This window comes from Podarcis filfolensis, assembly GCF_964270895.1.
Source record: "Podarcis filfolensis genome assembly, chromosome: 8".
Classification (NCBI taxonomy): domain Eukaryota; kingdom Metazoa; phylum Chordata; class Lepidosauria; order Squamata; family Lacertidae; genus Podarcis; species Podarcis filfolensis.
In genome coordinates, this window is record NC_139611.1 from 88,047,221 (window position 1) to 88,169,116 (window position 121,896).

The following is a 121,896-nucleotide window of genomic DNA, read 5'->3' on the forward strand; positions in this document are numbered from 1 at the left end:
GCTGTCAACCTTCCCTTTTTTTGCAGGAAATTCCCTTATTCCAGCGCCATTTTCCGCTGCTTCCCGCTGCTATCCCGGATTGTTAGATATCCCGTGGACTGTCCCCAGGACAGGTGAGTCTGCTGATCCCTTATTTTCGAGACTAAAAGGTAAAGGTAAAGGGACCCCTGACCATTAGGTCCAGTCATGGCCGACTCTGGGGTTGCAGCGCTCATCTCGCTTTATTGGCCGAGGGAGCCGGCGTACAGCTTCCGGGTCACGTGGCCAGCATGACTAAGCCGCTTCTGGCGAACCAGAGCAGCGCACGGAAACACCATTTACCTTCCCGCCGGAGCAGTACCTAGTTATCTACTTGCACTTGGACGTGCTTTTGAACTGCTAGGTTGGCAGGAGCAGGGACTGAGCAACGGGAGCTCACCCCATTGCGGGGATTCGAACCGCCAACCTTCTGATCAGCAAGTCCTAGGCTCTGTGGTTTAACCCACAGCACCACCTGCGTCCCTATTTTTTCGAGACTGCTGATCCCTTATTTTCAAATCTGAAAGTTGACAGCTATGTACTGGTCGTATGCAGAATCCAGCATTGTCGTGGGCAGTTGCACGGATCCTTCTGGCACTCCCAGCTTTTAGCAACCCAAATGGCTTTCAGAAGCTGTGCTCCATGCCTCCCAGGTCCAGAAACTTGCTTCTTTCCCTCGGGCGAAGGCGATGCCGCTTGTGAACAGCGTGCAAATATCCAGACCCGGTTTCCTGGAGCAAGTCGTCGTCAGCTCAGGTCCTCACCCAACGGCTGATCAGCCAGACCGCAGATCAATGTTAAGTAATGTTACTTACACACAATCATACCCCCCCTTTCTCCTCTTCCATCCTTTTGTCCTTCGAAGAGCAAAGCGCTCAGCAGAAAGCACTACCCATGGCAGGCTGCTTAATCGCCTTCCAGATTAATTTGGCGGGTAGATGGAGGGAAGCTCGTTCCATCTATATAAACGAAGCAATAATTACCCCCGATCTCTGGAGGATATGAATCCCTCGGGGGGGCCATCGCTCTCCCTCATGGAGGTCTCCAGGGGGTGATATATCTCTGAAATGCAGAGTTTTCCTGCCGGGGACAATCTGTCTCCCATCTTCTGGGGGTAGTAATAGCACTACAGTGGTTTAATATCTCTCACCAGCCTAATATTTCTCCTTAAAACCTTTCTTCTCCGACTCATCTTCTTTGCTCTTCTCCCTTCTCCCTCCGCTCAGCTCCTCTCCTCATTTCCAGGAGAAGCTGACCTGGTCCAGCGCGCATCCTCGGTGCAGTGGTCAATGAGATGTCCCTCAGAAGCTTTTGAGCAGCGCACAGTTCCTTATTGAAGGGGAATGTGTGTCTAAACTTAGCCATCAAGGTTAATAGCCATTGGGAGACCTCGGCACCTCTATGAATAGGCCTAATCTAGGCTTGTTGCCACAGCCGCATCTTGCAGCGATGAATTCCCTGAATTAATGGCGCATGAAATAAAAGAAGTGTTTTCCTTTTTATTTGTCGTATCAGCTATCAGCTTCACGGCACGGCTGGAAGGTGTCGCCAAGATGCTGAGCCGGCGGAAGGTGCAGGGAGCAGGATGAGACCTGGGACTGAGGGCGACGGGGAAGTCCTGCAAGGCTAAGAAAGAGGGAAGAAGGCAAGCAGAGAGAGCCAGAAGGAGCAAGCTCAGGCAGAATGGATGGCTGCCCAGCCAAGTCTAACCAAGAAGTTATTGGAAATAGCACCTTTAGGGGCCCAGGGCAGCTGGGGAGGTGACTTTGGAGTGGGGAGATCATGCAGGGCAGAAAGGCTTTCACACACCCCTCCACACAGCCCTGATCCAGGTCAGATGGTCCAAGCAGCCACTTTTTCCGGTGGTGGGGAGGAATTGGACAGTTCCAAGCAAGCTTTTTTAAAAGGTACGTTTAAAATGTAGTTGTTCTTTCAGTTGCCTTTTTCTGGACCTACTTTGGGTTATCAGATCTTGCAGTTTGGGTGAATTAGATTGGAATGATTACTGGAGTTCAAAGGCTTTATTCATGCAGGAACTATTTACCAGAATGAATGGAGATGATAAAAAGAAAACAGCAGACACCTTCTCCAGAGAGATCAGCAAACATAATGGCTCCTGTTTTAGGGTTGGAGCTAGCTTAGATAGAGAGGTTACAAGCAAGAGCTGGCTAGATTACTAGACAAAATCATGCCCTCTGGTGGTTTAAAGTAACACATGAATTCACTACAAAGTCAAGAGAAGGAAATGTATTTGCTTTTTTCCAGCACTTTGGCCATGCAGTCACCTAATTTAGCCGCTGTGAGGACAATCACACAACACAAACTGATATGTGTAGGATCGTTTCATTACACAGCTTCTAAAAAGCACCTTCTATCTTACCTCTGCACTGGGCAGAAAATACGTCAAGTAAGACAGAGATTTGGGTGGGTGGTGATAAGGTGGTGCTTTAGTGCTGTAGGAACTGCTTTGATGCTTCTGTGACGATGTGGCAAGCCTGTGGTGAAATCCTCTCAGCAGGTGTGCAGTTTCTGCTGCCACAGCCCTTCTGCAATTTGAAAAGCTGCACTTGTGAAAGCCATCCATTTCCCCAGCTATCTGAGATGTGAGACCTCATATTGAAAGCCTGGCGACCCCTGATATAATAGAACTTGACAGGAAACATCTGACTGTCCCACCCGGCACCCATCTGATGGACAGAAGGCGCCACCAGGTGGCGAAAGGCTGCACTGTGGTGGGGGAGAAACGCAAGCTATGCATTTAAAGTGCATTTGAGGCACATGGCTCTGCCCCAAAGGATCCTGGGAAGTGTAGTTTATTAAGAGTGCTGTCAACTGCAGCTCTAAGGGGTGAGCTGGGATTCTTTAGGGGAAGCCATGACTGCTATAAATGTGCTTTAATGTGTGGTGTGCACATGACCAAAACGAGATAAACCTGTCAGTATTTTGCGGAAGGCATTCAGTTGCATACCAAAAATTTAGGTATGTGCAATGGATTAAAGTGCTCTATTGCTTGAGCCGGTGTTTTTTTTTAAAAAATGCACTAAAAGTGTAAGCTGAATGACTGGTTAACAGGAAAACATATGACCTCCACACAAGCAAGTAAGGATGCAACCAAGACAAATGTTCATTGTTGTATAACCTCCCTGCGAGCAAATCAGAACAAATGCTCAACTGAAAACCAGGCATTGGGTAAGCTTTGTGCAAGCAAATCAGCATAAATGCTCAATGATCCTGGAGGAGGCCCAAGGGTAGCTAGCGGCCAGATGTCCCTCCCTAGAAGATCACAATTCAAGCATAAAGAACACAGGCTCAGCGCAATGCAAAAAGAAAAGGAGAATTAGGTCCAATCGCTTTATTTCATTTTAATTCCTCTGCGGGGGAAAGCCAGTGGTGCTGGTCATGGAGACAATAGGTCAGCTACATTTCCCTATATTCCACATACACTGACTGTGCAGTGGTATCTCTAGGGTGAAATGGAGGGGGTGGGGAGTGAGATTACAGGGCCTTCTATGAGTGGGGAGTTCACTGAAGGTCCAGCCCTCCAGGATTACCCGACCAATCAGCGGAAAAAGGCCAGGCGCTCTTTGAGCCATTGCTCCGTCAGGTCGTCTGTGGACCGAATCTCAAAGACCTGGGGGGAAACAGAGCAGCAGTCAGGTGGAGAAGGCGGTCTGCCAAGGCTGAGAATGTGGCCAAGCATCCTTCCCTGCCTTTCCCAGGTAGCCAAGGAGCTGGCTGGGGCAGAGTAGGGACATAATTCTACCTTACACCCAGTCCGACCATTGGTCTCAGTCATGTCAATGCTGAGTAACAGCGGCTTCCAGGCTTCAGGCAGAGGTCTCCTCCCAGAGAAGCTGGGAGCTGAACCTGGGGCTGTGATTTCTGCATTGGGGGGGGTTGGACTAGATGACCCTTGGGAGTCCCTTCTAGCTCTACAATTCTATGTTTCTATGACTTCTGCATGCAAAGCAGGTGCCCTACTACTGGGCTAAGGTGAGGATTTTATTATTTAATATATTGCACATTTTGAAAGACGTGGCGGTCTATCTTTCCTTGGCTTCAAGGGTTGGTCTAGATCAGGGGTCAGCAACCTTTTTCAGCCGTGGGCCAGCCCACCGTCCCTCAGACCATGTGGGGGGCCAGACTATATTTTGGGGAAAAAATAATGAATGAATTCCTATGCCCCACAAATAACCCAGAGATGCACTGGGAGTGGCCACCGGGACCACATAACACTGGGTTTGAAAGACCTACATTGGCTCCCAGGACGTTTCCGAGCACAATTCAAAGCCTTGGTGCTGACCTTTAAAGCCCTGAACAGCTTTGGTCCAGTAGACCTGAAGGAGCATCTCCACCCCCATCGTTCTGCCCGGACACTGAGGTCCAGCGCTGAGGGCCTTCTGGCAGTTCCCTCACTGCGAGAAGCCAAGTTACAGGGAACCAGGCAGAGGGCCTTCTCGGTAGTGGCACCCACCCTGTGAAACACCCTCCCATCAGATGTCAAGGAAATAAGCAGCTATCTTATTTTTAAAAGACATCTGAAGGCAGCCCTGTTTAGGGAAGTTTTTAATATTTAATGCTGTATTGTTTTTAACACTCGATTGGGAGCCGCCCAGAGTGGCTGGGGAAACTCAGCCAGATGGGCAGGGTATAAATTATTATTATTATTATGCATTTTAAATAAAAGCACACATTCTAATCATGTAAAAACATGCTGATTCCCGGACCGTCCGTGGGCCGGATTGAGAAGGCGATTGGGCTGCATCCGACCCCCGGGCCTTAGGTTGCCTACCCCTGGTCTAGAAACTGAACCCCGGTTCTGGCACCCAAAACAAGAATCCCCCGCTGCCCAAGACCAAAAAGCCACATATAGGCATGGGGAAAGGGGGAGAGGAAGATGTAAGCGAGAAAGCACCGTTGCCTCATCCTCTTCCACTTCTCCTGGGGGTTTAAGGTTACATGCACGTTCTCCGGGTTGCGCCAGGCAACCAGGCTGCTCTCTAGAATCCCAAGAGGCTGGGGAGGGGGTTGTTTCTGGCAGGAAGATAGGCCAAAAACAATTGCAAGACGATCAGGGCCAAAACCAGAGGTAAGGAGTGTGCCTGGAATACCTTGGTGAGCTCAGCTGCCTGCACCAGTCTGTTTTTGCTCCCGGCGTACATCATCTGCTGCTCCGGCTTGCACCCTGCGAGGGGAAAGGAGAAGGCAGCTCCTTTAGTTGCAATGACTGTTCATTATCTCGTTCACAATGGGTGCTGTGATCCACAGCGGGTCAGGGAGTTAAGGACTGGCTGAGGTGGAGAGAGGCGGACTTCCCCAAGGCCACAAAACAAGTTCCTGCTACGGCGACGACGTTGGGACTTGAACCCAAGGCAGGCAGGTGCTGAAGGGCACTGCCTTATCTCTCTGCGGCAGAAGTGGAATTTGTTGGGTTTTTTCCACCGGTAGGGTCGGGGGGAGACCTAGCAAATGACTGGCGTTCAATCATTCAAATGACTCGTTTTTATAGCACTTTGGAATGTTCAAAGACATTTGCCGCGATCTCACCATACATTTGAAGCACCATTATACAACTTTAAACAGAGATGACTTCCCCCAGAGAATTTCTGAGAGCTGTAGGTTTTTTTTTGAGGGTGCTGAGAGAAGCCCCCTGTTGCCCTCCCAGGACTGTAATTCTGTTCCCTGCAAAGAGGGGTTAAGTATTAAACCGCTCTGGGGGGCTTTCTCCCGGGAAGACACTTGTCTGATAATTTGAGGAACATAATTGATATCTTGGAAAAATTATATTCACTAGAAGTGAATATAAACACTAAAGCAGTTCTGATATTTGTGGACGCAGAGAAAGCTTTTGACAACATCTCTTGGAGTTTTATGAAGAAGAACCTACAGGGGATGGGGGTAGGCCAAGGTTTTGAAAATGGTATAGGTGCAATATACTCTGAACAAAAGGCTAAATTAATTGTAAATAATGTGGTGACGGAAGAATTTAAGATAGAAAAAGGGACACGACAGGGGTGCCCAATCTCCCCATTGCTTTTTATATCGGTCCTGGAGGTTCTGCTGAATATGATTAGAAGGGACCGGTTGGTTAAAGGTATACAGGTCGGAGCCAAACAGTACAAACTGAGAGCATTTGCAGATGACTTAGTATTGACGTTACAGGAGCCAGAATCTAGTACTAAAAGGGTTTTAGAACTAATTCAAGAATTTGGTCAAGTGGCAGGATTTAAACTGAACAAGTTAAAAACTAAGGTTTTAGAGAAAAAATTAACACCGATTGAAAGAGAGAGGTTTCAGAATGAGATAGGCTTGACTGTGGTTAAGAAAGTGAAATACCTGGGGATTAATATGACAGCCAAAAATGGGAACTTATTTAAAGATAATTATGAAAAATGTTGGACGGAAGTGAAAAAAGACTTAGAAATTTGGTCGAACTTGAAGCTTTCACTGTTGGGTCGTATTGCTGTGATAAAAATGAATGTATTGCCTAGAATGCTGTTTTTGTTTCAAACATTGCAAATTGTGGACAAGATGGACTGTTTCAAGAAGTGGCAGAGAGATATTTCTAGATTTGTCTGGCAGGGCAAGAAGCCCAGAATAAAATTTAAGATATTAACTGATGCAAAGGAAAGGGGTGGATTTGCCCTGCCAGACTTTAAACTTTACTATGAATCAGCAGCCTTTTGCTGGTTGAAAGAATGGCTGCTTCTGGAAAACACAGACATTTTGGACTTAGAAGGTTTTAACAATGTATTTGGATGGCATGCATATCTGTGGTATGACAAGGTCAAAGCGCGTAAAGTATTTAAAAACCATATCGTCAGGAAAGCATTGTTTAACGTTTGGATAAGATATAAGGACTTATTGGAAAATAAAACCCCAAGGTGGCTGTCACCAATGGAAGCAAAAGCCCAGAAAAAGCTCAATATGGAGGCCAAATGGCCGAAATATTGGGAAATTTTGGAACAAGAGGGAGATAGACTGAAACTGCAGAGTTTTGAGAAACTAAAAAACAAAGTGCGAGATTGGCTTCAGTATTATCAGATAATGGAGGCATATAATTTGGACAAGAAAATTGGCTTCCAGGTGGAAAAATCAAAATTAGAAACAGAACTGTTAGAACCCAAAACTAAGATTTTGTCAAAGATGTATAACTTGCTGTTGAAATGGAATACTCAGGATGAAACGGTGAAATCTGCTATGATTAAATGGGCACAAGATGTTGGACATAACATTATGTTTGCTGACTGGGAACAGTTATGGACCACAGGTATGAAGTTTACGGCATGCAATGCCTTAAGAAAGAATATTATGAAGATGATATACAGGTGGTACATGACACCAGTCAAGCTTGCAAAAATCTATCATTTGCCCGATAATAAATGTTGGAAATGTAAAGAAACTGAAGGTACATTCTTTCACCTTTGGTGGACGTGCCCAAGGATTAAGGCTTTCTGGGAAATGATCTATAATGAAATGAAAAAGGTATTTAAATATACCTTCCTGAAGAAACCAGATGCCCTTCTTCTCGGCATTGTCGGCCAATTGGTGCCAAAGAAGGACAGAACTTTTTTTATGTACGCTACAACAGCAGCAAGAATACTCATTGCAAAGTATTGGAAGACACAAGATCTACCCACTTTGGAAGAATGGCAGACGAAGGTGATGGACTATATGGGATTGGCAGAAATGACTGGCAGAATCCGAGACCAGGGAGAAGAGTCGGTGGAAGAAGATTGGAAGAAATTCAAAGACTATCTACAGAAATATTGTAAAATTAATGAATGTTAGAATGATGTTGGATAGAAATTAAGTGGTTTCCAGCTGTAATGCTTTAAGAGAATATGAAAAAAGGGTTATAAGTAGGTAAAAATCTAATGATAAGGATTTGCTGAACCAACAATTTGAAGTGGAATACAAAAAAGGGAGGTATGAGGAGGTCCGGGAAACAAGCTAAAGGAAAATAAGCAATGGAAAATCTGTGTGTGTTTAACTATTTTTATTTTGTATTTTTGTTATTTTTTTCATTTTTATTGTAATACTTTAAAAAATCTTAATAAATATCTTATTAAAATAAAAAAAAGCATCAAACCGCTCTGGGAAGGGAATCGGGGTCTCCTAACAACTCTCCGTGCTGGTGGTTTTGCAATATGGCATGATTTTATTTCAAAATGAAGAAGCCCATGGCCGTATGGTCCATCCTGTTTGTTCCAAGGTGTAGACTTGCGAAAGTATGTTTAGATAGATGGATGCTCTTTATCTTCGTGTTTCTCCTGGACTACAACAAACTAGGAAGCAAGGGAATCTATGATCATAGAACCAGAGTTGGAAAGGACCATGAGTGTGATGTAGTCCAACCACCCGCAACGCAGGAATCTTTTGCCCAATATGGGACTCGAGGCCATGACTGAGCTATCCCTTCGTTCTTTCATTCCTTTAATTTTTCATTTCGCAAACCTGTACGTGAATTCCTAAGTTCCCACTCACATGGGAAATATGGCCATTGCTTCATCTCCTCCTGCTGAACCTCGTTACAGAGCTGTTCCGCCTGTCCTTTGGTTTGGACTCAGTCTGACCCTTATGTTTCCCTCCCCTTATGGTTTTGATCTATGGGCTACTTTTAAAATAAGGCTGCATTTTAAATGGCATTTTAACCTATATTTTAAATTGGTTTTTCCTCCCCATTATGTTTTTACTCAGATGGTGCCAGTAGCCACGAAATTAAAAGACGCCTGCTTCTTGGGAGAAAAGCAATGACAAACCTAGAAAGCATCTTAAAAAGCAGAGACATCACCTTGCCGACAAAGGTCCATATAGTTAAAGCTATGGTTTTCCCAGTACTGATGTATGGAACTGAGAGCTGGACCATAAAGAAGGCTGATCGCCGAAAAATGGATGCTTTTGAATTCTGGTGCTGGAGGAGACTCTAGAGAGTCCCATGGACTGCAAGAAGATCCAACCTCTCCATTCTGAAGGACATCAGCCCTGAGTCCTCACTGGAAGGACAGATCCTGAAGCTGAGGCTCCAAGACTTTGGCCACCTCATGAGAAGAGAAGACTCCCTGGAAAAGACCCTGATGTTGGGAAAGATGGAGGGCACAAGGAGAAGGGGACCACAGAGGACGAGGTGGTGGGACAGTGTTCTCGAAGCTACCAGCATGAGTTTGACCAAACTGCGGGAGGCAGTGGAAGACAGGAGGGCCTGGTGTGCTCTAGTCCAGGGGGTCACGAAGAGTCAGACACAACTAAACAACAACAACAAGTTTTTACTGTAATTTTACTGGTGTTAGCCGCCCTGAGCCCGGCTCTGGCCAGGGAGGGCGGGGTATAAATAAAATATTATTATTATTATTATTATTATTATTATTATTATTATTATTATTATAGTGCTTTCCCCCCAAGGTTTCCTATTTTGTGCAAAAGTTTCCCCTTCTTGTCCTAACTTACAAATTCTAATAAAAACTTTTATTAAAAATGCATGGTGTGAACACGGCCATTATCACAGTAATGCCAGTTATACAGTAATAGCTTCCCCCAACCTGGCCTCATCCAGAACCTTTGTGGTTACAACGCCCTTCAGCTTAGCTGTTGTTACGGGGGGGCCCAGGGCCCTGAAACCTGGCCCTTTGGTGCTGCACCAACTCAGAATCGAACCCTACAGGCCTCCCCCCACCCCACCGCCCTCAAAGCTTCACATTTGTTCTCGACATACACCAAGCTCAACTCTTTGGACAGGAAGCCGAGAATCCCACCCCTTGGTCACCCTCGGTTGAGGAAGTCACTGGTTCTCACCGACTGGGCTGGAAAAGATGAAGCAGAGAGGGTATGAGACCCGGCCATCATCGTGGACGTATTTATAGCTGTAAACTACAAATGTAAACACACACAGGCACAGTCAAGGAAGCAACTGGGCATCTCATGGCAAGGTAGACATTGGGGGGGGGGGAGGAACTGGACCAGCTTGTCTCCAACTGGCAAAGGGGTGGAAAACAGCTTCTTCTGTGAGGACACCTTAGGCTCTGGAGCTCCCTGGATGCGGAAATCCACAAATCTCATTCCCCAGTGTCCCCCCCTTCTTTTCTCTCTCTCTCTCTCCTTTTCATCCAGTGCTTTATCAACTGCACTGGCTCCCAGTGGAGTACAGGGTCAGGTTTAAGGTGCTGGTTTTGACCTTTAAAGCCCTATGCGGCCTAGGACCCTCGTACCTACGGGACCGCCTCTCCTGGTATGCCCCGCGGAGGACCTTAAGATCAACGAATGACAACATTTTGGAGGTCCCAGGTCGCAAGGCGGTTAGATTGGTCTCAACTAGGGCCAGGGCCTTTTCAGTACTGGCCCCGACTTGGTGGAACGCTCTGTCACAAGAGACCAGGGCCCTGCGGGACTTGACATCTTTCCGCAGGGCCTGGAAAACAGAGCTGTTCCGCCTGGCCTTTGGTTTGGACTCAGTCTGACCCTTATGTTTCCCTCCCCTTATGCTCTTGATTTATCAGCTACTTTTAAAATGAGGCTGCATTTTAAATTGCATTTTAACCTGTATTTTAAATTGGGTTGTTGTTTTTCCCCCCCTATCATGTTTTTTACTGTGATTTTATTGGTGTTAGCCGCCCTGAGCCCGGCTCTGGCCAGGGAGGGCAGGGTATAAATAAATTTTATTATTATTATTATTATTATTATTATTATTATTATTATTATTTACCCAGTAGGTATTGGGCTACTTCCTGTCCTAAGAATGCAGCATAAGGGCATAAGAAGAGCCTGCAGGATCAGCCCAATGGCCCATCTAACCCAGCACCCTGTTCTCAATGTGGTCACCCATGGGAATCCAGGGAGCAGAACGTGAGCACAAGAGAAACTCTCCCCTCCTGTGGGTCCCAGCATTGCTGCCTCCGACTCTGGTGGCAGAGCAGAGCCATCACAGCTAGTAGCTGTTGACAGCCCAGTCGTAAAAGGTTTGTGTCCACACCATGTGTGAAAAAGGGCCCAAGCCACCCAGGACTGGCCTTATTAGTCCAAAAGCATCTTTGGTTCCTGCTCCAGTTGCGTGTGAATTATATCATGCAACCGCATTGGGAATACCGTGTTCTGGTCGCCTTGCCTCAAAAAGGGTATTATGCCTTTGAATGTCAAGGGAATTGCAGTTGTCCCCCATCCCATCCAGGGGGTGCAGGTGGCTCTGTGGGTTAAACCACAGAGCCTAGGACTTGCCGATTAGAAGGTCGGCAGTTCGAATCCCCGCAACGGGGTGAGCTCCCGTTGCTTGTTCCCTGCTCCTGCCAACCTAGCAGTTCGAAAGCACGTCAAAGTGCAAGTAGACAAATGGGTACCGCTCTGGCGGGAAGGTAAACGGCGTTTCCATGCGCTGCTCTGGTTTGCCAGAAGCGGCTTAGTCATGCTGGTCACATGACTCGGAAGCTGTACGCCAGCTCCCTCGGCGAATAAAGTGAGATGAGCGCCGCAACCCCAGAGTCGGTCACGACTGGACCTAATGGTCAGGGGTCCCTTTACCTTTACCTTTTACCCATCCCATCCATCACAGAATCTTCTGGCAGAAAATTCTATAAACTAACTAGGCTTCTGCTTCCCTGGTCCCGAAATCCATTGGAAACCCTTTCTCTGGCCACCTCCTCAAAACTATAGCTGAGCATGGAAGTGTGTATGGGCCGAATCAGGTTGTCCCCTCCCCTCTCACAAACACACTCAAACAACTCTTAGGATATCGAGGCTGGCGTTCTGGCAGTTCGCTTCTCAGCTCCTCTGGAGAGATGTCCTAAAGAAGATCACAAAAACAGGCATCAGTTTTGTAGACAAGGGTCTTCTCCCAAGGGGAGTAGCTGCGTAGGAAGGGATGAGATCCCACCCCCACCCCCCGCACAACAAATCCATTTTTCAAAAACTGTGGCTGTTTGCAGTTTGGAAAGTGATGGGCAAACTGAATAGTGTAGGACCAGCAAGTGGTTAACAGGAAGGGAAATAAACTCCCCACAAGCCTGAGAAGAGTTGGTGGAAGAAGACTGGAAGAAATTTAAAGACTATCTTCAGAAATACTATAAAATTAATGAATGTTGAAATTATGCTTGGATTGGTAATAAGTGGTAATCAGTGACAAAAGTTAATAAGATTATGTAAAAAAGGTATTGATAAATGGTTAAAAATATCGATGTATAATATGTTATGGTATAAAGTTAAAATATTTGAAAAAGGGTAAGAATTTGCTGAATCAAGTATGTAAACGGGAATACAAAAGGGGGGAGGTGTGAGGAGGTCAAGAACATAAGCACATGAATTTGAGGATACTGGGAAAAATGGATTTGTTTTATTTCTTTTTCCAAATTTAGTTTTTCTTAATTAGCTGTTGTTTTTCTTTTGTGTATTTTGTGTGTTTTTTTTTTTTTTTGTAATGTTTACTTTTAACTATGGCTTTTTATTCTGTGAATTTTTATTTTCTTTCTTTTGTAAAACCCCAATAAAAATTTATTAAAATAAATAAATAAATAAACTCCCCACAAGCCTATCAGGGTGAATGTCAATCAGCCCAAGACCTGGTTGAAGCAAGACATTTCAGCCTAAAGATATGTAACGATGGCGCCAGGTGAGCCTCCATGGGGAGAACACACCACAAGCAGGGAGCCACCGCAGAAAAGGCCCCTTCTCCTTTTACCACCCTCCAGACCTGTTGTGGAGGCACACGAGGAAGGGCCTCAGATGGTGATTGCAGGGTCAGGGGTTGGTTCACATAAGGAAAGGCAATTCTTGAAGTATTGCAGTCCTGAGTCGTTTAAGGCCGTATAGCAAGGGTCGGCAAGGTTAGCCTTGCCTGGGCCAGTTCACTCCAGCGGAGACCCCTCTATGGGCCGGATTGCGTGTGTGTGTGAGCGCGCGTGCCTACGATTTCCAGCATCTGCTATTTCCGGTGTCTGCGTCTGCGCAGACGCGATTTCTGGCGTGCGGAAGCGAATCCCCGCGCCGCACTGCGTCGGTTTAGCGCAGCACACGGGGACTCACTGAGCTGGCGGCTCGGTTCGTGGGCGGTTTATGGGCCAGTTAAATGACCCCCGGGGGACGCTTGTGGCGCATGGGCCTATTTATTTATTTATACATACATACATACATACATACATACATACATACATACATACATACCCCGCCCATCTGGCTGGGTTTCCCCAGCCACTCTGGGCAGCTTCCAACAAAACACAAAAATACAATAACCTATTAAACAATCCAAGCTTCCCTAAACAGGGCTGCCTTCAGATGTCTTCTAAAAGTTTGATAGTTATTTTTCTCTTTGACATCTGGTGGGAGGGAGTTCCACAGGGCAGGTGCAACTACCGAGAAGGGCCTCTGCCTGGTTCCCTGTAACTTTAGGTTGCCTACCCCTGCCTTATAGGTCAAAACCAACACTTTGAATTGGGCCCCGAAACTAATCAGCAGCCAGTGCAGTCGGAGCCAGGATCGGTGTGATATGCTCAGTCCATCTTGCCCCAGGGAGCAACCAGGCTGCCAAATTCTGCGCTAGCTGAAGTTTCTGAACTCTTCAGAAGCGGCCCCACGTATAATGCATTGCAGTAATCTAACCTAGAGCATAGAAGACAGAAGTTGGGCTCTCCCTGTTATGTACTGAGTTGAATAGGATCCAAACTGCAGCAGTCTGATTGGTCCTAGAACAATAGGATCCAAAAGGCAGCAGTCTGATTGGTCCTAGAACAATAGGATTCAGAATGCAGCAGTCTGATTGGTCCTAGAACAATGCAGCAGTATGATTGGTTGGCAGGAACCACCCAATCATGCTCCAGATAGAAGTGAATCCACAACCTGATTGGCTTACAGTAGAATTCTGGAATTAGCCAATCATGTGCAGCCCATTGTGTAAATAATGTATATAAAGCAGATGCTTTGAGGGGACTTCCATTCATTCCTCCTCACCACTATGAGCTGAATAAAGAGCATGAAATCACTTTGCGACTCTGAGTATATTTCACTCCCCACTCAGATAAGGGTGCAGATGGGCCACCAGCTGAAGCTGATGGAAGGCACTCCACACCACTGAGGCCACTGAGCCTTAAGTAACAGCAAGGGATCCAGAAGGACCCGCAACCTACATACCCACTCCTTCAGAGGAGATCACTTTATCCTATATGTGCCCACTTGAGCTCATTGATCCATGCAGGAGTGCCAGCTTGGCCCAGGACTGTGGGTGCCAGGGGCCGTGGGTGCCATGTAGCGTGCATGGCCCTGGCACCAAAATTTGTAGGTGCCCGTGTTAGCTATTTGCAGTTTAGCAGCGCTGCAGAAAGCTTGCTGGGGAGACCATGCATTAAAAAGGGACTCAAAAATAACTTAAACAAGGTTTTAATAACAAAAACAAAAACTCCTTATACACTAAATACATCAACAACAAACCAGACCCAACCACCAACCCACCCCCCAGGGTAATGGGAGAGCTAGGTGCTGCTCCTTATATACTACATCCAATTGCTGACACAGCTTAATACAACTCAGCAGCACCTGCTATGTTTCACAGCTGTAAAGCTGGGTCTCGTTATTTTGCTCTGGCCCATTAAAGACATACACATCAGGTGGAACAATGATGAACCTTTACAGTTAAAGAAACCATTCAACAGCCCGGCCCCTTCATGGGGAATTTGGCACCTATGGATCGAAGGAACTGGCACTGTTACAAGTGTCACATAATACTCATTCTGCACTTCTAATACATTGATATTTTAGTGTGGCACCCACACTTTGGAACTCCCTGCCCGTCGTCACCAGGCAGGTGCCTTCACTGTACTCATTTGGGCGCCTGCCAAAACAGCTGCCAAAAAATTAAACATTTTTGTTTAAGCAAGCCTACCTTGCCAACAAAGGTCCATATAGTTCAAGCTATGGTTTTCCCAGTAGTGATGTATGGAAGTGAGAGCTGGACCATCAAGAAGGCTGATCGCCAAAGAATGGATGCTTTTGAATTCTGGTGCTGGAGGAGACTCTTGAGAGTCCCATGGACTGCAAGAAGATCAAACCTCTCCATTCTGAAGGAAATCAGCCCTGAGTGCTCACTGGAAGGACAGATCCTGAAGCTGAGACTCCAAGACTTTGGCCACCTCATGAGAAGAGAAGACTCCCTGGAAAAGACCCTGATGTTGGGAAAGAAGGAGGGCACAAGGAGAACGGGACGACAGAGGGGGAGATGGTGGGACAGTGTTCTCGAAGCTACCAGCATGAGTTTGAACCAACTGTGGGAGGCAGTGGAAGACAGGAGTCAACAAAATCCAGATACAGAACGTTGGCGTTTGTTTTAATCCGGCTTTTAGCTTATCGTTAATTTCAATTCTGTTTGGAATGGTTCAAATCGTTGTTTTTTAACTATTTATTCCTGATAATTTTATTGTTTTATTCTTTCTGTCAGCGCCTATTTGTGGTTTTATTACAATCAAGTGGTATATAAACCCTTTGGAAGCAATTAAGGATGAATGGTGAATAAATAGGTCATCTGGAAAAGCCAGATAACTTTTCCAGTGTTCAATGCGCTTTGCAGAAGAGTAGGGATTTGAACCCAGGTCTATGCAGTACAACATCTCCTCCGCCATTGCTCTCTGGCTATTCCCAGTCAAGGGTGGAGCTCAGATGCTATGCTTGTTCGCAGGTTGAAAGGTGTGTGTAGGTGGCAGGTGACATTCCAATGCCTGGCATCGAATGAAAGGTTTCTGCCCTCTATCTGGGTGTATAGGAGAGGAACAGTCCCAGAAGGTGTCCTCAGTGGGTTTGAAACTGGGCTTAGGGATTGATGTATTATTTTGATGTATTTTTAATCTTTGTTGGAAGCCGCCCAGAGTGGCTGGGGAAAGCCAGCCAGATGGGCAGGGTACAAATAATAAATTATTATTATTATTATTATTATTAAAGGAAAAGGAAGGAGCATGCACCACCTCCCTCAGCGAAGACTGCTGCTTCCCACTGCCTTTTCATCTCTGCTGCTAAAGGGAGGAAGGGCTCACAAGTTCTTTTCTTCTGAATTAGCCCATTATCTAATCCTCTTTGCTGCAGCCAAGCAGGCACCACAAGCCCTGTAATGAACCGGCAAAGGAGCAGAATTAAGCAGAGCTTGCTGCCACATACGTACAAACAAGATGGCTGGAAGGATCGACAGCCTTCCTGTTCAAGACTGCTGTGTCCTTTGATGCAGCCAAGTCTTGGGCACCTTGTACCAATGGGAAGAAATTGAAGCAGGTGGCAGAAGGGGGAGACTGGAAGTCTGTTTGTTAAAGGTGCAGAAGCTGGCCCTCCTTCACCAGCCTATGCATGCACACTCAGAAATCCCATTAAATTCAATTTATATCCAGATAAATGCATATAGCAGGGATGGGGAAATCTGTGGCCCTCCAGATGTTGCAGGACTACATCTCCCACCATTCTTCACCCCAAGCCATGCTAACTGGGGCATTTAAGTCCAGCACCTTCTAGAGAGCAACGGGTTCCACACTCCTGGTGTGTGAGATTGCAGACTCAAGAGCAGCAAGAGGGAGGGCAAGGCTGGAAGGTGGATGTAAACGAGGCCTCCTCAGAGCCTGAAAAGCTAAGGGTAAAGTCACTTGTTGGCGGCCTGTTGATTGAGCCTTATTCATCCTTATTTGTTCACACAAAGGGTGCAGGAAGGTTAAGTGAAGTTGGCTATTTACTGAGTGTCCGTTCTGATTTGTTTGTGGGGCGAGTATAGCTGCACCAAGCAATTGTTATCCCACGCAATTCTCTTTAACTTTCCTTATCGCAAAAAGTCTGGTTTGGGGGCCAAGGGGGAGGGAGGGAGTTTGCTGTGCAAAGGCGCCAAGTCAACTGTAATTGAGCACCCTAGTTTTGTCATGACATCCAGGGGCGTCTTACCCATAGAGGCTAGTGATGTGGGGCGCCAGGGCGCCAAGTTCTGGAGGGCACCAGGGAAGAGGTGGAGGCTGGACGCAGTGCCTCCCAGCATCAGCTCGTTGCCCTCGCCCGCCTCCACCATGCCGCGCCGAAGCAGCGCCGCACCTGAAGCCTCCGTTTGCCGTAGCCACCATGGCATGAAGCTGCCAGCTGAGCCAGGAGGCACTGCGTCCAGCCTCTGCCTCTTCCCTGCCGGAGGAGCCACCCTCCAGCCGCTGTCCGCCTCCTCCAGCCCTGCCAGCAGTGCCGTCCTCCCTAAAAAACTCTGGGAAACGGGGGGGGGGGGGAGAAGGAGCTTTGCACCACGGCGCCAGATATGCTTAAGACGGCCCTGATGACATCACTGGATCCTACCCCAAAACAGCAACCATCTGGAAGCGCTGCCAGATGACGCCAGCAGGCACAAGAACTACGTGATGTAAACTGAGAAGGGAGCACTAATTGACATTTGGACAAACTCACCCTCCAGTCCATTGTTTTCAGCAAGCTGTGGCTCTAGGATCCCCTAACAAGCTGACTCTGTTTAGAAGCTTCCATTCCCAGGCTAGGACCATCCTGGGTTATTTCAGAGGAATGTTATTATGCATCAGTTCCTGTCTGGAAAATGTGTTCAGCTGGGCTTCTATTTTGACAAGCAAAACTTGCCCGTCGTTTCATATTTTAAGAAATGGGAAGAGATCTTCCCTTGAAACCCCCGCCGCTAGTTTTCCTGCTTCCCTAAAACACAGCGGAGTGGATATTCCGCGCTGCCATTTGATTAACATTTCGCTAACGCGTGTGAGGGTTCTTGCATAACGTGTTGAATTAAATATGAAAGCAAATGACGCCATCAGCACATCGCTCCCCTGAGATATTAAACTTGATCTGAAATTCAATTTGCTTTTAACCCAGCCTCGTAATTTGTAATGTACCGACAAAATTCATGTCAAGAATGCAGGAAGGTGGAATGGAGGAGCTGATGCAATTTTTTCGGGGAAAAGGAGATGTCTCTCCATGTCAGATTCCAGGCAGTTGCTAAGAGTTGGGAATTCAGTTGCTGTCACAGGCTGAAGTGAAGTGAAGTGAAAAGTAAGTGTGTGCACACACATGTATGTGTGAGAGAACCAGTTGATTACAGTTCCACTCTCCTGCAATATAAAAAAGCAGGTTTCTGCTTCTGCACTGTCTTTGTTTAGTGTTCAACATCCCTGCTTTCCACCTCCTCCCAACAACAAGACTATGATTGGGCAGAGTAGCTTGTTCAAGCTTTACATTTGTCTGTAGTGGAGACAATTACGCTTTTCTCCAGAAAAAACCCCCACTCTGCAATGCCTTCTGAAATATACTCAGAGTCGCAAAGTGATTTCATGCTCTTTATTCAGCTCATAGTGGTGAGGAGGAATGAATCAAAGTCCCCTCAAAGTATCTGCTTTATATACATTATTTACACAATGGGCTGCACATGATTGGCTAATTCCGGAATTCTACTGTAAGCCAATCAGGTTGTGGATTCACTTCTATCTGGAGCATGATTGGGTGGTTCCTGCCAACCAATCATACTGCTGCATTGTTCTAGGACCAATCCGACTGCTGCATTCTGAATCCTATTGTTCTAGGACCAATCAGACTGCTGCCTTTTGGATCCTATTGTTCTAGGACCAATCAGACTGCTGCAGTTTGGATCCTATTCAACTCAGTACATAACACACCTCCTCCCAACAACAAGACTATGATTGGGCAGAGTAGCTTGTTCAAGCTTTACATTTGTCTGCAGTGGAGACAATTACGCTTTTCTCCAGAAAAAAACCCCACTCTGCAATGCCTTCACTTTATAGTCACAACAAAGTCTGCAGCTCAATCACTTGCTGGCTTTGTAGGGGGGGGAAATCTGCTGTTTTTATACAGTGTACGAACACTGCAGGTAAACGATTAGATAAGTGTTGCGATGAAATCTGAAGCCTCCTCCCCACAGTCAGAATCTAACCGATCGCCACACCTGGTAGCTAGGGAGAGCTTTCCTCAGTTCATGTAAGCCTGCGTGTGACCTCAGAGGGTTGCTTACCTTTCCCTACACTGTGTGGTTGGGCGTCACATATATGAGTCACCTGGAGCCATTTGCTCTGGTCTGTGCAGCAGAACACCTGCCATGGGGGTGTAGCACACCAGCCTGCCTCAACCCGGTGCCTTCCAGATGTTTCGGACCACAACTCCCATCACCCTCAGTTAGCACATTGAAGTCCAATATGTTTGGAATCTGGAAGGCACCAGGTTGGGAAGGCTGCAATTTGTGTGTGCGCGCACACACATATATACCGTATTGGCCTGAATATAAGCCACACTTTCCCCCCAAATTCCGACCGTGAAAAGTTAAAGTGCAGCTTATATTTGCCCATAGCTGTCAATTTACAGATTTGAAAATAAGGGACCAGCAGCCTCGAAAATAAGGGATCGGCAGCCAAAATAAGGGATTTTCCGGGCATAGGTATGTTCAGCTTCTGAGCCCCTCCGAGCCAAAGGTAGAAAGCCCAGCCAGCAGCCAAACGAAGCCTCAAGCGGTGGTTCCCACAGCGCAGCAACCCGGCAAAGGGGATGCAGCAAGGAAAACCACCGTCACCTCTCCGCTGGGAAGCGCTGAGCAAAGGTGAGTCCCCAGGCAATGCGGCCGATTTGATGGGCACAAGGCATGCAAGCTCTACCCCCAGGTCGTTCTTAGACTCCTTATTGGGTGAGCAACGCAGCCAAGCAACACAGTTGGAGCCTCCCTCCTCCCTGGCCGGCAGGGAGGGAGGGAGAGGAGCTGCTTCCTTTGAAACCCGGGAAATTTAAGGGACATCATCAATAAGGGACAGCAGCTGGACACAGCACTGGGATAAGGGAGTTTCCCGCCAAATAAGGGACGGTTGACAGCTATGTATTCGCCACATTACAGTATGCAGCCAGGAGCGCGCCAAGAGTGTGGGGAAGCGGCGCCATCTTCTCCCCCAAGGCCAGGAAGAGAGAGAGTGAGGAAGGGGAAAGGCCATCAGAAACGCAGCGCAGCTCTGTCACCCATGTAGCCAGGAGCAGTGAGGAAGGGAGTGGCTTAAATTTGGGGTTTGTTTGTTTTTCTTCTCCTGCCCCCTTCAATTTTAAAGGTGCGGCTTATATTCAGGCCAATACGGTATAAAAACACCTTTGTGTTGCTTCAACCTGAAGCCTATCAGCCTTCTTTTGCAGCCTCTGAATTCGAATGAGGGGTACTTTTTAAAACTTGACCTGAATCAGGGTGCTTAAAAAAAATAAAAGCAGGAGGAATGATTCTCATTTTAAATAGAAAAAAGAAGTGGAAAGGTTTTACATACCTGGAATTCTTCCTCCAGCACCACCAGTTGCCTGTCTTTGTCCACCTTCACTGAGGAGAGAGGAGACAAAAACCTAGTAATGGGATTTCACCTCCATTCTTAGAAAGATCTGCTTTGCATGCGGAAGTTCCCTGGAGAACCACTGCCAGTCACTGTAGAAAATACTGAGCTAGATGGACATAAGAGAAGCCAGCTGGATCAGGCCAAGGAACCATCTAGTCACACTGGCCAAGCCAGATTCACATTATGGAAAACCCGCAAGCAGGATTCGAGCATAAGAGCCCTCTCCCCTCCCCTCCTGTGGTTTCCAGGAATTGGGGGGATTCAGAAGCATTGCTGCAGGCAGCTAGAGGCAGAGAGCAGCCCCCTTGGATAATAGCCACATACAGCATTCTCCTCCATGAATTTGTCCAATCCTCTTTTAAAGCCATCTAGATTGGTGGCCAGGGTGGTGCTGTGGTCTAAACCCCTGAGCCTCTTGGGCTTGCCGATCGGAAGGTCAGCGGTTCGAATCCCTGTGACGGGTGAGCTCCCATTGCTCGGTCCCTGCTCCTGCCAACTTAGCAGTTCGAAAGCATGTCAAAGTGCAAGTAGATAAATAGGTACCGCTCCGGCGGGAAGGTAAACAACATTTCCGTGTGCTGCTCTGGTTCGCCAGAAGCGGCTTAGTCATGCTGGCTACATGACCCGGAAGCTGTACGCCGGCTACCTCGGCCAGTAAAACGAGATGAGCGCCACAACCCCAGAGTCGTCTGCGACTGGACCTAATGGTCAGGGGTCCCTTTACCTTTACCTTTAAAGGGTATTTGGGGACACGGGTGGCGCTGTGGTCTAAACCACATAACCTAGGGCTTGCCAATTGGAAGGTTGGCGGTTCGAATCCCCATGATGGAGTGAGCTCCTATTGCTCAGTCCCTGCTCCTGCCAACCTAGTTCGAAAGCACGTCAAAGTGCAAGTAGATAAATAGGTACCACTCCAGCAGGAAAATAAACAGCGTTTCCGTGTGCTGCTCTGGTTCACCAGAAGCGGCTTAGCCATGCTGGCTACATGACCTGGAAGCTGTACGCTGGCTCCCTCAGCCAGTAAAGCGCCGCAACCCCAGAGTCATCTGCAACTGGACTTAACTGTCAGGGGTCCTTTACCTTTGGCCATCAGCGCCGACTCTGGGAGGGAGTTGCACCGTTTAACTATATGCTGCATGAAGGAAGAAGGACTTTCTCTCATCTGTCCTGAAATCTGTTCAATGGCCTGACTCCGTATAAGGCAGTGTCCGATATCCCTATGTTCCCGTGATACTGATGGGTTTTTGCTGCTGCTAAGTGAAAAGTCGTTTGTTTTTCTCCAGCTTCCAGAGGCCATAGGTTAGACTGTTTTGTGCCTTGAGTCTGTTCTGCATTATAGCACTGATCTTTTGTGGTTTCGTTATTGATATTTTAATTGTGTCCCGTGAATTTTTAATGATTTTGTTTTATTTGTTGGTATGGAAACTGCTTTGAGGTCACTTGGGTGATTTAAAGCATGATACAAGAGCACTAAATAAATAAATACATCAAAGCCAAGCCCAAGCTCCCTCGCCTTCACAAATTACCTTGCAGGGCAGGTGGGGGGAGTTGTGAGCCAGAGAACTGCTGGTGAGACTGAAATGGCCCTTAAGTAGTGGCCTAATGATATGCAGAAGGACTACAGCCAACAGCTCGTTTCACACCCCCTTCTAGTTTATCAGTGACACCTGATTAACTGCAGTTAAGAATTGCCTATGCCGCAGCCAACAGACACGTTCCATCAGCATCAAAGCCACTTTAATACAAGGTGCACAGATCCCCAGCACATTTCAAACTGGTATGCCTCGGGCTTCTCAGGTTAGAAAAGACAAACACCGCATTGTCAGAGAACTGCGTTCATTTCTATTTTCTTTTTTCCCTGACGAAGCACAAAGGCTTGAAATGCACCAGTATTTAGGTACCACCTTGTACTAAGCTGTTTACGATGCCTGCTTAGGAGACTGCCGTTGTCACTTGTCAGATGTGGGGCAACCCATCTGTTTTGCACTGAATGGGGAAGAGCTGTAGCTCAGTAGTAGGGCATCTGCTGTGTATGCAGAAGATCCCAAATTTTATTCATTTATTTATTTAAAGGTAAAGGTAAAAGGACCCCTGACCATTAGGTCCAGTCATGGCCGACTCTGGGGTTGCAGCGCACATCTCGCTTTACTGGCCGAGGGAGCTGGCATATAGCTTCCGGGTCATGTGGCCAGCATGACTAAGCCGCTTCTGGCGAACCAGAGCAGCGCACGGAAACCCCGTTTACCTTCCTGCTGGAGCGGTACCTATTTATCTATTTGCACTTTGACGTGCTTTCGAACTGCTAGGTTGGCAGGAGCAGGGACCGAGCAACGGGAGCTCACCCCGTTGCTGGGATTCGAACTGCCGACCTTCTGATCGGCAAGTCCTAGGTTCAGTGGTTTAACCCACAGCGCCACCCGTGTCCCTTTATTTATTTATTTAGGAGTAGTTAAATGCCAATCGCATTTCCAAGTAGAACTGGGAGAGAACACTGCCAGAAAGCCATAAGAGCCGTTGTCACTCAGTTTAGACAGCTGTCAGCTAGTTGACCATGCTAGGTGGTCTGATTCCAGCTTCCTGTGTTCCTATGGCAGGGGTGCCAAGCCACAATACCATAGCCCCCAATCTTAGGGAAAAAAATAGGGAGGTGGCATGCGGGATAGTAAACTCACTCATTATGGCTGCATTGTTAGTCTCCTTCCGGAACCGGAACTTCTTCAGTTTCTCCTTCAGCTCTGGGTCCACGTCACACACAACCAGAGAATCTGACTGCAATGGAAAAAGCAATGTGGGTTTTCTCCTCCAATCAAGCAGGCCATTCTCCTTGTTAATTCCTTGCCCTGATGACCATGGCATAGTCTCATCTCCTTTAGAACTAATTGTGGGAAATTGCAAGCAAACTTAACTATGCATGACTGCTAGTCAGTGCATGAAGGGGTTAAGGCAATAGAGCTGCATTTCCTAGACTCAGTTAGGTCATGCCCCCCTCTTCTCTGATGGAGGAAGGAAGTGAAGCCTTCTCTTCCTGTTCATTTCTCACCCTCTCTGCACGATGTAACTGAGCAAGGAAGACGTGCGTAAGCAAGCTCCAAGCTTAGAGCACATGTCTGAAGCTATCTTTCTGTATTTTCCACCCAAGAGTATTCTGCCTGTGTCTTTCCTGCTGCTGTTTAGATAAATGCATGAACCTGATCTTTGTAACGTTTTGTTAGTAAAGCATTTTAAACTTACTTAACAGTGTGGTCGATTCATTGCAAGAGAGGCAGAAAGAGGGAAGCACTTTGCAAACAGACTAAATGACTTATGCAAAAAGTTTAACAGCCTACAGTCCTAACACTTCACAGTGCTGCTTAACTGTGTCAGTTTAAGCTTTGCTACTGAGGGCTCTATCTGCTGGAGAGAGGCACCCAGCTGATTCTTTTGTTATTTACCCTCCACATTTGTGTCACAGGGATTCATATTTTCTTCCCATACTTATTCTGCATTGGTTTGTTTGGATTACTCAGCTTTCCCAGCTCCCTCTGCAAAACACTTGCTTAACAGAACTTGCAAAACACAGTTTGGTGCCACAGTGGATAAACCTCTGGGTCTCTATTAGGATGCTCTCCAAGCCAAAGCTCTCTGCAAGACCCTGCAACCTGTCCACCCATATCTCAGCTCACTTCTTCACAAACAAGGTCTCTTATAACAGAAAACTATCCCAAGCAGAAACTTGTCCCAACTCTTCTCAAGCACTTTGAGACAAGGTCTTGCCCTTCGGCAGCTCTTCCCATTGCTGAAGGGGTCCTACAAGGCTCAGCACCTTTTCTCATAATCCACAATCTATATTTTTTTGCTGTTGTTTTAAGTGTGTTCATTCTTCTATCAAACGCCACATCAGAAGGTCCCTTCATTTTGAAAGGTTGATCTGCCACTCAGGCTTGCACACACCACACAGGAAGCTCATGTCTGCCAACTGTCAAGATGTGGCTTCCAAGCCACAACAAAAGCTTCAAGGACGGAGGCAGAATTTTGGAACAAGAAAAGGCTAGAAACACTATATTTTGGACATCTTAGTTGCATAATAACAAGGAGGAAGGGCTGAGTGGCAAGGAAAGAGGTCAGATTTTCGACAAGCAAACTTTCAAAGCAGCTCGACACAAGTATGGCGCAGAATCTACCCACCTCCCACTACCCACTGTTACTGACCCACGTTAAGAATTGTTTCAGCTAACCATTCTGCCTTAGGTCTCTCCGTGTCAGCTGAAATGCTGCAGCTCTGGGTTCAGCCGCTGGCCCTTCTGACAGGATGTGCAGATCTTTGTGCTCTTGCTTTAGTTTGGACACACTCTGCTCAACATCAGCACTTGTGAAACGCCGCCAGGCACACACTCCTGACAGCTGCAGAGGAAAGACCGCTGGGGCGGAAGTCATTGCTGGTGGTAGGGAGGAGTCCAGAGAGACGTTAAAGGTTTCCATTCGCAGTTACGAAAGGGGAAGCCACAGGCAGAGGACAAGAAAGATCCTAGAGGCTTCAGGATCGGACTCAAAGCAGGCTGGGCCTTTCAACAGAAGGACAGACACAAGCAGAAAGTAGGCATGAACAGTGGGATTCAGTTACCAGCCTAATAACATCCAAAGAAGACTGAGTGATCAAGCATTGGTAAGGTAAAGGGACCCCAGACCATTAGGTCCAGTCGTGACCGACTCTGGGGTTGCAGCGCTCATCTCACTTTATTGGCCGAGGGACCCGGCGTACAGCTTCCGGGTCATGTGGCCAGCAGGACTAAGCCGCTTCTGGCGAACCAGAGCAGTGCATGGAAACGCCGTTTACCTTCCCGCCAGAGTGGTACCTATTTATCTACTTGCCCTTTGACGTGCTTTCGAACTGCTAGGTTGGCAGGAGCTGGGACAGAGCAACGGGAGCTCACTCCGTCGCGGGGATTCGAACCGCTGACCTTCTGATTGGCAAGCCCTAGGCTCTGTGGTTTAGACCACAGCGCCACCCACGTCCCTTTTGGTACCAACACCCAATTGTACATAGGTGATGACTTCTCTCCAGGTAACTGGCACTGAGATTACTGAAAAGTGATGGTTGCTAATCACATTTCACCTTCACCTACAGTTCTCGAACTGTGGTGGAGTGACTACTTCTTGAATAAGAGAGACACACCAATCTTGATGAATCTACCAGCGCATGGCACCTGAAATAGAATCGTAGAATTGGAAGGGGCACGGAGAGTCATCTAGTCTAACCGCCTGCAATGCAGGGATCTCAGCTAAAGCATCCATGATAGATGGCCATCCAACCTCTGCTCAGAAACCTCCAAGGAAGGAGAGTCCACAACCTTCCGCGGGAAACCGTTCCGCTGTCAATTTGAAGCCATTGGTTCGGTTCCTACCCTCCAGAGCAGGAGAAAACAAGCTTGTTCCCTCTTCCATTTGACAGCTCTTTGACAGATATCATATCTGCTCTCAGTCTTCTCTTTCCCAGGCTAAACATACCCAGCTCCTTCAACCGTTCCTCATAAGGCTTGTTTTCCAGACCCTGCATCATCTTTGTTGCTCTCCTCTGCACACGTTCCTGTTGTCAACATCCTTCTTAAATTGTGGCGCACAGAACTGGACACAGTAATCCAGATGTGTTCTGACCAAGGCAGAACAGAGTGATATTATGACTTCCCTTGATCTGAACACTAGATTTCTGTTTATCTAGAATTGCATTAGCTTTTTTGCTGCTGTATCACACTGTTGACTCTGGTTAAGCTTGTAGTCTACTAAGACCACTAAAGGTAAAGGGACCCCTGACCATTAGGTCCAGTCGTGACCGACTCTGGGGTTGCGGCGCTCATCTCGCTTTATTGGCCGAGGGAGCCGGCGTACAGCTTCCAGGTCATGTGGCCAGCATGACTAAGCCGCTTCTGACGAACCAGAGCAGCGCACGGAAACGCCGTTTACCTTCCCGCCAGAGGATTACAGTAGATACCTATTTATCTTTTTTTTTAATAAATTTTTTATTGGTCTTTCAACACATATTAAAAGACAATACAACACAATACATAAACAAACAAACATATAAACACGTATAATTTCTTGATCTTTCTTTCTTAAAACCTTCTTTCAGCGACTTCCCCATACCTCCCCTTTCTGCATCCCTGTTTTAAATCATTCCAGCAACCCCTAATTTCAATTTCTTATAGCACATTCTTTAACTCTTTTTTTTTCCATATCCAATTGTTTGTCACTGCAATTCTATTTTACATTACCCAAGACATTTTAACATTCATTAATTTTACAACAATTCTTAAGATAAACTTTAAATTTCTTCCAATCTTCTTCCACCGTCTCTTTCCCTTGGTCACGGATTCTGCCAGTCATCACAGCCAGTCCCATATAGTCTATCACCTTGGTCTGCCATTCTTCCAGTGTGGGTAGCTCTTGTGTCTTCCAATACTTTGCTAAGAGTACTCTTGCTGCTGTTGTAGCATACATAAAAAACGTCCTATCTTTCCTTGACACCAATTGGCCTACCATGCCCAGGAGGAAGGCTTCTGGTTTCTTTGCGAAAGTGCATTTAAGCACCTTTTTCATTTCATTATAAATCATTTCCCAGAAGACCTTGATCCTAGGGCACGTCCACCAAAGGTGGTAAAAGGTACCTTCAGTTTCCTTACATTTCCAACATTTGTTATTGGGCGTATGGTAAATTTTTGCCAGCTTGACTGGGGTCATGTACCACCTATATATCATTTTCATAATGTTCTCTCTTAAGGCATTACATGCCGTGAACTTTATACCGGTGGTCCATAACTGTTCCCAGTCAGCAAACATAATGTTATGACCAATGTCTTGTGCCCATTTAATCATAGCTGATTTAACCGTCTCATCCTGTGTATTCCATTTCAACAGCAAGTTATACATTCTTGACAGATTCTTAGTATTGGGTTCCAATAGCTCTGTTTCTAATTTTGACCTCTCCACCTGGAAGCCAATTTTCCTGTCCTGTTTAAAGACTTCATTTATTTGGTAGTAATGAAGCCAGTCTCTTACTTTAGACTTCAATTTCTCATAACTCTGCAATTTCACTTTTCCCTCCTCATACTCTATAATTTCCCAATATTTTGGCCATTTGGATTCCACATTAGATACCTATTTATCTACTTGCACTCTGAAGTGCTTTCGAACTGCTAGGTTGGCAGGAGCAGGGACTGAGCAACGGGAGCTCACCCCGTCGCGGGGATTCGAACCGCCGACCTTCTGATCAGCAAGTCCTAGGCTCTGTGGTTTAACCCACAGTGCTACCCGCGTCCCTTACTAAGACCACTAGAGCCCCTCAATTCCTTCATCCAAGTCATTTATAAAGATGTTGAAAATCAAGAGGCCCAGGACAGTACCCTGCAACACTTGTCACTTCTTTCCAGAAAGTCAAGAAATCATCGGTGAGCACTCTTTGGGTTCACTCAGTCAACCAGCTTCTATTCTACCTAACAATAAAATCACCTAGACCATATTTTACTAGCTTCTCTGCAAGAATATAATGGGAGACACTGCTGAAAACCTTGCTGAAATCAAGATACATTACACCCACTGCATTCCCCTGATCCACTAAGCTTGTAACTCTATCAAAAAAGAAGAAAAGAAATAAGATTATTGTGGTACGACTTGTTTTTATGAAACCCATGCTAGCTCTTAGTCATCACAGCATCTTTTTCTAAGTGCTCACAGACCGATTGTTTGATTTTTCTGTAATCCTCATAGAAATCTAGCCCAATGGTTGCCATTAATTTGATTCTCAATTGATTTTAGAATAAATTGATTTTAGAATGTATTTCAATTAATTGATTGTGATTTTATGTAAACTGTGCTATTTTTACTGTTGTTAGCCGCTCTGAGCCCGGCTTTGGCTGGGGAGGGCGGGATATAAATAAATAACAATAATAATAATAATTATTATTATTCCTGGTTTTGAGGTTAAGCTGACGGGTCTGTAGTTGGCTTGGTCTTTCCCCCGCCCCCTCTCCGCTTTTTGAAGATGGAAACAACATTTGCCCACCTTCAGTCCAAATTCTCCAAGAATTCTCAAAGATTATAGACAGAAGATGAGATGAGATGACATTTGCAAGCTCCTTTGGTACCCTTGGAAGCAGTTCACCTGGCCCTGGAGATATGAATTTTATCAAATAAGCTAGGTGTTCCCTTAATACCTCTTGGACTGTTGAGCAGTTCCTCTTCTCTGTCACCCAACAGAAAATTTCCATCTTCATGCAGAGGACCTACTACTTGCATGGTCTTCCTCTTGCTTCGGACACAGCCAGGGGAAAAAAACAACAACAATTTTCTTATTATTTTTAACCTCTTTTGCAAGCCTGGGCTCGTTCTGGGCTTTAGTCCACCTGTTATATTCTCAGGTTGAGCCATTGTAGCACCCTGCTTGTGGTTAACGCTTAGCTGGAATGAAATATTCAACGCAGCAATAGAGAAATTAAAATAATAATTTATTTGTCAGACAAATAAATGAGAGACACAGTGGTATATGGTTACCAAAGCTCTGCCCCCTCCAGCCCTGATGGCCAGCACTTATATTTCCTCAGCCCAGCCCCCTTGCTCCTCCTTTGGCTGCCTGTCCAATCAGCCTGGTTGAAATTCCTATTGGCTGTTTGCTAGAACCAATCATGAAAGATACACCCATTTCCTATTGCCTTTTATGGGAGACAAAGAGCCTTCTATCTATAAATGGCAAATAAGTAGTCATATATCTTACATTTGCCTCTACAAGGCACCTTAATTAACATTTCAGCTTTTGCCCTATTGCCCTATTCACTGCAAAACAGATGGCTAAAACAGATGGTGCATGGTTTTTTAATTTTTATCTTAAAGAGATCTTGGGTTCACCTTCTCACACACCATCTATGAAATAAGAATCTAACATAAGAATCTAACATTTCTTACTTTCTAAATCCTTTGCATAATTACATTTAAGCCAATATATTTCATACATAACATATATAGATTTTTAGAAGCAAAGGCCTTTTCAAAGTAAAAAGGAACTTAGTAAAAGCTAAGTTCTCTAAGTTCTCTGAAGCTTCAAAGCAGCTTCAGAGAGCAGCCTCTTTCCCTAGCCAGCTGCTGTTTCTATTAGCTCTTGCCCTTTTAACCTTATGAAAATGTGGCTCAAGTTTAATGGGAGGCACAATAATTCTTACTATTTACCAACTCTTAATTGTGTTTTTGCAGCTTCATTGTAATTTGTATGGTCAGTGTGACCTTTTGCTCCCAGCCTGTAATTTCCTTTTACAACCCTGAAATACTGCTATAGATCAGTGGGGCCCTTGAACAGGAAGATAAACAGCTGCCGAGTATTCAGCCACCTGCTTTATGCCTGGCATGAGAGATACAAACATTTGCAAATATATTTTTTAAGCTCATTTTAAAATACAGATCTTGATCAGATGCCTCATAATACAGATCTTGATCAGATGCCTCACCATGGCTGCTAAATTACCGACTTCCATTAAAGGACACGGACTTTGGAAACACCCTTGAACTGGGTCTTTCCCCACTTCTTAGGTCACAGAATCATAAAATGGTAGAGTTGGAAGGGACCCCGAGGGTCATCCAGTCCAACCCCCTGAAATGTAGGAATCTCAACTGGATCAACATGGCAGATGGCTAGCCAAAGTGGCTGAGGAACCCCAGCCAGATGGGTGGGCTATAAATAATAAAATTATTATTATTATTATTATTGTCCAACCTTTGCTTAAAAAAACTCCAAGGAAGGAGAAATGTCAAACAGGGCATTTTTTAAATCCCTGGCAAAGAGAATTGTGGGGTTTCTTTACAAATCCCTCTTGGCTCATTGTGGACGTAGAATCATAGAATTCTATTTTTATTTCCTTTTATTTCAGATTGTGTTTTTATTGCATTCCAAAATATTAACAAACACAGGAAAGGGAAAAGGACAAGCGTCTCCGGCATATAAAAGCTGAAGCAAATGAAAGTTATTAGGATCTAAGAGCTCATCCCAAAAATAAATACCGTATATAAAATCTATTTTCAATATTAGGAGCGTAGCCGTGAACTAATAGCAGGTAAGCCGCAATAGACTTTTCCACTAACGTTGACGTGTTTTGCCTTATTGTATTGTTTAATTTCTGGAACAAGAAGGAGACAAATTGAAATTGCAGAGTTTTGAGAAATTAAAAGATAAAGTGCGAGATTGGCTTCATTATTATCAAATAAGAGAGGCCTATAATTTGGACAAAAAAATTGGCTTTCAGGTGGAAAAATCAAAATTGGAAACAGAACTGTTAGATCCCCAAACTAAGATACTTTCAAGAATGTATAACTTGCTGTTAAAATGGAATACGCAGGATGAAACGGTTAAATCTGCAATGATTAAATGGGCACAAGATGTTGGATATCGGTCATAACATCATGTTTGCTGACTGGGAACAGTTGTGGACCACAGGTATGAAATTTATGGCATGTAATGCCTTAAGAGAGAATATTATGAAAATGATTTACTGGTGGTACATGACCCCAGTCAAGCTTGCAAAAATCTATCATTTGCCCGATAATAAATGTTGGAAATGTAAAGAAACTGAAGGTACATTCTTTCACCTTTGGTGGACGTGCCCAAGGATTAAGGCTTTCTGGGAAATGATCTATAATGAAATGAAAAAGGTATTTAAATATACCTTCCTGAAGAAACCAGAGGCCTTCCTTCTGGGCATCGTCGGCCAAAGAAGGACAGAACTTTTTTTATGTACGCTACAACAGCAGCAAGAATACTCATTGCAAAGTATTGGAAGACACAAGATCTACCCACCCTGGAAGAGTGGCAGATGAAGGTGATGGACTATATGGAATTGGCGGAAATGACTGGCAGAATCCGAGACCAGGGAGAAGAGATGGTGGAAGAAGATTGGAAGAAATTTAAAGGCTATCTTCAGAAATATTGTAAAATTAATGAATGTTAAAATTATGTTCGGATTGGCAATAAGTGGTATTCAGCAACAAAAGTTAATAAGAATATGCAAAAATGAATTGATAAATGGATGAAAATATAGTTATAATATGTTATGATATAGAGTTAAGATAAATGAAAGAGGGTAAGGATTTGCTGAATTGATTATGTAAATGGGAATGCAAAAAGGGGAGGTGTGAGGAGGTCAAGGAAACAAGCAAATGAGCTTAAAAATATAAAAAAATGGATTTGTTTTTTGTATTTTGTATTTTCCTTTTTTTCTTTTCTATGTATCTTTGTATTTTTTGTATTTTTCTTTTTTTTTGTTTTTCTTTTATTCTGTAAATCTCTGTTTTTTGTAAAACCCTAATAAATATCTTTTTATTGTATTGTTTAATTTCTGTTACAGGATATGGACTGTGGGAAATCAAATGAAATAAAACCCTATCCGGTCTATACTCGACAAACTGTGCTGTAAACTGGGGGTTAATTCACTTTCATGTGCTTCATTCTTTGTATATACAATAAAACCATACCATATATCATAGAAATTATCACGTTTCTTTCGTTGTTGTTTTTTGGCCCTTGGGACATTTTTTAATTTGTGTGATTTTTCCAGTTAAGGCCGTTTGCCAAACTACAATGAAGTTTGTGGGGGGAAAGTTACGATTCTTCAAGGGAACCAACTCTTTATCTGACAGAATGCCTAGTTTTTACTCATTATTTTAACGGCGAAATGCATTTTATTCTGTTTCATGCGTTTTATGCAATACATATAAACTTGTCAGCACACTTGTGGAATATTTTCCCATTTCTGGTGATGACTAGATATATGAGCAGGTTTTATTTCCTTCGAGGGCAACGGGCAGTTTAAGTTTCTTCTTTATTTCCAGGAGAAGTAAAAGAACGAATAAATTTATGTCAGGTAACACTTGGCCTCTCAGAACCCAAAACTGTTATTTCGTTTATTTTTTCAATATATAAATGGAACACACGCACGGGCACGTAGTGCTTGATACACTATTGTTCGGAATATGGGTCAAAATATATTGTTTATCGGACTGAGTATATCCATATTTGTGAGAGGCGGTTTAAATTCCTCAGAAAATCAAAAGCGAGGGAATGTCGTTGCCTGAGGAGACGCTTTGGGCGGGAAAAGCGAGCGAGGGGGCGGAGCGTTACCTCGGAGGCCACGCCTCCGTCCCCACCCCACCGCCCTTTCCCGCCAGCTCATTGGCGGCTCGGGAGCTCAAAGCCCGCCTTCCTCCGCCGCTCACTGGCGGCGGAAGAAGCGTGAGGCGGGGCTGATCTCTCTCCCTCCCTCGGATTAAAGGGTTGGAAAGCTCCGCTCTCCTATTGGAGAAGGTGGGAGTTCACGCTCCCCGCCCGACCCTCTGTGAGGAAGCCGCTGACTGGCTGGAGCAGCTGCCCGTCGGCGCTTGACGCGCGGGCAGCCCCAGCCAATGGAGAGGCGAGGGAGGTGGGGAGCGGGTGACGCAGCGGGGCGACGGCGCCGCGGACTGGAGCGGGGAAGAGGGACGGGGACGGAGGGCGGGTCCCGGCGCGGGCGCGCTGACGTCGCCGTGCGTTGTGACGTCGCGCGCCGCCCTCTGGAGTGTGTGGTATCTGGCGCTGTGCGTGTGTTTGCGTGTTTGCGCCGGCCCTGCCTGCCCGCCTCCCTCTGCCTCTCCCCGGAGGGGCCGCCGTGGGCCGCAGAGACGGTGAGTGAGTCGCCGTGGAGCGGTGGGGACGGCGACGGCGGAGGGGGAGCGGGCCCTGAGGGGGAGCCGCGGGCCTCGCCCCCTCCCCCACCCCCTCCCCGCCCTGAGGGCCCCTCCCCCTCCCCAGTGGTCCTCAGGAGGCGAGGAGGCCCCGCCCATGGGGGAGGGGCTGGGCGGCGGACACGCCCCTTCCCGAGCCCCCCACCCACCCCACCAGTATCAAGATGTGGCAATAGGGGGGCTGGGAGGGGCCTCCTTCTCACACCCCAGCCCCTGCTCCCCAACACCCCCACCCGCCCCTTTCCCAATTTAAGGTATAAATCCTCCTCCCCTTTGCCCCCACATATGTGCAGATTTGGTGGGGGGGTGGGGTACTGAGCCCCTGTATTCTCTCCTCCCCACTTGCCAATCCCATCACATTCCAGCCCCACCCCCTCCTTTCCCAGTTTAAGGTGTTACATCCCCTTCTCTTTGCCCCCACATACAGAGGTATTCATGTGCAAATTTGGTGGGGGGGGGAGGACAGATCCCGTTTTCCCTCCTCCCCACTTGCCCACCTCATCACATTCCAGCCCCAGCTCCCCATCACCCCCACCCACCCCTTTCCCAATTTAAGGTATAAATCCTCCTCCCCTTTGCCCCCACATATAGAGGTATTCACGTGCAAATTTGGTGGGGGGGTGGGGGGTACTGAGCCCGCTTCCCCTCCTCCCCACTTGCCTTCCCCATCACCCCCACTTCTCTCCGTCTCTTCTCTTTGCCACCCCCAGTAATGAGATATGCATGTATTTGATGATGTATATGCATTTTGGGGGGCCTGAACCCCTGTTCTCCCTCCTTGCCTCCCACCCCTCACATTCCAGCTCCTGTTGCACACCCTTTTCATCAAATTCCTGCTCAGCCCTTTCCCAAATTTAATATGTTTAATACTCTTCTCTTCCCCCACCCCAATTTTAAAGCTGGGTTTAAGAGAGGGTTGGACATATCTGGGTGGCGGTGGGGATCACAGAATTGTTGAGTTGGAAGGGACCAAAAGGGTCATCTTGTCCAACCCCCACAATGCAGGAATCTGTTGCCCAGTATGGGGCTCAAACCCATGGCCTTGAAATTAAGAGTCCCATGTTCTACCAGCTGAGGTATTTCAATGTCCAAGGACCTTTGATGGGTAAGGGGAATCTCCTGTGCTCATGGTTCAGTGCATTTCAACAGACCAGATCCTGGAGATTGGCTGGTGATGGTGATGTTGCTTTCAGGCCCTGTTTCCTGGGGGATGCTGGGCTAGGTGTGCCTTTGCTCTGATCTAGCCGTGTTCTTGTGCTTTCTCCTCCATTGTTTGTATTCCATCTCTTAGGATTCCTCCACCTTCAATCCCTAAGGTGAGTTCTGGAGTCATAGAAATTAGAGGGAGGACTTTGACAGGCTCTGGCCCTGCTCCTCACTCAGTGCTTAAAATCTAGCGCTAGAGCATCTCCCAACAGCTGGCTGTCATTTCCATCTCTCTCGATCTCAATTTGTGGTATCCATTCTTAGCTCCGCCCCAGCCCCAATACTGGGTGTTTTGTTTTAGGTGAGACTGAATACCCTCCTTTCTTCCTAACCTAGATCATCCATCTTTTTCTCCCCACCCCATTCCATCATCAGTTCCACCTTTTGACCAGAAGTCAACATTCCCTTTTTTAAATCTAGGCATTTTCCTCACACACATTTTCCTTCCCAAAGCCCAGGAGTTGTGCTGATAATCATTATTAGCCCGTTGCCCTTAAAATCCCTTCTTTCTACAGTAAGTAACATTTAAGGCTCCCTCGCTTGGTTTGGGCATTAACTATTAATCCAGTTATCCAGCCAATGATACGCTTGTCTAGTGCTTTACCTCTCTCCTGGCCCAGGAACTTTCCACATTCAGCAAGCCGCCTCCCCACCTCCAGAAGCAGCTTCCCTTGTCTTCTCTCATCTGGAACACAACTTGGAAGGATCTTAAAGTGCCTTTCATCATTTTCTCCTCTCCTCGCCACTCCTTAGACCAAATGGGCACATCATAATGAAGCAGCTGCGCCCATTGTTCACCTAAGGGTCTTATTGGGAAATTTCTTCCCAGGTCAGTTTGTTTCCTGAGAGTTTTGAAAGCCGCCTCCAAGAGAGCCGGAACATTCTTATCCCTAGGCACAAGTTTAAACTGTTGCAGCAAAATGTATGTTCAGACTGCTTCCTGATGATCCCAGTCCAGAAGCTTGTGTTCTCCCTCCCCTTCAATAGATGAAAACTCATTGGTTGCTTTTATGACACCTGTAAGGTGGTTGGGAAGACGTGTACCGTATAGAAATCCCAGTTTTCCTCTGGGCATTTAGATAAATGGATGCTCTGACTTAGGCTGAATGGTGACCCTTCAACTCCTCAGAGGGGACAACGTGTGCTATTGGTGCAGAACTTGAGCATCTCTCTGCAAGAATTGAACACATTGGGGGTGGAATTTGGCAGGCTTATTGTACCTTGTGGTGGTTGCACATTTAGCTCTTCCTGGTCATATGACCCTGGTGGGCTTGGTGTAATTTTCTGGTACACTTTCAGTTTGAGTCTTGTGCTTTCTGAACTTCAAGGCTCAACGTACTGGGGCTTCCTCCCATCTTTCTTTTCAGCCATTTGTTCTGAATGGTTTCTAAGAGAGCTTTCTATTTGTGTTGCTAAATCAATAAACTACAATGCTGGTCTCTCTGTATAGAAGTGGAAAGCTGTTTTGCCCTGCCTGAAGGAGATAAACTGATAGCAACACCTGAGGTGTGAAATATTAACTCCTGAAATAATCGCTTAACTTCTCTCCAACACATCTTGCTGTTTTCTTTGTATACCTTGGGATCACTGGTGGAAAGGGTTTGTGTATGGAAGAAAGTCTCTCTCTCTCTTTTTGTACTGTACTGTAATTGTGCTTTTTAGAACATTTATTTTCGGGTCTTCAAGTTAATATTGCAAAGAGGGAACTTTAATGACTGGTATGACCAGGCCAAAGTTTCCCAAACTTTTGGTGATGGGTGCACTTTTTTTTCTTGATTGAAAATTGTAGGCATGCTTCTTTCTTTCACACATGTTACAAGTAAACCTTTTGAGGAGCCTTGTCTGCAATTGTGGGAGTCACTGGCGACAGTACAAACTATTAACACTAAGCATGATATATACTGGCAACCCTATTGTCAAAAGTTTCTTGCCTTATTGGTTGGTTGAAGCTTGTGGTTCCATCCTTTGTGTTTTTCCCTCACGCTTCCTATCTAGCATTTAACACTCTGTAACCAGATTTGTCAGGACAAGAGATAAGAAGGCTGAGATTCTGCCATTCTTCTGCCTGTCTAGAAACTGCAACCAGAGAGCAAAAGCAGATTAAGAAACTTGGAAGGAGAGGTCATCTGTTCCTGTAATGCTCTGTATCACTAGTAACGTGGTCTGTGTCCATGACAGCTGTGGATATGTAAGGGCCTGTCAAAAGACTTATTTGGGGGAAAGCTTATCTGACTTGAAATATATTTTGTGATGCGCTGCTGTTGAGTATCCTTAGATTATAAAATGACCCATAAGTCTCATTCTGAACTGTCTATTGGAAACTTGTTCTGGACCCTGTTTTAAGGTGGGTGTGTCTCTTACCCGGCTTGCAAGAAGACCCAACTAGTGCAAAGGGAGTAAACTTTGCACTTCACAATTACCGTATTTTTCGCTCTATAGGACGCACTTTTTCCCCTCCAAAAATTAAGGGGAAATGTATATGCGTCCTATGGAGCGAATGCAGGCTCCTTGGCTTCAGCGATAGCAACGCAAAGCCTCTAAAGTGCAGAGGGAGCGCTCCCTCTGCGCTCCGGAGGCTTCGCGTTGCGTTCGCTGAAGCCTTCGGAGCGCAGCGCGAGTTCCCGCTGTGCTCTGGAGGCTTCGGGTTCCTTTTGCTGAAGCCGGGAGAGCAAGACTCCCCCGGCTTCAGCAGAGAGGGAGAGCTGCGCTGCGCTCCTTCAGCCCAGCGGGAGGAGAAATGGAAGGGGCTCCGTTTCTCCTGCCGCTTCGCTGAAGGGGCGCTGAGCAGAGAGGGGGAGAATTTTTTTCTTGTTCTCCCCCTCTAAAACAAGGTGCGTCCTATGGTCGGGTACATCCTATAGAGCGAAAAATACGGTAGTTGGGTTTTTAACTTCTGGGAGTTTTGCAAGGGTGTTGGAAATTGGGGTGAGTGCATGAGACGACGTTGGCCCTGAGGGCCATCATCCAGTTTGTCGTTCCATGAGCTGCTTTGCAGGCTTCATTACATGACAGGCTGGGATTGGCAAGTTTGTTTATCTTCTGGGCTTTCCATTCACTTGTCCTTCCTCTGCACACTTCAGCTGTGAAGTCGTTGGCTTGCATGCGCTACCATAGAGAGTGATTGGCTTGTGTGTGTATATCAGTATTGGGCTAGGCTCGAGCAAAGCTTTTTGGTTACCAGGGCCCTGGATTATATGTTTTATGTATTATTGCCGTATACCGCTTTGATATTTTTCTTTACACGATAAAGTGGTATATAAATACTTTATTAAAAAAAACCAAACTTTGATTCCTAAAGCACAGGTAGGTAGGTAATAATTTAATAGTGATAATTTTATTATTTGCATGTTGCCCACTGGACTGGATTGCCCCAGTCACTCTGGAAATCACCTGGAAAGGGTCACGTGGACAAATAAAGGCTTGTCCACACTTTTGCTTGAACCATATTTTGATCATATTGTGTACCGATTAATTCCTCCGGGTCCAAGAGCTTTTCTCATTGTTCCACGGCTGTGCCTTGCAAAAGTTCAGTCTTACCTGCTGAATTGAAGCTTGGCTAAGCAGAATTGCTTTTTTTGGACTTTCCACGGGTCTGACAAGTCAAGCAAGAGTGTGGATGAGCCCTAATTCAGGGTGAACCTTATTGCTCTGTTTTTGTGTGGGCTCCTTTCTGGCTGAGCAATATGTGAAAACTAAAGCTAGCCAAACTATGGATAAAACAAAAAAAAAATTATTTCCAGTAGCACCTTAAAGACCAACTAAGTTAGTTCTTGGTATGAGCTTTCGTGTGCATGCACACTTCTTCAGATACACTGAAACAGAAGTTGCCAGATCCTTCTATATAGTGAGAAGGTGGGGAGGGGTATTACTCAGAAGGGTGGTGGGAATGGGTGATTGGCAGATAGCTGTGATGAGTCTGTTGACGACTCTTAACGACTGCAATAGGTCTTACAGGAAACTGAAACTATGGATAGTAAAGCAGGGAATCACCAAGGCTTCGGAGATTCTCCCTTCCCAGGCCAGTGTTCTTTCTTCCTAATGAGCCGTTCACCTTCACTGCTTTATTCTTTAGCACAGTTTTGGTCAGCTAGAAGTGTGCCAATACAGACCTGACTCTTCCTCTCAAGTCCCACCTGTTGCTGTGATCAAGAGCTGTAGTGTCACTGGCCTCTTGTGCACGAAATGCTGCCACACATCCTCCTGAGCCCTGAAACCTCATTTTGAATCGGGCCTTTTGCATTCTGGTTTAAAAGTCCTTATTGTAGCTCTTGGCAGCCCTGTTCCCACGTTTTGATTGCTCGACTGTGAGAACCAGGGACATGCTGGCCTTTTAAGATACCTGGATGTTTCAGGATCAGGGGCAGGTAGCCGCAGGCCGCATAGGCTGCATCCTACTGCCTCCATTCAATGGGTTGCCAGTTTGTTGGGGTAGCAGACTTCAGTTTCAACATTACCCCTTTGGGGTTCAGAGAGAAAAGCTGCCACTAGCATCGACTTGGATTCTTTGTGAAGAACATTTGTGCCGGGTTACTAGGATGGGGCTTATAATGTTCAGAGTTCTAGCCCCAGATTCCTTATGCAGCTGAAACCCACCTTGGATCAAATCTACGCTTCCAGGTGCCATAAGAAAGCTGCAGAGATAGCGCAGGATAGTGCACACCCAGGAAATGATCTCTTTCAGCTTCTGCCTTCTGGAAGAAGGTACAGGGTTATAAAGACTAGGACTAGCCGCCTGAGAAACAGTTTCTACCCAAATGCGATTTTGGTTTTAAACACAGTGTAAGGAGTCTCTATGGGTGTATATTGTATTTAAAAATGGGGTATCAGAGTTTTTAGGGGGCTAACTAGGTTGGAATAGCAGGCTTGTTGGGTTTTGAATGTTTTATGTAGATTTTTCTATTTTGTTGTTCTGTATGGGACAGTGACAATAAAGATTATCGTATCTTATACAGTGGTACCTCAGGTTACATACGCTTCAGGTTACATACGCGTCAGGTTACATACTCTGCTAACCCAGAAATAGTGCTTCTGGTTAAGAACTTTGCTTCAGGTTGAGAACAGAAATTGTGCTCCGGCGGCACAGCAGCATCAGGAGGCCCCATTAGCTAAAGTGGTGCTTCAGGTTAAGAACAGTTTCGGGTTAAGTACAGACCTCCAGAATGAATTAAGTACTTAACCCGAGGTACCATTGTAAACCAAAAGCAAAACTCCTAGTACAGGCAGCGACCATTTCGCGTGGGATGGGGATGTCTGTCCCTGGCCCCCATTTTGCCCCCTTTCTGCCTTCTTCCACGTCCCAAAGTACCCGTGCTTTAGCAATCGTGCTTCAGTTGGACGTGCCTAAAATAGTCTCCACCTGTAGCTAGTATCGAAAGTTTTAGGCACAATTGCTCTACAGGAGTGGCTCCCAGTTGATGGTCCACAGACTCCAGGAGATCTGTGCCACCATCCACATAGCAAAACCTACCATAGAGATGCCAACATTTTCAAAAGTAGAGGGCCCATGGCTTGGCTTTTGAACAACAGGCGGTCCACAGTGCTTAGCTAATCTGGAACCACTGCTCTACAGGGTTGTGGTTCGGGGAGAAATTGGATGCTAAAGCTTGCCTCATGGCTACTAGTCATGATGGCTAATACAAATGACCTCCAGGACCAGGGGGAGAACATGCCTCTGAATGCCATTTGCTGGGAGTTGCAGATGAGAGTGCTGTTGCACCCAGGTCCTCCTTTTGGGCTTCCCTTTGGAGTTCGTGGGTGGCGACTGCCAGAACAGGATGTTGGACTAGAACTAGATAGACCTTTCAATCTGATCCACCAAAACCCCTCTTATGTTCTTTAAGCTTGGGGCTGTTGCCATCATGAGTTCAGAAACTTTGGGGGTTTCCGAATCCTGTCTGGTTTGCAAAGCCGGTCAGAGCCCTGGTTGAGTGTTGATAATGTTTTCCCTCTTGGTGGACAGTGCCTGCAACAACAACAACAATTATTTTATTATTCATACCCTGCCCATCTGGCTGGGTTTCCCCAGCCACTCTGGGAGACTTACAGCACATTAAAAAATGTAGAACATATAGACATTAAAAAATTTCCCAATACGGGATTGCCTTCAGATGTCTTCTAAAAGTCAGATAAACAACTATCTGACTTTTAGAAGACATCTGAAGGCAACCCAATATCTGGAAATTTGTACTGTCTATTATATAATAGACATTAATAGACAATAGACATTATATAATGTCTATTGATGGGAGGGTGTTCCACAAGGAGGGCGCCACTGCCGAGAAGGCCCTCGGCCTGGTTCCCTGTAACTTTGCTTCTCACAGTGGGGGAACTGCCAGACGGCCCTTAAAGCTGGACCTCAGTGTCCAGGCTGAACAATGGCAGTATATCCTTCAGGTATACTGGGCGGAGGCTGTTGAGGGCCGCAAAGTAGAAAGCTTCACTTTCATTCTCTTGGGCTGCATTCCAGCCCCACAACCTACTGCATTGGGTTTGGACGAGGCAGAGGTCTCTCTTTGCCTGGGCCAAAAGAAGCTCCACCAGCCAGGGCCGGACATTTCGCCACAAGAGGCAAAACAGAAAATGGCGCCCACCACCGCTTGCCAGCATTTCCCTGAGCCAGCGGCATCCAAAGCAACAAGCACAGGAGGTGGCGAGCAGTGTGCTCCTCTGAGTTCTCCCCAGCCTGTCACCTGAGGTAACTGCCTAATCACGGCTAATGGGCGGGCCGGCCCTGGCACCAGGAGATGAGTCCAGCGCCACTGCCCCAGTACAGAACATCTTGTTCAGAAGCGTGCCTGGATGATAGTGATGCAGGCTGAATCCCCACTGATGGTAGCCCCCTCCACTGCCATCAACAGAAAGCCCTCACGCAGGCTGCTCATTCTAACTCCGAAGGTGACCCAGAAACTACAACTAATCCAGAACGCGGCAGCTAGACTGGTGACTGGGAGTGGCCGCCGAGACCACATAACACCAGTCTTGAAAGACCTACGTTGGCTCCCAGGACGTTTCCGGGCACAATTCAAAGTATTGGTGCTGAACTTTAAAGCCCTAAATGGCCTCGGTCCAGTATACCTGAAGGAGCGTCTCCACCCCCATTGTTCTACCCGGACACTGAGGTCCAGCGCCGAGGGCCTTCTGGCGGTTCCCTCGCTGCAAGAAGCCAAGTTACAGGGAACCAGGCAGAGGGCCTTCTCGGTGGTGGCACCAGCCCTGTGGAACGCCCTCCCACCAGATGTCAAAGAAAAAATAACTACCAGACTTTTAGAGGACATCTGAAGGCAACTCTGTTTTGGGAAGCTTTTAATGTTTAATTGGTTATTGTATTTTGGTGTTCTGTTGGAAGCTGCTCAGAGTGGCTGGGGAAATCCAGCCAGATGGGCGGGGTATAAATAAATTATTATTATTATTAGTAGTAGTAGTAGTCGTATTAGTATTAGTATTAACCCCACCACCTTCATTTGATGGCATCAGGATGTGCCAGCTCCAAGGTGTCACAGCACAGAGAATAGTTCAATCTTTCTTGCTCCCTGACCAGCGTCCGGATGGCTCTGCCAGCTGTTGGCACAGCCCCTTGCCCAGCTTTGGGTCTCTACCTGAAGACCCAAGCGGCTCCCTCCTCCACATTACGTAGCTGTGGGTGGCATTTGATGTGCCTCCTTCCTTCTCTGAAGGTATAATTAGGGCCAGCTGCCTTGCTGCTCCTCCAGACTTCTCCTGGTGGCTTTTCTTGGGGACGGCGTTTGCTTTGGTTGGCTCTAATTATAGTGTCCAGAGGATAGAGGGATCCAGACAGCCATTTCCTCAGTCTCTCTCTCTCTCTCTCTCTCTCTCTCTCTCTCTCTCTCTCTTAAAGACAGATGCTCTCTCTTTATATAAGGGCTTTAATAGAAACAGGCTTCTCTGTCGAAGAGTTCACAACTGTTTAAACCTGAGGCGGTGCCCAGACGGTGGGGAAAGCTGTGCTGTGCTCATGGGTACAGCATTTTGTGTTCATGCCAGTTAGTTTTTTAGGAAATTCGTTGGATTTTTCTGCTTGTGCTTTTTATCATTCGAAAGGCAGATAGTAAAATTATCCATAATTGGTTCTTTCCTCTGCCCTGATAAGCAGGAGTCTCCTAAAGGAGCTTTTATCCAGCAACACTAGCATTCTTTTGAATTCCCAGGCATTCTGTTATGCAATAGGTGAGGGGGGGTTTTGGGGGGGGGGAGTTACATGTGTCTTTGAGGTAACTCGTGCTTTTCATCTTGCTTCTGACTCCTTTCAAGGCCTTTGGGCCAAGTCACTTTCAGGTGCTGCTGTTTCTCGCCTCGGGTGTTCAAGTTGTATGGCTCCTGCAGTATCATCAAAGTATATACAGTCATACCTTGGGTTACAGATGCTTCAGGTTGCGTTTTTTTTGGGTGACAGACCCGCCGAAACCTGGAAGTACTGGAACAGGTTACTTCCAGGTTTCAGCAGTTGCACATGTGCAGGAGCACTAAATCATGTTTTGTGCATGCACAGAAGCACCGAATTGCAATCCGCGCATGCGCAGACGTGCCACTGCAGATTGCAAATGTGCATCCCACACGGATCATGTTCACAACCCAAGCGTCCACTGTATATAGTACTTCACGTGAGCAAGAATGATGGGGGAGAGGGTCTCTGCTCTGAGGACCTTCGAGTTTAAACTTCCATGGTACAGGGGGAATGAAACAGAAGAGGCCTCATTTCTATAGGATTAGTGTGCACAAGTGGTTGGTGTGAGGGGCTACTATTGTTTGGCTTTCCCTTGGTTGCCTTCAGAGCCAGCTGCGTATCCTTGGTCAGTGCCAGCCTTGACTAAACTGGTGTGCCAGTTCTGCTCAGAGGTCTCCAAAAGCTTTTCTCTGGGCAAGAGCAGTGCAGGGGTGGAAAAATGCCCCAGTCAAACCAAAGCAAATGCTTTGTGATCGTGGCCTAGGTTGGCATTCCTGAATTAGAAGGGTGCAAGAAGCGATTCCAAACCCGTAATTCCTGCATTGCAGGGGGTTGGGCTAGATGACCCTTGGGGTACCTTCCAACTGCACTTCTGTGAAAGGGGCTCCACACTCCTGAGTTTGCCGTCGTCATCACTGCATTTTATAGTTCAAAATGTTGAGCCTTGTGTGAACTGTCCAAAGCTGTTGCCTCTGGACTCTACCTCCCAGAGACACTTCTGAATTTGAACTCTGGTCCACCAGACTCAGGCCTAACATTTCCTTGAGTCAGTATTTTTTTTGGAACCAACTACTATGCCACCCTTCAATATGAATATTCTCAGGGAGCCTTTCCCTATAATTAAAAAGTATCATGTTAAAAACAAATGCAAATGGGCCTGGGTGTTCCATTGTCACCACATTGTCTTGATAGACGGGAGTTTTTGAAAGCAGCGGATTGCATGGGGTTCTGTTTGCCCAGCATAATTTTGTAGGGTACAGACAAATATGGAGGGATGTAAAGATCCTCATCCTTGACTCTCGTTCTCTCTTACAGGGGGGTTCTGAGACATCCTGCTGAAGTGGAATAATCCCCAAAGAACCCAAAGATCTTCGGAACAGCAAAGCCTCCCTTTCCATGCCATTCTGCTTCTCTGCTAACGGGAAAGCCGGTGTTCTGGTTTGTGGCCTTCTGCCGAGCCTCCAGACTTGAGGTTGAAACCATGTGAGGGGTCCTTCCCCCCTACCCCACCCCAAACCCTGGTGCTTCCTTGACCCCATTGTGGGTGAGTTGCCGCCGAACCCGAGGTGCCAGCCACCATGATGTTCCGGGACCAGGTGGGCATCCTTGCTGGCTGGTTCAAAGGTTGGAATGAATGTGAGCAGACGGTGGCCCTGCTGTCTCTCCTCAAGCGCATCTCTCGCACTCAAGCCCGCTTTCTGCAGCTGTGCCTGGAGCACTCGTTGGCAGATTGCACAGAGATCCACGTTCTGGAGTCAGAGGCCAACAGTGCAGGTAAGTCAGCTCTTTTTTCCCTCTGGAACTTATGTCTAACATCCTCACAGTCCGAATGGATTCAGAGAATCTGCTTATGTGGCAATATTGGCACGGGTCCTTAATTGGGTTGGGCACGCTCTTGTCGCTCACCTCCAAAAGGGTTTTGTAGAGTTGGGAAAGGTTTAGAAAAGGGCAACCAAAATGATTGAGGGGCAGAATGATGAAGAAACGTGTTGCCAGCCAGATGGTGATGTTATGCGCTAAACCAGGTGTTCAGGCATCTCTACTTCCTCGTGAAAGGCCGGTTACCTGTCAGAAAACGCGCCTGGCGCCTGGCTAATTTTGAACACTGATCACCTGGTATTCATGTGAGCACGGCTCCAGTTAGCTGTGGTGTCTCAGAGCTGCTGTTTAGCAGATTCACAAAGAAGAGGTCCAATTCTTCAGAAAACTCCCCATGGCTAATGGCCGTTTCGAAGCAGCGAATTCCATAGATTAATTGTGTGTTGTGTTAAAAGTACTTCTGACAACCTATTGCCAGTCGTTTTTTATTGGGTGACTCGGCATTCTGATATTAAAGGAGGAGATAAAATTATGTATTCATTCCTTATTCATGAAGCTCTGTGATTCATCCCCTCGCACCACTGTGAGAGATAGAAGACCTGCGTTTGCCCAGAGCATATGGTTTAGCTGCAGCTAATTCCGGCTCTGTGAGTGGGCCTCTCCGGTACACATGTTTGCAAATGCACGTTCTCCCTGATTCACACTTTGCATTTAAGTGCTCGCTGAAAAATTGCAAATGGGTCAAGGAGCTCCCCCCCACTCAGTTTACTCGTGACTGAACACTGAGGAAAGTAGACCTCCTATAACTAATCTCGGATAATTTGCAGATTAGGAGTGCATAATGCATGCACTTTGTGGGTGCTCAGCCCGTGGCATCTGCCTCCTTTTGCCGAACGCCTGATAAGGACCAAGTGTCCTCACAAGTTCGGCTGGATCTTGCTAAGCTGTGAGAACTCCATGCCACTCAGTTAAGCTCCATTCCCCAAGCACACGCACCCCCTTCACCACCCCCACCCTTGCAACTGACACACACAAGCGCCTCCCTTTTATCTGTGAGGCAAAATGCAACTCCTACAGCTCTCTAATAATAGTGTAGCCCAAGATTAAGGCAAAAGGGAGAAATGAGGTTGAATTCACTGAATCTCTTTTGGAGGCTGCTGACGTAAAGCCAGGAGACAATTCGGAGCACCCTCAATCAACCTTCCCCCTGCCCCCCAAGATAAAGCCCTCCAGATGCTTTGGACTACAACTCCCAGCAGCCCCAGCCAGGTGGCTGCTGGGAGCTGTAGTCAGAAACATTTGGAGGGCTTCAACTTGGGGAAGGTGGTCCTAAGAAGAGCCTGCTTTCAAGTTCTGAAAATCTCAGAAGCCTGCTCCAAAGTAATTGAGAGCAGGGCTTTTACGCTTGTTTTCAACTCGCTTGTGGAGACTATCAGAGGTCACAATGAAAGGGAAAATATACGATAACAACAAGAAGAGATGAGGAAAACAACAAAGAGAGGAGTGGACAGAATTGTGAACACTATTTGGACAGAACTGTAACATCAAGGCAGCAGCAAGAGAGATGAATGGATCCCTTTCTGAGCTCGAAGCATGGGTACCCCCAACAAAAATTTAAAATTCGGTTTTGTAATTTGGAACTAATGTGATTTGATTGGTTTGTTAATAAAAATTATTTTTTTAAAAAAGAGAGAGAGAGCAGGGCTTTTACTGTAGCTGCTCCTATTCTGTGGTCTACACCAGGCATCCCCAAACTCAGCCCTCTAGATGTTTCGGGACTACAACTCCCATCATCCCTAGCTAACAGGACCAGTGGTCAGGGATGATGTAGTCCCAAAACATCTGGAGGGCTGAGTTTGGGGATGCCTGGTCTACACACTCCAGAAACAATTGAAGGTGCTTTCGTTCAAATATCAGGATGTAAGATGAGCCTGCAGGATCAGGCCAATGGCCTAACTAGTTCAGCATCCTGTTCTCACAGTGGCCCCATTGGGGAGCGTGCTGGCAGGACCCTGGCACTCTTTCCTGACCTGTGGCTTCCAGCGTCATCTGAAAAACACCACAGTGGTACTATGTAAATTGATTCATTCGCTGGTTTTATTTGTATGCTGCCTTTCCACACACAAAAAATCGTGCTCAAAGCAGCTTACAACAAAGAAAAACAGGGATGCATTTCAAACAAACACTACGAAAACTTACTACAGGCAGCTCCTTGTTTACGCACATTCAATATGATTGTGATTGTGTGTATTGTGCCGAACCCAGATGTGACCTGGAAACGTCATAAAGACGTCACTGAAAGGGAGCGTGCGGAATGGGCTGCTTGCAGGCTATTTCAATGGGTTTCAGTTATACACAATTTTACCGATGTGCTCAGTGCCTCGGAACATAACCCTTCGTAAACAAGGGGCTGCCTGTATTATTATGGTTTTCTTTATTAAATTTGTATACTATCCTTCTCAGGCTGTTCACAACACAAAATTACAAAAATAACCAATTTTACAAGAGCACAGCTAAACAAAAATATAATAACTTTAAAAAAACCCACATTTCAGTACAGTGGTACCTCTGGATATGCACACCTCCGGTTGCGTATCCTTCAGGATGCGAACATGGCTAACCCGGAAGTATTTTTCCGGGTTTCGCCACGTGCGCATGTGCAGAAGCGCTCTACCCCGCGCATGCGCAGAAGCAGTCCCTCCGGTTGCGGAAACCTCGGGATCTGACCAGAGCTCCGGAACAGATCCCGTCCGCAACTGGAGGTAGCACTGTACCTTAAATGTAATCGGAATGATTAAACAATGTGCAGAATTCAATAGCAAAAAATAATAAGGGAGCTTCACAGTTTCTCCTTAGTCCTAGAGCAACTGTTGCTCGGTGTCCTTCTCCCGCAGCTCTCTTAGTCTTAATTCCCCTCGTTTACTGACGCACACCCACCAAACCCGAAAGTCAGTTGCCTTGTTGTTATCTTTTCATTCAGCAGCCTAATAGCCCACGAATAGAAGCTGTTCTTTACCCTGTTGGTGCGACTAATCATGCTTCTATATCTTCTTCCTGAGGGCAGGAGATCAAGAAAGCTAAAATCTGAATATAAAACCACAAAGTACATAATCAATTCATTTCTCGGAAATGATATATAATGAAATGAAAAGGATGTTTAAAATAACCTTTGTTTTAAAAAACAACAACCAGAAGCTTTTCTTTTGGGAATTATAGGGACAGAACTACCTAAAATATATAGAAGCTATAGAAACTTGCAGAAACTTATTCATGTATGCAACTACAGCAGCAAGAATGTTACTGGCCCCAAAATGGAAAGAAGCAGAAGTCCCAGTAAAGGAAGAATGGATACAATGGAAATATGCAGAAATAGCGAAAGTTACCGGAAAATCAAGATAACAATTTTTTAAATAAAAGAATGGAAATGGTTTATTGAATATTTACAGATAAATTAGAAACAGATAAAAACATTGACAGAGTCATTGTAACAACCTGCAATTTTATAAGAGTATATATTTAAAGAAGATGAACAAATGAGTAAATTAAGTTAATTTGGATATGCAGAAGATAATAAAAACAAGTTTAAGGAACCGCAGAAAGAGGGGGATGGAAGTCAAGTTTTGAAATGTCAAAATTAGTGAAATGTATAAAAAATGGGGAAATGTATAAACTTGAAAAGTATGTATGTATGTGTGTGTGTGTGTGTGTGTGTGTACAGTGGTACCTCGGGTTAAGTACTTAATTCGTTCCGGAGGTCCGTACTTAACCTGAAACTGTTCTTAACCTGAAGCACCGCTGTAGCTAATGGGGCCTCCCTCTGCTGCTGCGCCGCCGGAGCACGATTTCTGTTCTCATCCTGAAGCAAAGTTCTTAACCTGAAGCACTATTTCTGGGTTAGCAGAGTCTGTAACCTGAAGTGTATGTAGCCTGAAGTGTATGTAACCTGAGGTACCACTGTATGTATGTATGTATGTATGCATAAATAAAATGGAACAAAGCCCATAATCAAAATGAAAACAGCAATAAGCCCCCCAACACATTTGAAGAGGGCATAGTATGTCAATCAAATCAACCGAAATCAATCCATCATCCCCAGCAGCACCAGATATTCTCTTGACTTGCCCCTCTCTCTTACCCCAACAGCTGTCATCAGTCAGTGGCACCAAGAGCCCAAGGACAAAGTAGTCTCCCTGCTCCTCTCCCACCTGCCTCTCCTGCAGCCTGGCAACACGGACGCCAAGTCCGAGTACATGAAGCTCTTGCAGAAGGTGCTGGCCTACTCCATCGAGAGCAACCTCTTCATCGAGGAGAGCCGGCAGCTCCTCTCCTACGCCCTCATCCACCCGGCCACCACGCTGGACGACCGCAACTCCCTGGCCCTGTGGCTCAACCACCTGGAGGAACGTCTCTCCAGCGGCTACTCCGGCCAGAGCAGGGGGCGGCCCGACACTGCCTACCACTCGCGCCAGGGCTCGGATGAGTGGCAGGGCCCCGTGGACACGGGCCTCGGAGACCTGGGGCACGGCTGGCAGGAGAAGCCTCCGCGGGAAAATGGGCATATGTCCTTCCATTCCTCTGGATCCGTGCCGTCGGCCATCAACAGTATCGGGAGCAACGCAAACACAGGTGCGGAAGGCAGGGCGGAGGGGTGAGGAGGGTCTGTGAAACAGGCGCCATCTTGCTTGGGAGGGTGACGGTGGGGGTGTTTTCCTGCAAAAAAATTAAAATCTGTGTCTTGGGACATAGAAGACCTTCCCAATTCACTAAGGTAGGTTCTTGCCCCACCGCAGCAGTTCCCTTCGGAGCAGCCTTTCTGAATATCTCTGCTGCTCTAAAAGGAGTTAACCAATTCTGATTAGCTTGGAAATTAACCATAGTATTTCGCAGTTTTTGGTGAAACGGCTTGGAAATAAACTGAGCTCTCTGTCTCGAGCCAGAGGGAGCTCTCTCATCTCTGGGAGGAATCTGTTTGTTGATCTCAAAAGCTGTGTGTCTTGCTTTCCTATCCTCACGCCAGAGCTAAGAAAACATTTCAGATTTGTAGGCACTGCAAAGGACTGTGCAAAACTTCTTTGGTCGGGTGATCCTTGAGGCCTAGTCAGCCAGTTGGGTCGTTCCAGTTCCTTGCCTGAACATCATCATCATCATCATTATTATTATTATTATTATTATTATTATTATTATTAAATGTATTAGTCGCTTGTTTTGCCATGTCAACTCAAAGCAGTTTACCAGAAAAGAAAATACATTGTTGTTTAGTCGTTTAGTCGTGTCCACCTCTTCATGACCCCCTGGACCAGAGCACGCCAGGCCCTCCTGTCTTCCGCTGCCTCCTGCAGTTTGGTCAAACTCATGCTGGTAGCTTCGAGAACACTGTCCCACCATCTCGTCCTCTGCCGTCCCCTTCTCCTTGCGCCCTCCATCTTTCCCAACATCAGGGTCTTTTCCAGGGAGTCTTCTCTTCTCCTGAGGTGGCCAAAGTCTTGGAGCCTCAGCTTCAGGATCTGTCCTTCCAGCGAGCACTCAGGGCTGATTTCCTTCAGAATGGAGAGGTTTGATCTTCTTGGAGTCCATGGGACTCTCAAGAGTCTCCTCCAGCACTCTAAAAGGCCATAAACAGCTAAAAACCAAAGGCCTGGTTAAAAAGTAATGAATTTGCCTGGTGCCTGAATACATTATTATTATTATTATTATTATTATTATTATTATTATTATTATTATTATTATTATAATACCCCACCTATCTGGGTGGCTTCCAGCAGATATGAAAACATAATAAAACATCAGACGTTAAAAACTTCCCTATACAGGTCTGGCTTCCGGTGTCTTCTGAAAGACGTATAGTTGTTTATCTCTGACATCTGGCAGGAGGGCATTCCACAGAGCGGCACCACTGCCGAAAAGGCCCTCCGCCTGGTTCCCCGTAACCTCACCTCAGTGTCCAGGCTGGATGATGGGGTGGAGATATACATTGATGATGGCAAGTGAGCTTCCCTGGGGAGAGCATTCCACAAATGGGGAGCCACCACTGAAAAGCTGCTGCCACCCTCCGAACCTCCCGTATAGGGGGCACACGAAGAAGGACCTCAGAAGATGTAATTGGTGGTTCTCGGTGTATTCCTGCTCAAACTTCCTTCTGGTCAGGTTCACCCAGAACCTACATTCTGGGTAGTACAGCCACTCGATAGGTTCGGAATTTGTAACACTTTCCTTCGTTCTGAAATCTCTCCTAAGCTGCTGAAGCCTTCCTGATGATTTTGCAGCCGAGTGTGGGGCCATTGTCAGCAGGGGCTAACCATCTCTTCCCTCCTTCCAGCTCTCCCCTGCCAAATCCACCCCAGCCCGCTGAAGCGCTCCATGTCCCTCATCCCCACCAGCCAGCAGGTCCCCAGCGAGTGGATGAGCGTGGACGAGATGGGCACCCGGCCAGCCTTCATCCCCGGCGGGGAGCACGCTCCCCTCTCGCCCCAGAGCAGCGTGGCCTCATCGGGCAGCGAGCAGACGGAGGAGCAGTCTGGCAGCCGAAACACCTTCCAGGAGGAGGGGAGCGGCATGAAAGGTACTTCGGGAGGGGAGGGTGCGGCTGGACTCGACAGCCACTTAGGTGGACTGCGGTTCTGTCCTCCTGGGTCAGAGATTGGCCTCAAAGATGAATACCGCTCCTCAAACCGCAGGAAACCCCGTTCTACCAAATCGGCTTGATTCGATTTAATATTTGTACAGTCGTACCTCTGGATGCGAACGGGATCTGTTACGGAGCCCCGTTTGCATCCAGAAGCGAACGCAACCCACGTCTGCGAGTGTGTGGGTCGCAATTTGGCGCTTCCGCGCATGCGCGTGACGTCATTTTGACTCCATTACTTCCGGGTCACCGCGGAGCGCAACCTGAAAAGCTACTTCAATTTGAGGTATGACTGTATTCCGCTTTTCCAACAGCAATATTGAGCTCAAAGCGGCTCACAACAATCGCCGTAGCATTAAAAACATTGCAGCTGCTGTAATATCAAACACAGAAATAATAACAATAATAATTTATTATTTATACCCCGCCCATCTGGCTGAGTTTCCCCAGCCACTCTGGGCCAGCTCCCAATCAAGTGTTAAAAACAGTACAGCGTTAAATATTAAAAACTTCCCTGAACAGGGCTGCCTTCAGATGTCTTTTAAAAATAAGATAGCTGCTTATTTCCTTCACATCTGGTGAGAGGGGATTCCACAGGGCAGGAGCCACCACCAAGAAGGCCCTCTGCCTGGTTCCCTGTAACCTCACTTCTCGCAATGAGGGAACCGCCAGAAGGCCCTCGGAGCTGGACCTCAGTGTCTCGGCTGGACGATGGGGGTGGAGACGCTCCTTCAGGTATACAGGAAACATAGAAGTAGAGCCAAACCGGTAGAGCATGAGACACTCAGGCTCGTGGGTTTGAGCCCCATGTTGGGCAAAGGACTCCTCCATTGCCAGGGGTTGGACTGGATGACCTTTGTGGTCCCTTCCAGCTCCACGATTCAACAATTCTTACAAAATCATCAAAACAATGCAGTTATAGTAATTCAAAATATCGGAAAGACCTGCTGAGCAGCAGCCCTGCTAATGGGATTTGAGGATTCTGCAAAAGGAGTCCTCAGACGCGTATGTGTAGCTGCATCTTTGAGCAGTCCATTCCCCCCCGCCCAAACTTTGTAAAATGGCACAAATGCCCATTCTCTTCAGTCCCTCTTGGCTTGCCATGTTCTCGTGCCCAGGAAGCTCAGGGGGAATCACTTGCCTGGTCTGTACATTTGTGTGTGTGTGTGTGAATTAAAGAAAGACACACCTCTTGCCGGTTCAGCCCCAGCTTTTTATTTATTTTTTTATTTATATATTTTTTTTGTTTTAAAATACAAAATTATAAAACATACCACACAATTTATCACAAATACATCCTTATTGGACTTCCATCAGCACCTCTGATAATCCTCTGTCTTCTTATGCATTTCCTAACTTAATATTGCCTTTACATTCTTAACCTATCCCATCTCCTTCATTTTTGCAATATTTCTAATATTAGGTTCAGCCCCAGCTGGAGGCAGCTGAGTCTGCAGCAGTCAGAGACTTGATGGTCCCAATGGGAGTTGCAAACATATGCTTAGCTTTGGCCCCTCCTGTAGACCCTGTTACCTGGGAAACGTCGTTGTGTTTAAAAGACACTGCTATGCCGATAGACATAGTGCAGTGGTCCATGACCAAAGGTGGTAAGAGCACGCCCCATTCTGAGATGCCTCATTGCTGGGACAGTTCCCTGGCACTCAGTTTTTGACTACTCTTCGGCTGTGCTGGACAGCCTTCCCCAACTTGTTGCCCTTCAGGTGTCTCTTCATCCCTGACCATTGGCCATGCAGGATGAGCCCGCGGGAGTTTATTCTACTTCTCCTCTCAAAAGGGAGACCAAGATGACAAAAAAACACCCCCCCAAAGACCTTAAATATTTTAAAAACATTTCAGTTTTCAATCAACATAAAACAACATGGTTTATAAGTTTTATTAATACACATGGTTCAGGCAACTTCGCTTCTGTTGCGCCGCAAGGGCATGGCCAAATACAGTTTGCCTAGATTCCACACTCCGTGACATTGGCTCACTCACAAGGCTGTCCCCCAAAGGTGTCTTACCTCTCGACCGCTCTCCACAGATGTCCCCTCGTGGCTGAAGAGTCTTCGCCTCCACAAATATGCAGCCCTCTTCTCCCAGATGACCTACGAAGAGATGATGACCCTCACAGAGCAACATCTGGAGTCGCAGGTACTGCACAAGGTGCTTAAACCAGAGTCCTGGGGGCGGCTGGGGGTGACTGCTTTGCAAGCAGGGGGGACTGGGGAAAGAAAGCATGTCTAGAGTTGATCCTGTGCCACCAGGCTGTTGGAAGACCTCTTACCAGGGGCCCTTTGGGTTTCTGAGAAGCCATTATTATTATTAAAGGTAAAGGGACCCCTGACCATTAGGTCCAGTCGTGGCCGACTCTGGGGTTGCGGCACTCATCTCGCTTTACTGGCCGAGGGAGCTGGCCTACAGCTTCCGGGTCATGTGGCCAGCATGACTAAGCTGCTTCTGGCGAGCCAGAGCAGCACATGGAAACGCCGTTTACCTTTCCGCCGGAGCAGTACCTGTTTATCTGCTTGCACTTTTGACGTGCTTTGGAACTGCTAGGTTGGCAGGAGCAGGGACCGAGCAACGGGAGCTCACCCCGTCGCGGGGATTCGAACTGCCCACCTTCTGATCGGCAAGTCCTAGGCTCTGTGGTTTAACCCACAGCGCCACCCGCGTCCATTATTATTATTATTATTATTATTATTATTATTATTATTACTATTTTTTGTTAAATTTGTATACCTTCCCATACCCACAGGTCTCAGGGCGGTTCACAACACTATCCGCATGCCTTTAAGCCTTTCCTTACAACTTTGAGGACTGCCACCCCCAAAGGAAATCTTAGAGGCTTAGGAGTTTTTTATGCAGCAGGACATTGTTATGCTCACGCATGCTTAGAGCTTCTGTGGCTGTTTTGTAAAGGCGGATACCGCTTGAGACCATCCATTCTTGGGGGGCTGCTGCGCATTTTCAAACACGCTTCTTCCTCCGTGGGCTGGGCGGGAGCTGCCTCTGCTGGTGGGTATTTCAGCTGTCCCTCTTTTCCCTGACCAGAACGTCACCAAAGGAGCGAGGCACAAAATCGCCTTGAGCATCCAGAAGCTGCGGGAGAGGCAGAGCGTGCTGAAGTCTCTGGAGAAGGTAAGAGAGCCAGTCAAAGGTGGAGACTTTGCTGCTGAGAGGCAGGGCTGGGCTTCCGAGGGTCTCGTAAGTTTAACGGTACCAGTAACTCACAGCTGATGCACATTTTAACTCTTGTGATTTCAACTTGGTTGAAATCACACAGATTTAAATGCATGGAAGGCGGAGACCTCAAAAGCTCTTTTTGCACAGGGTTTTCCCCTAATAGCTCTCTGTCTTGCTTGTGGTTATGGGGTGCTTCTGAGGGGGTGGTCCCTTGTGTATGTGCCACCCCCAGAACGTAACCCCCTCATAGGATGCGAGTTTCCTGTATTAAATGGAACAGAATTGTCATTTGAGTATCCTGAAGCTGTGGGAAAGACGGGGTGTCTAAAATAGGAGCTAAGTGCGTCCAAAATCTGATTTAGAATAACAGTGCAACTAAATCATCATCATCATCAGTGTTTTTTACGGCGGTACGCAGGGGTACACGTACCCCTCAACATTTTGTGAATCTAAGTTTGGCCTCATTGAGGGGGCAGTATTTCAATATGAGCACTCCTAAACATTTGTTTCAGAAAAAAAGCACTAATAATAATAATAATATAATTTGTGTATACCGGTAGGTCTCAGGGTGGTTCACGACATAAAGTTACAATATATGAAGCACAAAACACACAATAAAAATTAGTCAAAGCACAAACTACATAATAAAAATAATGAAAACATATTAAAAATAATAAAAAACAATTAACAATATGAATGTATGCACACTGATAAACAATATGCTTCCCATCGACAGCCCCTAAACAATACTCTAGTCCACAAGTACGAAAATCCAAATTAACTTCGACATAAGCTCATTTCCCTTAATGCTTCCATCCGCTCCTCCTCCATTTCCCCCGCCAAGTCTTGAGCTGCAGAAAAATTCCCCTCTTCAAGTTCTCCTTTTTCTCTCCTCCCTCTCTCACCCCCCCCCCAGGACATCTTGGAAGGTGGGAACTTGTGGAACGCCCTCCAGGAGCTGCAGCAGATCATCATCACCCCCATCAAGGCCTTCCACGCCCTGCAGGCCATGGCAGCGTCCAAGGAGAGCCAGCAGCAGCAGCTGCCAGCGGAGCAGCGCGGAGCCACCAAGCTGTGTCTGGACAAGAGCGGCAACCCCTCCGAGGACAAGGACCCGGCCACCGACACCTTCCTGCCCCCGACAGGCTCCCCTTGCGACGGGGAGTCGGGGGCGGCGCCCATCGCCGAGGGAGACATTGCAGGGCAGTTCACCCGGGTGATGGGCAAAGGTGAGGGCTCCAGGTTGCCACCAGGCCTGAAGCGGTAGGATTTGCGCCGTCCAGTGAACCCTCTTAACACCTCACGGTCCCTGTTAGGTCTGTGGCTAGGGTTGGTCTTTTAAAATGGCCGGGTCTCCGTGCTAACATTGCTTTAGTCCTCCAGGGCCTCTTGGCCCAGGGCCCCCGAAGTTAAAATGGACATGCAGACCCCTCCGGTTTCCAAAGACCAAGGGGGCGGCTACCTGTGCAATGGGTGAGTGATCTGAAACTTAACAGCAGCGCTTCTTACCTCTCTCGCCCTGATCTGGCCACTGTGATCCATGCAACAGTCACCTCTGGACTGGATTATTGTAACTCGCTCTACGTGGGGCTGCCCTTGAGACTGACCCAGAAACTCCAGCAGGTGCAGAATGCCGCAGTGAGACTCCTTACGGGGTTCTCACTACTTACGGGGTCTTCGCTGCGGGATCACATTCACCCGGTGCTATACCAGCTGCACTGGCTCCCGGTGGAGTACAGGATCAGGTTTAAGGTGCTGGTTTTCACCTTTAAAGCCCTATACGGCCTAGGACCCTCGTACCTACAGGACCGCCTCTCCTGGTATGTCCCACGGAGGACCTTACGGTCTTCAAACAAAAACATCTTGGAGATCCCGGGCCACAGAGAGGTTAGGCTGGCCTCAACCAGAGCCTGGGCTTTTTCGACTGTGGCTCTGATCTGGTGGAACGCTCTGTCACAAGAGACCAGGGCCCTGCGGGACTTGACATCTTTCCGCAGGGCCTGCAAGACGGAGCTGTTCCGCCTGGCCTTTGGCCAAGGCACAGCCTGACCCCCTCCTTTGGTAATCCTCACAGAATTCTAACCCAATGGTTGCTGTTAATCTGATTTGAACTGATTTTATAATGAATTGATTATAGAATGCTGTATTACTTTACGGTTGTTAGCCGCTCTGAGCCCGGCTTCGGCTGGGGAGGGCGGGATATAAATTTATTATTATTATTATTTGGATGCAGGAAGCTAACAGCAGTGAATGATAGAAAGAAATTGAAGAGGCGTATCTCCAAAGATGGATGTAAAACACTGTAAATTATAGAAGGGTTATGGTAGCTATGAGAAGAGGGTAAAATACTGTACTTTTCTGTGTATAATGTGAAGTTTCCCCCCGAGAAAATCATGTCCAAAATTTGGGGTTGTCTTATACACGGGAAAGATGTCAAGTCCCGCAGGGCCCTAGTCTCTTGTGACAGAGCGTTCCACCACATCAGGGCCACGACCGAAAAAGCCCTGGCTCTGGTCGAGGCCAGTCTAATCTCCCTGGGGCCTGGGATCTTCAGGGTGTTATTATTTGCAGACCTTAAGGTCCTCCGTGGGACATACCAGGAGAGGCGGTCCCGTAGGTACGAGGGTCCTAGGCCTTATAGGGCTTTAAAGGTTAAAACCAGCACCTTAAACCTTATCCTGTACTCCACTGGGAGCCAGTGCAGCTGGTATAGCACTGGATGAATGTGATCCCATGGCAAGGACCCCGTAAGTAGCCTTGCCGCGGCATTCTGCACCTGCTGGAGTTTCTGGGTCAGTCTCAAGGGCAGCTCCACATAGAGTGAGTTACAGTAATTCAGTCTGGAGGTGACTGTCGCGTGGATCACTGAACCTTTTTCTGACTGCAGTATCCTTTTTGAGGCGAGGCGACCGCAGCCGCACACAGTTTTCCAGTTGTGGTTGCCCCGTAGATCTGTGTTAACGGCGTTACGACAGCGGCAGTTTTATTTTTCAGTTCCTTTCTTCACTTTCCCCTGCAGTGTGTACGCAGTTGCTGGTCTCCCGACCGGACGAGGAGAACATCACCAGCTACCTTCAGCTGATAGAGAAATGCCTGATGCACGAGGTAGGCACTGGGCTTCCCGGAGAGGGTTAGGGCCTCATGTCCACCCGCTTTGCCCATCCCAATTCACGTCTGCCCTCCTGTGCCCTCCCTCCAGGCTTTCACAGAGACGCAGAAGAAGAGGCTCCTGTCCTGGAAGCAGCAGGTGCTAAAGTTGCTCCGGACGTTTCCCAGGAAGGCCGTGCTGGACATGCAAGGCTACCGTCCGCAGAAAGGGTGAGTCTTGGCAGGAGCAAGGTGTTCGGGGGACAGGATTAGGCCAGGAGGGTCCTGGGTCAGGCAGGGCAGCCTCCTGTCACGGAGGCTTCTAAGACTGGAAGCTAGGGTTTTATGCGGCTGTTGTTGTTGTTTTTGTTATTATTATTATTATTATTTATTATTTAGTAAATTTGTATACCGCCCTATACCCGCAGGTCTCAGAGCGGTTCACAGTATTGTTCCTTGAGTTGAAGTCCTGACCGAATTTCATTCTAATTTGCACTCTACATAGTGACATTAGCTCTAATACTCCCAGGCCACTTTGTAGTAATAATAATAATAATAATAATAATTTATTATTTATACCCCGCCTATCTGGCTGGGCCTCCCCAGCCACTCTGGGCGGCTTCCATAGAAACCAAAAATACAGTAAAATATCACACGTTAAAAACTTCCCTGAACAGGGCTGCCTTAAGATGTCTTCTGAATGTCAGGTAGTTGTTTATCGCTTTGACATCTGCTGGAAGGCGTTCCACAGGGCGGGCGCCACTACCGAGAAGGCCCTCTGCCTGGTTCCCTGTAGCTTTGCTTCTTGCAATGAGGGAACCGCCAGAAGGCCCTCAGCGCTGGACCTCAGCGTCCGGGCAGAATGATGGGGATGGAGATGCTCCTTCAGGTATACTGGACCGAGGCCGTTTAGGGCTTTAAAGGTCAGCACCAACACTTTGAATTGTGCTCGGAAACGTACTGGGAGCCAATGTAGGTCTTTCAAGACCGGTGTTATGTGGTCTCAGCAGCCACTCCCAGTCACCAGTCTAGCTGCCGCATTCTGGATTAGTTGTAGTTTCCGAGTCACCTTCAAAGGTAGCCCCACGTAGAGTGCATTGCAGTAGTCCAAGCGGGAGATAACCAGAGCATGCACCACTCTGGCAAGACAGTCCGCAGTACCTCCCTTAGTACTGGCAACCCCCCCCCCCACTTACATGCATTTGAATCATGCGTGACCGCGTACGTGCGCATTGCTACGAACTTGGAAGTGGCATTAAAGGGACGAAAATGTCTCCCCGAAGATGGCACAGAAACAGCTGTTGTTATTGTTGTTGTTGTTTAGTCATGTCTGACTCTTTGTGACCCTGCAGCCCAGAGCACACAATAATAATAATAATAATAATAATAATAATAATAATAATAATAATAATAATAATTTCTTATTTCTACCCCAGCCAAGACCGGGCTCAGGGCGGCTAATAACCAAAAATAAAAACATCACTCCTGTCTTCCACTGCCTCCCGCGGTTTGGTCAAATTCATGTTAGTAGCTTCGAGAACACTGTCCCACCATCTCGTCCTCTGTCGTCCCCTTCTCCTTGTGCCCTCCATCTTTCCCAACATCAGGGTCTTTTCCAGGGAGTCTTCTCTTCTCATGAGGTGGCCAAAGTCTTGGAGCCTCAGCTTCAGGATCTGTCCTTCCAGTGAGCACTCAGGGCTGATTTCCTTCAGAATGGAGAGGTTTGATCTTCTTGCAGTCCACGGGACTCTCAAGAGTCTCCTCCAGCACCAGAATTCAAAAGTATCTTTATTATTAATTCAAATCACCATAATTATCACCATAATTCAAAAGCATTGTTATTATCTTACTATTTATTAAATTTATTGGTGGCTCTTTCTTGCCAAAGGCAACGCAAAGCAGCTTGCAAGCAAACACTTCTGCTCAGAAGAGCAACACTTTCCTTTAGCGGCTTGCAAGCAGCTGAGGTACTAACTGCTATTATGACAAAACACACCTTTCTCTTGCTTGCTGATGAAAATAGAGCCACAACACTGTCAGAGCTGTCTTGGAAGCAGCTGCCTAAGTTCGGGAATGCTTCAAAGGGTTGGGGCATTGTTGCTTAATGAATTCTCTGAAACAATACAAATGACTTGCCTGAAAAGGAGGGGCAACATCTTGTCAAATTATTCCTTTCATGCTTAAGGGAAACTGTCGTCGCTTAAGTCAGCATCCTATGAAAGCAATCCCCTATTGTGGAGTTGGTAATAATATGTAAATCTGAACTGCCTGGCTCTTTAACAGTTTTGATCAAAGCCATTGATCGGTTGACAACCCTATTGAAAACACAGGGGAGTGGTTTGCGTGGGCTTGCTTTCTGCTGCCTCCTGGGGCCTGCTCGTCTTTTGGGAGTGAGGTTTTCCTTTTGCGTGGGTCGTGTGTGTCTGGTCTGTGTGAGGAGTGGGGGAAATAATAATAATAATAATAATAATAATAATAATAATAATAATAATAAATCATGAAATTAAAAGACGCCTGCTCCTTGGGAGAAAGGCGATGGCAAAGCTAGACAGCATCTTAAAAAGCAGAGACATCACCTTGCCAACAAAGGTCCGTATAGTTAAAGCCATGGTTTTCCCAGTAGTGATGTATGGAAGTGAGAGCTGGACCATAAAGAAGGCTGATTGCCAAAGAATGGATGCTTTTGAATTCTGGTGCTGGAGGAGACTCTTGAGAGTCCCATGGACTGCAAGAAGATCAAACCTCTCCATTCTGAAGGAAATCAGCCCTGAGTGCTCGCTGGAAGGACAGATCCTGAAGCTGAGGCTCCAAGACTTTGGCCACCTCAGGAGAAAAGACCCTGAGGTTGGGAAAGATGGAGGGCACAAGGAGAAGGGGACGACAGAGGACGAGATGGTGGGACAGTGTTCTCGAAGCTACGAACATGAGTTTGACCCAACTGCGGGAGGCAGTGGAAGACAGGAGTGCTTGGCGTGCTCTGGTCCAGGGGGTCACGAAGAGGCAGACACGACTAAACGACAACAACTGAGTCAGACCATTGGTCCATTGAACTCAGTATTGTCCTTACTGACTGGCAGTGGTTCTGCAGGGTTTCAGGCAAGGGAGTCTCCCAGTCTGTCTGGCCAGAGTGGTGCATGCTCTAGTTATCTCCCGCTTGGACTACTGCAATGTGCTCTACATGGGGCTACCTTTGAAGGTGACTCGGAAACTACAACTAATCCAGAATGCGGCAGCTAGACTGGTGACTGGGAGCGGCTGCCGAGACCCCATAACACCGGTCTTGAAAGACCTACATTGGATCTCAGTATGTTTCTGAGCACAATTCAAAGTGTTGGGGCTGACCTTTCAAGCCCTAAATGGCCTTGGCCCTGTATACCTGAAGGAGCGTCTCCACCTCCATCGTTCTGCCCGGACACTGAGGTCCAGCTCCGAGGGCCTTCTGGCGGTTCCCTCACTACGAGAAGCCAAGTTACAGGGAACCAGGCACAGGGCCTTCTCGGTGGCGGCACCCACCCTGTGGAACGCCCTCCCATCAGATGTCAAAGCGATAAACAACTACCTGACATTCAGAAGACATCTTAAGGCAGCCCTGTTCAGGGAAGTTTTTAATGTGTGATATTTTAGTGTATTTTTGGTTTCTATGGAAGCCGCCCAGAGTGGCTGAGGAAACCCAGCCAGATGGGCGGGATACAAATAAATAATAATAATAATAATAATTATTATTATTATTATTATTATTATTATTATCTGAAGGCAGCCCTGTTTAGGGAAGTTTTTAATGTTTGATGTTTAATCGTGTTTTTAATATTCTGTTGGGAGCAGCCTAGAGTGGCTGGGGAGACCCAGCCAGATGGGCGGGGTATAAATAATACATAATGAATTATTTCATTTTATTATTATCCCAGGCCCACCAGAAGAGGTTGCCAGGGATTGAACCCAGGTCCTTCTGCATACAAGGCAGATCCTCTACCTCTGAGCTACGTCCCTTACCCAGGGTGACCTCGGCTGCTTTATAGTACAGCAGTGGTTCCCAAAGTGGGTGCTTCATCCATCCATAATTTTGTTTGTATGCCGCCTTTCCTTAGACAAAACCAGCTTGCAGCATGGACAAGTTTTACATAATTGCAAACCTAGCAAAAGCACTCCTAAACAATAAGCGAAACATCAAAAGGTATACAATCAAATGAAACCATTTCCAGATAAATTGTAGTAAGATTTGAAATACAGATACAAAAAATTAATATCAGAAACAGCAGCAACTGGCTCCCCAACGAAAACCCCAACCCAAGAGAGTCTGTTCAGCAGCCTCGGCTTTTGTGGCTGGAGTCAGTCCGGGCCCTGGCGCCTCAGGCCTGCAAGCCAGGGAGGCACTGGAGGTGCAAATGACTATCAGATTTGAAATTTTTATCACTGGATCAGGTTCATCAGTTTTGTTGAATTAATTAAACTAGATGGTTTGAACCAGGTATTGAATAAATGTGCAATTAATGGTTAGCGTTTTGAATTTTATTGTGTTGTTATCAGTGGGTCATGTGAACTGCTATTCTGAATGATGGGGTAAGGGGCACTCGGGGTGATTTTCTGGAATCACGGGGGCTAGTGGCCAAAAAACGTTTGGGGGCCACTAGAGCTAAGGTAAGGTTGGCCAGCCTGTGGCCTGGGTTTGGGTCACAGCAGCCTTATTGTGAAATGCTACCTGTATTCACAAGTGACGGTACTGACTTCTCTCTCTCTCTTTCCCCCACTCCCTGCTTTGGTACTCTTCTAGATGGGCCTTTGGTTCCAATTCTCTCCCCATAGCTGGATCTGTGGGGGTGGGGGTGGCTCGCAGAGGACAGCGGCAGTTCCAGATGCCCCCCCGCGCCATTCCTCCCAGCCGCCTGGGGATCCTGAGCCCTGTGGGGATTGGCGGAGTCTCCCCGCGGCATGCCCTCACCAGCCCAAACCTTGGGAGCCAAGGGCGGCAGGTAAGAAAGGGATGGGAGGGTTCCCTTTATAGCTCTGCGCTAAGGTAACAGGAAGGGACGCGGTGGTGCTGTGGGTTAAACCACAGAGCCTAGGACTTGCTGATCAGAAGGTCGGCGGTTCGAATCCCCGCGACGGGGTGAGCGCCCGTTGCTCGGTCCCTGCTCCTGCCAACCTAGCAATTCAAAAGCATGTCAAAGTGCAAGTAGATAAATAGGTACCGCTCCGGCGGGAAGGTAAATGGCGTTTCCGTGCGCTGCTCTGGTTCGCCAGAAGCGGCTTAGTCATGCTGGCCACGTGACCTGGAAGCTGTACGCCGGCTCCCTCGGCCAATAAAGCGAGATGAGCGCCGCAACCCCAGAGTCAGTCACAACTGGACCAAATGGTCAGGGGTCCCTTTACCTTTATTTAAGGTAACAGGATGCCTCTGAAAGGCAGCCTGGCCACCTCTCCATTAACCCAAGAGGGCTCCTTCAGAAGGGGGCATTCTAAGCCGCCTTACTTGTGCTGCTTGGTGTATTTTGAATACGCAATTTCTTACCAGGGACGTGCAACGTGCTCTGTTGCGGAAATAATCTTACATAAGCCGTGAGCAAAATATGTGGAGTTGAAAAAGATGTTTGTGGAAGGAAGGTCTCAGCTGTATTGTACTCCGGTGCAACCCCAGGGGCTTGGCTGACAGCCTATTGAGGGGTAGCCAGCCAAGTGCCCCCCAGGTATTTTGGACTACAACTCGCCTCCTTCCTGTCCGTGGCCCCGCGGGCAGCAGCTGTAGCCCCAGACACCTAGAGGGCACCAGGTTGCCGAAGGCTGCGTTGTAGAGACGAGGGAGATGGAGCAGCCCCCATTATTAGCATCGCTACATATTCCGTGCAGATGGCAGCTTCACATAATAATAATAATAATAATAATAATAATAATAATACATTTTTATTTATACCTTGCCCTCCCCAGCCAGAGCCGGGCTCAGGGCGGCTAACACCAGTAAAATTACAATAAAAACAATGTGGGGGAGGGAGGAGAGGGGGGAAAAACCAATTTAAAATACAGGTTAAAAATACAATTTAAAATGCAGCCTCATATTAATAATAGCCCATAGATCAAAACCATAAGGGGAGGGCAACATAAGGGTCAGACTGAGTCCAAACCAAAGGCCAGGCGGAACAGCTCCATCTTGCAGGCCCTGCGGAAAGATGTCAAGTCCCGCAGGGCCCTGGTCTCTTGGGACAGAGTGTTCCACCACGTTGGGGGCCAGTACTGAAAAGGCCCTGGCCCTAGTTGAGACCAATCTAACCACCGTGCGACTTGGGACCTCCAAAATGTTGTCATTTTGGACCTTAAGGTCCTCCGCGGGGCAGACCAGGAGAGGCGGTCCCGTAGGTAAGTGGGTCCTAGGTCGTATAGGGCTTTCAGGGTCAAAACCAGCACCTTAAACCTGACCCTGTACTCCACCAGGAGCCAGTGCAGTTGGTAAAGCACTGGATGAATGTGATCTCGCGGCAAGGACCCAGTAAGGAGCCTTGCAGCAGCATTCTGCACCCGCTGGAGTTTCTGGGTCAGCTTCAAGGGCAGCCCCACGTAGAGCAAGTTACAATAATCAAGCCTGGAGGTGACCATCACATGGATCACTGTGGCCACATCAGAAGACGTGCCCAGCTGGGTTAGCACCCTGGTGCCCCAAACAGAAACCTGCAGGCAAGACTTATTTGGGACATGCCAGGCTTCAGCCCTCTCCCTCGGCTCCATGGCTGTAACTCACCTACTGAGAGGGGTGGTTTTTGGTGTTTGTGTGTGTGTGTGTGTGTGTGTTTCTCCGGTTTGCCCCCCTGTTTAAATCAAATTCTCTTTTCCCCTCCAAGAACCTGTGGTTTGCCAACCCCGGGGGCAGCAACAGCATGCCGGGCCAGAGTCGCAGTTCTGTCCAGCGGACCCATTCGCTCCCCGTCCACACATCCCCCCAGGCCATCCTCATGTTCCCACAGGGTGAGTCAGCCAGATTCTTGCCTTCAGTGTCAGGAAGGGGGCATTTGCTTGGCCATTTGGTCCTTCTTAGAAAAATTTAGCCGCAAACGAAACAGGCACAGCGCTGGAACGCAGGCAATGAGTGCCACCGGGCATGTGCAGACTGCTTTTTCCTTGCTTCTGGGTAACTACCAGCGGCTCATAGAGCAGCTGCTGCGAGATCTCACTGCAGAACTTAAACCATGGGTAGGCAAACTAAGGCCCGGGGGCCGGATCCAGCCCATAGCTGTCAAGAGTCTCTTTTTTGGCGGGACAGTCCCTTATCCCAGCGCCACGTCCCGCTGCTGTCCCTTATTGATGATGTCTCTTAAATAAGCTACTGAAGGTAATGGGGCCCTTTCTATGTCCAGCTGACCTTTGTCAACAACAAATTGTTGCTGTTTTTTGTGTTGAATATATGCTATATGGTAATTTATGGACCTAATAGGTATCTAAAGCCATTTGCACGCAACAAAATATGTATTTTATCAAAGTAATTGTTGATCCCTTATTTTGGCTGCTGATCCCTTATTTTTGAGGCTGCTGGTCCCTTATTTTCAAATCTGTAAGTTGACAGCTATTATCCAGCCCAATCGCCTTCTAAATCCGGCCCGCAGATGGTCCGGGAATCAGTGTGTTTTTACATGAGTAGAATGTGTCCTTTTATTTAAAATGCATCTCTGGGTTATTTGCGGGGCATAGGAATTCATTCATATTTTTTTCCCAAAATATAGTCCGTCCGCCCCCCCACGGTCTGAGGGACGGTGGACCGGCCCACGGCCGAAAAAGTTTGCTGACCCCTGACTTAAACCTTTGTGGATACGAGGGGGAGCACTGTCCCTGTCCCCTGACTTTCCCATTGACCAAGCAAGCAAGACTGGATACCTGAGTCGGGGTCGAGCGTGAGACTCCTAGTCACAGGATTGGGCAAAAGATCCCTGCAATGCCGGGGGTTGGGCTAGATGACCCTCGTGGTCCCTTCCAGCTCTACGTCTCTTTGATTCTGTGAACCTGGGTCAGAATGGGCAGTGACCGCCTGCGATTGCGTTCCCCCCCCCCCTCCAGATTGCCAGCTCCCTGGAACAGACCTGGAGATCAACCCTACGCTGGAGTCCCTGTGTCTCAGCATGACGGAGCACGCACTGGGCGGTGAGTGGCTTCTTTTACTTTCATTCATTTATTCAATGCATTTCTAGCCCACATTTTTTCTCCAGCAAGCTCAAGGCGGCGTACGCCTCATTGAATCCCCACAGCAACCCTCAGGCTAGGCTGAGAGGCAGCGACTGGCCCCTAAGGTCACCCAGGGGGGGCTTCATGGCCTAGGGGTGCGCGATTCTAATGCTGATCTCCCAGGCTCCGATCCAATACTCTAACTGCTGCACCACACCAGCTCCTGCTTTTATTACATCCAGATCCTCGCCTTTCCTTTTACATACCGTATTTTTCGCTCTATAAGACGCACTTTTACCCTCCTAAAAAGTGAGGGGAAATGTGTTTTCGTCTTATGGAGCGAGTGCAGGCTGCGCAGCTATCCCTGTTCAGCGCTCCCTTTCGCTGTTCTAGCTTCTGGCTTAGCCGCGCTCTGTCCTTTCCCCCACCTCCCGCAAAAGCCCCCAAGAGCCGTGCTCCCTTTAAAGAGCGCTCAGCTCTTGCTGCCTTTGCGGGAGCTGGGGGAAGGGACAGAGCGCGCGGCTCCTGCCTCTTCGCTCAAGAGACCTTTGCGTTGCTTTCGCTGAAGCCAGAAGAGCAAGAGGGATCAGTGCGCACCGATTCTGGCTTCAGGGATAGCCACGCAAAGCCTCTTGAGTGCAGCGGGGAGCGCTCCTCCCTCTTTGCTCAAGAGGCTTTGCGTTGCTTTCTTGTTTCTTGTTTTCCTCCTCTAAAAACTGGGTGCGTCTTATTGTCGGGTGCGTCTTATAGAGCAAAAAATACGGTGGTTTGAGACGGTTAGTATTAAAATATTTTAGAAATAATGAAAGCACAATAAAACCTCAAACATTAAAAATCTTCCCTGTATGGGACTGCCTCCAGATGCCTTCTAAAAGTCGTGCAGATATTTCTCTCCATTGACATCTGATGGGAGGGTGTTCCACAGGGAGGGCGCCACCACCGAGAAGGCCCTCTGCCTGGTTCTCTGTAACTTGGCTTCTTGCAGCGAGGGAACTGCCAGAAGGCCCTTGGAGCTGGATCTCAGTGTCCAGGCTGAACGATGAGGGTGGAGACGCTCCTTCGGGTATACCGGGCTGAGGCTGTTTAGGGCTTTAAAAGGTCAGCGCCAACACTTTGAATTGTGCTCAGAAACTGGGAACCAACGTACTTTCCCATCTATTCCTCCACCTGCTATAATTCTGCGCTCTCTTTCTCTCTCTCTCTCTGCAGATGGCACCGACAAGACTTCCACCATTTGAAAGAAGCTGCATCTGCTGATGTTCCTGAGAAGCTTTAGGGTGGCTGTTTATTTTTTTCCCCCCTTCCCCACCCCTTGTTTTTGTTTTTTGTTATAAGCCCCTCATCTCCCAGGGGTGTGTTTGCTGTGGGGGGGGGGCGAACCCCTTCCCCCACGAAACCACCTCCAGCAGTTCCCAGCCGCCGGAAGGGAGACGGAGGGGGAGAAAAAGCTGTCACTACAATCTCACCGTCTTACTGTGTTCTAATATTTTTTTCCCCTACTTTTTATTATTATTATAACTTCAGCTATTGGTTTTTAATACGTCGACGTGCACAAGGGAGCAGGTGGGCAGGAGGCTCCTAGAAGTTTAACTGGCAGGAGGGCAGAGGAGGCTGAATTTGGGTCATGTCGCCCCCTTTCCCTTTGGGGTTTTCTCGTTTTTTCTTTCCCTCATCTCCCTCGCCCCCCTCCGACCGCCTCTCCTTCTTCCTCCTCCTCCTCCTCCTTCCTCTCCTCCTCTTGAAACAGACCAGCCAAGGTGATGAGACTGGTCCTCTCCTGCTACCTGGATTTGGGATGTTTTTGATGCCTGCCCCATCAGCGGCCAGGACACGGGAGGGGCATTGTGGGGTTACCTGGGCGAGCTGGTTTCCGTCTGAGCTAACCCAGCTGACAGCTTTCCGTACCTGGCATTGGAGGAGGAAGAGGAGGAGGAGGAGGAGGAAGAGTCTTAGTGGGGAGGGAAGGAAGGCATTGGTGCTGCAGGTGACTGACACAGTTTTTTTAAGTGCCTCTAATACTCCCCCCACCCCTTTCCCGAGAGCAGGTGGAGAAGGGCAGGATGCAGCGGGGGGCGGCTCAGCCCCACACCGGAGTGCTCAGCTTTGCAGGCTTGCCCCCGGTTCTTTTTATACATACATACATATAAATATATATATAGATATATAATTGAAACGATGTCCATATGCTACCTCTTAGGGCGGCCTTCCCCGGACCCAAGTGCCCTCTCTCGACCCGATGCGAGTTGTCGTCCGAAACGGGTCGAGGGGGCGCACTTGGTTGGAGAAGACGGTCTTTGGGGAACTGGACAGGAGAGTAGCAGGTGGCAGTTGAGGAGAGACGTATGGGCCACCCCACCGCCACCCCTAGATTGAGAGTGTCGTGGCCCTTTGGGCGCTGGGGTTTTGGACCCCTTCGTCCGCGGCCGCCTCTCGGGTGTGCAGGGCGTTGGTTGGGGAGCCGGACCTAGTTTCGTTGAAGCAGTTCAAATGGGTTTGGGGGGTCAGCCGGCAGTTTCGTGGTTTAGGATCAAAGTTCTTTTCTGGGTTCAGCTGCTATGGGTTCCTTGTGTCCTGCGCAAGGTGAATTTTCTCTTCTCCCTCCCATAATTGCAAGGCGGGGGGGGGGGGGGACGTCCGAAGGCTGGTGGAAGAGGAGAGCTGTTCTGTTGGTGGGTCTCGAAAGCTCGGCCGTTCATTTTCCTAACGTTTGGGGGTGCACAGTGGTCTTGTCTGTCTTCCCTGAGACGGGTTTATGTGGGGGGTGTGGTGGAAAGATTGAGTGGGTCACAGCAAAAGCCATGGTGGGTCCCTGAACATGGGGGCTGCTTACGAGTGACTGGCGGCACTCCTGGGTGCAGGCGGTTGGGTTCACGGTGCTGATGAATTTGCAGGAGCCAAGCCGAGATCCTCGCCCCCCCATGACCCGGGAGGCAATTGGTGGCTGAGGGATCTGAGAGATCCCCACCGCCACCCTTTCCAACAGGGTTGGGGAGCAGAAAGACCTCCTGGGCAGGAATCCCAGCTGGACCAGAAGGCTTCTCCTTTTTAACACAAGGCGAGTGACGGTTTCTTTGCGCTGGCATTTACACAAAACACTACAGGCGGGCAAACGGCTGCGTCAGGACCCTCCGGACTTCCAAGCCTCCCACCACCAGCCCTTTGGGGTCAGCGTTCTGCAACGAAACGGCTGCGGAACGGGGGGGGGGGTGATTTTCGCCGCCTTCAGAGACCCTGAGACGCTGGCTGTTCTTTTTTTAAAATAAGAAAATGACTAATAGGAGGCCTTTCTGTGCAGGCGGAGGGTGAAACAGACGTCCTAAGCGTTTTCAAGACCCCCATCCACGCTTGGCGCTGAGAGGGGGGTGTTCTTCCAAGGTGCGGGATGCCCAAGGCTGCTTGTCAGATGGGGGGGGGGGTCTGCGGGAGGGTCGCCTTGCTAGTTTCCCTTGCGCCCCGACTTTGTTTGTGTGTGTGCATGCGAGTTGGGTGTGTGAGTGTGCCTTTCTCCCCCAAAGCCACTGTTTTTCGCATGATGGGCAAAAAAAACCCCAAACCCCTTTCCCCGTTCTCCAAAAGCTGACCTTGGCAGGCTCTTAGGTACAGAGGACCTTTCCATCGTTCTCCTCTTCCTCTCCCCCCTCTCGCCCTCCGAGAACTGTTTTAAATATTGGGGGGAAAGGCCTTTCCCTCCCTACCCCCCCAAAAAAGTATACCGAACAGTAGCATACAGAAAAACCCAGAAGAGCAGACCTGAGAGAACTATTTCTTTAAAAAAAAACAACAAAAAAATTAGAGGGACAAGGTTCCTGTTTCAGATAGAAATGTTATTTTAGATACATTTTATTATGAATAACTTTTGTTATGACTATGGCTGGTAACCATGAATACGTTATTTAAAAAAAAAAAACCACAAAATGTTTTACAAAAAAAAAATATCCAAATTCTGACTTTAGATTGCTTTGTTGGACTCCTTTACCGCTTTTTTCCCTTCTTCCAGTTTTTTGCTTTGTAAAAGGCATACAGAATTTAAGTATTAGCCCTTTTTTTATTAACCTCTATGATAAAGCTGTGCTTATTTTGTATTAATTTCTTTTAAAACGTTTGGGTTTTTTATTTTTATTTTGGTTTGGGGTTTTTTTTGTGGGGAGGGCGGCGGGTTGACAGGTCGACATAGGGAGGGGGTGTGGGCACCTGAATTTCTTCTTACGGGTAGCGGGACTATCAAAGCCTTTTTCACCGACCCGGGGGGTGAAGGGTTAAAACCTTTGCAGTTGAGTTCATGTCAAGGGGGGGGGACCCAAGCACCATTTTGCACCCATGGCCGGGGTGGGGGGTTGCTGGGCTACGCAGGCAAACACACCTTCCTCCTTAAAGACCCCTTGGGAGAACTTATGGCCAGAGGCAACTCTCTTGAAGGCTTGCAGCCCTGATCCGCTCGACTCCTAGTCGTTCACAGTCAACGGACCTCGTGGGAATCGTAGGATTGGATAGGACCTCCAACCCCCTGTAAATTGGGAGATCTTCCTGCTGAGTTGCGCACCCTCTAGAACAGGGGTCAGCAAACTTTTTCAGCAGGGGGCCGGTCCACTGTCCCTCAGACCTTGTGAGGGGCCGGTCTATATTTTGAAAAAATAATAGTAATGAATATTTGTGTCTGACTATCCCTCAGAGCTTGTGGGGGGCCGGACGATATTTTGAAGAAGAAGAAAAATGAACGAATTCCTATGCCCCACAAATAACCCAGAGGTGCATTTTAAATAAAAGCGCACATTCTACTCATGTAAAAACACCAGGCAGGCCCCACAAATAACCCAGAGGTGCATTTTAAATAAAAGCACACATTCTACTCATGTAAAAACACCAGGCAGGCCCCACAAATAACCCAGAGGTGCATTTTAAATAAAAGCACACATTCTACTTATGTAAAAACACCAGGCAGGCCCCACAAATAACCCAGAGGTGCATTTTAAATAAAAGGACGCATTCTACTCATGTAAAAACACCAGGCAGGCCCCACAAATAACCCAGAGGTGCATTTTAAATAAAAGCACACATTCTACTCATGTAAAAACACCAGGCAGGCCCCACAAATAACCCAGAGGTGCATTTTAAATAAAAGGACGCATTCTACTCATGTAAAAACACCAGGCAGGCCCCACAAATAACCCAGAGGTGCATTTTAAATAAAAGGACACATTCTACTCATGTAAAAACACACTGATTCCCGGACCGTCCACGGGCCGGATATAGAAGGGGATTGGGCTGGATCCGGCCCCCATGCCTACCCATGCTCTAGACAACGGTTCTCAACCTGTGGGCCCCCAGATGTTGTTGAACTACAACTCCCATCACTCCTAGCTATCAAGGCCAGAGTTCAGGGATGATGGGAGTTGTAGTCCAACAACATCTGGGGACCCACAGGTTGAGAACCGCTGCTCTAGAAGGAAGACGGACTTGAGTGAACTGGATGGGTTTCCCCCCTTGGTTCTTGGCAGCCGTGTCTCCCCACAAGGGGGCAAAACCCAGTCAAAGGGACTCTCGGTGTTTCCTTCCGCACTCCAGAATTTATCTTGGTTTGAGCAGCAAAAGCTGTTGCGATGAACCTTCTCGTTCGGTTGTTGGGGGTGGGGGGCAAAGTGTCCCCAAACCCAGCAGGTATATTGGTGGGATCGGGCACAAAACACCAATCACAGAATTGCAGAGATCGAAGGGGCCCTAGAGTCATCCAGTCCACCCGCTGCAATGCAGGAATCAAATAATTCAGTCTCTGCTTTGAAAACCTCCAACGGAGGAGAGTTCACCTTCCGAGAAGTGCACTCCACTGCTAATAATAAAATAAAATTTTATTTATATCCCGTCCTCCCCAGCTGAAGCCGGGCTCAGAGCGGCTAACAACAGTAAAAGTAACACGGTTTACGTAAAATCACAATCAATTAATTGAAATACCGTATTTTTTGCTCTATGACTCACTTTTCCCCTCCTAAAAAGTAAGGGGAAATGTGTGTGCGTCTTATGGAGCGAATGCAGGCTGCTCAGCTATCCCAGAAGCCAGAACAGCAAGAGGGATCACTGCTTTCGCTGCGCAGCAATCCCTCTTGCTGTTCTGGCTTCTGGGATTCAGAATATTTTTTTTCTTGTTTTCCTCCTCCAAAAACTAGGTTCGTCTTACGGCCTGGTGTGTCTTGGGAAGCGAAAAATACAGTACATTCTGAAATCAATTCATTCTAAAAATCAAATTACAGTGGTACCTCAGGTTACATACGCTTCAGGTTACAGACTTCACTAACCCAGAAATAGTACCTCGGGTTAAGAACTTTGCTTCAGGATGAGAACAGAAATTGTGCTGCAGCGGTGCGGCGGCAGCAGGAGGCCCCATTAGCTAAAGTGGTGCTTCAGGTTAAGAACAGTTTCAGGTTAAGAACAGACCTCTGGAACGAATTAAGTACTTAACCCGAGGTACCACTGTAATGGCAACCATTGGGCTAGTCTGAATCTCTTTCCTTGCCACTTGAATCCGCTGGTTCGGATCCTCCCCTCTGGAGCGGAAGAGAACGAAACAGCTCTGTCCGTAGAGGGTGAGAATCGTAACCTCCGTAATGGATTACCTTCGTGGTCCCTTCCAACCCTGATTCTATCCTATGCTTGTTTCATGCGACAACCCATCAGATGTTTGGAGGCGGCTCTCGCATCCGCTCTCGGCCTGCTCCAGGCTCACCACCCTCGCCCGCAACACTCGGGGGCAAAGGGTTCTTGGGTGCGCCTTTGATTCACCTGTGACAGCCGCGAGCCTGGCAGCTTCTGGGCTTCCTCCGGACCGGGTGCAGCTTCAGAGCCCCACGGTAACCCATCTCTTCTCATCCCCCCCCAACCCCCGTGACTTCATGGTGCCCTCAAACGCTTGCTTGCCCGGCGAGGTCTTTTCATAGCCTGGCACAGACGCATGGGGCAGGAGAGCCAAAGCTCAGCGCCGGAGCATCCGACCAGCTTGCAGAAGGATTCAGTCCACGACAGCGCCTCCCGTTAAGAGTCGACAAGAGACTCCCGGCTTGAAATCCTACTGCCAATCAGCGTGGCGGCACTGAGCTGGCCGGGCCAAGGCTCTGACTCCGTGTAAAGCGCAAGAGCCCATGCGCCAAACTGCGCACCAAGCCTGCCCTCTCCATCTCCTGCCATTGCTCCAAAAGCAGGCACTGTGCCCTCTGGCATGCTCCCCCGTTTTCCACCCCAGCACCCCTTTGTAAGCCCCTCACCCAATTCCCTTCTGTGTCCCTCTGCCAGCCGCTGCCCCCCACCCAGATGCTTAGGACTGCAGCTGGTGTGGGGGCTCTTTGGGTCTAAAACAGCTGCAGAGCAGGGTGTGTGTTGGTTCCAGCATCCATGTCAAGTGCCTTTTCCCTGCAAGGTGCTGTGTCCCAGCTTTGGCACAGTCTATGGAACTCCCTCTCACAGTGATAGGGACCAACCGGAATGACTTTAAATGAGAATTGGACAAATTCGTGGAGAGGGCCATCAGGGGCTGCTAGCCAGGATGGCTCTACTCTGCCTCCACAGTCTGTGGCAGCGATGCTCCCGAGTAGCAGTCGCTGGAAACCACATGAGGAGAGAGTTGCCCTTGTGCTCGGATCCTGCTCACAGGTTTCCCAGAAGCAGAATCTGGTTCCCCGCTGTGGTAACAGGATGCCAGACTGCATAATAATAATAATAATTTTATTATTTGTACCCCACCCATCTGGCTGTGTCTCCCTAGCCACTCTGGGCAGCTTCCAACAAAGATTAAAAATACATTAAAATGTCACACATTAAAAGCTTCCCTGAACAGGGCTGCCTTCAGATGGCTTCTAAATGTCAGGCAGTTGTTTATCTCTTTGACATCTGGTGGGAGGGCGTTCCGCAAGGCAGGTGCCACCACCGAGAAGGCCCTCTGCCTGGTTCCCTGTAATTTGGCTTCTCACAGCGAGGGAACTGCCAGAAGGCCCTTGGAGCTGGACCTCAGTGTCTGGGCTGAACGATGGCGGTGGAGACACTCCTTCGGTTATACTGGGCCTTTGAGGCCGTTTAGGGCTTTCAAGGTCAGCACCAACACTTTGAATTGTGCTTGGAAATGTCGTGGGAGACAACGTAGGTCTTTCAGGACCAGTGTTATGTGGTCTCGGCGGCCGCTCCCAGTCACCAGTCTAGCTGCCGCATTCTGGATTAGTTGTAGTTTCCGGGTCACCTTCAAAGGGAGCCCCACGTAGAGCGCATTGCAGTAGTCCAAGCGGGAGATAACTAGAGCATGCACCACTCTGGTGAGACAGTCCGCGGGCAGGGAGGGTCTCATCCTGCGTACCAGATGGAGCTGGTAGACAGCTGCCCTGGACACAGAATTAACCTGTGCTTCCATGGGCAGTTGTGAGTCCAAAATGACTCCCAGGCTGCACACCTGGTCCTTCAGGGGTACAGTTGCCCCATTCATGACCAGGGAGTCCCCCACACCTGCCTGCCCCCTGTCCCCCAAGAACAGTACTTCTGTCTTGTCAGGCCTCAACCTCAATCCGTTAGCCGCCATCCATCCTCCAACTGCCTCCAGACACTCACACGGGACCTTCACCGCCCTCACTGGTTCTGATTTGAAAGAGAGGTTGGATGGGCCGTTGACCTGGTCCCGTCAGCTTCTTACATTGTGCATTAACAAACACCAGCTCTGTGTTTTCTGAGTGCATACACCTCCTCAAGAGCCAGGGATCTGAGCCACCCGCATTTCCCTCCCTGCACCGTTCCCAGGATGCGATGCTAGGGAAGAGTCAATTGCAAGCAGGTGTAGACAAAAAAAGAAAGCTGTTTAATAAGACACACACACACACAGTCAGATAGACAGACAGTAGCAGCAGTCCTTTTCTGGCAGTAGAGGGGAGTGCAAGACCTAGATTTCACTCAACCTGCCCCTCCACCCAAAAAATACCACCTGGGCAGTCCATTCTTCTAAAAGCATCGCCACTCAGCTGATCCGCATTGGCAGGAGGAAACAACCGGTGGCAGATTGGCTGGATTTGCCAAAAGCTGCTGCCTTGGCCCTGCAAAGAAGACCTGAGAGCAGCGCCTCCAAATTCCTCAGCCCCTCTGCCCCCCTCACATTGGGGGCAAAGGCAGCAGCCCAGGATTCGGGCCTGTGGGGATGGATAAAAGACAAGTCGAGAGCAGGACTCGTGTCAAATAAAAGAGTCTCGGTCCATTCCCATCCTGCGTGGAATTTGTTCGAAAGCCTGTCTTGGAAGAAGCAACTCATGTTTCAAGTTTTGTGCTTTTTTTATTTATCCCCTGCCACCCACAACGGTCGGTCGCTGACTCAAACCCACTCCACCCGGTTCCCATTCGGCAGTGGTGTGAGCTCAGGAATAAATGTGCGTAAGACAACTGGGTCACAGAACCGTAGATCTGGAAGGGACACCCCAGGGTCATCTAGCCCAACCCGCCGTGATGCAGGAACCGCAGCTTCCCGGGGAAAGAGGAGGTGAGGGCACTCTGCGTGTGGCTGGAAGTTTCTCGAAAGGCAAAGGTCGCACCCAGAACCCGGTTAATGCACTTGACAGACACACAAACACTTGGTGGAGTAGGAAACCGCAAAGGGACTGACCCAAACCGGGGGCAGGGTGGGGGGGGGGAGACAGGGGTCCTCCAGCTGGCAGAACACCTGCTTTGCCTGCAGAAGGTTCGATCCCAAGTGGCACCTTTATGTCCAGCTCAGAGCATCCCCTGCCCGAAACCCCGGCCAGCCACGGCTGCCAGTCAGTGTAGACTCTATAAGGCTGCTTCCAAGGTCCCTCCCTAGCTGCTGGCAGCGGCGCCACCAAAGTCCGGCTTCTCCACTCTTCTGCAGATACAAGAGATGTCCTCCCCGTAGGTTCCCAGATCTCTCGAGAGCGAGCCACGCAATTTGGCCGCGGGAACGAAACCCGGTTCGCGGAGGAAAGCGCCCATGCTTGCAACCCTGGAGCAGGATGGATTAAAACGTCTGCTGGGGGCAGAGGGGACAGAAGTATCCGAGTCAAACGGGCAGTGGTGGGAGAGAGAGAGAGAGCGCTAACCAGCTGGAAATGGGAGCCACGGACTCCCCGGTCAGCTCCACCAGGCGTCCAGCCTCCGGACACGCACCCTTTGTTTGTAGTGGTACTCCTTGAGATACGCCTTGAGGGTGCTGGGGAGGGGCAGGCGACCGATGCCGTCGTAGGTGGTGCAGCAGGTGACGACGGCGCGGCAGAGGTGTTGCAGCCCGAAGGGGAAGGTCCGGTTGACGGGGACGGAGAGCAGCGGCTCGAAGAACATGCAGACGCTGGGGTCTTTGTAGTGCTCCAGGAGCCCGGTCACAGTGGGCGCGTGGAAGACGCTGGGGTCGTGCACGTCGAAGCTGAAGTTGTGGTTCCACTGCTCGATGCGAGCGTGCAGGGAGCGGCCGTAGCGGCGGAAGCTCACCGAGAACAGGTAGTCCTCCTGCGCAGAGTCGCGCAGCAGGAACGTGCCCTCGGGCTTACCGTCCAGCAGAGCCTCCGCTTCGTAGCGGTCCATCACGCCCCAGTAGCATGGCAGCTGCGTCAGCTGAAGCAAGTCGGGAACCAGGCAGTGGATGTAGTCGATCTGGGTGTGGATGCGCACGTCGGGCGGCAGCCCCGCGGCGCAGGAAGAGGAGCCCGCGGCCGCCTCCTCTTCCTCCTCCTCTTCGTCCTCCTCGTCCGCTGCCGCCAGCGCCGCCCACCCGGCGCCCGCCAGCTCGCTCATGCCATGCGCCAGCTTGGGCCCCAGTTTGTAGAGGGGGTTGTTAACCTGCGCCGTCACTTCGAAGGTGTGGATGAGGGCGTCCGGCGGCGGCTCGACGCCTTGCTCGATGCTGATGCGCCGCCGCTCCCGCAGGCGGTCGTCCTCGTCGTCGGAGCGCGGTGCCGGTGCCGCCAGGGCCTCTTGCTCGGAGACGGGCGCCGTGTGCTGCTTGATGAGGTTCCAGGTGCGCGCAAGCTCCGAGCCGGGAGGGAAGGGGCAGGTGTCGAGCATCAGCTCCCGCAGGTGGATCTTGCGCTGCGCCGAGAGGTCCGGCGAGCGGGAGGCGCTCTTGAGAGGGAAGCACTGACCCACCGCCGCCTGCAGCTTCTGGCGCAAAGAGCGGCCCACCGCTTTGCCGACAGGCTCCTGCGTCCCCGAGGAGCCTCCTCCGTCTGCTTCTGCTTCCGACGGCGAAAGGCTCTGCCTCTCCAGGGATCGGCTCGCTCGGGCTCTCCAGCGGCCGGCGGGACGGGCGCCGGGAGCCGCATCTTGCTTGGCTTTTGGCCGGGCGCCACCCTCCTGCGACATGGTCCCACGGGGAGAGGAGCTAGAGGGAAGGAGCATTTTGCAGGCGCACAGAGAGGTGGACATGGATGCGCCGAGGGAAGCACATGGCGGCGGCGGCGGCGTGGGAAGTGGGACCTGGGCAAGGAAAGAGCCCGTGTTAGAAACTCAGGTAATATAAGCTAGGCAACAAATAATAATAATAATAATAATAATAATAATAATAATAATAATAATTTATACCCTGCCCATCTGGCTGGGCTTCCCCAGCCACTCTGGGCGGCTTCCAACAAAATATTAAAATACCATAATGCATCAAACATTAAAAGCTTTCCTAGACAGGGCTGCCTTCAGATGTCTTCTAAAAGTCTGGTAGTTGTTCTCTTTGATATCTGGTGGGAGGGCGTTCTACAGGGCAGGCGCCACCACCGAGAAGGCCCTCTGCCTGGTTCCCTGTAACCTTAAACCTAGGTTACGGTCGCCACAACACCACAAATGTCTATTTGCCAGTGGGTTGGACTAGATGACCCCCACGATACCTTCCGACACTACGATTCTGTGATGCTGTGCCCTCAACCGCATTGCTCGACTGTCGCTCACTCTTACAATAGTTCACGTCTCCCAATAAGCAAGAAGGAGAAGCACACAGTGGAACTGGAAATGGCATTAACTACAGACTAAGGCAGAGGTTTTTTAATTGCGGAGAGACCTCCACGTAGTTGTAAGTGAACCTGTGCCAGCAGCGATACGCGCCTGGGGAATTTCGGACGCTGGAGAAGTCATCAGGTCATCGGTGCCACATTAAGTCAGCTAGGACCCCTGTTGATGGATAGATTTGATTGATTGACCTCCACCATAAGGTCATTAAAAACTGCTGATAGGGGGAGGGAAGATGGCGACGGAGATAGCAGCACAGTCAGGTTCGCCTGCTTTCAATTAAGATTTTAAGTAGTTTTTTATTCTTCCTGGACTCTAATTTTATAGTTTTAATGATTTATTGGCTGCCTTATCACCTCACCACTGCCTCTGTTTTTCTTAGTTAACGTTTTATGCCTTGTTATCTTGATGTCCGGAGGGTTTGCTCCCCGCGCTGCTACGCTCCTCAAGTTTGACCGACAATAAGGAAAACGGGCGACGGCTGATCTATTGCCAACTTCGTGTTATGCCCTGAACTACAAGCTATCAAATTATTACAAACTATAAACAGCTATCCCAAATCTTGCCTCAACTTGGATCTTAGCCTATAGCTGGGTGGAGCTTCCGACTTCCTAAGAGACATAGTTTTTGAAATAGGAAGAATAACCCTGATTGGTAACAAAGATTTACAAATGGTACTTACTAGAAAGAAATGTAGGGACCTGGGGATAGTGACAAGCCCATTGTTCCAGGAGTGTTATGAGAAACAGAGTAAAATCACGCAATACTTTCTACATACAAGGGACAATGAGAATGGAAATGGAAATGGGCAAAAGATGGCTGAGATGGTTGAGTCGAAGCAGGATGAGGCTCTTCTTTTTCCCTCTGCTGCTCAAGATCACTCAACCTCCTCTAGAGGAATACAGGACACGGAGAATAACAACCAAAATAGAAACACAATGAGCCTGGCCCACGAAATAGTCTTGGCTGAGATATTATCTTCAGAACTACAGGAAGAATCCCGAAACTCCCAGAAATCCCAGACTTCATCTATGGGCTCCCAGACGGAAAACAATGACTGCTATCCTCAGGACTGGCTGCTCTCTATAAATCTGGATCTGGCAGCTATGAAAAAATACTTAACAATAACAAATGGGCTGCTCCTGACATTAGTGGAAAATTATCCCCTTCAAGCTAAAGGCTCAGAATTTCATGGTGCCGATCTACCAACCACCCTTCAAGAGCCAGAATATACAAAGCAACCAGCAACCAGCAAGTGCACACAAGGATCAGCAGCGGAAAATCATTTACACCAAGGAAAGGACATAGGGTTGTATGTACCTGTCCCTAAAACTGAATTTCCTATCGAAGTAAATCAAAAGAGGCGAGGCATCAGTAAGAGATCCCATAAGAAGAAAGCTGAAACTAAAAAGAAAAGTAAGAACATAAAAATTGCAAGGAAATCTGTTATAAATCGACGTGCATGTAAAGTATGCTGGAAAAGACTATATAAGCTGATCCCAACAAAATCAAAAACAAACTCTAACAAACCTGCTATACATGGTAGCAGAGAGAACAACAGTGTGGATTCAGGAAAAAAGATCCAGCTGAAGTCTTTGAAAGAAACATCATCGCTGCCTAACAATACAAGTGAGGAAACGGAATCACAACCCGGGTGCTCTATGCTGAAACCCCAAGGATCCATAAATATTAAAGAAGACTCACCCCATACCATTGATCATGGCAGATCTCAAGTTGAGCCAGTATGGAAACTGATGTTGGCAGATAGGAAGTTAGCATTTCTTAACTACCCGAAGCCAAAGGGCTTCCTTACACAGGAAGAACGCTCGGTGCATTTTGTGAATACTTTAGATGACATGCTGCCAGGGAAAATAAAATTAAAGGACATTACCTCAGTAGATTTCATATTCTACAATGGATACTCTCTGCGAGTGATTGCCTCCTTCAAAGATCAAAACTTGGCTAAATATATATATAGATCAAGACATTTGCTGTTAAAGAAAAGGATAACGGTAACAAGATTCTTTGAAAACAGCACATGTTTGAAATTGTTTCCCGATGAGTTTACGACAGCTGAGATAAGATTTTCTTGTAAACCAAAGGTGGAGAGAGGACACTCAAAAGACAAACTGGAACATACTGAGCAAGGGTCCTTGAAACTAAGACAGGAGATGAGACTGCCTAATGAGGGGACGGATAACTTCTATCCAGAAGAAAAGGCATTAATAAATCAGTTTGGATTGTTGCCTTTCCCTGCCCAATCTGAGATCTTGAGAAGATTGGAGACCCTTAGAAATAAGCTAACAGAGATGAATGCTCCGGAAAAAGAAAGAGAGAAAGAACCGGCAACGGACCAATTAAAGAAAGAGAACCTCTCTGAAAAAGCCAAGACAGACCCCATGAAAGATTACTCTTATAATACCTCTGCATCTGCAGAGATAAACCTGTTAACAACAGATCTAACACAGTGCGCAAGGGACAAACTACCATCTAAGAAGGAAACCATCCCTATGGCAACCATGAAAGACTACCTTTATAATACCTCTACAGTTGCAGAGATAAACCTGACAGCAACAGATCTAACACAGTGCGTAAGGGACAGCAACAATCTACCATCTAAGAAGGAAACCATCCCTATGACAATCACAACGCGCTCTTGGACCAGCATGAGATACCTGGATGAGGATGAACTTGGTACCAGTCAAATAGAACACCTCAAGGTAGATTCGCCAAAAAAAGGAGTACTGATCACTAATGTTAGCACGCTGCACCCTTCAATTGATTCCATTGAGTACCTGGGCGACAATACATCTATGGACATTGCCAAAATGAATGAAATCCAATTAACAGATAAAAAGATAGGCCCAAAAAATCTTTTAAAGGCAAATTGACTAAGATCAATGTTTGGCAAGACAGCGTGCAACCTTGCCTTGCTAACTTGGAATATTGCAGGTTGGCAAAAGAGGGTTTCTGACCAATCCTTTGCTAAATACATCCAGAGACATGACATTGTGTTCCTCCAGGAGACCTGGAGCACAAGTGAAGTGGAGCTAAATGGTTTTTCTGCGTTCTCCCTCCCAGGTCTTTTAAGTACTAGAGGGGGGCGAGTTAAAGGTGGGTTAGTTACCCTAATTTCAACAAGGCTAAGGGCCATATTTAAAGAACTAGACCCACTAGACCATCTGGCCACAGCTGTGCATGTACAGTGGAGAACCCACAGCTTGTTGCTGATTAACGTATACCTACCCCCACAAAGAGAGAAAAGATTGATAAGAAACACTTGGGCTCAGTTAGAACAGTATCTTGACAAACTATCAAATCAATTTCCTGATGCCTCTGTAGTGGTGGCAGGCGACCTAAATGCCAGAACTGGACAATCTGATGAGGCTTTGTATGCCCATTTCCACGAAACAGTCCCCATTATAGAGGAAACCCACCCAATACCAGCTAGAGTCTCAAAGGATAAAGGCTGCAATTATGCCGGCTTATGCCTACTACACTTGGTCAACAACTTGGACTTGGTTATACTAAATGGCCGTACAGAGGGGGAGAAGGTTGGAGAATTCACATTTATATCTAACAATGGCGCCTCCACAATTGACTATATAATCGTGTCGTATGATTTTCAAAACAAAGTTCTGGAATGTAAAGTGGAGGAGCGCTTAGACAGTGACCATCTGCCATTAAGTGCTCTCGTAGCTGCGGGAAAGGATTTATCCTGCGCTGAGAAAATCGAGCATTCGAGTCCTACAGCTCTGGAGCTCAGATATTCGCGTATCAGATGGACAGATGAACTGCATAAGGAAATTTCAAGTAGGCTATGCTCAAAGGAATTCCTCACTAAGAGAGAAAACCTTATAACTTCCTCTAGACATGAACTAAAGATAAATTTATTTCAGGAGTTAATTTCACTCCTTCAAGATTCCCTGAAGGAAAAAAGGAACAGGCCAAGTAGGCAATCTTCAGCATATAAAAACTCCAAACCCTGGTTTGATCAAGAATGTCAGGACATGAAGCTAAACTTACTGAAAAAATACAAGAATTATAGATCTGCCAATTTACCCCAACTCCCCACGGGCTGGTTTGAAGATAAGCGAAACTATAAAATTCTGATCAAAAACAAAAAACTCCTGGCACAGAAAAGAGAATGGAAATGCCTAATAGATGCATCCAGAGAGAGAGATTCAGCCACCTTCTGGAGACTGGTAGCAAATGGAGTGCGATCTACTTCCTCAGAAGTGGAGTATACAATACCTGCAGGGACTTGGGAGGCATTTTTTCAATCTTTATATTCAGCTCTGCCTTTGACACAGCCACTAATACAGTGTGCGGCAGGTGATGAGTGGCCTCCGGTGTCGGTTGCGGAGATTAGGAGGCTTATTCAGGCACTCAAACATAGAAAAGCCCCGGGAGCAGATAATATCTCTCCTGAGCTTCTCAAAGCCAATATTGACTGGTGGGCCCCAGTCCTTGCCACCCTTTTCACCAGCATAGATCAAACAGCAATAATACCAGAGGACTGGGGACTGGCAATCATCGTTCCCATATTCAAGAAAGGCTGTAAACTTGATCCAGCCAATTACAGACCAATCAGTCTCTTAAGCATCATTAGCAAACTTTATGCAACTCACTTACGTGAAAAGTTTGCGGACTGGCTGGAACAGGAGCACATCCTAAAGGAAGCCCAGGCTGGTTTCAGGGCACATAGATCAACTCTAGACCAAGGACTGGTATTGCAACATCTAGTGGAGAAATACACCTCAAAGAAAGGAGGCTCTCTCTATGTAGCCTTTATAGATTTCAAATCAGCTTTCGATTCGATACCCCGGCATAGACTTTGGGAAAAATTAAATGCCACAAACATCGATAGACGTCTTTTGCTTCTTATCCGTAGACTACATGAAAATACTCGGATCCGTGTTAGATGCGACCGTTATGGGAACCTATCAAAGGAAATCCAAAGTTTCCATGGTGTCAAGCAAGGCTGTGTCCTTGCCCCTATTCTATTCAACTTCTATATAAACTCCTTAGTCGGAAAGATGGAGGAAGCAAGTACTCACTCCCCAAACCTAAACAATATACCAATCCCAGTCCTTTTGTACGCAGATGATGCGGCACTTATTTCCTTCTCTTGTGTGGGTCTAAGAAAACTTTTACGAGCTCTTACAGAGTATTGCGAAGCTGAACACCTAATAATAAATTACACTAAATCAAAAATTATGGTGTTCCCCAAGAGAAAACTCCGACATAAATGGAAAATCAATAACCAACCTATTGAGCAAGTAACATCTTTTAGATATCTTGGAATAATTTTTGATGAGAAGGGATCTTGGTGCCATCAGATTAAGAATTCCATTGCAAATGCGCAAAGATCTTTTAGAGCTATCATAAGATTCTTTTACAGAAAAGGAGGTCAATATGTTCCTGCCGCCTCCCAGGTCTTTGTTGCAAAAATACTTCCACAACTGATGTATGGCACCCAGATATTTAACTGCCAAAAACTTAAGTCCCTGGAATCTGTACAAACTAAATTTTACCGCTCCCTACTAGGGTTACCTACCTGTGTCTCCAACACTGCCATTAGGCTGGAGGTAGGTCAACTCCCTATTAATGCCAGGATATGGATCCTGAAGATTCACTTCTGGCTAAAACTCATATTTTTCCCAGTGGGAGTGGCTCCATTGACTTTATTAGACCCGTTTCAGTCTAAATGGAGATTGTCGCTTTATGAAAAATTGAAGGGCCTGGGGCTTTCCCTACAAGAACTTATAGCCGCAGGTTTTGAAAAGGCTAAAATGATGGTGAGCCAGCGAATAGGAGATGTAGAGCTTCAGGACCATATGAGCAAGATAGATAAATACCCAGCTATCCAAGATTATGGGAAAGGGTTTAATTTAACCCCATATTTGCTGGATCTACAAATCGCAAAATATAGGCGGGCGTTTACCCTTACCAGATTTGATGTACTGCCATCTGCCTTACTAAAGGGCAGATACGAGGGCACACCCTATGCCGAACGAGTTTGCCCATGTGGTCTGAAGGAGGTGGAAACGGCTTCACATGTGTTGTTACACTGCGACCTCTACGGGGATATCAGGTCACTGTTTATCTCTCCTATCGTTCAGAAATTTCCAGGTCGATCTGAATCTCAGCGGCTGAAAATCCTACTAGGAGATAAAAACCCAGAAGTAACACTGAAAGTGGCCAAGTTTTCTGCGGCCGCGATCAAGCGGAGGGCATTAGTTGTAAAAAAGTAAAAGATCTGACCCTTGGACAAGCCCCCCCCCCCTTTTTTTTTTTTTTTTTTTTTTTTTTTGTGTGTGGGTGTGAGTGCACATGTGTATTGTTTTTATGTATAATTTTACAACTTTTAATTGACACCATCATTCCCTCGTAAACTACTGTTGTCTTTATGTTTTTTCCTTCTGGTCTATGACCGTAATAAACTTATTCATTCATTCATTCATTAAAAACTGCTGTGTTTTGAACGATTTAAGACAACGTGCAACCAATTTGAGGGTGGAAAAGCCAGGGTATATATTTGTGCTTTCAGCATCCTCTGGAAGCTGTGCAATGAAGGCGTCAGGTGCATCTCTGTGGGGAGGGAGTCCCACCGCTTAGGGACCACCACAGAGAAGGCCATTCATTTTTTTTACTTCCATCAGTCCTGTCTGAAAATTTTCCAATCTAATCTCTTAGTATGCATTTCTTGCTTTCCCCATTACATTTAAAACTCATAACCAATATCTCTATCTTTTTCTACTTGGTAACACTTCGTATATTCCTCCTTACAAAACTTCTTGCAGTCCTACTAGCGTAATTTGTTGGTTGCAATTGCTCTTCAGATAATTCATATACTTCTTCCAATCTTCTGTAAATCTCTGGTCCACAGGGTTTAATCCAGCACTGACACTGTGAAAACAGGATGCTGGACTAAATGGGGCCACTGGCTGGATCCTGCAGGGCTCTTGTTACAAGGTTGGGAGTCCAGGACCCATCAGGACCTAAAGCTAGCATGCCAAACAACTGAAAGGAGGCTGGTGTTGCTGCCTTAACCCACAGCTGGAGTCCAGCTTCCCTTCACACATGCAAACCACAAGCTCACCTGTCTCTCTCTCTTCTGCCCCACATTTGGTTCCCCCTTCGCCAACTTCTCCGGCTCAAGCTTATTTCAACACTGCCAACTCCCTGCTCCAAAGAATCAGCATTGCGTAGTGGGTCTGGATATTCAAATGATGTTGGACTACAATGCCCATCATCCCTGACCACTGGTCCTGCCAGCGAGGGATGATGGGAGTTGTAGTCCAAGACCAGATGGGGACCCACGTTTGAGAAACACGGGGCTAGAGCAGGCATAGGCAAACTCGGCCCTCCAGATGTTTTGGAACTACAATTCCCATCACCCCTAGCTAACAGGACAGGGATGATGAGAATTGTAGTCTCGCAACGTCTGGAGGGCCAGAATTTGCCTATGCCTGGGCTAGAGTATCTGAAGAAGTGTGCGTGCACATGAAAGCTTATACCCAGAACAAACTTGGTCTCTAAGGTGCTACTGGACAATTTATTTATTTATTTTGATGGAACTAGAGTATCGGACTAGGGATGCAGGTGGCGCTGTGGGTTAAACCACAGACCCTGGGACTTGCCGATCAGAAGATCGGCGGTTTGAATCCCCACGACGGGGTGAGCTCCCGTTGCTCGGTCCCTGCTCCTGCCAACCTAGCAGTTCGAAAGCACGTCAAAGTGCAAGTAGATAAATAGGTAGCGCTCCAGCGGGAAGGTAAACGGTGTTTCCATGCGCTGCTCTGGTTCGCCAGAGGCGGCTTAGTCATGTTGGCCACATGACCCGGAAGCTGGACGCCGGCTCCCTTGGCCAGTAAAGCGAGATGAGCGCCGCAACCCCAGAGGAGTCCGCAACTGGACCTAACGGTCAGGGGTCCCTTTAGCTTTACCTTTATAGTATCGGACGAGGGCCTGGGAGAGCCATGAAACTCGCTGGGTGTGACTTTGGGGGCTAGCCGCTGCTTCTCAACCTCACCTACCTCACAGGGTCGTCATCGTGGAATTAAATGAAGGAAGGGGAGAACCACGTATGATACCTCAGAGGAAAAGGTAGGGTATAGAATCATAGAATCATAGAGTTGGAAGAGACCACAAGGGCCATCGAGTCCAACCCCCTGCCAAGCAGGAAACACCATCAGAGCACTCCTGACATATGGTTGTCAAGCCTCTGCTTAAAGACCTCCAAAGAAGGAGACTCCACCACACTCCTTGGCAGCAAATTCCACTGTCGAACAGCTCTTACTGTCAGGAAGTCAGGAAGTATAAATGCAACAAAGAGACGAAATCCCTTTGCTGCCCATCACAGCCCCCTACTCCCCATCAGACCATCCCAACTTGGGGTGAGCTTACGGTTGCAAATGGGGTTCCTTGCCCTGCTCGGCTCATCCATTAACCAGGTGTTGGAAGGGGAGCGAGGCGTCTCTCTCCTTCCTCACACGGAGCACCTGAGCAGGACAGAGAGAAGACCACAGATTGGGAACAAAGAGACAGCAACAGGTGGAAGTGTCCCCACCTCCTCAATAATCCATTTATAGACCACCTTTCTGCCACATTGCTTACAGTTTCTCCCCCTTTTGCCTTCAGAAGAGGTTGCTTTCTAGGTCTGCTAGGAAAGGCAAATAACAGGAGAGGATAAACAAACTCAGGTGCTGCCTTAGATATTATCAGAAGAGGAGAAAGACAATAATTTGACACCTTTTCTTCCAAGGACCGCAAGGCAGCAAAGGCGGTTCTCCCACTCATTTTATCCCCGCAAAGACCCTGTGAGGTTGCGACTGGCACTCAAAATCTTCCAGGGAGCTTCAGGGCCAAGTGGGAGATTTGAACCCTGGCTCCTCCGACGTCCTAACCCGAAACTTCAACCTCCATGCCGCAGAACTCCTTTCTTTAGGGTACCTGAGTGAGGCTGGGGGAATCAGCTCACCTGTGGGCCTCTGGGCGTGTGCAGAGCGCCGGACCCTCTCCGCCTTTCCGCAGCTGGGATCGGCGTTTCAAATGCAGCAGCGAGGCTTGACGCAGGGCGCCCCGGAGGCGCACCCCGAAACCCGGCGCACCTTCCTGCTCACACCCCGCATTCCTCATCTCCGCCTCACCGTGGCTCCATCCACCCAAAGGCCTCGCCCGTGGGAGGCACTCTGCACATGCTCAGAGCACCCAAAAGGGAACCCCCGCACCTCCATCCACCTCCCAGGCCTCTCCAAGGCGCCCGAGCGCACCGTGCGCCCTGCTGCGCGCCCCTTACCGGCCGGCGACCCCGGAGACCTCCTTCCTCTCCGAGGTTCTGGAGGCGCACGGCGAGCCCCGGAACCTCTCCGCCTCCCCAGGCCGCTGGATCTCCGGCTCCCCGGAAGCCCCGCGCGTCCAGGCGCGCTCGCCCTGCCCCGATCGAGACCGCTTCCTGGGTGGCGTCCGGGAAGCGACGAGAGACGCGAAGGCAGCGAGAGCGCGCCGCCTGCCTGCCTGCCTGGCGCAGCGCCGCCACCTGCCGCCGGAGGAGACGCAGGAGAAACCTCGGGCGGGCACGCGCCTTGGAGAGCGCCCTCGCCCCGCCCAGGCAGCCCAGAAGGACCCAGGAGTCCGGGCTGGCGGGGGACCCTTTGGGAACGCAGAGCGGCTGGACCAGTTCTTGCGCCATCATCTTGGGCTACAGAAAGCCTGCCTTTCCAATATGATGGCGCAAGAATTGGTCCAGCCGCTCTGCGTTCCCAAAGGGTCCCCCGCCAGCCCGGACTCCTGGGTCCTTCTGGGCTGCCTGGGCGGGGCGAGGGCGCTCTCCAAGGCGCGTGTCCGCCGGAGGGGGGGAGACCCGCCCCCCAGTTTGCTCCCCACCCCCCCCTTTTAGATCCCTTCCTTCCTTCCTTCCTTCCTTCCTAACGCGCGCCACCTTTTCTTCCACCATCAAGCGCAAAAGGCCGGCGCGCCATGGCCTTGGGGTTCTTTGCGATGGCAGAGCGGGGCAGAGACTCAAAGAGGGTGGGAGAGGATAAAACTGGAAATGCGACCACGCCCATGCGGGATTTATCTACTCATATTTCATAAAATTCAAAAGCCCTCAAAGCGGTTTACGAAGCAGACGGACAAAATCGTCCATGGGAAAAATTGGGAGAGATGCCTCGGACTCCAGGGTTGCCCTGCTGCGGGGGGCAAGGAGCTCTTGAAATGACCAGCCTGCATCATCAGGACTCCTTCCATGCAGACCGAAGGTGTAAATAGGTGGATCAACCAAATTTCTTAAAAGCTAGGACTGCCTCCGCCCTCGAAGGAACTTCCATATTTACTGGAACCTGGATAGAGCCAGAACACCATCTGGTTCTCCTAGCCCCTTTCCAAGTCTTCCCCAAAATGCCAGGTTCTGAATATTCTTCAGCTGTTCCCAAAACATCTCCAGCTATTTGCAAAATATGCAATACAGGCCTTGCAGAGCAGAGAAATTAGTCGCATTACGCTGTTTCCTCCTGTTCAGATTGTGCTCTCCTAAAAAAAATAAAAATCCCCTAAATCAGTGGTCCTCAAACTTTTCCCCCCTCTGGGCCAAACTTTCAGAATTAAAATTTGCACCATATATATATATATATATATATTTTATGGAAAAGAAATACATTGGATCCATTTCTGGGCCAGTAGAATTCTTGCTGCTGTGGTTGCATATTGAAAAAGTTTACAGTCTTTTCTTCTAATTTCATTCCCTGTAATTCCTAAAAGAAAGGTCTCTGGTTTCTTTACAAATGTATATTTTAACATCTTTTTCATTTCGATATAGATCATCTCCCAGAAGCCCTTCACTTTCTTACATTCCCGCCACATATGATAAAACGTACCTTCTTTTTCTTTACGTTTCCAACATTTGTTACACTTCTTATACATTTTTGAATACCGACAATAGAAGAATGGAGACTGAAGCTGACTGACTATGCAGAATTGGACAGATTAACAGGGAAAATTAGATATTTTCAAGACCAAAAGTTCATCGAGGACTGGGGGAAATTTGTTGAATATCTGAAAAGAACATGTGATGTGCAAACAACACTGGTGGGATTTCAAGAAGCACTGTGAAAGCAGAGATATATTGTTAAAAACAAATAGGAGTGGGAGGGAAGTTTAATGGCAATATAAACAGAGGAATGCGTAAACTGAGAAGTTATTATGGATGATTGTCAGAGAAGTCGAAGGAAGTCTAAAAAGAATCAAATTTGCGAAAATTTGTGAAAATTTGACAGAACTGTATATTTGTATTGGAAAATAATAAAAATTATTTATAAAAAAAAGGAAAAGAAATACATTGGAAAACTCATCTAGGGGTGTTCTCAGTATCACTTCCTGCACTTGTTTTCATTTTGAAAAGGTACCTATCCATATTCTGCAAAGGGAAACATTTTTTTTATACTATATAACATGGAAATGTTTAAATGTTTCCTTGATTATCCTTGAATCTTCCTGCCCCATTGCCATCCTCTCCTGCCCCACCCTTTGAGAACCCCTGCCCTAGATCATTTCCACAAGTGCTGCTACCAAGACACTTGCTAACCCGACACTTCCGGCCCAAATGCAGAACTTCACACCGATTTCTGCTGAAGACACGAGTTTTGTTCTGGGTTCTCCAATCCTGCCTGAAGCATCTCGAATGCTGTCCCCGAGTCTTACCAGTTCTCCCTCTCTGATCGGTGCCATCGGGCAAGCTTGACAAGCAACCCCTCCCCTCCTTCATCCAAGTTTACAAAGCCCTGAACAACCTCGGTCCAGGGTGCCTCAGGAATCGCACGAATCCTCATAGATCCCGTCTCAATCACCGAGATCCACAGGAGTGTTGTTTGCATTCCCTAAGTTCGCGAGAGTCACTTGACAACAAGAAACGCTTTGGTGCTGTGGGTCCAGTCCTGTGGAACTCTCTGCCACTGGATATTCAGCAGGTGCCTTCTGTGCCAACAGTTAAAACACCTGCTAAATTCCTTTCTATTCCTATGCAAGCAATTCAGGAGAACATCCTTCCACGATGGTTTTCTGATGGTCTGCATTTAACTTTTTATGACTTTAGAGCAGGCATCCCCAACCTGCGGCCCTCCAGATGTTTTGGGACTACAATTCCCATCATCCCTGACCACTGGTCCTGCTAGCTAGGGATCATGGAGGGCCGCAGGCTGGGGGGTGCCTGCTTTAGAGGATGGTTTTATTGCTGGATCCCGATTTGATGAATTTTTACGAAAGAGCGGAAGGCAAATATTTTCCGAAATAGTGTGGTACCTCTGGTTGCGAACGGGATCCATTCCGGAGGCCCGTTCGCAACCTGAACAGAATGCAGCGCGCATCTGCACGTGCACGGGTCATGATCTGCCGCTTCTGCGCATGCGGTGAAACCCGGAAATAACCGGTTCCGTTACATCTGGGTCACCATGGGACGCAACCTGAAAACGCTCAACCTGAAGCAAGCGTAACATGAGGTATGGCTGTAAATAAGTACACTTGCCCCAACGATGTGGCAAGTGGCCCTGATTAATGAGAGAGTGGAGATTCAAGAAGCAAAAAACTTTATTTTGGGGTGGATGATGTACATTATTTGGGGCGCATTATGTACAGCGGGAAGAACAACACAAGAAGGGGAGCCGAAGAACCAAATGCATGTGAGTCTGTGTCCCACTGCACACCCCAAACGCCAGTCGTTCCTGCAGAAGGTTCGCGGGAAAGAGTTCACTGGCGGAGGCGGAAGACCGGCAGAAACGGGTGGCGGGGAGGCAGCCCTCCGATCCGCCTCTTTTGCCGGGAGGAAAGAAAATTCCCAGAATCCTCTGGGCTTAACTGGGACAAAGCAGCCAGCCAGCCAGCCAAGGTAAGTACCGTCCGTTCCCAGGTGTGCTCCCCGCAGGAGAGGGGTGAAGTTGACTTCCGAAAGGGCCTGCTCAGTCGCTGTCGCTGCCCTCCTCGCTGGACTCGGACGGGGCCTCGCTGGCGCTGGCCTCCCCTTCCTCCTCCTCCTCCTCCTCGTGGTTGGAGCGGTCCTCGCTGCCGCTGTGGAGGGGGCTCTGGCTGCTGGCGCGGCGCTGCTGGCGCCGGCCGCCCCCTTCCTCGTCCTCCTCCTCGTCGTCCTCCTCCTCGCTGCCGCTCTCGCCTTCGTCGCGCTGGCCCCCCTCCTGCTCCGAGTCCTCGTCCTCGTCGTCGTCGCTGCCGAAGATCTCCTCCTTGTCTCGGGCCGCCCGCTCGTCCTCCTCGCTCTCCTCGGCCGGAGCCCCCTCGCCTTCGCTGGCCTCCCGCTCGCTCTCGCTGGCCGAGCTCCCTTCCTCCTCCTCCTCGCCCTCCTCCGCCTCGCTGGCCTCCTTCTCGCTCTCGCTGCCTTTCTCTGGCTCCTCGTCTAGGGCGAGCGGGAAAGAGAGGTGAGCACACAGAGGGCAGGGGAAAAATGGGGGAAAGCTTGGCTTTTCAGGGGGACCGATTGTTTTTCTTCCAAAGGAGCTCAAGGTGGCAGTACGTGACTCTTCCCCCTCATTTAATCCCACAGCAACAACCCTTTGAGGTAGGGTAAGGGCAGAGAGAGGCAGTGGCTACCCCCCCTGGTGGGGGCCACAGGGTAAGCTTCAACAGGGAGGATTTGAACCCTGCTCTCTCCTCGCCCAATGCTCTAGCTCAGCCTTTCTCAACCTGTGGGTCCCCAGATGTTGTTGAACTACAACTCCCATCACCCCTAGCTAGCAAGGCCAGAGCTCAGGGATGATGGGAGTTGTAGTCCAACAACATCTGGGGACCCTAAAGCGGGAGGACGGGCCAGGAACATCCGTTTATTATTTTTTAAATAGTTTTTTATTAAGTTGTACAGTTTTATATTCAACGCAATCCTTTTTATCACAAAAAGTATATATAAATCCCTGTCCCCCTCACCCATGACTTCCCTCAACTTCCTCTTCTGGTTCCTTATTTACCGTATTTTTTGTCCCATAGGACGCTCCGTCCCATAGGACGCACCTAGTTTTTTGGGGGGGAAATAAAGGAAATTTTTTTTTCCTTTATTCCCCCCCCCCAAAAGCAGGTTGGAGAAACCGAACCAGGTTGAGGAACAGCGGGATGGCGGCGCTGCGCCTCCCTGCTGTCCCCCGAGCTTGTGGGGCTGGCCGATGTCTGCCCAGCGCGAGGGGCGCTCTGATTCAGGGCGCCCCGCCTGCCGGGCGGCAGGCTGCTATCCACAGCGTGGGGAGCCCTGTGGGGAACTCCTGCAGGGCTGCCTAGGCTGCGGATGTATTCCCGAAGCGCCAGGCGCTCTGCTTTCAGGGCGCCCGACGCTCCGGGAAGCAGGCTGCTATCCGCAGCCTAGACAGCCCTGCGGAAACTCCCGCAGGACTGCCTAGGCTGCGGATGTCTTCCTGAAGCCTGGAGAGTGAGAGGGGTCGGTGCGCACCGACCCCTCTCGCTCTCCAAGCTTCAGCGAAAGCCTGCATTCGCCCCATAGGACGCACACACATTTCCCCTTCATTTTTGGAGGGGAAAAAGTGCGTCCTATAGGGCGAAAAATACGGTACTTCTCCTGCCTGTTTTATTCTACCTTATTTTTATAATCTTTTAATTTGATATTGTTACAATCTTATCGCTTTTGTACCATACTTTCCCGTATTACATCTTGCCCTTTATTATTTTGCTATTGTTACATCTTGACTTTCTGGCTCGTTTTCTTAATTGTTAAGTCTTTACTCAAACCCTGCTAGTGAGTCCACTTCTTCACAATATTTCTGTAAACACAACATACAGCGGATGCTCGGGTTGCGAACGTGATCCGTGCAGGATGCACGTTCGCAACCCGCAGCGGCGCGTCTGCGCACGCGCGTTGTGATTTGGCGCCTCTGCACATGTACAAAGTGCAATTGGGTGCTTCTGCGCATGCGCAAAGTGCAATTTAGCGCTTCTGCACATGCGCGACCGCCGAAACCCGGAAGTAACCGGTTCCGGTACTTCTGGGTTTTGGCGGTCCATAACCCCCCAAAAAACGCACCCTGAAGCATCTGTAACTCAAGGTATGACTGTATACGGTTCCCATCCCTTTAAACGAAGAGGGTCACAATGGAAGGCAGGACCTCCCCCTTTAAGAAACATGGATGCCGCTGCGCCAGCCAATGAGGCAACAGCGATGGAGCTGCTTTGGAGTGTTCCACCAGGAGCCAAAACAGAGGCTGCAAATTCCGCAATGTGGCCGCCTGGCCACACAGGGATCTTCAGCAGCGAGCACAGGGGGCACAGGGAGAGATTTTGCCAAGCCGGCACCTACCTGAGCCTTGGGCCTCTTTGCCCAGGTCCATCTCCTCTTCCTCCTCCTCTTCCGGCTCGTGGTTCTCCAGCTGGGCTTTGCGGGCTTCCTGCAGGGGACAGAGCTGCGAGTTAGGGGGCATTTGGGGAAGGAGAAAGCGCCCCCGCTGACTCCCAGCAACTCCACTGGCCTTCCTGCCCCCCCCCCCCGGTATAGATTGCTTCGGAACATGGAGGCTCCACGGAACTGCCATGGCCAAAATTGTTTTTGGAACTTAGGAACCCCAAAGGTACCAGTGAGCAGAGGCAGCTTTCTTCCCAGGGGGCAGACTTTTGTCATCCGTCTCCCACCCCAAGTCCTCCTTTCCAGAGAATTTTGACCGGAAGAGAAGGCCTGGCCTTCAGAGATTGTGGCGCATCAGGCCCCAGGTGCCAAGGACCAAATTGGATTTCCATATCCCTAGTGGTGGCTGATATAGTTAAAGCTATGGTTAAAGCTATGTATAGTTCAAGCTATGGTTTTCCCAGTAGTGATGTATGGAAGTGAGAGCTGGACCATAAAGAAGGCTGATCGCCAAAGAATGGATGCTTTTGAATTCTGGTGCTGGAGGAGACTCTGGAGAGTCCCATGGACTGCAAGAAGATCAAACCTCTCCATTCTTAAGGAAATCAGCCCTGAGTGCTCACTGGAAGGACAGATCCTGAAGCTGAGGCTCCAAGACTTTGGCCACCTCAGGAGAAGAGAAGACTCCCTGGAAAAGACCCTGATGTTGGGAAAGATGGAGGGCACAAGGAGAAGGGGACGACAGAGGACGAGATGGTGGGACAGTGTTCTCCAAGCTACCAGCATGAGTTTGACCAAACTGCGGGAGGCAGTGGAAGACAGGAGGGCCTGGCGGGCTCTGGTCCAGGGGGTCACGAAGAGTCGGACACAACTAAACGACTACACAACAACAAGTGGTGGCCGATAGCCAGTGGTTTGCCTCTCCTCTCTCTAGGAATTGGTTCTAATTCCATCAATGATCCTCGCTTCCATTAAGCATCCGGCCAGCTCCAATGGCCAGAGCGGGGCAGTGAGATGGGGTAGAAACTCGAAGGAACATTTTAATACGTGGTGGGAATGTAAGAAAGTAAAAAACTTTTGGGAAATGATATATAACGAGTTGAAAAAGATGTTGGAATATACATTTCTAAAAAATCCAGAAGCATTTCTACTTGGTGTTATAGGTAAGGATATTAATAGACAGGATGTAAAATTGTTTTTATATGCAACAAGAGTATTGTTAGCCCAGAAATGGAAGGAAGAAGAAATTCTGACGAAAGAAGAATGCCAGACAAAATTAATGGGCTACGCAGAATTGGATAAAATGACAAAAAGGATTTGAAACCTGCCTGACCAGAGATTTACAGAAGATTGGAAGAAATATACGAATTATTTGAAGAGCAACTGTAATCAACAAATTACGCTAGTAGGACTACAAGAAGTTTTGTACGGAGAAATGTACGAAGTGTTACAAAGAAGAGAGATATTAGATATGAGACCTAAGTGTAATAGTGAAAATAAGAAATGTAGATCAAATGAATAGATTGGAAAATTTTCAGATGTGATTGATAGAAGTAAAAAAAAATGTATAAGATGTAAAAGTACGTTTAGTTATTGTTGAAAATGATTATGTTGAAAAACTAATAAAAAATTTAAAAAAATAAGAAAATAGAGATGGGGTGGAAGCTGAGAGCCAGGATTCTCTCCACGCCAGCCTTACCTGGGCCTCCAGCTCCTTCTCGTTCATATCTCGGTGCTTCACCACCAGAACGGCGTTGGTTCCCGACTGCACCCCGGCCTTGGCTCGCCGCTTGCTCAGCCGCACTCTGCGACGGGGAGGGAGAGGTTAAGGAGGGAGCAGGGGCCCGACTCCCTCAGCGCATTCACACACGCCCTGGCAGCAGGATACAGCCCTCGAGTGCCGGTGGCATGTTGCACAAAACTGGGGGCGGCGAGGGGCTGGTTGCATGCCAGAACCGCCTGTGCCACTTAGCGGGGTCAGGGTGGTGACCAGCAGAGGGAACACAATGGAATATCTCTGGGGAGGCCCTTATTTCATAAATTCAAAGTATTGGAAGGGATCCTCAAAGGTCATCCAGCACACCCCCTGCCACGCAGGACCTGCAGCTCGGATGCAACATGTGCCGGGGGGAAAGGACTAAGAAGAAGAGGCTGCTGGATCAGGCCCAGCTAGTCTCACGGTGGCCAAATACCCCAAATAACATAGGAGTCTAGATAGACTGCCTCTGGACCTGGAGGTTCCATGAGATCCTAACGTGCCCATTATGGGAAACCCGCAAGCAGGATTTGAGTACAGGAGCAACTCTCGCCTCCTGCCATTTCCAGAAACTGGCGTTCAGAAGCATTTACCGCCTCTGACCAGGGAGGCAGAGGCCCTATACGGCCTAGGACCCTCGTACCTACGGGACCGCCTCTCCTGGTACGTCCCATGGAGGACCTTATAGTCTTCAAATAATAACAATAATAATAATAATAATAATAATAATAATAATTTATTATTTGTACCCTGCCCATCTGGCTGGGTTTCCCCAGCCACTCTGGGCGGCTTCCATAGAAAACCAAAAATACCCTAAAATATCACAGATTAAAAACTTCCCTGAACAGGGCTGCCTTAAGATGTCTTCTGAATGTCAGGTAGTTATTTATCGCTTTGACATCCGATGGGAGGGCGTTCCACAGGGCAGGCGCCACTACCGAGAAGGCCCTCTGCCTGGTTCCCCGTAGCTTTGCTTCTCGCAATGAGGGAACCGCCAGAAGGCCCTCGGCGCTGGACCTCAGCATCCGGGCAGAATGATGGGGGTGGAGACGCTCCTTCAGATCTAGTGGGCCTTTGAGGCCGTTTAGGGCTTTAAAGGTCAACACCAGCACCTTGAATTGTGCTCGGAAACGTACTGGGAGCCAATGTAGGTCTTTCAAGACCGGTGTTATGTGGTCTCGGCGGCCGCCCCCAGTCACCAGTCTAGCTGCCGCATTCTGGATTAGTTGTAGTTTCCGAGTCACCTTCAAAGGTAGCCCCACGTAGAGCGCATAGCAGTAGTCCAAGCGGGAGATAACCAGAGCAAGCACCACTCTGGCGAGACAGTCCGCGGGCAGGTAGGGTCTCAGCCTGCGTACCAGGTGGAGTTGGTAGACAGCTGCCCTGGACACAGAATTGACCTGCGCCTCCATGGACAGCTATGAGTCCAAAATGACTCCCAGGCTGCGCACCTGGTCCTTCAGGGGCACAGTTACCCTATTCAGGACCAGGGAGTCCTCCACACCAGCCCGCCCCCTGTCCCCCAAAAACAGTACTTCTGTCTTGTCAGGATTCAACCTCAATCCATTAGCCGCCATCCATCCTCCAACTGCCTCCAGGCACTCAAAACATCTTGGAGGTCCCGGGCCACAGGGAGGTTAGGCTGGCCTCAACCAGAACCAGGGCTTTTTCGGCTGTGGCTCCGATCTGGTGGAACGCTCTGTCACAAGAGACCAGGGCCCTGTGGGACTTGATATATTTCCGCAGGGCAAGACAGAGCTGTTCCGTCTGACCTTTGGGCCAAGGCACAGCCTGACCCCCTCCTTTGGTGATCCTCATAAAACTCTAGCCCAATGATTGCCATTAATTTGATTCTGAATTGATTTTAAAATGAATTGATTTTAGAATGCTGTGTTACTTTTATTGTTGTTAGCCGCTCTGAGCCCGGCTTCGGCTGGGGAGGGCGGGATATAAATAAAAAAAATATTATTACTATAGCTATCATGGCAAGTAGCCACTGATATCTTTCTCTTCCTTCATCATTTGTTTTTGTTTTGCTTTTGTCTTTGCTTTCGTTATCTATTTTGTGCTTCTGTTTTGCATTTTTACACCGCAAACTTTCATCTTCAGATGAAAGGCAGTATACAAAGGGAGCAAACAAGAAATACATAAATAAAAGTGCCTAATCCTGTTTGAAAGCCGTCTTCGTTGGTGGCCATCCCTGTCTCCTGTGGCAGGGAGTTCCACAGGTTAACCATGTGCTCAGTGGAGAAAGGAAAAGGCTGGGTGGCTCCAGCTGGCCATGGCACCATCACCAACACCGTGCCCCCCCATAGCCCCAGACCCTTTTACCTGGAGGCCCCCCTGGCCACCAGCACACTCCCCCCCCAAAAAAGGCTTCACTTTCTCCCTCTGCCTCACCTGGTCTCCAGTTCGTTGTAATACACTCCGTCACCCTCCCGGAAGATGAAGAAGTAGTTTTCCTCGTAGCCCTTGCTGGCTTTGTTCTTGACGTTCCAGTTGTATTCCCGGGCGATCTTGTACTCGTACCTGGAGGAGAAGGATAGAAAGAAAAGGGTGAGGGCTTTGGAGAAGCCCCATATTCATTCCGAGGTGTTCTCCTGTCCGCTTCCAATAATCCCATCGGCTGAGAGGGCAAACAGTTCTACAGAACTTTTTTTATGTACGCTACAACAGCAGCAAGAATACTTATTGCAAAGTATTGGAAGACACAAGATTTACCCACTTTGGAAGAGTGGCAGATGAAGATGATGGACTATATGGGACTGGCAGAAATGACTGGCAGAATCCGGGACCAGGGAGAAGAGGCAGTGGAAGAAGATTGGAAGAAATTTAAAGACTATCTTCAGAAATACTGCAAAATTAATGAATGTTAGAATGATGTTGGATAGAAATTAAGTGGTTTCCAGCTGTAATGCTTTAAGAATATGGAAGAAGGGTATATGCAAAAATGGATTGATAATGTATGAAAACACTGAGTTATAAAATGTTAAGTTATAGAGATAAGATAAATGAAAGAGGGTAAGGATTTGCTGATTTGATTATTTAAATGGGAATACAAGAAGGGGAGGTGTGAGGAAGTCAAAGAAACAAGCAAACGAGTTTTATGCTATGAAAAACAATTGTTCTTAATTTTTCTTGTTGTTTCTGTATGTTTTATTTATCTTTTTATTTTTTATTTTTTCTCTTTTGTTATTATGTGTTTTTGTATGTTTGTTTTTGTGAAATCTTAATAAATATTTCTTTAAAAAAAACAGTTCTAGCCAGGCTCATTCAAAATATAAGCACAGAACTGTCATCTAGTCCAACGCAGGAATCACAGCTGAATCCTCAAAGCATTGCCACCCAATCTCTTGTTTAAAAACCTCCAAGGAAGGAGAATCGGAGGCCGTTCTTCTGCCGAACAGCCCTTGCTGTCAGAAGGTCCTCCCCAAGGCTGGTGGTGTTATCGCTTTTAGTGTTCTTTGATTCCTTTAGGCAGCAATCCTTGGATGTCAAAGTGATGGCAACACAAATTTACCGTATTTTTTGCTCTATAAGACTCACTTTTTCCCTCCTAAAAAGTAAGGGGAAATGTGTGTGCATCTTATGGGGCAAATGCAGGCTGCGCAGCTATCCCAGAAGCCAGAACAGCAAGAGGGATTGCTGCTTTCGCTGCACAGCGATCCCTCTTGTTGTTCTGGCTTCTGAGATTCAGAAAATTTTTTCCTTGTTTTCCTCCTCCAAAAACTAGGTGCGTCTTATGGTCTAGTGCGTCTTATAGAGCGAAAAATGCGGTGCATAGAAAAAGAGAATGATGAAATTGGCGCGGCTGCTTCTTCTAAGGGTCAGGTGCAATTGATATCTGCACCATCAAAGAGTTTTGCTGAAAGGTCTTGCCCCAAGACTCCACTTGTCGGAAGGACAGCTGACATAACTCCAGCAGCATCCCAGTCTGTCAGGAAGGTTCTAGGAAATCCGAATAGGCCTTTAACAACAACAAAGAGTAACTTCCCAAAAGGAAAAAAGTCTTCTATGAAAAAGGCTACTGAAACTGCAAACAGAGTTGAAAGCAGCAGCATGGTTCCTGAAGGCTATCCAGAAATGGAGAACCTCTTTTCCTATGATCCTTTAGACTTTTGAGAGTCTTGAAGTTCCCGAAGATCACAGGCTGAGCCACATGCCCCTGACTGGAGTTCCTCTGATGGTATTTGAAAATGCCTCTGACAGATTTGCAAGCACAATCTCTGTACCTGCAAAAGAGCCTTCCATTTCATGGGGCTATGATACCCTGGCAGTCCACTCTAGACTTCCTGGCCACTTTGGATGAAATAATAATTGACCTTTTCCCCTCCCTTATAATATGTAAACAGGCTTATCTCTTTTTAAGATGAATTTTGAGCAAACAAGTCCCCGCATGAAAAAGGTAGTGTGTCAGGGAGACGGCTTGGGCAGGAAACACCCCTGACATGCTGGTTTTCCAAGTGCGGGGATTTTTTTTTAAAAAAAGTCTCCCTGTAATGTTTAGGTTTCTTAACCAGACAACACGTGCGCCCTCCCAGTTGGCACACGTACACATCCTCGGGAGCGTAGTCCATCTCTTCGTCTTGGTCCCGTTTGCGTTTGCGCATCGTGTCGTCCACAGGGAGGAAGTAGGCCACAAACTGGTTCCCTTCCTCGTCCATCATGCCCCTGGAATGGGGGGGGGGGGAGAGAGAGAGAGAGAGAGAGAGAGAGAGAGAGAGAGGAAGGAAGGAAGGTTATCTCTTGCATGGAATCCAGTAGCAAACCATTTGTCATGGGGAGACTGGAGTTTGGTGCGTAGCTGTCAACTTACAGATTTGAAAATAAGGGACCTGCAGCCTCGAAAATAAGGGATCAGCAGCCAAAATAAGGGATTTTCTGAACACAGGTATGTTCAACTTCTGAGCCCCTCCGAGCCAAAGGCAGAAAGCCCAGCCAGCAGCCAAACGAAGCCTCAAGCGGTGGTTCCCACAGCGCAGCAACCCGGCAAAGGGGATGCAGCAAGGAAAACCACCGTCACCTCTCCGCTGGGAAGCGCTGAGCAAAGGCGAGTCCCCAGGCAACGCGGCCGATTTGATTGGCACAAGGCATGCAAGCTCCACCCCCCAGTCGTTCTTAGACTCCTTATTGGGTGAGCAACGCAGTTGGAGCCTCCCTCCTCCCTGGCCGGCAGGGAGGGAGGGAGAGGAGCTGCTCCCTTTGAAACCCGGGAAATTTAAGGGACATCATCAATAAGGGACAGCAGCAGGAGACGGCGCTGGGATAAGGGAGTTTCCCGCCAAATAAGGGACAGTTGACAGCTATGGTTTGGTGACAGGACACCTGCCCAGCATGCAGAAGGCCTCAGGTTCAACCCCCCAGCACAGCTTCTCCAAGTGAGGCTTGGAAGAATTCCCGTCTCCCGTGAAGAGAGCTGCATTTCCGTACCTAATCATGGCCTGGGACATCATCTCGAGGGCGGCCGACCCACTGGTGTCCTTGGGCGCTGGGTCGGAGTCGAAGATGACCTGGGCGCAGGGGTTGATCCACATCTGGCGGAGGACGGAAGAAGAACAGCTTATGGCACGCCAAGAACCCTCCAGAAATGGCACACAGCTGGCGGGGCCTGCTTAGAAGTGCCTCATCCCCCCCCCTTTCCAGGACATAGCTGTCAACGTTTCCCATTTTATAAGGGAAATTCCCTTATTCCGAATAGGATTCCTCGTAAGAAAAGGGAAAAGTTGACAGCTATGCTCCAGGATTCGGCCCAAATGGGCCTGACTGTGCAGTCCGAGGAGAAGAAATGAGGGGTTTCTGCGTGCAAAAACAGGGAGTGGGTGCGAGAACCAGGGGGAAGGGGCTCTGTGACTGCTACTCCACCCCCTGAGTCTTACTCTCCTCTTAGGCAGAGAGGCCCGGATTAAGACCTTTAGAGGCCCTAAGCACTTAAAATATTTTGGTGCCCCCATATCTATCTAACCCCAAATATATGCAATTATAAACCACAAGATAAAATTTTATTTTTCGAAACGAGACAAAACCTACGGCAACATGGAATAATGTTCATTATACAGTTCTACCTTGGTTGCCGAACGCCTTGGAACTCGTACGTTTCAGCTCCCGAATGATCGAAAACCAGAAGTGAGCATTCCGGTTTTCGAACGATTTTCGGAAGCTGAACATCCGGCGTGGCTTCTGATTGGCTGCAGGATGCAAGAAGCCACGTCTTGGTTTTCGAACAGTTCCGGAAGTCGAACAAGACTCCCGGGATGCATTCTGTCCGAGAACCAAGGTACACCTGTACTTCCGCTTTATTTGCATTCAAAAAGTTTCCCCCTACTTTTTCCAATTGCAAAGTCTTTGATCAGATCCTCAAAACCAATCCTGCTTCTATACTTAATGGACATAAGGCATCCCTCCTGCCTTGTTGCATAGTTGGGATTTTTAATATACTTCGGCTGAGAAAAGGAACGCCCACCTGAGCAATTTGTGACCACTAAATGTTAAAAATCCGGCCATGGGAAATTTCTGTGGCTTCCCCCCTTCCCTTGATGCCCTAAATAAGTGCTTGTTTCGCTCAGTGGTTCATATATCTTTGCCAAGAGCCCACCATCTCTCTAATCTCGCTCTCCCTGCCTCCGGACCCTTCGCAAGTGAACAGGAAAGGAAGCTTTGCAGTCGAAAAACCATAGGAATCGAGCAGGTAGAGAGAGGCCTAGTGGCGAGAGTCGGGCTGCTGTATACAAAGCCCCAAACATCTTAGATCTAACTGCCCCCATACATAGTTAAAGGATTGAGTCCCAAGTGCTGGCACTGTGGTCAAGAGTTAGGGGTATATGCACATATGTGGTGGGAGTGTACTTGTGTAAAGGAATATTGGCAAAAGATTATAAAGCTTATTTCTGATGTATTTCAGGTTCAGACAGAAGTCGATAGAGAAATGCTTATCTCAGGAATTCTGGGGAATAGTAAAATCGAAAGAAAAGAGCAAGACTGGTATAAAATTATGATCTTAGCTGGTATGCTTGTTATTGCATCAGGATGGAAAGAAAAGGATAAATGGACAATGGAAAAATGGAATGACTATGTTTTTGAACATATACAATCTGATGTATTTGAAGAGGTAATGAGGGAAGAAACAAGGGATAACAAAGGTCAAAAGATTTTGAATAAATGGGCAAGTTATAGGAATTGGATAGCACGCGGGGAGCCAACCCAAGCATCCAAATTAGAATGAATAATCTGTGCACATGGTTAAAGGTTTGAAGAGAGAACAAGTTTTTTGGGGGGAGGGGTAAAGGGGAGGGAGGAAGGGGAAAAAATTAGGATAAATGGTAGGGACAAAAGAATATACTGTTATGCATAACAAACAGGAGGAGGATTTTGATGTATGTTATAGTTAGATTTTTTAACTGATTTTTTTGTAAGTTATTCAATGTCCCTGGAGGAAAGAGTGATTATAAAGAATAATAATAATCAAAATAAAATAAAATAAAATAAAATAATCCAACTGTCCCTTCTTTCGATCTCACCTTGAAGTCAGGGAAGACAGGCATGACCTCCACCGGTGTGACCCGAGGCTTGCTGTAGTGCTGAGCGATCTGGAGGCAGAATTTGGAAGTGAGAAATGTGGATGAGGCCAGCGGAGGCAAGGACACCAATAAGCTTCTCAGAACTTCGCCCCCAAATCCCCGAAAAGCATTGTCCTCCCAAAGGGACACAGCAAATATATTCACGCTGCTGCCCACCTCTGCATTTCCTGGCCAGGTGGGCAGCTTCAAGCTCTGAGTATTGTGTTTTAATTAAAGGGACGCGGGTAGCGCTGTGGGTTAAACCACAGAGCCTAGGACTTGCCGATCAGAAGGTTGGCGGTTTGAATCCCCACAATGGGGTGAGCTCCCGTTGCTCAGTCCCTGCTCCTGCCAACCTAGCAGTTTGAAAGCATGTCAAAGTGCAAGTAGATAAATAGGTACCGCTCCAGCGGGAAGGTAAACGGCGTTTCCGTGCGCTGCTCTGGTTCGCCAGAAGCAGCTTGGTCATGCTGGCCACATGACCCGGAAGCCGTACGCCGGCTTCCTCGGACAATAAAGCGAGATGAGCACCGCAACCCCAGTTTTGGCCGCGACTGGACCTAATGGTCAGGGGTCCCTTTACCTTTACCTATTGTGTTTTAATACTTAACCCGCCCTGGAACCTCAGGGTGAGTCCATCAATCTGTCAATCATCATCATCATCATCCCCTTTACAAAAGTGCAACAGTGAGAGGACAGCGGTTTCATTTCCCAAAAAAAGGAACCACCCCAGGCAGCTCACCGACTTCTGAGCATCCTCAAAGGTCTTCTCGATGGCCGCAATCTGGCTATCTCTGTCCTTGTAGATCTCTTCCTCTGTGAACTGTTGCTTGACAGACACGCCAATCCTGATTGAGAACCAGGAAAGAAATATGTATCAGAAAGGAGTCGTTTACCCAGGTAAAGGAAGACCACAGCGGTCCTCTGGAGGAACTTTGGGAAACTGGCTGAAACAGATCTCTCTGGACGCTTTGAAGGCCTGGTCCAGAAACTCAAAGATTTATCACGTTCATCACTATTTTTTTTATGTTGAAACTGCAGCTTTTAAAAATACGTTCAATTTCTACTCACTTAACCTCCGGCTTCTCGTTGGAGACGCCGTAGCGGTTGAACTCTGTGGAGATGTATTCGGTCTTCCTCATCCATGGCACCACCTTGGCATGCTGCTGGGATCTGCAAAGAGAGATTTTGTTTTTTTTAGGAAGAATTCACGTGGGTCTCTTGTCTCCCTCCAGAGGCATTTCTGAGTACTGCAAGCCTCCCAATTCCCACAGCCACAGCCTAGCCCTCAAGATGGTCTGCAACACCTGTGAGAAAGACCTAGGAAGGAAAAGCTGCTGGGTTATCCTTGGCCACTCCTACTGGCAACAGAAACGTACAAGTTGCTTCAGTTAAATCACTGAGCTACTTCATAGGACTTCTTGGCAGTGAAGAGCCCTCCTGCAGCGCAATGGGTCAGTGCAACTGGCTGTTAACCAGAAGGTTATTGGTTCAAGCCCACCCAGGGATGCCTGTGGCCAGAATTCCTGCATTACAGGGGGTTGAGCCAGATGACCCCCAGGGGTCCCTTCCAACTCTAGAATTCTATGATTCTAAGAGTATTTTTCCCACCTAACATATACCGTATTTTTCGCACCATAAGACACACTTTTTTCCTCCTGAAAAGTAAGGAGAAATGTCTGTGCGTCTTATGGAGCAAATGCGTGGTCCCTGGAGCCAAATTGCCCAGGGGAGAAAAGCTGATCACGCTTTTTTTTTTGAAAGAGGGAAGTGGGTGTTAAAACAAAGCCGCTGATGGGCAAGCGATCGGAAGCGAGATAAGGGACACAACCGAGAGCAGAAAAGGGTTTTCTCGCAGGCGTCTGCAGTCGGAGGAGTGCTTTGGGGTTTAGAATCCCGGCCCAGGTGAAAACCATTACCTCTTGGAACTGGTTGGCGCTTGGATCTCTTCCTCCAGCAACTTCTCGTCGGCGGGATCTAGAAGAACTGCAAGAAGCCAAAGAAGGTGCAGCCGTGGTTAGAGGCCGTAGGCTTTACCCCTTATTTACACACCTAGCCTGGTCTAACAATTTCAACCAAATCCCTGGCAACCGTCTCTGGCCAGACTTCCTGGAGTTCTGATTGTCTTCAGCAACATCAATGACAGCCCGATACACAGTCACATTAAGATGTACCAATCGTAGGCAATTAAAGTGGGGGTTTTTTTGCCATGAACATCAACCCAGGCCTTGTGGGGAATTCCTTGCAGACAACCGCAGTGACTGGAGACAATAAGCTCACGTAATGACCGCAGGAGAAATGACCGCTGGGAGAAGCAAAGAGAAAAAACTCCATCTGCAGCAGCACAACTGGACGCTTTTGTCAGCCCCAGCTGCAACAAAACATGTCTCTCCCATATCGGTCTCTGCAGCCAAAGTAGGTGCTGTAGGTAACTCTTGAACGGTTTGACTTCACTCCTCTGTTGCCTCCCGAAACAGACGGATGCCAACCATGTTTAAAAATTGGCATCCTAATACACAACCTATTTGTGTGTGACATCAAGCAGGTTGCGCAATGGGAATCCAAAATGTATCAGTCACGTCTCCACAATCTTAACCCACAACTGCTGTGCACGGTTATTGAAAAGGTAAAGGACCCCTGGATGGTTAAGCCCAGTCAAAGGCAACTATGGGGTTGCGATGCTCGTCTCAGTTTCAGAGGGAGCAGGTGTTTGTCCGTAGACAGCTTTCCGGTTCATGCGGCCAGCATGACTAAACCGCTTCTGGCGCAACTGTGACAGAAACCAAAGCGCACGGAAATGCCGTTTATCTTCCCGCCAGAGCGGTACCTATTTATCTACTTGCACTGGTGAGCTTTCAAACTGCTAGGTTGGCCGGAGCTGGGAAACAGCAATGGGAGCTCACCCCGTCGCAGGGATTTGAACCGCCGACCTTCTGATCAGCAAGCCCAAGAGGCTGTGTGGTTTAGACCACAGCGCCTCCCGCGTCCCGCACGGTTATTAACATTTCCCGGTCCCGCGACTCCTCTCACCATTGGGGTCGATGCGATATGTATCGGGGTTGATTAGATCTATGGTGACCCCCAGGTCGGGCTCAGTCAGGAGGTCATGTTTGTGTTGCTTCTCGAGAGAGGTGGCTTTGTACTGTACAAACCTGGAAGGTGACAGCAGCAAGAGGCAGGTCAAGCAGCGGAAAAAGCATAAGCAGAATTTCAAAGGATGATAATTATTTCAAAATATACAAGGACAAGCATTTTCCAATTTTGCATGGGTATGTCATATAAAATGCTTGCACTGTTCTCCAGCTAAAGGGCAGTTCTAATTATGAGCTTTAATCTGCAAAAATGTGCCTCTGAACACTAATTTACAATACAATAATCTTTATTGTCATTGTCCCATAAAGGTACCCCTGCCCGTACGGGCCAGTCGTGTCCGACTCTAGGGTTGCATGCTCATCTCGCTCAAGAGGCCGGGAGCCGGCGCCGTCCGAAGACACTTCCGGGTCACGTGGCCAGCGTGACGAAGCTGCAGCTGGCGAGCCTGCACCAGCGCAGCGCACGGAAAAGCCGTTTACCTTCCCGCTATAAAGCGGTACCTATTTATCTACTTGCACTTAGGGGTGCTTTCGAACTGCTAGGTGGGCAGGAGCTGGGACCGAACGACGGGAGCTCACCCCGCCACGGGGATTCAAACCGCCGACCTTGCAATCAGCAAGTCCTAGGCACTGAGGTTTTACCCACAGCGCCACCTGCGTCCATTGTCCCATACAGAACAACAAAATTGAAAAAATCTACATCAGACATTCAAAAACCAACAAGCCTGCTATCCCAACTATCCCCGCCTGGTTGACCCCCTAAAAACTCTGATACCCCATAATTAAATACAATATACTCCCATAGAGACTACCTTTCACTGCGTTTAAAATCAAAATCGCATTTGGATAGAAACTGTTTCTGAGGCGGCTAGTCCTAGTCTTTATAACTCTGTACCTTCTTCCAGAAGGCAGAAGCTGAAAGAGATTAGTGGGGGCATTCACCTTTCTCTCTGGCACAGGAGAGACTATGAACCGGCAATATGCGGTTTCCACAAAAATAATAAGTCTTTAAATCTGCAACCCAATTGACTGGAGACACCTTTCAAAAATGCTGAATGGATCTTGCCTTTCCTAATCTTGTTAGCCTAAAGCAGCTAACAGTAAACTAACAGAAAGAAGAATAAAAGATGGCAATATAAAAATGTGAGCAGATAAAACAGCGCCAACTTAAGAGAGATTTTGTAAAATAAAAAAACTATTTTAGCAACTAATGACTGCCCATTCACTATGTAACTTTTCACATAAGCATTGCACTTCTTCTATGATCTATTTTTACATGCAGATTTAAGAGGTCATAACCATTCGACGCTTTGCAGCCTGATAACCTGCAGATTTAACTCCAGAATGAACTCGCCGTGCGCTGCAGAAAAGTCAGTCTGGTCTGTTTAAGAACCCGGAGGATCCACTGTGGACATGCTAATATGCAGGAAATGACAGCCCCACATCTGAGCCTCTCCCTGCTCACCTGTTCTGGTCAAATGGGTATGTGATGAACTTGGGGTCGAAGGGGATGTCGGGGAGACTGTTGCAATACTTGACGCGACACACCACCCCCGACCTGCAAAGGGAAAGGTGAGAAAGGGAGGTGAGACCACTTGCCACGCTCCAAGCAAGAGGTGAGGGATGGCGAGGGGGCGAACCTTACCTCTCAGGAAGCGTCCGGTGGGAGTTGGGCCTGAGGGAAAAGAGACAGAGAGATGGGGTTACTGATACTTTAGCACAGAGATGCCGGCGCCTAAGAAATGAGACTTGGTGGAACGGTTTAGTCAGAATCTCCTTTTGAATTCATTGGTTCAGGCCCTACACCCCCCCCCCCCAGAGCAGGAGTAAACAAGTTTGCACCACCTTCCAGGTGTCAGACCTTCAGATACAGGTGAAACCTGAAAAATTAGAATATTGTGGAAAAGTTCATTTATTTCAGTAATTGCACTTAAAAAGTGAATCTAATATATGAGATGGACTCGTGACATGCAAAGCGAGATACGCCAAGCCTTTATTTGTTATAATTGTGATGATTATGGCGTACAGCTGATGAAACCAATGAACTTTTCCATTATATTCTAATTTTTCGAGTATTTGAAGATGGCCATAATATCTTCCCTCAATCTCCTCTTTTCTAAGCTAAACCTCACCAGCTCCTTCGACCGTTCCTCATCAGGCTTGGTTTCCTTGACTGTCTCGGTCGCCCTCCTCTGCCCACCTCTCAGCTTGTCCATCTTATGACTAGCATTGTTCCATACCTGTCTCTCACCCGAAGGTCCCAAGGCGGTTTTCGCATCAAAACACAGCATTAAAAACAGTTTTTAAGACGAGTTACAACAATAAGTACTATTACTTTCTGTTCACTGCTTTATTCCTCACTTTATTTCTCAGTTTTTAACGGAAGCGACGCAAAGGGACTTCAGAACAAGGCGCCTGGCAGAGGGACCCAGGTGTCCGGGCTCAGCCCCTCCCCCTCTGCGGACCCTTTGGGGAGAACTGCTTGGGGGGGGGAGGGAGCAGGGGACCCCTCCCCACTTCCCCCTCCCCTCTTCCCCAGGGGACCCAGGCGTCCGGGAGAGGGCAGTGACGTCACCCCTACCTGTGCCCGGGCTCTTCCCGCTGCGCCTGAGTCTGGATAGTTGGCGCCATCGTGAACCCCCCTCAGGAGCAACAGGCTACGCCAGTCAACGGGGGGCGGGGCTTAATAACCCCCCCTTTTCCGCCGCGGAGCCCGCTGGGAAATGTAGTTCGGGCGGCTACGTCGAGCCACTTCCGGCCAGAGGGGAAAAACGTCGCAGGGTGCTTATGCGCGCGGGAAATCCATGGTTTGGGACCTACAGGTGTGAGGGGAACCGCCATAGCGCGATATAGCCGCCCTTCCCTCACACAGAAAGAAGCCGTCCCGAATGGCATGTCGGGAAATGGAGTCCCGGCCGCAATGCATTGTGGGGCATATAGCGCCCGCCGCTGCCACTCAGGAGAGTTCTCGGGCGCAATGCATGCCGGGATCCGCCCCGCGCTGCATGCCGGGAGAGGTAGTCGAGAGGAGCGACGCTGAGGGGGAGTCAAGATGGCGGCGCCTCAGCAGCCGCCTCAAGCGCAGCCGGCGCAGCTGACGCTCCTGCAGGCGCAGGTGGGGCCTCCCTCGGGCGGCGGCGCGGCGGCGGCGGCGGCAGGCGGGCACCCCGGCTCGGCGCAGGCCGCGGCCGGAGCGGCTTCTCTGACGGTCGGCCAGGCTCCCGGCGGACTCCAGCCTCCCGCGCAGGCGCAGGACTTCGACCCCGTGCAGCGCTTTCGCCTCCTGCTGCCGCAGCTCAAGGAGAGCCTGCAGGTGAAGAGGGGCGGGGCCAGGAGAAAGGGGCGGGGCAAAGTGGGTGGGCGGAGCTTAAGCTCTGTGCGTTTACAGCGGTGCCTCGCAAGACGAAATTAATTCGTTCCGCCAGTTTTTTCTTCTTGCGAGTTTTTCGTCTTGCGAAGCACGGTTTCCCATAGGAATGCATTGAAAATCAATTAATGCGTTCCTATGGAGACCGCTTGCCAGGCTGGGGTGCGGAGAAGGGCTTTTCTCCCCACCGCAAGCCTTCAGGACAGGTCCGGGAACAGAGGGGAAGGCGCGCAGCGCTTCTCCTCTGTTCCCGGGGCTTGCGGTGGGAGGAGGGTTTTTCCTCCCCACCGCCAACATTCAGAACAGCATTCTGAATGTTGGCGGTGGGAAGGAAAACCCTCCTCCCACCGCAAGTCTTCAGGACAGCCATCCGAAGGCTGGCGCGGGGAGAAGGTCTCTCCGCCCCACCGCCAGCTTTCGGAGGAGCCTTCCGAAGGCTGCCGGCGGGAGGAGGTCTCTCCGCCCCACTGCCAGCCTTCGGAGGAGGTCCGAGGACAGTGGGGAAGATGCGCTGCGCTTCCCCGCTGTCCTGGAGATTTCCCTATGGGCTTTCGTCTTGCGAAGGAAGCCCATAGGGAAATTCGTCTTGCGAAGCGCATCGAAAAACGGAAAACCCTTTCGTCTAGCGGCTTTTTCGTCTTGCGGGGCGTTCGTCTTGCGGGGCACCACTGTACTTAGGTGGGTTTCTAGTCCCTAAGAGCGGGAACATATGTTTTTTACTGTATTTATTTTATTTTGTCGGTGTATATACTACATTTTTTTTAGATTTGCCTTGAGAGAGTCTTTAAACCTCTTTTGTTGACCACCAGCATTACACTTTCCATTTTTAAGTTCGGAATAGAGTACCGTATTTTTTGCTCTATAAGACGCACTTTTTCCCTCCTAAAAAGAAAGGGGAAATGTGAGTGCGTCTTATGGAGCGAATGCAGGCTGCGCAGCTATCCCAGAAGCCAGAACAGCAAGAGGGATCGCTGCTTTCACTGCGCAGCAATCCCTCTTGCTGTTCTGGCTTCTGAGATTCAGAATATTTTTTTTCTTGTTTTCCTCCTCCAAAAACTAGGTGCGTCTTGTGGTCTGGTGCGTCTTATAGAGCGAAAAATACGGTAGTTGCTTTGGAAGACGATCATCAGGCATCCGCACAACACGACCAGTCCAACGAATTTGATGTTGAAGAATCATTGCTCCAACACTCGTGATCTTTGCTTCTTCCAGTACAGTGGTACCTCGGGTTAAGTTCGTTACGGAGGTCCGTTCTTAACCTGAAACTGTTCTTAACCTGAAGCACCACTTTAGCTAATGGGGCCTCCTGCTGCCGCCGCGCAATTTCTGTTCTCATCCTGAAGGAAAGTTCTTAACCAGAGGTACTATTTCTGGGTTAGCGGAGTCTGTAACCTGAAGCGTCTGTAACCCGAGGTACCACTGTACACTGGTATTAGTTTGCCTGTCTTCCCAAGTGATGTGTCAAATTTTTCGGAGACACCGTTGGTGGAAGCTTAGGCTAGCCTGAGCGGGGCACTGACTGGCCCTCTCCTGAGTCCATCACACCACACTGGTTCTTCAAATGTGGGGCAGGTAGGGCAGCGTGAAATGCAATGGCCCTTTCGGAAGCTGTTGTGAGCTGATAGCCCAGCGAGGCCCTTCTGTTCTCCCTCCCCAGTTCCAAAGCCAACTACAGTGGTGCCTCACAAGACGAAATTAATTCGTTCCGCAAGTTTTTTTTTTCTTGCGAGTTTTTCATCTTGCGAAGCACGGTTTCCCATAGGAATGCATTGAAAATCAATTAATGCGTTCCTATGGAGACCGCTTGCCAGGCTGGCGGTGCGGAGAAGGGCTTTTCTCCCCACCGCAAGCCTTCAGGACAGGTCCGGGAACAGAGGGGAAGGCGTGCAGCGCTTCTCCTCTGTTCCCGGGGCTTGCGGTGGGAGGAGGGTTTTTCCTCCCCACCGCCAACATTCAGAACAGCATTCTGAATGTTGGCGGTGGGAAGGAAAACCCTCCTACCACCGCAAGTCTTCAGGACAGCCTTCCGAAGGCTGGCGGCGGGAGGAGGTCTCTCCGCCCCACCGCCAGCCTTCGGAGGAGCCTTCCAAAGGCTGGCGGCGGGAGGAGGTCTCTCCGCCCCACCGCCAGCCTTCGGAGGAGGCGTTCGTCTTGCGGGGCACCACTGTACCTACATCTTCTCTTCCAGACCGCTTGACCTAAGCTGCAGAGCAGCTAGCTGCCCACCTTTGAGAAACCGCAGCTCTAACCCCTAGGCATCGCTCCCCTCTTGGGAACTGAGGCAAGCTCCTCCTGCCTCCCCTGCTCTCTCTTCCACAGCCCTCCCTTCCCTTTCTGTTTCGCAAACGTGTGGTTTCGTTTTTGGCTTTGTTTTTCCCGGAAAGCCCTTTGCCGAGTCAGACTTTTTTATTTTTATTTTTATCCCCGCGTTTTGAAACGACTCTTGACTCTTTCCGAAAGAATGAAGCGTCAGTCCTTGGCCCAAATATATGAACTGCTGAAGCGGTAACTTTTTCCCCCTCCCCTCCTTTGGTCTGTGTGGCGCGGGGGCGAAGAGAGCCGGAGGAGCCAAAAAACCAGGAGTCCCGTGGTGGGGAATGGATGCTTCACCGCCCCCAGGGCTCGTGTCCAAGGCTTCTGGTAAATGAATCAGCGTGGCAGGATGAGCCCCCGGGGGTGGGGTGAGGGCACCTATATCCCTGTGTCAATATCCCTAGAACGAGAAACAGAACAGGCTTCGGCTTGGACCCAGAGGCTTCGGCAGGCAGGTTTCCAGGATTGGGTGGTTTTGTGTGTGTTTTGATACCTTTGAGCTTGCCCTCGCGTTTCCTGACCATGCGAGGTCCTGGAAACGAAACCGCAGCTCTCGGAATCGCTGCTTGCTCCCAACCAGCTATTTCTGACTCGCTGTGGCCTTGGGGTAGAATTTAATGTGCCCTGGGGCTCGGTTTCTGTGGAACATAATAGGAAGCTGCGTAATAATAAAAATATTTCCTTTTTTAAAAAAAAACATTTTTATTTGGTTTTACAAATATAAATTTATAACCATACCAAATACACATCCGTATAAAGAGATTACAGTGGCACCTCGGGTTAAGAACTGAATTCATTCTGGAGGTCTGTTCTTAACCTGAAACTGTTCTGAAGCACCACTTTAGCTAATGGGGCCACACGATTTCTGTTCTCATCCTGAAGCAAAGTTCTTAACCTGAGGCACTATTTCTGGGTTAGCAGAGTCTGTAAACTGAAGCGTCTGTAACCTGAAGATTCAGAGTACAATCTCGAGACTTCCCCCATCCCCTCCATGGGTCCTCGTGTCAACATTTTCAACTGCATATTATTTCGTAATCTATATTTTATATCTATATTGTCCATAGTATTTGTTACATTACAAGCGAGATTAAAACCCTGCTCGCGTTTTCATCTGCTTACAGTGGTCTCCTAAATAAATTAGAAACTTTTCTCATTCTTTCTTGGAAGTTTTTGTCTTCTTGGTCCCTGAGCTTTCTGGTCAGTTTTGCCATTTCAGCATAGTCTAACAGTATGGTTTGCCATTCCTCTCTGGGCTAGTAGCATCCATGTTGCTGTTGTCGCATACATATAATAAAAAGATATCCAAAAGGAATAAGCAGATGCCCAAATAAAAGGATTGGGGACAACTGGCTTGGCAGCAGGGCTTGCCAAAGGATTAGCCAGGGGGATGGTCTTAGTAGATCACACACTTAGCATGAACCGACACTGTGATGCAGTAGCGATAAAAAGGAAATGCAATTCTAGGCTGCATCAGCAGAAGTCTAGTGTCCAGATTAATGGGTGTCTTATCGTATTTTAATGTTGTGAACTGCCCTGAGATCTATGGATGAAGGGCAGTATACAGATTAAATAATAATAATAATAAAGTCAACACACTGCTCTATTCTGCTCTTGTCAGACTCTACCCGGGAGTCCAGTGGTGCTGCTGAGAACCTGTGACCCTCCAGATGTTGCGCCCATCCACCCATGCCATTGGCCACGCTGGGTGTTGGGGGTCCAGCCAAAATAGCCACTCTTTGTTCCAATAAACACCCTCTCAGGCTGCTGTCACGGAGCCACTGAGCAGGTGGCTGGACCAACAGCCTTAATTCATTCCCAGTTAACGGTTTGGTTATCTAACCGTCTTCATTCCCAGCGTCACAGAGCTGCTGAGAAGTTGCCAGGCAAACTGCCCTTTCGAGCCCAGACCAGGCGCTTTGTCTCGAAAACGTGCTAGTTTGCTTCATGCTGAAACCAAAACTTTGCATCATTTTAAGAAATCACCAACATATGGCACGATGATATTTGCACACCTGGCCAGGCTCCAGAGGGGTGTGCGTGTGGGTCTTTGGTAGATGTGCCCTCTTCCTGCCACAGCTGTCTATCCCGATTTGTAAGCTGATATACTCTTCTGCCTCTTCCGTTTGCAGAGCTTGATGAAAGTGGCTGCCCAGAACTTCATCCAGAACACCAACATCGACAGCGGACAGTGAGTTTTTGCCCCTACGCCCTTGCCCTGCTTCTTCCTCCCCTCCCCTCCTCACCCTCTCCCCTAAATGCAAATAAAAGATCGGCTTTCCTCTCCTTCCAGGAAAAGCAACGACGGCCCTGTGCAGAGAGTGGACAAGAGCCTCGAGGAATTCTACGCCTTGTGTGACCAGCTGGAGTTGTGCCTGGTGAGTGTCCCAAGAATGTCCCATATTGGCAGCAGGATCAGGCCTTATGAAACGCTCCCTCCTTTTTCTTTTGCACGGCACATCATTAATTGGCGAGATTCACCGCCGTAAGTTCATGCGCTCGGGAGCACGGAAAGAAAAACAAACAGGCACGTACAAAGCAAAGGTCAGCCGGTAAGAAATTAAATCCCAAATTCACAGCTGGGCAGCGTCGTCATTAGGAGCAACCCCAGGGCTGAAAAATAGTGAGCAGGCTTTCCAAGTCCTCCAGATCTCTTTCGTCAGGCAAAGAAGCAGCAGTGTTGGGAGTGGGGCGCGAAAATCCAGCTTTGGTTTTCTGCCCTGAAGTCTGGATTGGTTCCGAGATGGGAGACAGAATCCATCTCTGCTTGGTGCTGCAGGTTGTGACTTGGAATTATTTATTTTGTGCAGTTCTGTATTGATGTAAATTCAGAAGCGCAAATAAACCCCACAATTGAGGTTACAAAACAGAGGAGCCGTACAGAGGTTGTGTTCTTCAAATAAACAGCAGATAAAACGAGGAAAAATAAGAGGAGCAAGAAACGCCATGAAGGCTCAGGAGAGTTTTGCATATCTGCATTGGGCACATAGGAAATAAGATCCCATAAGTGACGTAAGAGTGTTCTGGGATCTCCATACCCTTAGAAACGCACAATGTGCAAGTTGTTTTCTCTGCAGCAGCCAGAGTCTACATATTCTTTTACCGCAACGCAAGGTTTTAAGCCCTGTAGTGCTTTCCATTTCTGGGCCAAAGAGATACTCGTTGCAGCTACGTTAAGAAGTTTATTAGGTTGGAAAGCTGCTGTTTGATTGCCCCGCAAATTTAATTGCATTCCCGGGGGTTGGACTAGATGGCATTTGGAGGTCCTCCTAACGCTAAAACTCTCTGATTCAAAAGGGAAAGCTGTGGGGAGGCTTGAATGGGGAATGTGTTTACAGTGGAAGCTCGGGTTGCGAACATGATCCACGTTCGCAACCCGCAGTGTCGTGTCTGCGCACGCATGGGTTGCGATTCGGCGCTTCTGCGCATGTGCGACTGCCAAAACCTGGAAGTAGCCCATTCTGGTACTTCCGGGTTTCGGCACATCCGTAACCCAAAAAAACGCAACCTGAAGCGTCTGTAACCCGAGGTATGACTGTATATATTTCTTCCAAAACATCGGGGGCGGGGCGGGGAGGCATTCCCACCATAAGTGGGGAAATGTCTCCCTGCTCCTGCAGCCACACCAATATTCCTGTGGGGTATTTGATGCCATCTGAGATAGCTGTCCAGCTGCAATGCTCTTCCCCATTTTTCGAAAAGTTACAAGCCCTGCTGTCCCCCAGACCCTTTCTCACGGTCTAAATGAAGCCCCCGGGTCCCTGCTTAGACAGAGAGACTGTTCTGCTGCTATTATCCTTGAGTACTAAATGGGTCCTCCATATACAGAGGCAGTCTACCCCTGGGTAGCAGGTGCCAGGGACTAGCATCAAGGGGAAAGCTTTATTGCTTGGGTCACAGTTTCGGGGAGAAAGGATGCTGGAATACCCAGCCCAACCCGGCGAGGCCAAGTTCCTAACTCTCTCTCCTTCCGATCCGCCTCCCCTTCCTCAGCGCCTGGCCTACGAGTGCCTCTCCCAGAGCTTTGACAGCGCCAAGCACTCCCCGACCCTCGTGCCGACGGCCACCAAGCCGGACGCGGTCCAGGCGGAGAGCCTGCCCTACACCCAGTACCTCAGCATGATCAAGTCCCAGATCTCTTGCGCCAAAGACATCCACAACGCCCTCCTGGAGTGCTCCAACAAGATCACGGGAAAGGCCCCCTCCCAGGGCGTCCTATAGGGCCGCCTGCAAACTCTTCCTGCTGGACGTTTTGGTTTGGACTGCTGGGCCAGAGTCAGTTCCCGGCATGACCAGAAGGAGGCAGTCCTGTCAACACAGACAGACAAGGAGCAGGGAGCCTCGTTGTCTTACCTCTTCTGCTCCATTCCTTCCTTTGCAAAGTCCTCCCAGTCTGCCCAGGTCTTCACGTGAGTCCTCCGTGCTGTTCTGGTTCCCGACAGGACTTGTCTCCATCTGGGTCCGCGTTGGTTTCACATCTTCCACAACTTCTAACCAAAACGCCAGGAGCTCAAGTCAGATGCGCAAAAACCTTTTCGCTTACAAACAGTTCTCTAGTCAGAGAAAGATGCTGTGGAAGTACGACAAATTAAAATTCTCCTGATCTGCGGGGCCTCGCAATCTGCGGGTCTTTTTCTGGAGCTGGCCAGTCAATATTTTTGCTCTTTTTCCTTCCTTTCGAGAGAGAGATACTTGAGGACCACCCATAAGGAGCAAATCTGCAATCCTATCCCTCCCCCCACAGTTCTGCAGGTTCCTTAGGCAAACCTTTCCGCCTGCCATTGCTGTGTCCTCTCCACAAAGAAACCTCCCTCCCAGAAAGGATCTGTGAGTCCCTTTTGATTTCCTCCTTTAAATCTCACACCTTGACTTTTTTCTGGAAGATGGGCCTGTGCGAATGTGTCTGTAAGTTTGTAGATTGATCAAATGCATAATTCTGCAAAAGAGGCTTCCTGGAACCCTGTGCAGAACTCCCACCTGTGGATTTTCCTTTCCTAACCAGTACAAAAGGGGAAATCTGACCCAGTATTCTTATGTCAAACTGGGCAGGCTGTCTCTACCCTGCTGTCCATAAATTGGGCGCCCCTGACAGGAGTAAGTTACTTCTCGCAGGAGAAGAGACCCTGCAAGCAAGTCTCTTCACACACCTCACACCACGAATCCAGGACGGACTGCAATCTTGTCTGGTTTTCATCGCTGTGTTCTCTCTGCTCGCCATTTTATTTTTTTTCTGCCCTGGGGGAGCGTGTCCTTTTCCATTTCTTGTTGGTTTTTCTCCCTGTTTTCGTGCAAGAAGGAGAATTTGCCACTGCAGTGAAGACCTGGCCTGTCCCCTGTTGTGGAAGACTTTCTCAGTTTCTGTCTTTAGTTTTCTAGTGTGTGTCCTTTTATGATTAAGATAAAAAAAAAAAGGCATTGGAGTTGGGTCCAGACTTCAGTCCTCCACAGGTTTACTTGGGCGTAAGTCCTGCTGGGTTCAGTGGGACTTCCTTCTGAGTTCAATCTTCTGCGCTAGCTGGCAGAAAAGGAGTAAGCTTGCCTGAACCAGCTTAAATTCCATTGATTTTGGTGGGCCTACGCTGAGTAAGACTAGGTCTGGATCCTACCCATTAACCTTTTCAAAGAGCTTCGTTCTCTTCCACGCTGCCAGTCTTGGTGACCAAGGCAATGCAGTTCTGTTACTTTGTACAGCAGCAAAGGATTCCTTTGTGATTAATTTCCCCAATCCATTTTGCTCCTAATAATAATAATAAAAGTGTTCATTTTGCTTCTCTTAATTCCCAGCTCGCTTGCTTTCTTTTTTTTTTTTTTTTTTATAATATATTTATTAAAGTTTTCAAATAAAGCATATATTAGATAAACACTTATCATTGTCCATTTAACATCTCTCAATTGTTACATGGGACTCCCCCACACCTCCCGCATACACTTACATCATTATTAAATTAATTTCAAACAAATTATCATTTAACTCATCTTAATTAATAATCTTAATTTGGTTTGACATATAATTCAGCCTTAAATCTAATTTAATGGTAGACAATTGTCTGCACTGGCATCCAATTCAGCACTCAGCCAAATTACAATATTTTTGTAAATAAATCTTAAATTTCCTCCAGTCTTCTTCCATCCTTTCTTCTCCCTGGTCTCGAATTCTGCCGGTCATCTCGGCTAATTGCATATAGTCCATCAGTTGCATCTGCCATTCTTCCACGGTGGGTAGCTCCTGAGTTTTCCAATTCTTGGCAATTAATATTCTTGCTGCTGTTGTTGCGTACAAAAAGAATGTTCTGTCCTCTTTTAACACACTCTGGCCGACAATACCTAGGAGAAAGGCCTCTGATTTCTTAGTAAAGGTGTATTTAAACACCTTTTTTAATTCATTATATATCTTCTCCCAAAAGGCCTTCACTCTAGGGCAGGTCCACCAGAGGTGAAAAAATGTTCCTTCATTTTCCTTACATTTCCAACATTTGCTATCAGACGAATGGTATATTTTAGCCAGTTTAACAGGGGTCATGTACCATCTATACATCATTTTCATCACATTTTCCTTCAACGCATTACATGCAGTGAAGTTCAGCCCAGAGGTCCACAACCTTTCCCAATCTTCAAACATAATATTATACCCAATATCCTGCGCCCATTTTATCATTGTTGATTTTACCATTTCGTCATGTGTGTTCCATTTCAGCAGCAAGTTATACATTCTTGAGAGTACCTTAGTCTTAGGTTCTAACAGTTCAGTTTCTAACTTTGACTTTTCCACTTGGAATCCTAGCTTTTTGTCATTTTTAAACACTTCTTTAATCTGAGCATAGTGTAACCAGTCTCGCACTTTGTCTCTCATCTTTTCTAAACTCTGCAATTTCCAGTTGTCACCATCCTTTTCTATTATCTCCCAATATTTTGGCCAGTTGGCCTCCATATTGGCTCTTTTCCGAGCCTTAGCCTCCAGGGGTGACAGCCACCTCGGAGTTTTATTCTCCAGTAAGTCTTTATATTTTGTCCAGACATTAAAAACTGATTTTCTGACAATATGGTTCTTGAAGGCCTTATTTATCTTAGCTTTATCATACCATAAATATGCATGCCATCCAAACGCATTATTAAAACCTTCCAAATCCAAGACATCCGTATCTTCAAGAAGTAACCAATCTTTTAACCAGCAGAAAGCTGCAGCTTCATAATACAACTTTAAATCTGGCAGGGCAAAGCCCCCTCTTTCTTTCGCATCTGTTAATATTTTAAATTTGATTCTGGGCTTTTTGCCCTGCCAGACAAATTTAGAAATATCTTTCTGCCACTTCCGGAAGCACTCTGTCTTGTCTACAATCTGCAGTGTCTGAAACAAAAATAACATTTTTGGCAATACATTCATCTTGATGGCAGCTATTCGGCCTAACAAAGAAAGTTTTAGTCTTGACCAACTATCCAAGTCTCTCTTAATCTCTGACCAACATTTTTCATAATTATCTTTAAATAAACTCAGATTTTTTGCTGTTATGTTTACCCCTAGGTATTTAACTTTTTTAACCACATTTAGTTCTGTCTCTTTCTGAAGCTGTTCCAACTCAATATCTGTCACGTTTTTCCCCAAAACTTTAGTTTTTTGCTTATTTAACTTAAATCCTGCCACTCGACCAAAGTTTTGAATCAGTTGTAGTACTCTTTTCAAACTAGACTCCGGCTCCTGTAATGTCAGAACTAGGTCATCTGCAAAAGCTTTAAGTTTATATTGTTTCGCTCCGACCTGAATCCCTTCCACCAACCGGTCCCCCCTAATCATATTCAGGAGCACTTCCAGAACCGAAATAAACAATAATGGGGAAATCGGGCAGCCTTGTCGTGTACCTTTTTCAATTTTAAACTCTTCTGTAACCACATTGTTAACTATCAGTTTAGCCTTTTGTTCTGAATATATTGCCTCAATCCCGTTCTCAAACCCCCGTCCCACTCCCATTTCTTTTAAATTCCCCTTCATAAATTTCCAAGAAATGTTGTCAAAGGCTTTCTCCGCGTCTATAAAAATTAAAACTGCTTTAGTGTTTATGTTTGTTTGTAAAAGTTCCAATATGTCTATGATGTTCCTTGTGTTAGTAAACATATGTCTGCCCGGGAGAAAGCCTGCCTGGTCTTTATGGATTATCTCACTTAAAACTTTCTTAAATCTTCGTGCCAAAACATCTGCAAATATTTTGTAATCCACATTTAAAAGGGAGATGGGACGGTAATTCTTGAGTTGTGTCTTTTCAGTTTCTGACTTTGGGATCAATGTGATAAATGCTTCTTTCCACGATTCAGGCGCCTTCTTCCCCTCCATTATTTCATTACTGACCTCCAACAAAGGTTGTATCAAATAATCCTTCAATGTCTTATAGTAGTTAGAGGTCAGTCCATCTGGCCCTGGTGATTTGCCCTGTTTCAGACTCAGGATGGCCTGTTCAATCTCTTGTCGTGTTATTTTGCCATTTAAAATTGTTCTATTTTCTTCTGACAGCTTTGCTAATCCATTTCTCTCCAAAAATTGTGTAATCTCTATTTCATCTTGTGGCCCTTGAGTATATAACTTTTTAAAATACCTCTGGAAGCACTTTCTAATCTCTCCCGGGTTCTGAATGTTCCTTCCTTCAACCTCTAAGTTTGTTACTGTATTTAATCTTTGTCTCCTTTTCAACTGCCAAGCTAGCAGTTTCCCACATTTATTTGCCGATTCAAAAGTTTTTTGTTTCATTGTTTTAATCTTCCATTCTATTTCCTGATTTATCAGCTTGGAATATTGCGCCTGGTAAAGTTTAATTTCTCTCAGAATCGGTTGGGACTTCGGGTTAGATCTTAACTTCTTCTCCAACTCTTTGATACTTTCCAGAATTTTATCTTTCTTTTCATTTTGCAGTCTTTTCTTTAAGGAATTCTGTTGAATCAAGAACCCTCTCATCACAGCTTTACTTGCATCCCAGATAGTTCTTTTTTCCACCGTAGTGTTCAAATTAATCTCAAAATAGTCCTTTAAGGTTTTTTGGGCCTTCTTTACAATTCTTTGATCTCTAAACAGGCCATCATTCATCTTCCATCTAAAGGAGCCGATTGGGATCAATGTCATATCCATTCTCAAGGCGTTATGGTCGGAGCATGTTTTGGGGCAGATTTCCACCTTCCTCACCTTAGGTGCCAGACTTCTAGTTATCCATATTTGGTCGATTCGTGTCCAAGTCAGTTGAGCTTCAGAAAAGAATGTTCCTTCTCTTCCCAGGGGGTTTCTAACTCTCCAGATGTCAACCCAGTCCATATTGTCAGTCATTTCAAAAAAGGTCTTAGGTAGTCTTCCCTCTTTAGTAATGTTCTGGTTCTGTGACTTATCCATATTTGTTGATACGACCCCGTTCATGTCCCCCATCATAATGACGTTGTTGTAATCCAGATAATCCAGCATGATCTCGTGCAACTTCTTATAAAAATCCGATTTTCCTTCATTTGGAGCATAAATTCCTAATATCAAAATTTTTTCTCCTTGATACTGTACTTCTATTGCGAGGATTCTTCCACTTTCATCTTTAAAGAGAAATTTTGGTGAAAGGCTCTCTTTTGCATAGATCACTACACCTCTCTTTTTAACTGTATCCGATGATATAAATTCTTGACCAAGCCTTTTATTTATTAACACCTTTCTATGGAGCCTAATCACATGTGTTTCTTGTAAGCATATAATGTCCAATTGTTCCTTTTTTAAAATATGAAAAATTTTAGACCTTTTTTCGGGACTGTTACAGCCATTTATGTTCCAACTCAAAAGCTGCAGAGACATCCTGGATAGATCTGGTTATTCTTTCTGGGGTGGTACCTTGTTCTCCGGTCCTTGAGGATCCGAGGGGGCGGGCTCCCCTGGAAGTTCTGGCGCTGGCAATCCAAGTCCTTTGTGGAGGTCTTCTCCGTGTGCTCCCAAAAACTTGTCTCTATCTTCCACTGTTTTGATTTTGATCTTTCTCCCTCTGTAGGTAAAGGATAATCCTTGTGGAAACTCCCACCTGAAGATAATTGCGTTGCTTCTCAACAGTCTTGCCAATTCCGTGTAGTTAGATCTAAGGTCCAGCAACTGCTTAGGAATGTCCTTGTAGATTTCAATTCTCTTGCCCAAAATGTCTAGTGACTTTTCGTAGTGCAGGCCCAAAATCTTGTCCCTTTCCTCCTTTGATCTCAGTGTTATCAAACAATCTCTGGGCTTCTCTGTCCTTCTGACTCTGCCAAGCCTGAAAGCAGCTACAATTTTAAAGTCTTTTTCCTCTAACTTCCAAAACTTGGCAAATTCCTTAGTTAGAAATTCAATAAAATTATCTTCTTCCACCTCTGGTATTGACCGTATCCTCAAGTTGGTCTCCCTGTTTCGCAGTTCTGTCATCAAAAAGTAGATCTGATGTTCTCCAACTTGTTTGCTGAGTGGTCTTACTTCTTTCTCAAGTTCTTCCAATCTTTGACTAGTATCTTCAGCCAGTTTACGATTTTCACCTACAGCCTCCTTTAATTCTCCAATAGACTGGGCATTCTGTGCAACTTGTCCAGTCAGCTTATTCAAGCTTTCTGTGTTCTGTTCAATTTTAGCTGTATGCAAATCAGCCTTCTTGTCCAGAGCCTCCAGTTTCTCCAAAATTTTCTCCAAGACAGAGCTACTTGTCCCTGAAGCCATATCTCCCAGGTGCAGCTCCTCTGTCTCACCCTCCCCTGCCTGTATTAGGGAGGCCGCCTCTATGTCTGAAGGCAAAGTGGAAGGCAAGGCCGGCACAGAAGATCTACGCTGTGAGGCTGCAGATAAAGTTAGAGTTGTTTGTTTAGTCCTTCCTCTTCTCCTTGCGCCACTCATTCCAAAATTATCTGTAATCCAAGGTCAATCCAAGTTGTTCCCATGAGAAAGCAGAGTCCCAGATGCAATAGTCAAACAGAGGCCGGGAAAGGGAAAGTAAAACAAAGTCACTGCTGTAAGTCCAAAATCCTCTAGAGGGAGCTTAATACGTCTTCAGGGAAAAGATCAAATCCAAGTTAAACTTATAAATTTAAATCCATGTCTATCGCTTCCACAATGTATTATTTTTAGCAGAGTAAAACTTAAAGCAAAACAGTGTTTCTTACAGTGCCTTGACTGCAACAGTTTCAAAGTATCCAGTTCCAACTCAGAATGTTTCAAAACCTGAATTCAATGTATCCAAAGTTGCAAACTGGTGCTCATCCAGGCAGCTCCAGCACCAGAGAT

The 121,896-nt window shown here is 47.9% G+C and overlaps 5 protein-coding genes and 1 pseudogene across 14 annotated transcripts; 3 read left to right on the forward strand and 3 right to left on the reverse strand.

Moving 5' to 3' along the window:
- Positions 1-3,355: 3,355 nt before the first annotated feature.
- Positions 3,356-32,420, reverse strand: GMFG (glia maturation factor gamma). 7 transcript variants are annotated; one of them, XM_083628173.1, is made up of 8 exons: positions 32,263-32,420; positions 28,502-28,596; positions 22,991-23,087; positions 20,256-20,305; positions 11,737-11,788; positions 9,811-9,891; positions 5,130-5,203; positions 3,356-3,649 (listed from the first exon to the last, which is right to left on the reverse strand). In XM_083628173.1, exons 2-8 carry the CDS (start codon positions 28,559-28,561, stop codon positions 3,578-3,580), a joined length of 486 nt encoding a protein of 161 aa, XP_083484299.1. In that variant the 5' UTR covers positions 28,562-28,596; positions 32,263-32,420; the 3' UTR covers positions 3,356-3,577. The 7 variants fall into 7 exon arrangements, with proteins under 7 accessions (XP_083484299.1, XP_083484301.1, XP_083484302.1 ...); XM_083628175.1 differs by having other exon boundaries at positions 32,326-32,391; XM_083628176.1 differs by lacking the exon at positions 32,263-32,420 and adding an exon at positions 24,533-24,859 and having other exon boundaries at positions 28,502-28,606.
- A 346-nt stretch (positions 32,421-32,766) lies between these two features.
- SAMD4B (sterile alpha motif domain containing 4B) lies at positions 32,767-68,951 on the forward strand. Of its 2 annotated transcripts, none has more exons than XM_083627192.1 (13): positions 32,767-32,984; positions 43,747-44,205; positions 48,394-48,876; positions 50,567-50,809; positions 52,917-53,038; positions 53,927-54,013; positions 54,975-55,287; positions 57,078-57,163; positions 57,258-57,376; positions 61,914-62,112; positions 63,970-64,093; positions 65,177-65,260; positions 66,491-68,951. In XM_083627192.1, exons 2-13 carry the CDS (start codon positions 44,010-44,012, stop codon positions 66,517-66,519), a joined length of 2,085 nt encoding a protein of 694 aa, XP_083483318.1. In that variant the 5' UTR covers positions 32,767-32,984; positions 43,747-44,009; the 3' UTR covers positions 66,520-68,951. The 2 variants fall into 2 exon arrangements, with proteins under 2 accessions (XP_083483318.1, XP_083483319.1); XM_083627193.1 differs by having other exon boundaries at positions 32,791-32,984; positions 52,917-53,026.
- Positions 68,952-74,081: 5,130 nt separating this feature from the next.
- LOC310768777 (suppressor of cytokine signaling 5-like) lies at positions 74,082-86,766 on the reverse strand. Of its 2 annotated transcripts, none has more exons than XM_083627542.1 (3): positions 86,538-86,766; positions 85,646-85,740; positions 74,082-76,714 (listed from the first exon to the last, which is right to left on the reverse strand). In XM_083627542.1, exons 2-3 carry the CDS (start codon positions 85,679-85,681, stop codon positions 75,377-75,379), a joined length of 1,374 nt encoding a protein of 457 aa, XP_083483668.1. In that variant the 5' UTR covers positions 85,682-85,740; positions 86,538-86,766; the 3' UTR covers positions 74,082-75,376. The 2 variants fall into 2 exon arrangements, with proteins under 2 accessions (XP_083483668.1, XP_083483669.1); XM_083627543.1 differs by lacking the exon at positions 86,538-86,766 and adding an exon at positions 86,220-86,507.
- A 3,034-nt stretch (positions 86,767-89,800) lies between these two features.
- PAF1 (PAF1 homolog, Paf1/RNA polymerase II complex component) lies at positions 89,801-107,977 on the reverse strand. Its single transcript, XM_083627421.1, has 14 exons — positions 107,559-107,977; positions 106,623-106,652; positions 106,443-106,535; positions 104,916-105,037; positions 103,805-103,871; positions 102,957-103,058; positions 102,628-102,733; positions 101,847-101,915; positions 99,763-99,866; positions 98,887-99,003; positions 96,733-96,861; positions 94,276-94,381; positions 92,535-92,622; positions 89,801-90,635 (listed from the first exon to the last, which is right to left on the reverse strand). Exons 1-14 carry the CDS (start codon positions 107,606-107,608, stop codon positions 90,187-90,189), a joined length of 1,632 nt encoding a protein of 543 aa, XP_083483547.1. The 5' UTR covers positions 107,609-107,977; the 3' UTR covers positions 89,801-90,186.
- Positions 97,590-98,705, forward strand: LOC310768114 (securin-like; annotated as a pseudogene). The gene has a single exon. The product of its transcript is annotated as a securin-like (transcript).
- A 52-nt stretch (positions 107,978-108,029) lies between the features above and the next one.
- MED29 (mediator complex subunit 29) lies at positions 108,030-116,429 on the forward strand (the record flags this gene model as incomplete). Its single annotated transcript, XM_083628086.1, has 4 exons — positions 108,030-108,290; positions 112,787-112,845; positions 112,948-113,032; positions 114,648-116,429. 4 exons carry the CDS (start codon positions 108,030-108,032, stop codon positions 114,873-114,875), a joined length of 633 nt encoding a protein of 210 aa, XP_083484212.1. The 3' UTR covers positions 114,876-116,429.
- Between the last annotated feature and the right edge of the window lie 5,467 nt (positions 116,430-121,896).

Coding starts and splice junctions, on each gene's coding strand:
- GMFG (XM_083628173.1), bottom strand. CDS start 28,561: ATGAAGATGGAAATTTTCTGTTGGGTGACAGAGAAGAGGAACTGCTCA. Junction 9,892..11,736: donor GCCAGAACGCCAGCCTCGAT/ATCCTAAGAGTT, acceptor GTGTGTTTACAT/TTGTAGTTTACAGCTATAAA. Junction 5,204..9,810: donor CATCTTTTCCAGCCCAGTCG/GTGAGAACCAGT, acceptor TTCCCCTCGCAG/GGTGCAAGCCGGAGCAGCAG.
- PAF1 (XM_083627421.1), bottom strand. CDS start 107,608: ATGGCGCCAACTATCCAGACTCAGGCGCAGCGGGAAGAGCCCGGGCAC. Junction 106,653..107,558: donor CGGGAAGAGCCCGGGCACAG/GTAGGGGTGACG, acceptor CTTTTCCCTCAG/GCCCAACTCCCACCGGACGC. Junction 105,038..106,442: donor TACCCATTTGACCAGAACAG/GTGAGCAGGGAG, acceptor GTCACCTTCCAG/GTTTGTACAGTACAAAGCCA.
- SAMD4B (XM_083627192.1), top strand. CDS start 44,010: ATGATGTTCCGGGACCAGGTGGGCATCCTTGCTGGCTGGTTCAAAGGT. Junction 50,810..52,916: donor GGAGGGGAGCGGCATGAAAG/GTACTTCGGGAG, acceptor CGCTCTCCACAG/ATGTCCCCTCGTGGCTGAAG. Junction 62,113..63,969: donor TTGGGAGCCAAGGGCGGCAG/GTAAGAAAGGGA, acceptor TTCCCCTCCAAG/AACCTGTGGTTTGCCAACCC.
- LOC310768777 (XM_083627542.1), bottom strand. CDS start 85,681: ATGAGCCGAGCAGGGCAAGGAACCCCATTTGCAACC. Junction 76,715..85,645: donor AAGGAACCCCATTTGCAACC/GTAAGCTCACCC, acceptor TTCCTTGCCCAG/GTCCCACTTCCCACGCCGCC.